Source organism: Eumetopias jubatus, unplaced genomic scaffold (genome assembly GCF_037043125.1).
Source record: "Eumetopias jubatus isolate StellerSeaLion01/CBP00866 unplaced genomic scaffold, mEumJub1_p1.0 scaffold_1, whole genome shotgun sequence".
In the NCBI taxonomy this organism is placed as follows: Eukaryota; Metazoa; Chordata; class Mammalia; order Carnivora; family Otariidae; genus Eumetopias; species Eumetopias jubatus.
Window position 1 is genome coordinate 178467977 of NW_028274807.1, and position 130544 is coordinate 178598520.

At 40.6% G+C, this 130544-nt stretch overlaps 1 protein-coding gene across 1 annotated transcript; it reads right to left on the reverse strand.

The window, feature by feature from the left end:
- Nucleotides 1-7960: 7960 nt before the first annotated feature.
- GXYLT2 (glucoside xylosyltransferase 2) lies at nt 7961-103238 on the reverse strand. Its single transcript, XM_088021845.1, has 7 exons — nt 102964-103238; nt 81499-81691; nt 73161-73292; nt 24006-24257; nt 22920-23043; nt 13513-13685; nt 7961-8288 (listed from the first exon to the last, which is right to left on the reverse strand). Exons 1-7 carry the CDS (start codon nt 103236-103238, stop codon nt 8106-8108), a joined length of 1332 nt encoding a protein of 443 aa, XP_087877971.1. The 3' UTR covers nt 7961-8105.
- Between the last annotated feature and the right edge of the window lie 27306 nt (nt 103239-130544).

Genomic DNA, 130544 nt, shown 5'->3' on the forward strand with positions numbered 1-130544 from the left:
GGGAGTGGAGGGTGGGAGAGGGGGAAGGTAAAGAATTATTTTCTTTCTTTTTTTGATTTAAATTCAATTAGCCAACATATAGTACATCATTAGTCTCAGATGTAGTGTTCAACAATTTATCAGTGACGTATAACACCCAGTTCTCATCACATCACATGCGCTCCTTAATGCTCATCACCCAAATACCCCATCCCCCCACCCAAGAATTATTTTCATAATAAGTAAAATTAGATCATAGATATTAAATTTGATTTTTTACTGACATGAAAAAATTTATCAGTTGCAGATGATGAAACAAAGATTTGAGTACAGGTGGTTTATTTGGGGCCAAAACCAAGGAAACACTGGTAGAAGAGTGGAAAGTGAGACAGGGAAGGGAAGCCAATAAAGAATGTATTATCAAGGAAATTACTACTCTGTGAGTGGTCTGAGCTCTCTCTCTCTCAGGGGAGAATTCTGGGATAGACAATCAAGAGTTACCCAACCTGAGAGGAGAGGGAACTGGGGTATGTATCCACCAATTCCCATCAATCAATGGTTGAGGGCTACTCTCATGTGTTAATTTTCCAAAACTTCCTGCCTGCCCATAGGCGAGCGGAGCAGGATGCAGTGGAAAAAGAGCCTTCAAGCCACGGAGTCACAGGGGCTGGAAATTAGATTTCGAGCTGGCTTGCGTGGAAATAATGCGTGTTAAGGGAATAGGGAGGGCATGCTGTACTGGTCATCCATTACATGCCAGATACTGTGAGGTCTAAACAGACAGATGGCAACCTTGAGAAGTTTAAATTTCCACTCACCTGAACACAGCCTCTTAGTTTTATGTTAACTCTCTCCTGCACCACCATGAATATGCACATGCAAACACTAGCCAAGTTTTATAAACAAGTTTTAAATATTTAATATACCAAAGCTGGTATCAGCCCTTTTATTTTTCCTTTAACTCTGTATGCTTGCAATCATTTCTAACAACAATACTTTAGATGCCAGAGAACTCAACTTCCTTGTATGACATTTAGACTCACTTTGTCACTAGACCCAAAGTAGCAATTCTAAAAAAAAGAAGTGCTATTATTTTGATAAGATCTAAATGCTCAGTAAAGAGACAGGCACAGATATTCCCAGGAGTCTCTTTAGAGTTGTAGCCTAAGAAGATACCTCTATACTCATGATTTTGACTGTCACCTCTGAGAGTCTATGTGGACTGTGGAGCAGAGGAATGGTGATAAAACACTCTTGTTCAACAGTTTATGAGAATGCACCCCCCACCCCATCATCCATTCCTATTAGTTGGTGAATTGTTTCTGGTATAAGAGCTTTATTTGGTTAATAGTGGTTCTCAACGAGGGGGGAAAAGATATATTACAGTTGTTTTAAAATATACACGAGGAGAACAATTTTCTTGATGTCTTGACTCAGGTTGACAATACCATTTTTCAGTTGGATACAGAGACAATATATTTTTCCAAAGATGGAATGATTCTATTGGAATGACGTGAAAATTTTATGGCTGGAATCCTAGAAGGATGTGTGGTTTTCAATAAAATATTAACGAAAAAAAAGCATTGTTAAAATGATACATTTCCCTTGGCATCATTTAAGCCTTGAATTCAGAGCTATTTCTGGACTTTGCACTTACACGAGCCAATACATTCTTTCTCTCCATCTCCCTCTCTCTGTGTCTCTTTTTCTGTATTAATTTGAGTTGTATTTGCTGTCCCTTGCAATTTAAAGAGTTTTAACTAATGCAGAAATTGGTACTGAGCATGGTGTAGTTTTCAGGCAGCCAAAATCCCACAAATGTCCACAACAGAGCCATCAAAAACAGATTATGGAAACAGAGCATTTATGTAGAAAGGAAGTTAAACATTATGTAACCCATCCATGTCACTTTTTGGACAAGTAAGTAAATCTCCATGAAATTCAATGAATCATTATACTTTCAATGAATGAGACTTTAGAGGATAGGGTATTATAACCTAGAACAATGAACATTTATAAGAAAAATAGTTTTTGAGAACAACACTCAAAGTGAATACAGTGTGTTGTGAAGCTTTGTGGATAAGAACTGGTCCCAGTCCATGATACAGCAGAATCACTTCATTCTCGGTAAATATATTTTGAGCACCAGAAATGTATTAGTCATTGAGTTAGGCGATGGGCATAGAACAAGAAACAAGATCACCAAGGACTACACGTTCTCAAGGAACATTGTGTCGAGTGGGGAAGGCAGTCAATAAACGAGATATTTTACCCCAATAAGCATTGTTACTATTTCAATACATACCGAAAAGAGAAAGTAAAGGTTGATGAGTGAGGGCAGGAGGAACACATGTCTTTATGGGGGGATCCAAGAAGGCTTCCACGAGAAAAGGGTATTTAAATCAAGACCTGAAGGATACTAGAAATTTGCCAGGTGAATTTGCCGGTTGGAGGATTCCAAGCACGTGCAGACCCTTTTATGGATAAGAGCTTGGCTTCTTAAGAGAAGAGAAAACAAACCAGCAAAAGTGATAATTAGAGGAGTGGGGAAGAATAAGTCAAGGCCAAGGAGATAGGCAGGCTGTAGCTCACATAGGGACTCTGAGCAGTTTGGAAAGAAGTTTGGTTATTACCATAGGAGCAAAGGGGAACCACTGAAGGGCTTCATACAGGTGGGGCGGGTTATAGTTTGATGGGGGCCAGAGTGAATGCGGAGAGAAGACAGGCAGTAGAACAACAATCCAGGCCAGAGATCACAAGACCCCCAGACAGTAATGGTTTGAACGGAGGCAACAGTGAAGACAAACACAGTAAGCTGACTCCGTTAATATTCTGGAGGTAGAAGCAATACACCCTCTGCTTGTCTTGCACTGGTTTAAGTTGTATGTGGTCACTTACAATTTGAAGGGTTTTTGCTGCTGCAGAAATCGGTACCAGGAATGGGCTATTTTAGTGGGGGAAGTGATGATTCAGGGAGGAGGGTGGTGTGCAAGGAGGGAGAGGAAGCAGACAAGAGTAAAGGCCAGGTTTCTGGGATGAGGCAGCAGGTGGATATTGGTGACATTTACCAGCTTATAAAACAAAGGAAGAGAAGGGCAAATCGGTTGCCATTCCTTCAATCTGATACTCTTTAAAATTAGCCATTTACTTAGTAGCGTTAGAGGACCACAAACAAGGAATTTTTAAGATTTTGAAATTCCATGTTTCTGTGTTTATTCCTTACCACAATCCAGGAGGAAGGTCTTCCTCAGCCCTGTCCTGGCAGGTGGGAAGTCTGAAGCGGAAAGAGGGTCAGTAAGGATTGAGAATGCTGGGGCTGGGACTTAAATTCAGTACTGTCTACATGTAGTTCCTAAAACTTATATGTCACATAATAATTGGATGTGGGTTCCCAGTTATTCCAGAAAACCATATCCAAGTATCTTAGCATTTTAAAATGTTCTAAAATATAAAGAGGGAATTCAGTAGATGCATGGAGTACCTTGTGCTGATTTTAAAAAGAGACTAGGGATTGGGAAAAAAAAAAAAAACCTTTGTATAGACTCAAAAACTCTTGGCATGGTTCAGTTATTTTTGATATGTATTATTAGCTTAACAAGTCAATTTCAATTCTGCCAAATAACATGGAGGAATGGGGAGAACTGATTTTTCACATCCTCCAAATTCTCCTCATTGTACCTCAAACATAAAACATCCTTAAAACCAAATAACCTATAATTTATAGTATGGCATTAAAAAAATTTTTTTTTAATCTTATGGGGCTTGAACTCACAGCCCCGAGATCAGCAGTCGCATGGTCTACCCACTGAGCCAGCCAGGCACTGCTATGGTATGGCATTTTTTTTAAAAACAAAGCGAAGTTTTAATGACTTTTAAAAATAGGCTAAGCTACTTACTAAACCAAATATTTCTTTACCAGTTCTTAAAAGGAAGGACTTAAATATTACTATTTAATATTATAAAACTTCAAACTTGAAATCTTATAAAAGAAACACACTTACAAAATAACACCAAAAGACATGTCTTTTTTTAAAGCTTTTAATTAAAAAAAAGAAAAAAGGGTAAAACAGGAGATGGCGTTCAAAAAGACAAGTAATTAAATCATAATATTTGTTCTTTTAATTTGCTTTAACAATTCATTTTCTTTGGAGTATTCTGTTTTTTATGTTCATTTCTTCCCAAAGAAAAATTACTAAAAAATAAGTTTTCCAACATAAAAAAAATCCACGCAGGGTCTCCTTGGGAGCTATAAACAACGGTGCACTTTTCAGTGACAACACAAACATGTAAACCTAATGATGCAGAAACTGCACATGACTCTTACATGTTCATGCAGATGGTGACACGTACACACACAAGCATTTTATCTTGAGGCTCAAGAGAGTATTTCCAGTTTTAACCTGTGAAGAAGAGAAACTAGGATAACTTTCTCCGTTTGGCAGCAAAATCTCATCAGCTTCAAACACCAGCACTGCAACCGTGAAATGAGTTGACCTAAGATGTCACTATCTAGAAACCTTCAATTCACAGAGCACGACGGATTCCCAGGGCTCTTTCCTTAAAAGGCATGTGGGGGGTGTGTGTGTGTGTGTATCTATGTATGTGTTGTGTGATTTTAAAAATTTTTGAAAGTTTTTATCATAAAGAATCCATCTAAGGATTAGAACTTCCTCCTGCCTGCACAGGGATCTGTTGTCCCGCCATTAATGCCAAGCCTCTTGGTACTACTCAGTAGCTTACATCAAAGACAGGAAGGGAAAGGCAAAAATGAAAAAAAGGAAGATGAAAGAGTAGGACCCAAGAAACAGGAAAACCTAAGAAAGCTTGCTTACCATATCATTCGATGAGGATATAATGATTTGTACCCCCATGGCATCCAACATTTTTCAGTCATGAAATCATGTTCACGTTGGCTCATCCAACGTGATACAATCCAATGCAATCTATCTTTTTTTGTGTGTGTAAGTATCAGGCAATATTTATACATAAATCTAAATTTGTATGGACATGTCCCCTCTTCTGCATGGGTGGAGTGATTATTCTATTACTGGAGCACTATTTTGTGATGTCAATAAGGTCTTGTATGGCTTGCTTGTTTTATGATCACTGTAAGTGTAATAAGATAAATACTCTCAAACCTTGATGAGTCCATATAAATATCCATTTCAATAATAACTCCTGTCATAGTGACAACAATTTGCAATGGAAGCACTCAGTATGTAATAGAGATTTCAAATAAATAGCGAAGCTGGAATGTTACGCCCTAAATGCTAAATTGTCATTCAGGAAGTTGAAGGAAAACTTAAACAGATTTTCTAGCCAATTAATTTTTTCTTAAATGTTGAAATTTTCAACGTAAGTCACAATTTCTGAGATTTGTATTGGAAAAAAACTTAAGAAAAATATTGTAAGTATTTCTAGTGACCCTCCTATAGAAAGTCTCAATCTCCATGCATACAAAAATACTGTTACATTTTGCTATTGGCAAGTGTTCTTTCATTCTCCAATGGAACTCTGTAGTCATATGCATTGACCAGAATTCTATAGGAAACAAGAGGAGATGAGAGAACCAGTCTCATGCTCTTCCCAATGTAGATTTAATGTGCCATACGGAGCAACACAACCTTTGACAAACTTCAGATCACAGACTGCATGATTTAGGAGTCCACTGAATTAAAATTCACAGTTCCCAGATTTCAAAGGCACTAATGTTGTAGTTGTCTAGAAATTATCAAAGGCAGAGAAAATACTGCCTCATAGAAACATACTAAATGGAAAATATTAACATGTTCAGGCAGCAGGGATTGGAAGAGCAAATGTTCTCCAAATTCTCCACCAAACTCACCTCAAATATCAGGATAGCATGAAGAAATTCCAAGGCAGAAAACCACACCAAATTCTAAGGTTTCACATTCTCATAATGCAGCATTCTAGAATGTTCTAGAATTCTATCATGGACCTTTTCTGGGTATTCAGACCAGAACCAATAGTTAAGAGTTGTGGGTAAACCAGACTCTCATAAAAGAAAAGGTGTTGCGGTATTCAAAGTCTTTACAGCAGATTTTTTGTGGGACTCACCGAAGGCGGAAAGGACTTCTTTAGGTCTGTAAGTCACCAACAAATCTGAATGACATTTGTAGGGTTTACTGGCCATGCTGAACAAGTAGAAAGACTGGAATGGAAGTCAGGGAATCATGTTTACATTCTAACTCTTTCACTAAAACCGCATTTGTGGGATCCAAAAATTACCCTAAGGCCTTTAGATATAAAATAATAAATGACATCACCTTTAATGGTGAAATGAGGAAACAGAAAATATAACAATATAACACATCATAATGGTAATTTCCTTCACAAAAATAACAAATCACAGGCCGCCCAACTGATCAAAAGGAACGTATAGGCCATTCCTCTAACATTTGAGAATTTGTTACTACCATAAGGGTTCTGTATACCAGTATTGATTAATATCTATATATTTCTTTGGAGTGTTGAGATTTTCATATGTTTTTTTAGGGTAAGACTTTTCCTGTGGATATAGTACCTGTGATATCCAACTGGGCTCCAATATATAGAATACCATATTTGCGTTATCAAAATATTATTTTTCTTTTTATGCTTTTAGATCACTGTCTATATATGATGAAACGTTTTTAATACTTTTACTTCCAAAAATTTGTCTGTAAAACAGGATGCATCTTAGCATACCTGTATGTGTTACAGAACAGCAATTATATTGGGTGTCCTTGTTTCTTTGTATTATAATTTCCTTATTTGCCCAGTGGAGATGATACAGGCCCCTACTAAGTCCATTAGGCCGTTGTGAACATCAATATCATTTCTGCACAAGTTTTTTGAGGTAAATAAAGCCTTATGCAAAATACTCCTACCCTGATACCAGCTACAGGAGCAACCAGGGATTAAGTCAGATCCCTTGGGGGACTATAGAATTTCCTCCACTGTAGCTAGGTGATAAGACCTGCCTGGTTCCTTGGCTAACAGCTGGGTAACCCTAGAGAAGGAAATAAAATTTAAAGAGACCCTTCTAAGGCTGGTAGGAAGTTGAATTTTCTTGTCAATGGAATCAGCTGAACTATCTATTCTGTACACGTAAGTTTGAAGTTGGCCTTTAATTTCCACCTGTTGCCCAAGAGTTTAAAGAAGAGAGAAGGTCACCCCTACTAAGGTAAGAGATAAAATGTTTTTGTCTGTGGGTAAACACAAAATCACATCTCTGTTAAAGTGACCCCTTGGGTTTAACACAATTATTGAATTTCCTTTCAGAAGGTATGGTTGCATAAATATTTCTTATTATTTAATCTTCCACTAATCTAAACAGCTTTTCTTTAAAAACACCCCCAGATATGCTCCATCCTTTAACACTGTCCAATCAGCAGAAATCTGAATACTTCTGCCAGATGTATTTTAAATAAAGCACTGTAAACATAATCATTCTTTCTAAATTTTTGTCTCTACAGAAATATCTCAGCATAGGGGCCAGCTTTTACTCAAACTGCCTGTTTCGCATATGTGTTACAATGGAAAAGACAACAAGCAAATAAATATAGAAATAGGGAGAAAAGGCTGGGAGCATCCACCCATTAAAATAACAATCTTTTCACCGGTTGGTAGGATTATGGCTAATCTAATTTTGATTTTGGTCCACGGATCTGTATTCCCTACAAGTTTTTAACATTTTTCTGTTTTACAACAAGCATGTATTACTTTTATAACAAGGATATGGGGGAGTCCATTGCATAGAGAGAGTCACAAGAATATTAGATTAATACACCACATGAGATGTCACTGACGTGGTCTCAGACATTTAACAGGAATTGGAAGACTCACAAAAGTTCCTTTTCACAGCTAGCTCCACCTGTTTGAACAATGTTAAGTGAGTAATAATACAATTTAAAAAAAAACAGAGAGATAAATAGCAATTTAAAAAAAATTAAAGCATATTTCCTTTTAGGGGCAAATAATTGAGGAAACTGTAATGAGGCCTTTTAAACGCAACTGTCACAGAGCACCATTAAATATTCACACGAAGAGATCCAGGCAGCTTAAAGATGAACGTTGCCTTGTTCTCGAGAGGCTGAATCCACTTGTGACAATATGAAAAATATTCAGTGCATCTGGTTGGGGCCCACTTGGATGATGACGTGTTTCTCATAAGCCCTTTTCATTGTTTTCTCAATTTGCTTCAAAAACACTTGTGGGATTCGTCCACATAAAGTGTGCACAGTCTCCAAAAACTTCAGCTGGAGCGGGTAATACATGGATTGAAAGAGATTATCTTGAAAGGGAAACTAAAAAAGGATTTAAAAAAAATGATAGAAAATTTAGTGACTAAAATGCCATTTAAAATGCAAACAACATTTACTAAAAAATGAAACAGGGAATTAAGCATGCAGGCATAGGTTTGGATGTTCCAAGACATTTGATGGGGATTCAAAACCTGATTCAATCCTGTGCAGCCCCAGGCAATTACTTACCATCCCTGGGCCTCAGTTTCTTTACCTCTAAAAAAAAAAAAAGATGATTTATTTGGGTCCTTAAAGCTCTTAAAATCTAAGATCAAAATATATCTTCAAGGTCAAGATATTCTCTATTTAGTATGCTCTTGCTGAGGAGAAGCAAGGCGTGAGTAGAGACTTGAAATCTGCGATAAAACATTGAATTCTTCATATTTTTTGCATTTGTTGCAACTTATTTTAAGATTTATTTATTTCAGAGAGAGAGAGTGCCCACGTGCCAGAGCACACAGGGCAAAGGAAGAGGGAACAAGAGACTCTCAAGCCAACTCCCTCCTGAGCACAAAGCCAGACATGGGGCTCGATCTCATGACCCTGAGATCATGACCTGAGCCGAAACCAAGAGTCGGATGCTTAACCAACTGAGCCACCCAGGCACCTGTTTGTTGTACTCTTAATGAAGAAACTTTAGGGTATGTCTATAGTAATCTCATGAAGTCCAGAGTTTAGCCATTACTAGTAAAATTTATCATCACTGAACTTCATTTTAAAATAATTCAGGTACCAAATATTGGTTGTTGTTGTTTTTTCCCCACATAATACTGGGCTTTTGATTTGAAATTCTCTTGGTTTCCCATGAAAGGTGTTTATGAGCAGAATTTTCCAAAATAAATCTTTTTGACCACTTAGTTATGAGCATGTTCAAATTTTTATTACAAACTGGTAGAAATGGAAAAGGCCTCCAGTAGGTCAAGTCAAAGATTCATTGTTGGCGAGGAAATTTTATACAAAAAGATTAGGAAAAAAAAAAAAAAAGGAAGAAAAGAACGGTGAACGGTCAGTACATGCTTGCCCGGCAGCAGAGTGGGTGGGTGTCCGGTTTCCTAGAACAAGTTTTAATCCTTTTAAAGTTCATCAGAAATATTGCTTAAGCATGTTTATCAGAAATGTGAATTTCTTCCCAGAAGGAGATTATGCATTATGTAACACAAGAAGGACCATGTTTGGGACAACTGTTTTTTTTTCTCAGCCCAATTTAGACCACTGATTAACTCCTTTTTCACCACGGTATCCCTAGGGACAGGAAAAGAATAGGTCAGAGCCTTGGAGTCATCCTTGGTTCTCTCTTTCCCCCACATCCCTCATCCAGGCTATCAGCAAGCACTGTAAAATCTCTCCTTACCACGATGCCTTCATGTGGCCACCGCTGCCCACCTTCCTGTTGCCCCCATGTCTCACCTCGATGGCTGCAGTAACTCTTCATAAATAGCCCTTGTGTTCTCACTCTTGCCTCCTTGCACTGAGTTACTGAGGTGATATTTTTAAAGCCTAAATCAGACCATATCATTTTCCTGCAGGGGCTTTGCGCTGCACTTAAGATTCCAACTCCTCTCTTGTCCTCAAGGCTCCATGTGACCTGGAACTCTCCTTGGGTGTCTCTGTCCTTCCGGTTAACCTGGCTTCTTCCCTCCCTTTGGGCACACCAAACTCATCCCTGCCTCCCGGGCTTTCCTTGGGTTACTCCTTCTACTTAGCAGGATCCTCCCCCAGACTACCCCATAGCTGCCTCCATTGATCACATATCAGTCTTGAGGAGGTCCCCTGAGGACACCAGCTCTCGAGCGCTCTTCCCTGCCCGTGACTCTCAGCCCATCACCCTGCTATTGTTCCCTTTTACCTTTGTAAAATTGTACCTTTCACTACCTGGTACAATTTTTCTTCCTTTCTTTGTCCATGTGAGTATTGTGGCTTCCTCCACCCACAGTACATGCTTCCCGACGACCGGGCTTTGTTGGTCTTGTTAACTTCTGAGTGCCTAGAACCTAGAATTGTTCCTGCATAAAATAGGCTCTTCGTAGATGCTGGCTGGAAGAATTACTGACAGAATGTCTACCTGATAGATGACGTCCTTGGATCACAATGGAAGGAGACTGCACTTTCCGTTTGCACAAACACAGACACCGAGGCTTAGGGTTTGTGTGGGCAAGTGAGAGAGAGAGAGAGAGAGAAGAGATGGAGAGGGAAAGGGGAGGGACAGGAAGAATACTTTCAGAGAGAGATGAAGGGAGAAAGAAATACAGTTTGAGAGAGAGAAAACATCTTTACAGACAGAGGAAGAGAGAGCGAGTGAGACAATGTGGACAAGGTAGGGAAGGAGGTAAGTGTGAAACTGCTATCATCGAAACAACTTCTAATTATTGAGCACAACTGTATGTCAGGCACTGTATTACAAGCTTAAAAAAAACATCATTTTGGGGTGCCTGGGTGGTGCAGTCAGTTGAGCATCCAACTCTTTTTTTTTTTTTTTTTAGATTTTATTTATTTATTTGACAGAGAGAACACAAGCAGGGGGAGTAGGAGAGGGAGGAGAAGGCTTCCCGCTGAGCAGGGAGCCCGATGTGGGGCTCGATCCCAGGACCCTGGGATCATGACCTGAGCCGAAGGCAGCTGCTTAACGACTGAGCCCCCTAGGTGCCCCTGAGCTTCTAGCTCTTGTTTTCCTTTCAGATCATGATCTCAGGGTCATGAGGTAAAGCCCCGCATGGGGTGCCACACTCGGTGTGGAGTCTGCTGAAGATTGTTTCCTCTCCCTCGCCCTCCTCTGTTCCTCCCCAGCTCTCATGCTCTCATAAATAAATAAATAAAATCTAAAAACCATCATTTTGTGGAATCCTCACAACAATTTTACGAGGCAGATGATATTATTATCTCCATTTGAGGAGATAATGAGGAAACTGAGGCCCAGTAAGGTAAGAGCACAGAGTTAATGACTAATAACCAGAAAGGGACAAAAATTGGGCCTTGCATTGAGGTCTGTCCATCCCCAAGCCAGGCCCTGACCCCACCACATGGTGCGCCGCCCTGTGGAGAGTGGGTAAACGTGTCTTTCAAGAGGGAGTCCATGTTTGTTCCCGTTAGAGGATGGGGTTAGTGATATTCCTGATTAAAACCCTGAATGCAAATGGTCCTTGTAGGTCCATGTGAGGATCACCACTGTGTGTATTTGGCAGGATCATTTATGACCCAGTTATTTGGCTTTCTTTCTGTTCCTCCAGAAAGCAAACAAGACGCATGGTAACTCAAGAACCACAGTTGCTCTATTCCAGACTAGGGCTGGCAGATCACAGAAGAAACCCAAGCACGTCTCTGATGGACTGCTGCAAACTCATTTAACTTCTCTTTGCACTCCTGAATGGCTCTGCCCCGGAGTCAGTGTTTGAATATCTAAAGTAATGATATCATTAAGTACATAAGAAGTTTTCTGTGTAATTAAATCACTTGGTCTTTGAAAACCAACAGCAGGAAATGCAGGAGACGAAAGCGGTGTTAGCTTACATGCAGGCTAATCTCGTTCCCTGCAGAGAAAATTCTGGAATTCCAGAGACTCTCCTTAGCAAGATGCACATTTTTCACACACACAAAAATGTGTTCCTGTGTCTCGGGATTCGCTCCCGCCAAGGGCCATTTGTGAAACCGTGAGGGTTCGTGGATTCTTAAGAAAAATATCTCTAACAAAGTCTACATACTTTATGTCTGGGGTCAGCAAATTTTTTCTATAAAGGGCTAGACAGTAAATATTTTAGACTTTGTGGGCCACACAGTTTGTTATAAATACTCATCTCTTCCACTGAAAGCAGCCACAGACAAACACATAAATGAATGGGTGTCACTGCGTCCCGATACGACTTTATTTATGAATGCTGAAATCTGAATTGCATATAATTTTCTCACGACATGAAATATTCTTTTTTTCCCAATGATTTACAAATCCGTTCCCAGCCCACACAACTTACAAACACAGGCAGCAAGACAGATCTGGCCCAAGTTCCCTGACCCCTACTCTATGTCTTGGAATTACCGTTTCAAAAGGGACATCCCTGAATCTCTGTTGCTGGTTTCCCCCTAGTGATCTCAAGGTAAAAAGCAATGTGGAATGCAGCGTTTCCCCAAGTGTGGGATGAAAGGCAAGGGCCAGCAATATCTGGCATTTTAGGTAGTGCGCCCCAAAGTAAGTTTCTTTCAACCTTCCCATTTACTGCACTGCAAGAAGATAGTTCCCAGGCATCTTTAACACCTCAACACTTGCTAATCAATCTCTCCGAGGTGGTAAGAGGGGGCCTGAGGCTGTGAGAAGTCCAGCTCCAGGCCAAAATCCTATGTCTGGTCTTTCAGACTCAACCACAGGTAATGATAAGGCTGCTGGCAGTCCTCTGGAGGGATGGGGAGCTGCCCTCCTGACACGAGATTTGGTGCACAGGCAAGTTTACTTGAAGGAGTTGAGTCAAGAATTCAGGCCCCTACCCCGGGCCAGCCACGCTCAAATTCGTACCTACATTCCTATCCCAGACACCTCCATTTGGAGGTCTCCTGGGAAAGGAGGGGTATCCTTCCACTCGTCCCTCTTTTCCTTCTCCTTCCCCCTCCCCTGGCCTACAAGTCCATAAGGATGCAGGAGCCTTGAGAGGATCTCTGCCTCTCTGCTGCATTCTCTTGACCAGTACCCCTTGCTGGGTACGTACGCAACACAGGGGAGCTCGTGCCTCTTTCTGCCTCTTGCTTGCACCGCTGCAGTATGTACATAAAGACTTGATTTTTACTTTTAGTTTGATCCCTTGTCCTAATTGACCACCTCCACACCGGATTTCTCGACAGGATGCTGGCAACCAGGCAACACACTCAGCTTGTGCTGAATGGTATCATTCTGTTCTTATTACATGATCTTTACCCTAACACATTCCCCTCTGTTATGGCAAATGGCAGAGAGGGTTTCTTTCTGGGTCTTTAATTTCCTCAAGTGAACTTATTTAAGGACCACCCCCCCCCCCCCCGCCACAATAGTGACTTACTTGTAAAGATTAGGAGTGGCTATAATATGAGGGAGCGAGCTGATACAGTGAGGTGGTACCTGAGATTGGGGAAAGGGGCAGAACTCAATGCTTTTGGGGAATTCTTTGGCCTTCCAAGGTGCCGGGGACCCAAGCAACTGTCCTGCCTCATGTGGAGTGCGCATGCGTCTGCTATACGGCGGAGTGGGGGGGAGGGTAGCGGACACACTTACATCCCGTATTGCTTCATAGAGTGCTTTGAAAGTGGGTTGCTTATCGTCATGGTAGACACCTCGGTTCCCGTGCAGGACAGACACGCCTTCCCGCTCAGCTTCTTTGCAGTTGCTCCCGTACATGCAGTGATCGGGACGGTAGTTCCACTGGCAGGGGAACACATAGAGACACTCTGGTGGTGACAAGAGAAAGACGCGTCCGCAGTCAGTGCCCTGTCTCCTCTGCGCACCTGCTGGTTAAACCCGTGTTTCCATACCCTGCACACCACACGCGATTTCAGTGCCTGGGAGTGTGACTGGGACTCACGGTCCAACCTTCACCATATTTTGTCCCTATTTTGAGATCAGGAATGGAAGGGGCACATACTCGTGATGTTGTAGGTTTCACCCCCAAAAAGGAGGGCAATGCACTGGGGACAAGGAGGCCAACAAAGTCAGGTCCAAACCCACACTCTCTCACTCAAAAACACTGCAACCTAGGTCCAGCGATTCAGCCTCCCTGTGCTTCACTTTCCTCATCTGTAATATGGGTAGGATAGGAACTCCCTCCCACCGGGATGATTAGATTTAAAAGACATGGGTAAAATGCTCCACCGAATGCCAAGCACACAGTGGCGGTCAACCGTGTTAGCACTTACAACCCACTCTGAGGGAAGGTTTTATGAAACAGACAGACTTGGAAAATTGGAATCAAGTTTGAAGCAAAGGTTCCTCTTTGGATTAAAAACCAACCAACCAACAAAATCAAAATGGAAGGAAAAAACAAAAAACTACAACAGTAAAGGGGAGAACCCCCCCAAAAGAGCAAAGAAATAAAAAAGTCCCTGTGTCAAGGCGACTATACACATTGTGGGTGAGCATGTGCACACTTGTGTACTTGTATGTGTATCTCGAATCTGGTGGTTCTTTGCCAGGGCCTCCCCGGGGGCCATTTGGCGATGTTTGGAGGGAGATACTGGTTGTCATACATGGAGGAGGCCACTAGTCTCTAGTGGGTGGAGACCAGAGATACTCTAAACATTCCACAATGAATAGGACAACCTCCACAAGAGTAGCAGTGCCAAGGTTGAGAAACTCGGCTCTAATCCTGTTGGACGGCTAGGATTATAAAATTAGCAACAAATTCACGACCCCTGAGCTTCCTGGCTCCTCAGCTTGATGCCTTTAAGGGCTGGGGCAAGAGCAGTAGGAATCAAAGCTCTCCGTGAGTGTGTGTCACTGTTCATGAGAAAGGCCCCCTGTGAGAACACAGAAGCATTAGAGCAAATCAATTACCGTTGTCAGAAAAGCAACATAGAGATATGCTCGTGGGTTGGGCTGACGGCCATCCCTTCTTAGAGACTGCTTCCAGAGAGCTTCGAGATGGAAAGCAAACAAGGAAGAGATCATCACACATCCCCTCTGGTGGACTGTGTGCAATAATTCTACCACTCAGTCTTTATGGGCCATGGTGACACCCAGGCACCCTCCAATTCTTAATCATTCACAACACCCTGCGAGATTTTCCTTTCCTCGGGAGAACGCCTTTCCACCGGGATGCTGCTCTTACTTGCATTCATTTCCACACTTGTACATATATAATCCATAGCTGGGAGAGGGTAGGGCTCACCCTGAAGTCATATTATCTAGATTTAAACTCCTCTTGGAATTGTGTGACTTTTCTGCATTCTAGTGCAGGGGGTGGGCGTGAGGATTCTGTGACAGAAAGTATTAAAAGTGCTTGTGTGCTTTTAAACTGTGTCTGACCTCAGACCAATTGTGGCCTTTCGGAACCCCATGAATCGCATCGCTCATTTATGATACCTGCTTCGGTATTTGCAATTGAATCCCTGCTTAAGCACCTGCTAATGTTCCCTGCTGAGTGAACTGCCCTAGAATCCATCTGTTTTTGTAAATACGCTGATTGAATCAACAAATATTTATTGAGTGCCTGCTTTGTACCCAGCGGACAAAGGAAAGTCTGGTTCCTGCCTTTGTGGCATTTGAGATTGGTGATGGAGGTTTTTGCCTCTTCGCAGGTAGTATAGGACCCCACTGCTAAGGAAACCTTCCTTTTCTTTGCAGCCTCCTGAGAGGACCACACCCAGTGAGGGCATTCCAGGGCAGAAGATGAAATAGAAAGGCTTTGAAATCAGATAAATGTGTGTTCAAAGTTGGCTTCCACCGTCTCCTAGCTCTACAACCTTGATGAGTTATCTGGACCTCAATTTTGAAGCAGTAAAAAGAAGCTAAGTTATCTGGGGTTGAACTCCAGCTTTATTATGCTAATAGTGAAATGGCTAAGGGAGCAAGCCCTGGAGTCAACCCACACTGTCTTTGAATGACAGGACTGACCCTACTTGCATGAACTCAGCCAAATTACGTAATTTTTCTGAGCCTGAGTTTCATCATCTGTAAATGGGGGAGGACCGTAAATATTTTATCCAGTAGGATTCTGGGGAGTACCAAGTGAACTTATCAATACAAGTATTTGGAACGGTACGACACATAGAAAGCATGCAATAACTGTAAGCTGTAATCATGACTATGACCATTGTTATTGTTATAAGAACTATTGCATTAGGTTACTGGAAGAATAAAACAAAAAGGGAATGAGCCTAGCATAGTTCTCAACACACGGTACCTTGGTAATAAAGGTTTTACTCCAGTTGTTTCTAGATATGCAGGTGGCCAGTCATTCTTAACCTTTTATGGATCACAGATCTCAGAGTCTAATGAAAGCCTTCGACCTTATCATTGGAAAGGTACAACTGGGCATATTTAAGAACACTTGTTCATAATTTAGGGGTTTGTTGATTTCCTAAAGACCAGCTAAAACCCAGCTGTTGAATCTCAACTATGAAACTGGATTCCAGACAGAATTCAATTCACATCTTTACAATTCCCTTCAGAATTTTTCAGAGGAAGAAATGCAAAAAGCTTGTAACTGAAAGAAGAATTCATTCACACACTGCAAGACATTGGTGTCGCTGGATGATAAGGCTCTGCTCCTGCCCTTGGGGAATTTATACTCTTGTAAGGGAGACAGTATGTAGTAAAGTCAAAATGAACATGTTTTTATCAGGATTCATAGAAAGGAGGATATTTCAGTACAGTTTCATTTAAACTCAGACTTACAAACTAAGGATGGGATTTTGACAGTCAAAAATGGAGCCCTGGAAGAAGATTCAAGGAAGAGAAAATGGCCTGATCATGGTGAAGAGTTTGGAAATCAGAGTGTGCTTTACGAAAGATAAGCTATTTAATTTTGCTGGGATAAATTCAGTCTCTTCAAAGGGCTAAGATAACGGTAGCAAAGCTGTCATATAAACAGACTGCTCGGACCTAAAATATTCAAGAAATATATATCTATGTTGGATTGCAAGGAACTAACTTTGATTCCAGCTTGAAGAAAAAAAAAGGAAAAGAATTTTTCCTTGAAAAGAGAGGGAGTAGCTCATAAAATCAGAGGTAAAGCTGAACCGGGTCAGGTTGTGGGGCAGCTCCTGGACTCTGACAGGTGGGCACTAATTAATGTGAGCTCTTCAGCACGGCTGCCAACATCGCCAACACCGAAACCTTGGCTACTTTCTGCTCTTGGATCCCCAGACTCAGGTTCCGAGGATGTGGTCTGACCGGGTGAGTGGAAGTCAGGAGCAGACGGAGTTCTAGGACTGCATGCAAAAGCAGGTGGGGGGTGGGGGAGGGAGAGAGAGAGAGAGAGAGAGAGAGAGAAGAGTAATTCTCCTAAGAAAACTGGGGCCCTGTAATCCAAAGAAAGGGAAATCAAGAGTGGGCAGTTAAAAGTAACAGTTGTGTCTTTTTATTCACAGATACATTTTGCATGGGTTACACTCTGAAATCTCCATTTGGTTAACGGGCGGGAGGTGGGGGGAGGAGGAGAGGGGTCAAACTAGCATCATGGGGTGGACTAAAGAGGGAACATCTACGGAGATCAGCTGATGAACATGCAGAGTGGACTAATGATGTCTATTTGGCACATGATCAATAACCATTCTGAAATGGATCTATTTTAAGCAAGATTATCAGGACTGTCAAAATCTGATGGTTTTAAAAATGACAGCATGGGGAAACAGGTTACTTTCCACTGCTCAGGAAATAATATGATGAATGGTTTTAAAATTCCAAATCCCCAAAGCCTCGAACCACTGCAATTTATTTTAAAATCTTTTTTTCAAGCTAACCCCTCTTCAAACTCCTAGTCTTTGCTATTTTCCTCTTCATTTTTACATAAAGAAGCCCATTAACTGATTATCTATGGCTCTGAAATCCCTTAGTGATCACTTCAGGAGTCTACATTTATTTCCAGAGCCTCCTAACTATTTGCAAAGTGCCGTGTGAATTGATTGCTCCTTACGTTTCTGATTATTTTGTACTCTTGGGTTCTCTAAGATTCTGGAACAGCTCATGCCTGATCATTTTCACTTCATGGTGAAACAGGTTTGCTACTCACTCGCTACACTACCAATAGAATGAAGGCTGTTGGATGCATCATTAATTTTTGTTTGTTAGTTTTGTTTCTTTAAAGGTCCTTCTGGAACTGAGCTTTCCCGGCATCCTCTTCTTCCTTCTTCCAGAATGCATCTTGTTCCAGAAAAGGGCAATACATTCTTCCAGGAAGACTGTTCTGATCGCACAACCTAAAGAAGCAGTCCTCTTCCTCCAGCCTTGAAAGTCTCTCTCTCAATGCCTCATTTATTCCTTTCTTTAAAAAGATTTTATTTATTTATTTGAAAGAGAGACAGAGAGCGTGCGTGTGAGAGAGTGAGCACAAGTGGGGGGAGGAGGGTAGAGGGAGAGGGAGAAGCAGACTCCCCCCAGAGCAGGGAGCCCAACTCAGGGCTCCATCCCATCTCCAACCCTGAGATCATAACCTGAGCTGAAGGCAGATGCTTAACCGACCGATAGCAATAGCACCCTGGTGCCCCTATTTATTCCTTTTATAGCATTTGTTACAACCCATGATTTGTAACAACTACTTGCTGTTCTTTGGAAGTCTACCTCTTTCAATAAAAGGTAGGTTTCGTGAAAATAGGCACTTGTCCGTTCTGTCTGCTGCATTATCCCCAGTGCCTGCCACCATGACTGGCACATAGTAGGTGCTCAAGCAGTATCTGCTGAATGAATGAGTAAATGGAACCTTCTACCTTCTGCTACCAGGTGTGTCCTGCTTTCTCTGGATTTCTCCCTCTCCTTCCACTCCTCGATTTCCTTGCTGTGGACTTTCTCTTCCATTCATTTCCCTCTGTCACTCCAGTCTCTCAAATCCATTCATTCAACCAACTGACTCTTCTGAAGACCAACTCTGCTCCAGGCACAAAGCCTTGCACGTGAAAGACAAAAAGTAAATGCAGCAAGGATACTTCCCACAAGTATCTGACAGTCATCATTCTTGGCTTTGTATCAGAGCTCATGAAAGTCCCAGACTCCCCAAACAAGAAGATGTTACCATTTTCCCGGAACAATCCTAACGCCAGGTAGCTGAGCCTGTCAACCCCACAGCTCACCGCTGACAGATGCTGGGAGCTTTTGGTGGGGTGAGGAGCCAGTGTGGCTGTATATCCAAAATGCAGGGCCCTAGTGACCCTGGCAGGATGAGAACAAGGCCCGCCTGGGGCCACTGAAGAGGCTGTACCACATGACTATGTGTTCTGCTTCCTGTGGCCCCACCAAACCCCTCCAACTCCCTGTATGATCCATGACAATCTATGTATATTCCAGGGGTATTTCAACTCTTCCCTCTCCCTGTGGGCAGAATCCTACTGTTGCTACCTTCTGGATGCCCTGCCTCCTTATCTATACTTGGCTGGTTTCATTTCTTTCCCTACCCACAGCCCACCTTTAGGGAGATTGTTCCTGAAGAAGGGAGAGACCTAGGTGTTCATGCCTGAGAGAGGAAAATGCCACATGGCCTTGCTCTTCTGGCTCCTGAAGACCAGATCATGGGCAGTCTCTCTAATCAAAGAGAAATAGTTTTTAGCTGGACTTGGAGTCATTTCCTAGGTTGGGCCAGGCAAATCTCTCTCTCTGTCTCTTCAAAAGTGAGAATTAGGAAACAAAGGGGGCTGTTACCAAACATGCATCATCATTGGCTGTGGGGTTGTAAGGCTGTGTGGGCTCAGGGTTGGGCCACATGAAACAGAATGCTGAGAAATAGAACGGAATCAGGTAGGCATGGAGAAAGGCAAGGCCCCATGGCCTCTGAGGGATGGAGAAATCAGCTAGGGTCCTTAGTAGTTTCACAGAGCGAGTTCCCAAGAGGCCTAGCCCGATGTGACCCATGTGTTCCCAGGGCTGCTGCCCCCTGGTCCCTTCCTTAGCTGGCCTGAGTTTTGTTCCCTGCAACCCAAACATATTAAAGCACATCTTTCTGTGTAGGGTGCTCTTCTGGCTTTGGTCAAATCTACCCTTTCTATAGAACTCTGCCCTAGACTCAAACTCACATGTAGAGCTGTGAGCTCCATCTTCCACCCCTTGAAGGAGCTACCTTGCCTCACCTGCCAGGAAATGTCCTATGGCTGAGTGACCTGCATGTCCCTCCTGAGCTCCAGCTCTCTCCTCTTGTCTAGGACCCAGCACTGCAATTACACACCTATAGCAATTTACTATCTAATTATGGCAAGAGTTTTAAAACATTTTTAAACGAATGACTTTTAAACACATTTTCAAAAGTGGTGTTATTGGCTATAGGAGGCTATAATAATAATAATACCACTCCAGACATGTGCTCAGGTTTTTTGTGCATTGCCTTTTTAAAAAAAGAGATTTTATTTATTTATTTGTCGGGGCGAGGGGTGGGGAGAACAAGCAGGAGGGGCGCAGCAGGCAGAGGGAGATACGGGGCTCGATCCCAGGACCCTGGGATCATGACCTGAGCCGAAGGCAGACGCTTAACCAACTGAGCCACCCAGGCGTCCCTTGTGCATTGCTTCTTCGTCCATGGCGCCCCAAAGGACCATAACTACAAGCATGTTTATCTCCTGTGTCAGGGCCAATCTCCTCTCCCCACTCTCCCTCTCTCCTTTCTAGGGATAAAAATGACCAATCTTTTTTCTAAAATTTAATTTTCTGGTTAATAGAAAGTGACCACAAAATAAACAAAGAAAGAGCCTATCACATGAAGGATATCAATGGGTTTCAGTTCAAAGATCTCATGTTTAATAAAGTACCTGCAGAAAGTATGTAAAAGGATGATCAAACGCAGGTCACAGAAACAGCAATCAAGCAGTTACTTAAGAACTCGCCGATCGAAAGCTAGAAAACTTGGTTATTGGTACTACTCAGAACCAGGGTTTAGAACAACCTCAAACTATCTGATAACATTCGAGTACTCAATGGATTTAAGATGGGGAGTACAGAAGCCATCAAACTCAGCTGGTTTTCAGCTCCAATTAAAGACAAGGGCTCCTGTCTAATTGCAAAGCTGCTTACAACTGCCTTCAAGTATTATTTACTCACTGATCACGTCCTCAAATAATCCGCAACAGGCTAAGAGGATTTCTGAGGAGGAAACTGCGAATCTTTAGAATTCCTGTTTGGGAATATGTCCAGATGGGCTTCTAAAAGATAGTTTTAGCCACATAACAGAGAGCAAAATGCAATATGTAAAGGACGAATAGTTCAGTGCAGAGATACATTTTGGGATGTCTCCCCAGCTCTCTAGGATTGCCCCTCTTAGAACTTCTCCTCTCCCCCAAACGCAGAGGGCGGAAGTCAGAGGAGCCTGGGTATATACCCCTGCTCTGTCACTCGTTAGCAGTGCTGCAAATTACCAAACTCTCCCTTGGTATCTTTGTCTGTAAAATGGGGATCATATTCTCAGGGTGGTTGTGAGGATTAAAGAAGATAATGCTTAGACCAGCACCTGGCACTGAGTAAATAATAAATGTCAGCCATTATTTCGTAGCTGCATGCTCCCGATCTAGCTGACCCATACTGGAACCATCTGGTTTCTCCCCCTGGGAATTCAGAGTGAGGATGGAGTTCATCTTTGCAGGTGGCTACACCTGGAGTACGAAACGTGGGGTACTTTGCTTTGAGGCCTGAGGAGCAGAGAAGAAGGTCCACAAAGAGAGGAATAAGCAATGTCAGTGGGAGAAAACTAGCCCGCCTTGGCCGCCTCCTCATTCTCCCTCTCCCGCTTCAGGTCCTGGGTCCAGCCTGCTGGCCTTCCTGCCTCGGTTTCTAGCAGATAGCAGTTTGCTAATAACAGTATCCCTTGTGCTTGGACTAACTCTGGGACTAACTTTTCCACGCAGCCAAAAGTCCTAACCAATCCATCTACACCTAGAAAAAAGATGAAATCGGCTTAGGAAGAAAAAGGAGGACGTACAGATCTTAAAGTTCCTATTACTGTCAGAGGGAAACAGATTAAAACATGCCACCAGCGAACGGCCAAGACTTTCCCTTCCTCTAATGAATTCGTAGTGGGAATTTTCCCCAGAAACTCTCTTTCAATCTGCTTTTTTTCTTTTCCAGGATTTGCTCCTTCTAGATCCAAAGACCTGTGAGACTAGGTTTTATTTCAGAGTTCTGTTTAAAAAAAACAATTCAAGTACATAGTAGGTGCTTCCAGAATGACGGGTTATCACAGGCAGAAGTCTTTATGGACAGGAGTTTCTATTTTAGGATTTTGTAAAGGCAAAGAAATGAACTGAAAAGTCCGGGTAACAAGAGCTTTTTTCCTCCCCCAAAGATCTTTCTCGAGGAGAAAACATGGTTTTGATTCTAACAACATTAAATACGGTTTTAGCAAATAAGAAAGAAAAGAGGAAATTTTATTAGTTTTAGGTGTCAACATCAAAAAACACAGATCAGAGATTTTCATCTCCCTCCCCCAACTCCACCAAATCATTGATACAGTATAAGGAATTTTTTTTTTTTTTTTTTTTTTTTTTTTTTTTTTTTTTGCCTCACACGAAAAGAAAAAGGAATGGAAGTCTAAGTCCTTATTCTAGGCTCATTTAACTCCGAACAAGTCACTTAACTGTAGGGATCCCAAGAATCAATTCCCTTCAATCTAGCAATTGTTTAGCCACGGAGGGCCTCCCTGTCTAGCTTATAATGTCAGCATTCAGTTCTATGCCCTGCAAATAATTTTGACCACACTTCTTAGAAGAATGGTGTGGCCAAACTCTAAAAGATATTCTCCAAAAATGGAGTCCAGTGTTGGAGGTTGCAACATTTGGCCTTTTGTGTCAGCAGCGTGAGGGCAGCCCCCCCGGGCCGAGAGGAGGGGGGGGAGGCATGGGGGGATGGGTGGTGGTGTGTGTGAATGAAAGGGCGCATTTCACAGGGGAACCCGGGCACAACCCAGGCTCAGTCAATCACAGACCAGGCTGGAATGTGCTCTGTGCAGCGTGGTGGGCAGACTCCTACACAAACAGCATTCTCGCAAGAGAGCCTACCTGGATTGAAATAAAAAATAATATTTAATAAATCCTGGTCTCCCCATGTGATGGCATTCTTGTACTTCTGGTACAGAGGGTACAACATGTCCTCCCAAGCCAAGCCTGTTGGAATTATGCTGTTCTGCAAAAGAGAAAACCATCAGAGGGGCTGAGGCAAAGCAAATGCATCCTGTCCCCTGGGAAACAATAGAGAGGAACTGATTCCCTCAAACCCTCCAGGAATGAACCAAACAGGGGAGGGGTCCTGCTGGCCTCAAGACACAGGACAAAGCAAAACTAGAGCTGGAAACTATAGAGTTTTGCTAGATCAATAACACATGGATCCGGGCTGGACCAGGAACCAGTAAAAGCAACACATTCATAGACTAAATATTCAAACAGCACACAAAGATAAACTTAAGAAGTAAAAATATTCTTCCTCCATCCTCCTACCATCTCCACCCCCACTTTCCCCAGATATATCCACAGTTAACAATTAGGTATTCTTCTGGAAATTTCTAAACCATAAAAGAGATCATACTTCATGGTACTATGCTTTGTCTCATTTTCACTTTTTCCCTTAGTATTTTTTAGATATCAATTTATCTCACTTATAGATTAATTGAATTCTTAATAGGAGGATGAGTTTTTTGTTTTTTGTTTTTTTTTTTAATTTTTGACTAGTTCTCTACTGATGTTCATTTAGGTTCTTTCCAGTTCTTTACTAGGATAAAAGATGAGGCCACGAGCAGCCTTATCTCTGTGTATGTATATAAATATATCCCGAGGATAATTCCACAGAATTTTCCATGGCTTTTGAAGCTTTGGGTATACACAGAGTTCAAACATTATAGAATTCAGAAATGCAACATAACATTCCTGAACAGCAACTCTGCTGAAGCTTTTTAAATTCCATAACCACCGGGACTTTTCCTGAACAAATATTTCATAACTTTCCAAATATTTTCCTCTTCCCTGGCCCCTTCCATCCTCACCAACAAGCCACCTACTTCCAAAATCAATACACTGACAATCTAGGAACATCACTGTTGAAATGACTAAAACTCCCAATTTTTAAACATGTAATATAAAGTATTTCCTTACCTTAAACTGGGCACTTCTTATGCGAGTTAAATTCATCAGCATGACTCCTGAATTAACTCCCGCAGAGCCATAGAAAGGGTGCCGAGCAAAGCGGCTGTACCAGCCAATCTTGGGGATTTCATGCTCAGGGGCCATGGCGGCAAGCTGCGTGGCATTAAAATGCCTCAGAAGCTTCCAGATGTCATCAACGGGTCTCAGAAAGAGAACGTCGGTGTCCACGTAGAGAAGTGAATCCACATCCTTTAAAATCACCTTTGTGTGTTTGGGGGAAGGAGGGAGAATAAAAACAATATAAACAAAATAAAAACAAATCAGAAACAAAGGAAGAGGCCTGATATGTCAAGAGCGCCACCAATTTCATTGGTCAATGCTGAATTCTAGAAAGGGTACCATGCTCTTGGCTTCCATTCCTCCGGTCTCCTTTGACTTCAGGGATAAATATCAATCGAGGGGTAGAGACTCAAAAGAAAATAAATCTTAATTCAGGATGGTTCAATTCCAGGACCCTAGACTATATTTGGTAAGGGCTGAACTTTTCAAAGGAATGACAACATCAGCTCATGGACTGAGGCCCTCTCTTCTTCTTTCATTCTCCAATGAAGCCATCTGTCTTTCCCTCTTAGTTTTCTCTTGGAACAGGGGTGTGTGGCATTAGACAACTTGAAGTGGACAATCTCTAGACCAGCTCATGCCAGGCTTTGGGGTAAGTACTCTGTCTCTGGATCTATTTCTTTTAGTGTTGATGGGTATGACTGCATCTTTTTGAAATGATGTTTTCAGCTAAGATTTTGTCTTGGGAATAGATGAAACAAATCACTGGTCAGCTTTGTTTGTATATCAGAATTGGCAAACTTTTTCTCTAAAGGGCCAGACAGTAAATCTTTCAGGGTCTGTTGCAACAATATAAGTCTGCCATTGTAGCACAGAAGTTACAACAATGCATAAAAGAACAGCACAACTGTGTTTCAATAAAACTTTATTTAGGAACACTAAAATCTGCATTTCTCATAATTTTCAGATGCTACAAAATCTTTAGATTCCTTTGAAATGTAAAAGCCATTCTTGGTTCGTGGGCTGTGATTTTTAACCTCTGTTACAGTTCATTTAAGCCAGCCACCTAAAGCAAATGAGTTCTTCTGTCCTAACTGCTTAGCTTACCAGAGTTTTGCCTTGGGGTTTGAGACTTCAGTCTTAGGTAGTGATAGTGTTATTTGCCTTGTTTTGCCTTTAGTCCCGAAATTTAGTGGTCGCTTAATTAAGAAAGGATTTGAATTTTCCTGGATTCCTGGCCTAACATCATCCTAACACCATAACAACACTCACAATGGGCTGCGTGTCTGTGTCTTTTAAAAATTCACATGTTGAAGTCCTAACCTCCAGTGTGATGGTATTTGTAGATGGGGTCTGTGGGAGGTAATTAAGGTTCAATTAGGTCATGAGAGTGGGGCCTTCATGAAGGGATGAGTGCCCTTATAAGAAAAGATGCCAGAGAACTTGCTGTCTGTCTCTATCATGTGAGAAAAAAGTGAGAAGCAGCTGTCTCAAGCCAGGAAGAGGTACTTCACCAGAACCCAACCATGTTGGCACCCTGATCTCAGACTTCCAGCCTCCAGAACAGTGAGAAAATAAATTTCTGTGGTTTAAGGCACACAATCTCTGGTATTTTGTTACAGCAAGCTAAGACAATATTCCATTGGAATCCCCAATATTTAAAATTGATGAAAATGCACACTGTATGATACAGGTATCATGGAGATTTCAGACTTGAATGATTTCAGAGTTTACATGATCAGCTGTAGGATCTAGCTTTCGTTCCTCATCTACTAGAGGAATAGATTTTAGAAACCAGTAAAATGAAATTAAGAATAATGATCGCCTACCATTTTATAAGAGAAGATTATCTTGACATCCATTTTAACAACTTGAAGATTGTAATTTTAGAATTAGGATGAATTCTTCAAATTGAACACACAGACTTAAAAAAAAAATCCTCTACCTTATTCTTATTTTTTCTTCTTATTTTCCCAGAGAAACATAAAAAATTTGCCACAGAATAGCATCCATCTGGTAGAGAAGTGAATCCACATCCTTTAAAATCACCTTTGTGTGTTTGGGGGAAGGAGGGAGAATAAAAATCTGGTAATTTTTTTTAAAATCACAGTTACAGAGTACTATGAAGGAAAGGCAAACTCTCTACAGAAGTATGAGTAAATGCATGTTATGATACAAATTATGTATCACATGTAAACACAATTATGATTTCTTGCATGCCCAACACCATCCCAAGTACTTAATACCTGGCCAATTTATTTTACTGGGAAGTAAAACTAAAGCAAAGAAAAGGGTTCTGTCCAAGTTTACATGTCAAATAATGTTAATGATTGCTGGATTTTGGCTAATAAGGTCATAAAAGATTAAGTCACTTTCTACAATGTGTTTTCAGGGAAAAGGGAATGTATGGTGTTCCAATAAAAAGTGAATTTAGAATTGCAGAATTAGAGAGGAAGAGAAAGCTATCTCAACCTATGTGAAATAGTACAAATTTCTCTTTATGGCTGATTATCTAATAAGTCCTGCAGAAAAGCAAACAGTATTAATGTTTTAATCAATTAAGGGTTATGTAGACATCTACCAAAAAGAATCAAGCTTGCTGACTTGATTATTCTAATTTTTTTCTTGGCCCTAAGTCATCAGTGTTATTAAAGCTATCATTACTTTCTTCGACAAAATGCTACCACCCCTCAACAAAACAAAAAAGAAGAAAACAAAAGACTCTTCTGACGAAGGTCTGGAAAAAAAACTAAAAAGATCTGAAGAATGGAGATATTCCAACATGAAGGTACACGCAATATGTTTAATCAAGAGAGGAAAAGGCAAAAAAAGTTGTATTGGAAATTTATAAAATCAGACAAAATTTAAATACGGTAAAATTTTTATTTAACCAATATCCTATTATTTGACACACAAGATTGCTTCCCTTTTTTATTATTATAAACAATACTACAATGGGTATCTTTTAAGGGGGACTGCTTTTTTTTAAGATTTTATTTCTTTATTTGAGAGAGAGAGCAAGAGAGAGAGAAAGAGAGAGAGCACAAGAGCCAGGGGAGGGGCAGAGGGAGAGGGAGAAGCAGACTCCCCGCTGAGCAGGGAGCCTGACGTGGAGCTCAATCTCAGGGCCCTGAGATCACGACCTGAGCCAAAGGCAGACGCTTAACCAACTGAGTCACCCAGGTGCCCCTTTAGGGAGATTTCCAAGCATATAATATGACATTTCTTTTTCTTTTTAATGTAGTAAACATTCACATAGTTAAAAATAAAAATATATTAAAGTAAATTTATTGGCAATTTTTTCTTCCTTGCGATTTTGTCACCAAATCCCATTCTTAGAAGTAACTGATGATACTGGACTGCTCTGTGTTGAGCCAGAGATATATTATACGTATAAGAATAAATAGCTATACACCTACCACCCCCTTTCATGCTACAAATGGTAGCATAGTGTCCACAATATTATCAGCCTGCTTTTTTTTTTTTAAATAAAACAACCCTGTAGGAGGACTTTACATATCAGCACATACAGATTTTATTTCTTATTTTTGATGTCTGTGCAGCATTTCATTGCATGGCTCTAGCATAATTTATCTAGTTACACACTGTAGGACATTTAGGTTATTTTCAAGCTTTTGTTACGACAAACAGTGTCACATTGAGAAACCTCATCTCAATTCATTTCAAACACACGTGAGTGTATCTGTAGGATAAATTCATTAAAATATAATTCCTTAGTCAAAGAATACATGCATTTGGACGTGTGATAAGTGTTGCCAAACTACTTCTCTAGAAATGGACCGATTTAGCCTTTGGCCAGCAACAGAAGAGGATGCCTCTTACCCCTTACCTTCGCCGGCATCCTGTTTGGTCACGCTTTTGGGGCTTTGGCCTCCAAGGAACACACCTCAGAGGGGCTTAGCCTATCAATTCATTTTGGTTTGTATTTTCCTACAAGTCTTGCCCTGGTGGACTGTCTGGGATCCAGCACTGTGGGAGGAGATGATGCCTGTCTGGAAGACAAGTGACAACCATTTAAGGACACTTGAATACCACTGCTGGCCCCCACCAGGGGGCACCCACACAGGCCCCAGATCCAAGGACTCACGGGTGGGAAGCCCCTTTATACACTGTCCTTCTCCAGAGCCTTACCTAATCCCTCCTCTGCTGCTCTGATTCTAGAGTTCTGTTTTCTGGACTAGAACCAAGGGACAAAGAAGAAAAGCTTAGGAATAAATTTTATGGCTACTATTTTTGGAAAGCTTGCATGTCTTCAGTGAAGATGGCAAAGCCAGTCCAACGTACCCTACAGAGTGCAAACCAGGGTCTGTGGGCCTGTGGGTCAAATTCAGCCAAGGAATGGATTTTTAAAAAATTTTTAATACAGACTCGTTTTAACCATCTGAGCCACCCAGGCTCCCCAATACATAGTCTTATTTAAAAATTTGAATTAGTTGCCAACATTTTGTGAAAACTGAAGATTTCTCAGAAATACCTGCATTTCTGTTTTAAAAAAAAAAAATTGACAGCTCCGGCAAGAACAGCCTGCATCCTACAAGGGAAAAATCTGCTGGTGCTGGTGCTGATGGACAGGCACTCCCGACATCCTCAGTTCATTCATACAATAAACATTTATGGAGGGTCCACTAGGTGCTAGGTGCCACGTGTGACCAGCAGTGACTGAGAAAGACAAAAATCTCTGCCCTCATGAGGGAGTCAGATAACAAATAAGATAAATATATTCATTATAGAGTCTATAAGCAGGTGAAGAATAAAGCAGGGAAACAGACCAGAGGTCCCAGGTAAAGAGGAGTTTGCAATTTTAAATAGGGCTGTGGAGAAGGCGTCGCTCAGAAGGAGGTGAGCAAATGGGAATAAAGCAGGCTGGCACTTTTCCAGAACAGCAGGGGACCAGTGTGGCTGGACCAGGGCCAACGGAGGGAAGAAGAGTTGGGAAGGAGGGCAGAGGGTGTGTGGGGCACTTAGGGCTTTGCTTGCCCTTGGACGAACTTTGGTTTTTACTCTGAGTGAGATGGGAGCCACTGGGGAGCTTTAAAGGAGGGGTGACACAAGATCTGACTTAGAGGAATGGTCACTGGGGATGCCACACTGAGGACAGACGATTAGGGTGCGCAGGGGAAGCAGGGAGCCCAGTTAGGACAGCATCTTAGTAATTCAGGGGCGTTGTGATGGTGGCTTGGCTCAGGGGCTAACAATCCAGCGAGTGAGAAGTGGTCAAATCCTAAATAGAGTATAAAGATAGGGCTTTCCTGATGGGCTGCAGGCACCACATGAGACAAAGACAAAAGTCAAGAGCAACTCCAAGGATTTTAACCTGAATGAAAGGTACAACAGAGTCACCTCTACCTCAGAGGGTACCTGCTGTTTGTCATTCCTGACTTACCTGTCTGGCCCTCGTGGGTACAGACTGGCATTTGGAACCCCTGAAGCCTAGCTCCTTCCCTCCCTCCCTTGGCATCTGCTTTCCCTGAAATGTCAAGAAGCCCATGGGTGCTCCTGGGAAGGGATACATAATGGGTTTCTGGGGCAATAATCGAACCATCTAGTTCTTGACCACAACGGTGCTTACATAGGTGTGAGCTTGTTAAACTAAGCACATACAGTTTTGGTCGGTAGCTCGTATTTCCAAACAGACACACCATACATAATGGTACGTCTCACAGATGTGGGAGTCCTTCAAATCTTGAGTCTGGCATTTGTGAGTTCAATTCCAGGCAGGGTGACCCTTGACCCTGTGACTTTGGACAAGTTCCTCCATCTTTCCAGGCCTCTGTTCCCCATTTGTAAAAAGTCGACAGCAATTATCACCACCCCCACCAACACCCTTCTCCCCAGGTTGTCCTAATGATCCAGTGAAATAACACACACAAGGTACTTGGTACAGTGGCTGGTACACAGTCTTCCGTATATAATGGTGTTGTTACTGTAAGAAGTCTCTGTTTCCCCTTGTAAAGTATCAAGTGTAATTAGTTACCATTGACATCAGTGCCCACAGCACTTCAAAACACGTCAACCACAAAAAGCCTTTTGTATAGTCAGAGTCAAGCAGGGAAGAAGTTTTTGAACTTTCTGATATCATCATAATCTACTTATTATCTTGACTGAAAACAAGTACGTAAGGCTTTTTTTACTCTTTACCTGAAAAAACAAAAGACCAGGGCGGGGTGGGGGGGAAAAAACTTTACTCTTTCTATAACATTATGTCTCTGGAGGTTAATTCTGCAGCAATTATGGCTGGTATTAATTTGAAGAGGATCATTTGGCCATGTGATAATGGGAAGAGGAATATTTACCGAAAGGATATACAACTAGCCATTCTAATTCCCTTATGGAAATCAGTCAGCACCAGAAATGAGGCCTTTGTTTTCTTAGGAAAGCGGGGGCAGAAATGCGCCACATGATAGCTATTTGTATGAGACCCGGCCGGCTGTGGGCGTTGCCGTCCCTGCTCCATTCACTGCCCCAACCTGGGCGGCTGTCCCCAGGGCTCAGTGAGGACTGGAGGCTGGCTACAGGCAGCAAGATGATCAGGGGCTCACGGGCTCACCTTCAAGTTTGTTCTGCCCCAACTCTGTCCTCTGACAGTACAGCTTAGTGGTTAAAAGGTCTGGGTTTGAAATCGAATTTCAGTAGCCCCCCCTAATCCACGAGGGATATGTTCCCAGACCCCCAGTGGATGCCTGAGACCGTGGAAGGTCCCGAACCCCCCACACATACTGTGTTTTCTCCTATACATATATGCCTAGGATGAAGTTTAATTTCTAAATTAGGCACAGTACGGGATTAACAACAATAATAAAATGGGACAATTGCTCCAATTTACTGTAATAAAAGTTATGTGACGGCTGTCTCTCTCAAAGATATCTTATTGCACTGTCCTCGCCCTTCTTCTTGTGATGACGTGAGATGATAAAATGCCTGGGTGACAACACGGAGTGATGCGAGTGGCGTGGGCACTGTGACGTGACGTCAGGCTACCAATGACCTTCTGACCGGACATGGGAAGGAAGATCATCTGCTTCTGGGCTGCAGTGGCCTGGAAGGAACTGACACTGTGCAAAGTGAAATGCAGATGGGGGGGGGAACCACTGTATGTGTGTTCAAATTCCGTTTGCACTATGAACTGTGTGGTTGTGGGCAAGCGACTTACGCCTTTGAAGCCTCAGTTGCTCACCCTGTAAGTGGCGCAGGCACCCACTTCACGGCGCTGCTGGGATGATGAAATGAGACCATGCGTGCCAAGCCCCTGGCAAACACCCAGCAAGCCCTCGGTTGATGTGCCACAGTCTTATCATCATCCCGTTCCACGAGGCCTGGGATACTGGATTCCCACCCGGGGGAACAAGGACCTGGCTATAGCGGTAGAGGCAATTGTAGGAGTAGTAGTGACATTCTAGAATGAGGCATAGTCTCTGGTCTCCAAGAGGTCTAATGGGGGAGGCAGAAAAGAAGCAAAGCAAAGTGAGGTGTGCGGGATGACGGGGTAGGACGGCACACAGCAGGGCGCCTGAACCAGCCTGCAGGGAAAGCAGGGAAGACTTTCCAGAGGAAGCAACATCTAAGCTGAGCGATTCGTGAACGGCAGGGCAAAGAGTACTGAAGATCAATGGAACAGCATGTGCAAAGGTCTACACCCAAGAGAGAGCATGGTGCAGGATGGGATGGCAAGGTGCCCGATGGGGCTGGAGGGGACAGTGGGAGAGCCAGCTGCTGGTGATTAGGCTGGCAGACTGGGCAGGGCCCAAACAGGAGCCAACACATTTGGACTGGATCCTGAGAGCAAAGGGGAGATGTCAAAGGATGTGAATCAGAAAGCCCAAGGTCAGATGCTTCTTCTCTTACTCACATTGCCCACATCTAACCATAAAAGAGTCCCATCAGCTTCTCCTCCAAATACATGTGAATCTGCCCTTTTCTCTCCCTCTCCACTGCCTTCCCTGAGTCCAAGGCATTATTACAGCTCCCCTGGAGGTTTGGACAGGCCAGTTCACTGGTCTCACTGTGTCCATACTGACTCCCCTCCAACATATTCCTCACAGACCAGCCAGAGGGATATTTATTCTTTGACCCATGGGGTATTTACAAGTGTGTGGTTTGATTTCCAAATATTTGGGATTTTCCAGATTTTCTTTTTGTTATTCATTTCTAATTTAATCCTCTTATAGTCAGGGAGCACACTCTACATGATTTCAATCCTCTCAAATTTGTGGTTCAGCATGTGGTCTATCTTGGTGAATGTCCCCTGAACCTATGAAAAGAATGTTTATTCTACAGTTGTTGGGTGGAGTAGTCTATAAATTCTAGAGCTGTCAATTAGGTCACTTGGCTGATAATGTCATCAAGGACTTCCATGTCTGTATTGATTTTCTGTTTGTTTATTATGACCACAGGAGCTCCGTGGAGTTTTATCTCCAGACACTAAAAGGGCGGGGGACAATTGTGAAATTACTGCAAATTCACTTACAACAACAGATAGGATTAAGTTCCAATAGTTTATTTTTGCTTTTGTTTTCCTTGCCTCAGGAGACATATCTAGCAAGGAGGTGCTATGGCCGATGTCAAAGAGGTTACTGCCTGTTTTCTTCTCTAGGATTTTTATGGTTTCAGGTCTCACATTTAGGTCTTTAATCCATTTTGAATTTATTTTTGTGTATGGTCGAAGAAAGTGGTCCAGTTTCACCCTACAGTCCAGAAATTGCACTACTAGGTATTTACCGAAAAATACAAAAATACTAATCCAAAGGGATACATGCACCCTGATGTTTACAGCATGTTATTTACAATAGCCACATTAGGGAAACAGCTCAAATGTCCATCAACTGATGAATGGATAAAGAGGAAGTAGGATATATACAATGGAATATCATTCAGCCATAAAAATCTTGCCATTTGCAATGACATGAATGGAGCTAGAGAGTATTACGCTAAGTGAAATAAATTAGAGAAAGACAAATACCATATTATTTCACTCATATGTGGGACTTAAGAAACAAAACAAATGATTATAGGGAAAAAAAAGAGAGAGGCAAACCAAGAAACAGACTCTTAACTATAGAAAACAAACTGATGGTTACCAGAGGGGAGTTGGGTGGGGGCATGGGGGAAACAGGAGATGGGGATTAAGCAGCACACTTGGTGTGATGAGCACTGGGTGATGTATGAAGTGTTGAGTCACTATATTGTACACCTGAAACTAAATTACACTGTATGTAAACTGACTGGAATTTAAATAAAAACTAAAACAAAACAAAAAACCCAGATGTGATTTGGTGACAATCACTCATTTTCACATTAATCATAGTCAATTATCAAAAGGTCAGTGTTGAAGTCTCCAACTCAGATTGTGGATTTGTCTATTTGTCTAAGTATGTTTTTTGCCTTGTAGATTTGGAAGCTCGTTATTAGATGCATACTCATTTAGGTTGGTTACATCTTCCTGACAGCTTGATCCTTATATGGTTATGAAATATTCAGGAGACTGTTTAAAAAAAAACCTACATTAGAAGATGCCACTTTTGGGATGCCTGGGTGGCTCAGTCATTAAGCGTCTACTTCGGCTCAGGTCATGATCCCAGGGTCCTGGGATCGAGCCCCACATTGGGCTCCCTCCTCCGCGGGAAGCCTGCTTCTCCCTCTCCTACTCCCCCTGCTTGTGTTTCCTCTCTCACTGTGTCTCTCTCTGTCAAATAAATAAATAAAATCTTAAAAAAAAAAAAAAAGAAGATGCCACTTTCATTCTTAAACCTCTTCAAGACTTGTCACTGCACTTGAAATAGTCACACACATACCATGGCCCATAAAAGTCTCTGCAGGATGGACATGCTCTGCCCACCTCTTCCACCTCATCTTCTATCAATGGCATTCTTTCACCTCCCAGCCTAATCTAAGGATTTTCTGGCTTCAGGACTTTTCCTTATCATATCACTCTGTTAGTGTCAAAGCCAGGAGAGGCTGGGGAGCAGAATAACGTCACCGAGGCAATAAGCTCTTGATTCTGTTCCTACACATGGCCAGGGTCCTCTTGGTCAGAGATGCTCTTAAGTCTGCTGAGACAGCCACTAGCATATAAATCTCTTTCAGAAGGAAAATAAGTTGAAATTATGGATTTATTTATCAAGGAATCATTTTTTGGAATGTTCTCTCATTTCACTGAGTTCATGACATTTGAGGCAAAGGAGATAAGGTTTCCAAATGTGCTTAAAAAGAGTATCTTTATAGGGGCACCTGGGTGGCTCAGTTGGTTAAGCATCTGCCTTGGGCTCAGGTCATGATCTCTGGGTCCTGGGATCAAGTCCTGCATCGGGCTCCCTGCTCAGCGGGGAGTCTACTTCTCCCTCTAGCCCTCCCCCCTGCTTGTGCTCTCTCTCTCTCTCTGACAAATAAATAAAATCTTAAAAAAAAAAAGAACATCTTTATTGACTCTGAAATACAGGCACAGCTTCTGATGCTTTAGTCAGTTTCAAGGTTTTTGAGCTATTGTTTTATTTTTATTTTTTAAAAAGATTTATTTACTTTAGAGCGGGGAGGGGTAGAGGGAGAGAGAGAGAGATCCTCAAGTAGACTCCCTGCTGAGGGCAGAGCCCGACTCAACTGGGGGCCTGATCCCAGGACCCCTGAGCCGAAATCAAGAGTCAGATGCTCAAACGACTGAGCTATCCAGGTGCCCCTGTGAGCTACTGTTTTAGATAACTACCTAAAGAATCAAAACTATGATTGGTGTGAAAATGGATGATGTTCCCAAATTGTACCTGCTGATGTAAATGACTTCTCAGTAATTTAATGTTTCTCCCCTCTTTATGAGTCTGTCCATTAAGCTCCATGGAACTTCTGTAATTTATGATAAGCACCTTCCCTGTGCTGTTAGTGAAGGGCTCCCAAAGGCTTCCCACCATGTGGGTGTTCTGGAACACCCAGCTCGGACTTATCCTTTAGATCTGAGCTCCGACGTTACCTCCTCAGTAAGGTTTCCTGGAGAGAGTCATCTCCCCACCCCTTCCCAGTCTCCTCATTGCAAAACCCTATTTCCTTCTTTCCACCACTTCTTATACCAGTGGCTTTTGTTGAATTATTTTCTCATTTATTCTTGCCTCCTTAGTGAGAATAGAAGCTCTGTGAGGGCAGAGATGCTGTGTGTCTAGTTAACTTCTGAAGTCCATGCGCCTAGCACAATGCCTGGCATAGAGATTAGGCATCCACTAAATATTTACATAAACTAAGGAATTCAACTGCTGAGCTGTCTCAGAACCACTCTAAAACTTTAAATATGCTTTAAGGCTGATGGTAGATGAGGATAGGTCTGAGAAATGAGATGGTCTGTGAACAAATGAAGTATAGAGACTCAAGTTCCTGAAGAGAAAACCAACATACACCGCCCACACCAATGAATGTCCTTTGTTTGTGCGTCCAATACATCTCCCTCCTCTGTTGATGGGATAGCTAGATGCTAAGTATCTAATTCCATTTCCTTACCTCTCAAGCAGCTCTAAAAGGCCCTGACAACTGAAGGAAAAAAAAAGGAACCAGAGGAGGAAAGGCAGAACAGAAGCAAAGACAAAGAAGCCATTCAGATCCAAGCAGAACTGAACTCCAGAGAGGGACCCTTTGGAAAATGACATCAACAATAATCAGAAGAAGACAAAAAATATTTAAAGAGGGTTAAAGCAGGAGGTGGAAACCGAGAGGAGGAAAGGACAGGGTTTCAAGAAGAAGAGAAGAAGAAACACTTTCTTGTTTTTGCCAGGTGAAGACATCATGTATATGGGGAAGAAAAAAAATATATATATATAACATATATATATATTGCTTATAACTAAAATAGCCACAATCCATCTACACAGAATCAGCAAGGCACAGTGTGCATCTATAGTAAATGGGATTATGAATAAAGAAATGGTGCTCCCATGGAAAGGCACAAGAAATACAGGCATTATTTCATTGTAGGGAGACGAAGGGTTCTGGAGATGGATGGTGGTGATGCTTGCACAAGAGTGTGAATGTTCATGGTGCCACAGCACTATACACTTAAACATGGTTCAAATGGTTGAAACCATTTATACTGTATATAGTTTATAATAAAAATGGGGAAAAAGGAAACACAGGCACCATTATTACATTTTTTCAATTGAAGTTTGCTTTACACAATGAGCTTCGTGATATTACTTAACCTATTTCTACCTTTGTGAATTTTCAGTTAAGCCAAATGTATCTGCAGAGTTTTTCCAAGATCATCTTTCAGTTCCACAATTTCTATCAAGTCCCTGTCCTTTTTCGTTTCTTTTCTTTTCTTGTTTTGCAATATGAGTCCTACAGCACACTCAGAGGGGGTATAGCTCAGTGGTAGAGCATTTGACTGCAGTCCTACAGCACACTCTTCTGCAGGCAAGATGTCTATCAAAGCTGACCAAGAGGACACACTGGCCAAGAAAGGAGCAGGGGAAGCCTCCCTTCTGCTACTTGCCTTCTTCTCTAACAGAGAGAGAGCCCTCACCCGGGGTGCAGAGTCTGGGAAAACGTTTGGTGACCCCTGCCCCTTGTCATTCTACAGAAAATTCAATTGGATGGAATAGAGCTTCTATGGTTATCTGGACTTTCTGCTCTGGGACCAAAATTCCAAAGCCTCCAAACCAAAAATAGAAAGGAAAGGAAATTCTACATATCAACATAAATCTGCAATCTGGTAAAAACAAGTACCCTTTCCTCCACCATTCCTTCCTTCTCCTTTTGAAAAAACGCACACTGGACCTATATTGAAACAGGCTATTACAGACACAATAATTATTGAGGAAAGAGAAAAAGCTGAATAATAATGAACATTTCTACCAATGTCTGGGTAATCTGAGACATCCTCTAGTAAACACAGGTGGAAATCTGAAAAATGCAAAACTGATCAGAAGAGGTTATAGCCCAAGACCCGTGTAAACAATAATCCCATAAAATAATTAGGTAAATAAGATACTATTCTGATGAAGTAACTATAATAATTATAACCACTCATATAGCACTTATTATGTGTTACTGTTCCGCTAGCTCTCCCATGTTAAATCATTTAATCCTTACAACAACCTAATGAGCCAGTACTATTATCCCCATTTTACAGATGAGGAAACTGAGACACAGAGATTAAGTTACTTGCCCAAGGCCACAAAACTATATGAATATTCAATCAGCAGACATTTTTGCCAATAAAGTAATTTACAAATGTAAAGGAATAATAATCCCTTTGTTTACTCAGTACCTGTTGTATGTTAAGCCTCATTCTGGGCATTTCATATACATTGATGCTAGTGCCTCAACAACCTTGCTAGGGTGGTAATATTATCCCCATCTAACAGATGAGCTGAAATGGCGTACCTAAGGTCACCACGAAAAAATGGGAGCACCTGGGAGAAACCAGAATTCTGTGACACCAAGGCTCATGCTGATTTTCACCTAACGCTAACTGGACATGTTCACAACATAAATGATGGATGTGGTCAGTCAGAGAGTAGTTGTTCCTAAACCTCTGTGTACCTGACAATCATCTAAGAAGTTTGTTTAAAAAGATTCCCAGGCCCTACCCCCAAACTCTGAATTATTAGGTCTGGCATAGGCCCCTAGAACCTGCATATATGTATGTATATATGTATGTGTTTTCAAATGTTTTGTTTTGAGACCATTTTAGACTTTCAGAAGAGTTGTGAAAAGAGTCCAGAGAGCTCCCAGGTACTCTATACTGAGCTTCCCCCTGTGTTAACATCTGACATACCCACCGAGTCTTTGTCAAAACGAAGAAATTAACCTTGTACAACACTATTAACTGAACTATAGAATTGACTCTGATTTTAGCAGCTTTTCCACTAATTTCCTTTTTTGGTCCAAAATCCAATCGAGGATTCCACACTGCAATGAGTTGTTATGTCTTCCTAGTCTCCTCTACTGGGTGACAATTCCTCAGTCTTTCCTTGGCTTTTCACAATCTTGACACCTTTGAAGAGTACTGGTCAGTTACTCAGTAAGACTCACTCAATCTGCTGTCTGGTGTTTTTTCATGATTAGACTGAGGTTATGCACGGCTGGGAAGAATACAGCAGAGGTGAAGTACCCTCCTCAGTGTATCATATCTAGGCGTACACGATGCTGACACGTATTACTAGTGATGTGAACCTGGATCACTTGGCTCTGCCTGCTGTCTGCCAATATTCCCCACAATAAACATATTATTTTCTCCTTCATAATTGCCAAATGTCCTGCTTCTGGTTAAACATTTACCCCCTACTTTTAGCATTTGTTGGTAGATTTTACCTGCAGTCATTAGTACGATGGTGTTCTAAGGGTCATTTTCTATTTCCCTCATACTTTCTACAAGTATTCATTGGAAATCTTCCACAGGAAAGAGTTTTTTCTCCCCACTCATTTATCCTTTCTGTTATTTATTTATATTAGTATGGGCTTATGGAAAATTATTTTATTTGGGGGTTAAAATGTAATACTTCATGATTTATTTTGTTGCCCAAGCTGTTCCAACTCTGGTCATATGGAGCTCTGTCAGATTGGTTCCTCAGTCCTTTCAATTTGACCCCTCTCCATTCATTCATTCATTCATTTTTTTTATTTTAGCACATCGTTAATTTCCAGCACCAGATACATTCTGCTTCTAGCCTCTTTCAGTGGATAGAGCTAGGAAATACATGTATGTATACTAAGAAATCCATACACATATATCTATAATTATCTATCATCTCTCTCTCTCCCTCTATCTCTATCTATCTATCTATCCATCTATCTATCCATCTATTTATCTATTTAAAAATAGGAGTCCACATGGATACCTGATCTCAGGAGCCTGTGTGTGTTTGAGAAATAATTTATTTAAAGGTAAAGAGAATTCTGAGCTTAGATGATTAGGGTGTTGGGCTGAGATTTAAAGAACTGGGTATGGTTTTAATAAGTGAGGCTAGAGATGGCGGAGTGAAGTGCCCAGGGAATCGTCCCCAGGGTACAGTATGGAGGAGGATAACATGTACAGCATCTCAGGACAGTGGCAGAGCAGCCTGGCTGGAGTGGTAAATCATGATTTGGAAAAATGCTGAAGAACGAACAGGTGAACTCAGTTGGAATGTGTAGGGCCCTGAATAAAAGGCTGAGGGCTTGGACTTGATCCTACATGGGAAGAGAGACTCTGGGAAGGTTCTGAGCTCAGAATTCACATGCTGAGAGTAGCATTCAAAACCCAAAACTCCGGGAGTGACATGCAGGAGGGAAGGGACACAGATGGCGGGGAGCTGAGTAAAGAGGGCGATACAATCATCCTGTTCTCTATTGCCACTGTTGTGTTTGCTTTTTTGTATTAATGTAAATACAGCCAGACCCAGAACACCTGGTCCAAAAGAGGCCCATACCTTCATGGTGTAGCTCTATGTCCTTGCAGATGTGAGCAGAGAGCTTCAATACCTTCCAAAAAGCTTTGATGTTCTTGTTTTCTTCTCTTTCTGACTGGCTCGCCATTTTAAAAAATTCTCCAAACGACACAATGCACAAATGCATGCTTGTGTGTTATAAAAATACAGAGAAGGCAGCAATCTGTGGTGTCAGAAACTCAAGTTGCTCTTTTCCTGTCTATTCTCTGCACCACCAATCCAAGCCCCCACACCCTCTCTCTTTTCATTAGAATGAACTAATTGGTAACACTTTAGTGAACATCACCCGGATGGTTTCTACACATTTATCAATATGCCTATGTGATTGTAGTACGGCTAGGCATTCAGATCTCAGCTCAGTTGTTACCTCGTCAGAGATCCCCTCCCTATCACTCTTTAAACTCATAAATTTCTCCCATAGTTCTTATTACTACCTGAAGTTAATATATAATTCACTTTTTTTTTTCTTGGTCATTCTTCCTTGATTGGGATGTAAGCTCTGTAAGAGCAGGAAATTTGTCTCTCTTGCTCCCAGTCATATTTCCAGGGACAACCACATAGTTGGGGCTCAGTAAACACCATTGAATGAATGGCTGTGTATATGTTTGTGGGCACATATATACACACACAAACATATGTGCTTTTGGACTCTTTAAAATAGCAGTGGAATCATGCTACACATACTTGATAATTGTCTATTTTGAGGTATTTCCCTTTCATTTTGGATATGCAGAGAACAGAGGACTTTCTGTTCAATGTTGAGTTCTCAAATATGCTATTTGATAATGTTAAAATAGTTTAAGATAGGAGAGACAATCATGAACACTTGGAAAGTATTGTTCCTATGTAGTGCTTTTCCCCCGTTTTTTAAAAAATATATTGGAAATTTGTGCAAAAGTAAATCTCCATTTTTTTTAAAGATTTTTTTTTATTTATTTGACAGAGAGAGACACAGTGAGAGAGGGAACACAAGCAGGGGGAGTGGGAGAGGGAGAAGCAGGCTTCCCCGCGGAGCAGGGAGCCCGATGCGGGGCTCCATCCCAGGACCCTGGGATCATGACCTGAGCCGAAGGCAGACGCTTAACGACTGAGCCACCCAGGCGCCCCTCCATTTTTTATTAAACAGTGATCTAAGATTTTAACAGTTTTGAGATTTTAAGGTTGTTCATTAAATTACCAGCTTAAGATAGGGTGGCACAGGAGACGATGAGTGTATCAATTTTTATTTTTGCTTCTATTGTGCCCTCTTGTGGAATTACATGTAACTTACATACTCATTTCTGTGAAGTTTTTTAAAAAAGAGCAGATTGTACCAATGTCATGACTACATTCACACATGGTCCCCATTAACAACCTAGACTCCTCTGATCAGTTTAATCTTTGATCTCCATGCAAACAAGAGTCAGACTGCCTCTGAGCTGGGCAAATAAATGATGGCTTTGTTTAGAATGATTCTCCTAAAATTCTGGCTCATCAAACTTGTCTTTGGTCTTTGATTTCATCATCTCAGCTGTGTGACCAACTGTTGTATCTGCATGCAGGACGTTTTCCACAGGCCTTGCGTTACTGAAGGTATCTGCTTTCGCTGGTGTATTCTGAGATAATGGCTCTCTCAGATCTTCCATCTGCTTCCATCCCTTTTGGCTTTCTTCCTCCTGTTATCAGGTGTTGCAATCCCAGCCAGCAAGTACACACTATCTTTCTCTGTTGACTGTAGACATCCTGTTAGCCATGGCAACTGTCATTCAGAACAGGCTAGTTTTTTTTGGTCAGATGGTGTCTCACCAGAGGATGCGTTCTCTGCTAGGGAGTTGCTGGAAACGGGATCATTGGGTCACCAGGAATCTTGGCTCTTCACAAGTATTGGAAGTTTTCTAAGAATGTTTTCCCTTTCCTTATATTTGAGAAATCCAACCAACATTTACTAAGTATTTACTGGGTATAAGGCTGGACACTTTTGTAAGCATTGTATCTTCAAATCCTCTCTACTGCCCACTGAAGCACTTGCTAAAGCCCTGGTTATAAGTACGTGCTTCTTTCCTTCCTCCCTTCTTTGGTTCATTCGTTCATTCCTTCTTTCCACCCATCCACCCATTTAAATAGTTTTACAGAGTGCCTTTTGTGAACATGTACCATGTACTACTCTAGGTGCTGGAGATCAAAGATCTTTCTCCTGATAGGGTGCACAATCTAGTGAGAGAAGTAAAAAAATAAAACAAATAAAGCACATCATGTAGTATTTTAAGTTCGAAGACAGGATAGGGGAAAAGCAAAGTGAGGGTGTAGAGTACAACAAAGCAAAGACATGTGTACTTTTGTTATACCCATTAAGAGTGGAAGAAGGGAAGGTTCAGGGGAGGAGGCATTTTGCAACACTTTGGTAATGTTTTGGGAATGTACAGGAGAAAACTCCAAACTGCAAGAAGTAGAGGGTAATAATTAACCGGCTAATTTCATTAACCTTATTCGTAGAAAGGATACAGATCAGTACACTCCTCAGAGTTGTGAAGAGTTAATGAAATCATAAACCTAAAGAGCCTAGCATGTGTTAAGTGCAGCAGACATTGCATGGTCTTTCGCCACCTACCACACATTCTTCTTTCAGTGGTCTGTCCTGAAGATATATCTTAAGCCTATTTCTCAAACTATTTTCAACTGCACCTCACAGTAAGAAACGCATTTACATCATGATTCTAGCACATGCATATGTAAATACATAAAACAGAAGCAAAAATTTCAAAAATGGTATTTGCCCTTACTACATCCAATGCATGCTCATTATTCTATTCTACTTTATTTAATTTTTTCAAAATCTGATCATAATCCACGAATTGATTTGAAGAGTTACCAGTAGGTCATTTTCCACAACTTGAGAAATACGAGGGTTGAAGTTAACAAAGGCTTGGTAAACAATTAAATTGTAGACAGATAAACAGAGAGACAGGTGGACGAATTTCCACGTCTCCCACTCCTTTTCCCACTTTCATAGCTAACAACCACTTCCAATTCTTTAAATTGCTTTTTTGGATTTGTACCTTCATGTCGCTAAATAATATGCTAAAATAACAACTTTTCCTCTGACTTTATAGCACTTCTGACACCAAATGTGTCAATTCTCCAACACTGTGCATCAACCGGATGTCCTACAATTCAATTATGACACTAACTACCTGAATTAGTACAGACCCCATAGGGAAAGAGCCCTGTCTGCCAAGACTGCCCCTCACTTTAGATGCCAATCACAGTACTCAGTTCTCAGGTACCCATACTTCTGACTAACTTGGCTACAAGTACATGAGAGTTCCCATGATCTATTCCTCAAGTTGGATGATTTGTTATAATAGCTCAGAGAACTCAGAGAAACACTTATTTTTAAGGGTTTATTATAAAGGATATAATAAAGGATATAGTTGAAGAGGTACAAGGGTGAGGTTCAGAGGGGTCCCGAGCACAGGGGCTTCCATCCTCACAAAGCATGGGCTGTACAACCATCCTGGCACACGGATGGATATGTTCACCAATCTGGTATCTCTTCAAACCCCATACTTTACAGATTTTTATGGAGGCTTCATCACATGGGTGTGATAGTTTATTAAATCAATCTCTAATCTCCCTCTCCCTTCCCAGAAGATGGAGAGTAGTCTTGAAAGTTTCAAGCTTCTAATCATGCCTTGGCCTTTCTGATGACCAGCCCCCATCCAGAAGCGCACCAAGAGTTACCTCATTGGAACAAAAACCACTCATATCACCCAGGGAATTCCAAGGGATTTAGAAACTGTATATAAGATACTCCTATCACACCAATCACTCAGGAAATTACAAGATTTTTTAGGACCTGTGTTAGGAAGAAGGTCAAACACCAAATACTAGAATAAAATATATTCCTAGCACCTGTATCACTCAGAAAATCCACAAGAGTTTTAGGAGTTATGTGTCAAAAACCAGGGGCAGAGCCCAAATATGTATTTCTTATTATGTCACACATGCCTTGTCTGGCAACTTTCTACCCTGGAAGATAATTTATCTCCCTTTCACACAAACTCCTCACCCCACCATGCTTCTCAGATACATACTTCTCATCCCCCCAAAGAGCATATCAGAATACTGATTGGATCAATATACAATGTTATCTTATGATGGCCAAGTAAACACTATTTCTAATCAAGCCATGGAGTGAATGAACCACAATACTTTACCTTTCTGAACAATTCTATTTTCCCTGGAATTAAGACTTGTCTTTTTCGCTGTTAACATTTTGCTTGGTTTTATACATATTTAGCAAAGTTTATTCCACAGATCCCTGACTGGCTTCTATCAGGATGCTGTGCGGCTGTCACCTTCTTTGCCTGGAGACTTCTTTTATGTCTATTTGTGGGATTCTTTGCTCCCAGGGTCCCACGTCTTCCTCTTTCTTGGTGTATACCTTCATTCTGGTGGAGCAGTCTATCAGCAGCTCCCTGAGAGAAGACTCAGAAGAGGTGAATATTTTAAAACTGTGCACATCTACAAATGTCTTGATTCTACCCATATGATTGATTTGTAGTTTGGCTGGGTGTGGAATTTTTGGTTGGAAACGATAATGCTCTGAATTTTAAAGGAATTGCTCCAATATTTTAGCAATTCCACTACTGCTATTGAGAAATCTGGAGCCCTTCTGATTTCTGATCCTTTGGATGTGAACCTTCCCCCTCTTATTGGCACCTAATATGATCTTTTCTCCCTATTGTTCTCAAAGTTCAAGTCCTTTCTTCCATTTGATCTAGCCTGCTGTTGAATCCCTTGAATTTTTCACGCAGTTATTGTATTCTTCAGCTCTTTGATTTCTGTTTGGTACTTTCTTACATTTTCTATCTTTTTGTTGAAATTCTCACTTTGTCAATGCATGGTTCTCTGACTTTGGTGAGCATCTTTATTGCTGTTATCTTTTTAGTCAGGTAAATCACTTATTTCCATTTCATTAGGTTCTGTTTCTGGAGTTTTATCCTGTTCTTTTATTTGGAACATATTCCTCTATTCCTTCATTTTATTTGACACTCTGTGTTGGTTTCTGTGCTTTAGATAAAACAGCCACCTCTCCCAGTCTTGACAGAGTGGTCTTGTATAGGAGATGAAGCTTTTTAATCAATCTCAAACTAGGCTGTGCCTAAAACCTTTGTGATGATTCAGGCCACCTTCTTTGTTCTTAGTGGTTCCCAGTAGTTTACAGTGTGCTAAGACCCATTTCGATGTAGGTGGTATGGGTATTTTATTGCTTGCCAAATATGTAAATCACTCAGCTAGTTTCTAAATTTCTTTCAGAGGGAACTGTTCCATGTGTAGCAGTAGACTCAGTGTGTCCATGAGAGGAGACGAGTTCAGGACGTTCCTATGTTGCCATCTTGGCCTAGAACCCTGAAAGTTGAAGCCAATCTACCTGATGTTGTGTGTCTTTTTTCCCCCCATTTAATGTGATTGTCTTTTGATGGGTTCCCTCAATCTGGAAATCTGTATCTTCTTGTTCTGAGAAATTTTCTTGAATTATTTTCAAGGCTGATTCTGACCCTTTGTGTTCTCTGTTCTCTCTTTTCAGAATTACTATTGTTCAGATGTTGAATCTGTCCTCTGTCTATTCGTTTCACTATTCCTCATCTCATTGTTTTTTATTATTACTCAGAACAATTTCCTCAACTTTTTCTGCAGTTTTTCGGTTGAGTTTCTCATTTCTGCTACCACATTTTGAATTTATAAACACTTTGGTTTCAGTCTCGAAATGTTTCATTTTTTTTTGTAGAATCCTATGCTTTTTCATGTAATATCTCCTTTTATTTCTCGGAAGATACTGATAACAATTTCTTTAGAAGTTGTATTTATCCTGCATAGATTATTTGCTCTAAGTGGATGTTTTTTCTTTGTTTTGACCTCTGTCTTTCCTGTTAGAGGGTTTCTTTAAATGTCTAGTGATTTCTGGATTTCCATTAGTACTTAAGGATCACTTGAAAGCATATAGAGGGGACTTGTCAGCTGTGTGCTTCGGTGTAGAAATTGCTGGCTGTGCCGCCTTGAGGGGGAATCCCCCAATGTCAATGTCCTTAAATCCCCACAGATATTTCTTTCAAATCCCTGCCTAAAAGGCATAATTTTCCTTGCAAGGTTCTGGGAACTATGTGAGAGTAAAGGGTCTGGAGTCTTAAGATTCATAAGTAAGGTTTTTTTAAAGATTTATTTATTCATTTTAGAGAGATAGAGCATGAACTCAAGTTGGGGGAGGGGCAGACGGAGAGGGAGAGGAATGAGTGTCAAGCAGATTCCACGCTAAGCATGGAGCCCAACATGGGGCTGGATCCCGTAACTTCGAGATCATGACCTGAACCAAAATCAAGAGTCGGATGCCCAACGGACTGAACCACCCAGGCGTCCCCATATGTAAGTTTTTGATTGAACCTCATGTTTCAATATATTGCCCTTAGTTGTGCCTTGATTTCCCTAGTCCAGAGATATTCTGTTTTACCTTCTCTAGAAACAAAACCTCCAGTCTTTTGCCCAGGGTAAGAATGAAGCAGAATCCCAGTTACGTGGTATAAAATAGGCAACCTGGGAGTCTAACTGCTCCTTAAATAGACTTGAATCAAACCCCATGATTTTAGGTTCATCTTTACTGTCACTTCCAAACATAGCTGGTGCCACCAAATCATTGGCCTTTTGGAGGTTGTGTCATGTAACTCAATTACTTCTGGGCTTTCCTCACTGCTGGTTAAAGATACAGATCTCTCAAGTGAGCTAAGTTGGTTACTACCACTCAAAATATATTTTGAGGGGAGGAGCAAGATGGCGGAGGAGTAGGAGACCTAAATTTCGTCTGGTCCCAGGAATTCAGCCTGATAGGGATCAAACCATTCTGAACACCTACAACTCAACAGGAGATCAAAGAAAAGAATAGCAGCAACTGTCTGAAAAAGAAAAGCAACAACTTTCTGGAAGGTAGGACGTGCGGAGAAGTGAATCCGAGGTGATATTCGGGAGGATAGACCGTGGGGGAGGGGGCCTCCATCAGACACTTCTGGCAAGTGACAGAGCCGCGGAGCACAAAATCGGAACTTTTAGAAGTGGGCTCTGCTGAGGGACGTCACTCCAGTGGCTAAGCCGGGGGTGGAACCCTCACAGGACAGTGTGGTCTCAGGACCCTTGGGGTCACAGAAAGACCTGGGGTGCCTGAGTGTGGCAGAGCTCCCAGGTATCAGAGCGGGGAAGCCGGCTGCAGAGACAGATCCGAGGCGCGGGCTCTCAGCTCGGGGTTGCCATAGACCGTGATCCACAGCACAGTTGGGCCACTGCTCTTCCAGCAGGGACCCAACAAGCGGCAGGTCCGGGGAGACTCCCCTTCCTCCCCCGGGAGGAGTGGCGCGGGAGTGCACTGCAGGGATCTGCTGGGTTTGGAGACTCCACACCAAGTCGTGTGCCAGAGATAGAAACATTCGGTCACAGGCCGGGTGAGCACGAAGTGCGGCCGGAGACCGGGGAGACGGGAGTGACTGACTGCTTTTCTCTGGGGGCGCACTGAGGAGCAGAGCCCCGAGTTCTCGGCTCCTCCGGGCGGAGATTGGGAGGCCGCCAATTTCACTCTCGTCCTCCAAAGCCAAATGGAAAGCTTGTAGGGAACAAAAGCTACTGAGAGCAAACCCGAGCAGATGACTTAGCTCAGACCTGCGAGGGCAGGGCAATTCCGCCTCCAGCAAAGACATTTGGGAACCACGGCAACAGGCCCCTCCCCTAGAAGATCAGCAAGAACAGCTAGCCAAGACCAAGTTTACCCATCAACGAGAATGGCAGAACTCCAGCGCTAGGGGAATACAGCACATAGAATTCATGGCTTTTTTACCATGATTCTTTAGTCCTTCAAAGTTATTTATTTATTTTTTAGCTTTCTTTTTCTTTTTTTTTGAATTTTTCTTTTTCCCTTTTTCAACCAACATCTTATCAATCCCTTTTTTAAAAAATATTTTTTATTTTTCATTTTTAGAGTCATATTCTATCCCTTCATAGTAGTTAATCTTATCTTTGGTATATATATATATATATATATATATATATATATATACCAAAACTTATATGTTATATATATATGTATATATACAACATATATATATATATATAGTTGTTCTCTGTTTAAAATTTTGGAATACAGTTTCTTCTAACAGACCAAAATATACCCTAAATCTCTAGTGTATGGCTTTGTTCTCATCTCCTGCCTGATCACATTCTCTCCCTTTTTTTTTAAATCCTCTTCTTTCTTTTTACAACCAACTTCTTATCAATTCCTTTTATAAAATCTTCTGTAACTTTCATCTTTACAGTCATATTCCATCCCTTCATCATATTTACCCTTATTTTTGTACATATATAAGTTTTTATTTCTTTAAAATTTTGGAGGCACTTTCTTCTAACAGACCAAAATACGCCCAAAATCTAGTGTGTGGCACTGATCTGTGCACCAGCCTGATCATATTTGATCATATTCTGTTTTTGTTTGTTTGTTTGTTTGTTTTTATCTTTATCCTTATCTTTTTCTTTTTCTTTTTTCTTTCTTCTTTCTTTGCCTTTATTTTCCCCTGGTTTCAGGTCTCTTCTGATTTGTTTCGTGTATATTTTTCTGGGGTCGTTGTTACCCTGTTAGCATTTTGTTCTCTCATGCATCTATTCTCCTCTGGACAAAATGACAAGACAGAAAAAAATCACCACAAAAAAAAGAACAAGAGGTAGTACCAACTGCCAGGGACCTAATCAATACAGACATTAGTAAGATGTCGGAACTAGAGTTCAGAATGACGATTTTAAAGATACTAGCTGGGCTTGAAAAAAGCATGGAAGTTATTAGAGAAACCCTTTCTGGAGAAATAAAAGAACTAAAATCTAACCAAGTTGAAATCAAAAAGGCTATTAATGAGGTGCAATAAAAAAATGGAGACTCTAACTGCTAGGATAAATGAGGCAGAAGAGAGAATTAGTGATACAGAAGACCAAATGATGGAAAATAAAGAAGCTGAGAAAAAGAGAGATAAAGAACTACTGGATCACGAGGGCAGAATTCGAGAGATAAGTGATACCAAAAGATGAAACAATATTAGAATAATTGGGATCCCAGAAGAAGAAGAAAGAGAGAGAGGGGCAGAAGGTATATTGGAGCAAATTATAGCAGAGAACTTCCCTAATGTGGGGAGGGAAACAGGCATCAAAATCCAGGAGGCACAGAGAACCCCCCTCAAAATCAATAAAAATAGGTCAACACCCAGACATCTAATAGTAAAACTTACGAGTCTCAGAGATAAAGAGAAAATCCTGAAAGTGTCTCGGGACAAGAGGTCTGTAACCTACAATGGTAGAAACATTAGATGGGCAACAGACCTATCCACAGAGACCTGGCAGGCCAGAAAGGACTGGCATGATATATTCAGAGCGCTAAATGAGAAAAATATGCAGCCAAGAATACTAAATCCAGCTAGGCTGTCATTGAAAATAAAAGGAGAGATAAAACGCTCAGGACAAACAAAAACTAAAGGAATTTGCAAACACGAAACCCGCCGTACAAGAAATATTGAAAGGGGTCCTCTAAGCAAAGAGAGAGTTTAAAAGTAACATAGGCCAGAAAGGAACACAGACAATATACAGTCACAGTCACCTTACAGGCAATACAGTGGCACTAAATTCATATCTTTCAGTAGTTACCCTGAATGTAAATGGGCTAAATGCCCCAATCAAAAGACACAGGGTATCAGATTGGATAAAAAAACAAGACCCATCGATATGCTGTCTGCAAGAGACTCATTTTAGACCCAAAGACACTCCCAGATTGAAAGTGAGGGTGTGGAAAACCATTTACCATGCTAATGGACACCAAAAGAAAGCTGGGGTGGCAATCCTTATATCAGACAAATTAGATTTTAAACCAAAGACTAGAATAAGAGATGAGGATGGGCACTACATCATACTTAAAGGGTGTATCCAACAAGATCTAACAATTATAAATATCTATGCCCCTAATATGGGAGCAGCCATTTATATAAGCCAACTAATAACAAAAGCCAAGAAACGCATCGACAACAATACAATAATAGTGGGGGACTTTAACACCCCCCTGACTGAAATGGACAGATCATCTAAGCAAAAGATCAACAAGGAAATAAAGACTTTAAATGACACAATGGACCAAAGGGACTTCACAAATATATTCAGAACATTCCATCCCAAAGCAACAGAATATACATTCTTCTCTAGTGCCCATGGAACATTCTCCAGAATAGATCACATCATAGGTCACAAATCAGGTCTCAACTGGTACCAAAAGATTGGGATCATTCCCTGCATATTTTCAGACCACAATGCTTTGAAACTAGAACTCAATCACAAGAGGAAAGTGGGAAGGAACTCAAATACATGGAGGCTAAAGAGCATCCTACTAAAGAATGAATGGGTCAACCAGGAAATTAAAGAAGAATTAAAAAAATGTTGGAAACAAATGAAAATGAAAACACAACTGTTCAAAATCTTTGGGATGCAGCAAAGGCAGTCCTAAGAGGAAAGTATATAGCAATACAAGCCTTTCTCAAGAAACAAGAAAGGTCTCAAATACACAACCTAACCCTACACCTAAAGGAGCTGGAGAAAGAACAGCAAATAAAACCAAAACCCAGGAGGAGAAGAGAAATAATAAAGATCAGAGCAGAAATCAGTGAAAGAGAAACCAAAAGAACAGTAGAACAGATCAACGAAACTAGGAGCTCGTTCTTTGAAAGAATTAATAAGATTGATAAACCCCTGGCCAGACTTATCAAAAAGAAAAGAGAAAGGACCCAAATAAATAAAATCATGAATGAAAGAGGAGAGATCACAACCAACACCAAAGGAATACAAACAATTATAAGAACATATTATGAGCAACTCTATGCCAGCAAATTAGATAACCTGGAAGAAATGGATGCATTCCTAGAGATGTATCAACTACCAAAAGTGAACCAGGAAGAAATAGAAAACCTGACCAGACCTATAACCACTAAGAAAATTGAAGCAGTCATCAAAAATCTCCCAACAAACAAAAGCCCAGGGCCAGATGGCTTCCCAGGGGAATGCTACCAAACATTTAAAGAAGAATTACTACCTATTCTCTGCAACTGTTCCAAAAAATAGAAATGGAAGGAAAACTTCCAAACTCATTTTATGAGGCCAGCATTACCTTGATCCCAAAACCAGACAAAGACCCCTTCAAAAAGGAGAATTACAGACCAATATCCTTGATGAACATGGATGCAAAAATTTCACCAAAATACTAACCAATAGGATCCAACAGTACATTAAAAGGATTATTCACCACAACAAAGTGGGATTTATCCCTGGGCTGCAAGGTTGGTTCAACATCCGCAAATCAATCAACGTGATACAATACATTAAGAAAAAAAAAGAACAAGGACCATATGATCCTCTCAATAGATGCAGAAAAAGCATTTGACAAAGTACAGTATCTTTTCTGGATCAAAACTCTTCAGAGTATAGGGATAGAGGGTACATACCTCAATATCATAAAAGCCATCTATGAAAAACCCACAGCAAATACCATTCTCAATGGGGAAAAACTGAGAGCTTTTCCCCTAAGGTCAGGAACATGGCAGGGATGTCCACTATCACCACTGCTATTCAGACAATAAAAAGAAATAAAAGGCATCCAAATCGGCAAAGAAGAAGTCAAACTCTCACTCTTTGCAGATGATATGATACTTTATGTGGAAAACCCAAAAGACTCCACCCCAAAACTGCTAGAACTCATGCAGGAATTCAGTAAAGTGGCAGGATATAAAATCAATGCACAGAAATCAGTGCCATTCCTATACACCAACAACAAGACAGAAGAAAGAGAAATTAAGGAGTCGATCCCATTTATAATTGCACCCCAAACCATAAGCTACCTAGGAATAAATCTAACCAAAGAGGCAAAGAATCTGTACTCAGAGAACTATAAAATACTCATGAAAGAAATTGAGGAAGACACAAAGAAATGGAAAAAGGTTCCATGCTCATGGATTGGAAGAACAAATATTGTGAGGATGTCAATGCTACCTAGAGCAATCTACACATTCAATGCAATCCCTATCAAAATACCATCCACTTTTTTCAAAGAAATGGAACAAATAATCCTAAAATTTGTATGGAACCAGAAAAGACGCCGAATAGCCAGAGGATTGTTGAAAAAGAAAAGCAAAACTGGTGGCATCACAATTCCAGACTTCCAGCTCTATTACAAAGCTGTCATCATCAAGACAGTATGGTACTGGCACAAAAACAGACACATAGATCAATGGAACAGAATAGAGAGCCCAGAAATGGACCCTCTACTCTATGGTCAACTAATCTTTGACAAAGCAGGAAGAATGTCCAATGGAAAAAAGACAGTCTCTTCAACAAATGGTGTTGGGAAAATTGGACAGCCACATGCAGAAGAATGAAACTGGACCATTCCCTTACACCACACACAAAAATAGACTCAAAATGGTTCAAAGACCTAATGTGAGACAGGAGTCCATCAAAATCATAAAGGAGAACACAGGCAGCAACCTCTTCGACCTCAGCCGCAGCAACTTCTTCCTAGAAACATTGCCAAAAGCAAGGGAAGCAAGGGCAAAAATGAACTATTGCGATTTCATCAAGATAAAAAGCTTTTGCACAGCAAAAGGAACAGTCCACAAAACCAAAAGACAACTGACAGAATGGGAGAAGATATTTGCAAATGACATATCAGCTAAAGAGCTAGTATCCAAAATCTATAAAGAACTTATCAAACTCAACACCCAAACAACAAATGATCCAATCAAGAAATGGGCAGAAGACATGAACAGACATTTTTCCAAAGAAGACATCCAGATGGCCAACAGACACATGAAAAAGTGCTCAACATCACTCGGCATCAGGGAAATCCAAATCAAAACCTCAATGAGATACCACCTCATACCAGTCAGAATGGCTAAAATTAACAAGTCAGGAAACGACAGATGTTGGCGGGGATGCGGAGAAGGGGGAACCCTCCTACACTGTTGGTGGGAATGCAAGCTGGTGCAACCCCTCTGGAAAATGTATGGAGGTTCCTCAAAAAGTTGAAAATAGAGCTACCATATGACCTAGCAATTGCACTACTGGGTATTTATCCCAAAGATACAAATGTAGGGATCCAAAGGGGTACGTGCACCCTGATGTTTATAGCAGCAATGTCCACAATAGCCAAACTATGGAAATAGCCAAGATGTCCATCGACAGATGAATGGATAAAGAAGATGTGGTATATATATATACAATGGAATATTATGCAGCCATCAAAAGGAATGAAATCTTGCCATCTGCAATGACGTGGATAGAACCTGAGGGTATTATGCTGAGCGAAATAAGTCAATCAGAGAAGGACATATATCATATGATCTCACTGATATGAGGAATTCTTAATCTCAGGAAACAAACTGAGGGTTGCTGGAGTGGTGGGGGGTGGGAGGGATGGGTGGCTGACTGATAGACATTGGGGAGGGTATGTGCTATGGTGAACACTGTGAATTGTGTAAGACTGTTGAATCACAGACCTGTACCTCTGAAACAAATAATACATTATATGTTAAAATAAAAAAAAAAGAAGAAGATAGCAGGAAGGGAAAAATGAAGGGGGGTAAATTGGAGGGGGAGACAAACCATGAGAGACTATGGACTCTGAGAAACAAACTGAGGTTTCCAGAGGGGAGGGGGTGGGGGTATGGGTTAGCGTGGTGATGGGTATTAAAGAGGGCATGTACTGAATGGAGCACTGGGTGTTACACGCAAACAATGAATCATGGAACATTACATCAAAAACTAAAAAAAAAAAAAAAAAAATCCAAAATATATTTTTAGCTTTAATTTCCTCCATTCCTGTTCTTTTGTCTTAGAATAGAAGGTTTATGCTCTTTAAAAAAATGAATTACGAATTTGAGTATAGTTTTAGGAAAGAATGAATTTCAATACAAATGTTTTGCTTGCCATTTCTAATCAAATGCAAGCCTATGTGATTAAACTTCTCTTCCATTCTCAGAGCCCCTAACATCCTTTCAATCAAGTCTTCTGATTAACTCACCGAGTCAATTACGATTGCCTGAAACCAAAGAATTATGTTAAGATAGGCAATCAACAAATATTAGTGTTGATTCTTATGCTATGCTTTATAACAAACATGGTGATTCCAGAACTACTAGGATGGTAATCATGTTGGGGACAAAAAGACAATTAACTACCATGTGTCTGATATTATAATAGTAGTGTTCTCTGCTGGAGCATGTTATAATTGTTCTGTGTTGGTTATGGTTTGGCCAACTAGACCAAAAAACTTTTTGTTGCTATTAAGCAAGATAAGGTCCTTTTGGGAAAAAAGTTAATAATCTCAGTGGTTTCGTGCCACATACCAGTCCTCATAATAATAGCAATTATAATAAAAATAGTAGTTCACACTTACTATGTACCAGGCACAATTCTTAAGGATGTTAAATATATTAGCTAATTTAAATTTTCACAACACCATTGTTGTGTTGGTAATATTCTTATTCCCATTTTACAGATGAATAAATTAAGGCAAATAAAAGTACTTTCCCCAGGTTTCAAAGTGGTAAGTGGTAGAAGCAAGAAGCAAGATCTGAATATATTTGGGCTGTTTTAGAGTCTGCGGTTTTGTTTTTTGTTTTTTTTTTTTTGAGAGAGCAAGCAAGCATAAACAGGGGAGGGGAGGGGCAGAGGAACAGCGAGAGAGAGAATCTTAAGCAGGCTCCACACTCAGTGCAATATGGGGCTTGACCTCAACGACCCTGAGATTGTGACCCGAGCCAAAACCAAGAGTCAGACACTTAACTAACTAAGCCAACCAGGCACCCCCAGAGTCTGTGGTCTTAACAACCACACCATACTGTCTCTATATATCTCAAATTAATTTCTGTCTCCTTTAAATTCTTCCTAGTACTGTGGCTGTTTCTTAAAGGCCCTGCTGTGTGTGTGTGTGTGTGTGTGTGTCTGTGTGTATTCTTCATACTAACAAAGTAAAACAGCCTCTTTGAAGGCTTGAGAAATGTTATAGAACTCGTCATGTTTTTAAGATTTTATTTATTTATTTATTTGAGAGACAGAGTGCATGCTCCAGTGGGGGGAGGGGCAGAGGGAGAGAACCCCAAGTGGACTCTGCACTGAAAGAAGAGTCCAACTTGGGGCTCGATCCCATGACCCTGAGATCACAACTGGAGCCAAAATCAAGAGCCATTCAACCAACTGAGCCAGCAGGTGCCCCAGAACTAGTCATTCTTACATCACATAGTTATTTGTTTGTCCTCTCCAGCATGTCTGCTTTCATCTTCTGACAAGAGTAACTGTCTTTCCTGTGAAAAAACCAAATCTCTGTGGTTCAGATGCTGGGAACCCCTGTTGCCCATCGATGAGAATGTGATTTATTTTTTATTTTTTTTAATTTTATTTATTTATTTGTCAGAGAGACAACGAGAGCACAAGCAGGGGGAGTGGCAGGCAGAGGGAGAAGCAGGCTCCCGCTGAGCAGGGAGCCCAATGCGGGGCTCCATCCCAGGACCCTGGGATCATGACCGGAGCTGAAGGCAAATGCTTAACTGACTGAGCTACCCGGGCATCCTGAGAATGTGACTGAGCTTGGGCTAATCAGAGTACCTTATCTTTCTGGCCATAACAACTGTCCAGGGATGAGCACATGAGCGGTGCAGGGGCAATCACAATATACCCTGGGATTTTTATGACAGTTATTAAGTACCATGCTTTTGTTTTCTCTTATGACAGCTTTACTGAAATATAATTTACATATTAATTCATCCATTTAAAGTGAATGATTGAATGGTTTTTAATATATCACAGAGTTGTGCAACATCATCACAATCTAAGTTTAGAAGATTTTCAGCACCTCAAAATGAAATTCTTTACACATTAGCAGTCAGTCCCTACTCTCCCCAACCTAATTAGCCTTAGGCAAGCATTAATCTACTTTCTATCTCTATAAATAGATTTGCCTATTCAGGACATTTCATATAAATGGAATCATATGTGATTTTTTTTTAAATTTTATTTATTTATTTATTTGACAGAGAGAGACACTGCGAGAGAGGGAACACAAGCAGGGGGAGTGGGAGAGGGAGAAGCAGGCTTCCTGCGGAGCAGGGAGCCTGATGCGGGGCTCAATCCCAGGACCCTGAGCCGAAGGCAGATGCTTAATGACTGAGCCACCCAGGCGCCCCAATATGTGATTTTTTGAATGCCTCCTTTCACTTAGCACATTTTCAAAGCACACCCATACTGTAGTATTTATCAGCACTTCTTTTCTATTTACTGCCAAGTACTATTCCATTTCATGAACATACTATATTTTATTTATCCAGTCAACAGCTGATGGATGTTTGGGCTATATCCATCTTTTAGCTCTTAAGTATAATGCAGCGATGAATATTTGTGTACATATGTTTTCATTTCTCTCCATTATCTAGAAGTGGAGTTGTTGAGTCATCTGGTAGCTCTATGTTTAATCTTTTAGGGGGAAATGGCAGACTGTGTTCCAAAGCAGCTGCACCAGTTTACGTTCTCACCAGCAGTGCACAAGGGTTCCAGTTTGTCCACATCCTTGCCAACATTTGCTATAATGTCTTTTTGATTACAGCCATCCTCGTGGTGTGAAGTGGCATCTCAATGTGGTTTTGATTTCATTCCCCTGATGACTAATGATGTTGAGCATCTTTTCATATGTATATTTCCTCTTTTTATATCTTCTTTAGAGACACATCTATTCAGATCCTTTGCCCATTTTTTAATTGGGCTATTTATCTTTTTATTATTGAGCTGTAAGAATTATTTATATATTCTAGATACTAGGCCCTTATCAGATATGTGATATGCAAATATTTTCTCCCATTCTGTGGATGTCTGTATACTTTCTTGATGGTATTATTTGAAGCACAAAAGTTTTCAATTTTGATGAAGTCCAAATTATCCAGTTTTTCTTTTGTTGCTTGTGTTTTTAGTATCATATCTAAAAACAAAACAAAACACTCTCTAATCAAAGATCGTGAAGATTTACTCCTATGTTTTCTTCTAAGACTTTTACATTTTTAGCTCTTATATTTAGGTCCTTGATCCACTTCAATTAATTTTTGAATATGGTATGAGGTAGGGAATACAACTTCATTCTTTTGCATGTGGATATCCACTTTTTCTGGCACTTCTGTTGAAAAGACTATTCTTTCCCCATTGAATTACTCTGTAACTATGAGGGTTTATTTCTGGACTCAATTCTCTTCCCTTGGTCTATATGTCTATCCTTATGCCAGTACTGCATTGGCTTGGTTACTGTCCCTTTGTAGTAAATTTTGAAATCAGGAAGTTAGAGTCTTCTGGCCTTGTTCACCTTTCCCAAGATTGTTTTGGATATTCTGGATTCCTTGAATTTTTCTTTCTTTCTTTCTTTTTAATAAAGATTATTTTTTAAGAGCAGTTCCAGATACACAACAAAATTAAGGTACAGAGATTTCCCCTATACCCCCTGTCTCTACACATGCATAGTTTCCCCTATTATCAACATCACTCACCAGAATGGTGTATTTCTCACCAACGATGAACCTACATTAACACAGTATAATCACCCAAAGTCCATACTGTACATTAGGGTTCACTTTTGGTGTTGTACATTCTATGGGTTAGGACAAATGCATGGTTACATATATTCATCATTATAATATCATAGAGAGTACTGTCACTACCCTAAAAATCCTTGGTGGACTGCCTGTTCATCCATTCCCCCTGGCTGTCCCCCAACCAGGCAAACATTTTTACTGCTCCATAGCTTTGCCTTTTCCAAAATGTCATATAATTGGAATCATACAGTGCATAGCTTTCTCAGATTGGCTTCTTTCACTTAGTAATACACATTTAAGTTTCCTCATGACTTTTCATGACTTGATAGCTCAATTCTTTTTCAGCACTGAATAACATCCCATTATCTGGATGTGCTACAGTTTCTTTATCCATTCACCTGTTGTGGGACATCTTGGTTGCTTCCAATTATGAATTGGTTGCTCGCAATTATGAATAAAACTGCTATAAACATTCAAGCGCAGGTTATTGTGTGGACATAAGTTTTCAGCTACTTTGGGTAAATACCAAGAAGTGCAACTGCGGGGTCCCATGGTAAGGGTAAGTTTCATTTCGTAAGAAACCACCAAAGTAGATCCCAAAGTGGCTGTACCATTTTGCATTCCCACCAGCAATGCATGAGAGTTTCTGTTGGTCCACACCCTAATCAGCACTTGGTGTTGTCAGTGTTCCAGATTTTGGCCATTCTAATGTATGTGTAGTGGTATCTCATTATTGTTTTAATTTTCATTTATCTGATGATATATGATATAGAGCATCTTTTCATATGCTTATTTGCCATCTGTATAATTCCTTGATTAGGGGTCTGTTAAGGTCTTTGGTCCATTTTTAAATCAGGTTGTTTTTTTTTTAACTTAATGGCTTTATTATTATTATTTTTAAAGATTTTATTTATATATTTATTTATTTGACAGAAAGAGAGAGAGAGAGAGCACAAGTAGGCCAAGCAGCAGGCAGAGGGTGAGGGAGAAGCAGGCTCCCGGCCGAGCAGGGAGCCTGACGCGGGGCTTGATCCCAGGACCCTGGGATCATGACTTGAGCTGAAGGCAGACACTTAATTGACTGAGCCACCCAGGCACCCCAGGTTGTTTGTTTCTTATTGTTGAGTTTTATATTTTGGATATTTTGGATGACAGTCTTTGTATATTTTGGATAACAGTCCTTTTGTATATTTTGTATTTTTGTATATTTTGTATACAAAATATTTTGTATATTTTTGTTTGTATATTTTGGATAACGGTCCTTTACCAAACATGTCTTCTACAGATATTTTCTTCCAGTCTATAGCTTGTCTTCCCATTCTCTTGATAATGTCTTTCAGGGAGCAGAAGTTTTAAAATTTAATGAAGTCTAGCTTATAAACTATTTCTTTCAAGGATCATGTCTTTGGTGTTATATCTAAAAAGCCATCACCATACCCAAGGTCATCTAGGTTTTCTCCTATGTTATCTTCCAGGAGTTTTATAGTTTTGCATTCTGTATTTCAATATCTGATCCATATTGAGTTAATTTTTGTGAAGTATGTAAGATCTGCATCTATATTTATTATTTTGTGTATGGATATCCAGTTGTTCTAGCACCATTTGTTGAAGAGACTATCTTTGTTCCACTATATTGCTCCTTTGTCAAAGATCAGTTGACTATACTTATGGGGTCTATTTATAAGCTCTCTATTCTGTTCCACTGATTATTTGTCTATTCTTTTGCCTATACCACTCTGTTTTGATCACCATAGCTTTAGAGTAAGTCTTGAAGTTGGGTAGCATCAATCAACCAACTTTGTTCTTCTCCTTCAATATTGTATCGGCTACTCTGAGTCTTTTGCCATATGAACTTTAAAATCAGTTTGTTGTCACGCGTAAGATAACTCGGTGAGATTTTCATTGGGATTGAATCTATAAATCAATTTGGGAAGGAGTGATATCTTGACAATATTGAGTATGCCTACCCTATTAAGATCCTAAAGCTTACTTTTAAAGATCCATGAAATATGAAATGAGCTGTAAGGTTTTTTGTAGTTTTTATCAAGTTGATAAAGTTCCCTTTAATTCCTAGTTTACTGACAATTTTTTATCATGAATAAATGCTGGATATTGTCAAATGTTTTTTTCTGCATCTCTTGATAAGATCACATGATTTTCCTCTTTTAGCCTGATGATGTGATGGGCTACACCAATTTACTTTTTAATGGTGAACTATCCTTGCATACCTGGGATAAATCCCACTTGGTCATGGTGTATAATTCTTTGTGTGCTTTTTAAAAATTTGATTTGCTAATATTTTATTGAGGATTTTTGCCTCTATGTTAATAAGAGCTATTAGTCTGTAGTTTTCTTATTATGTCTGTCTGATTTTGCATTAGAGGAATGGTGGCCTCACAGAATGAGGCAGTATTCCTTCTTCTATCCTCTTAAAGAGATTATAGAGAACTGGTATAACTTCATCCTTAAATGGTGTTTTTTGTTTGTAAGGTTATTAATTACTGATTCAATTTTTGAAAATTCCTTTTTTAAAAAAAGATTTATTTATTTCAGAGAGAGAATGCATGCACGTCAGGGGAGAGGCAGAGCGAGAGAATCTTCAACCAGACTCCCCACTGAGTGCAGAGCCCAATGCAGGCCCAATCCCAGAACACATGAGATCATGACCTGAGCTGAAATCAAGAGTTAGACACTCAACTGAATGAACCACCCAGGCACCCCTGATTCAATTTCTTTAATAGACATAAGCCTGTTCAGATCATCTATTTTTTTCTTGTGTGACTTTTGATGGTTTGTGTCTTTCAAGGAGCTGATACATTTCATTTAACTTATCAAATTTGTGGTCTTGGAGATGTTAGTACTTTTTAAATTATACTTTTAATGCTCATCAAAAGGAATCTGTAGTAATGATGTCCCCTCTTCCTAATATTAGTAATTTGTGTCCTCTCTGTTTTTTATTTAATTAGCCTGACTAGAAGCGTACTGATAATATAGTCCCTTGGATTTCCGTTTGAATTTTAGGAGCACCTTGGCACTTTCTGCAGTGAAGCCAACTGGGATTTTCCTAAAACTGTATTGAATATACAGACAATGTTGAGGACTAATGCCATCTTAACAATATTAAGTCTTTTGACCTATGAACATGAGCCTTCTTTCCATTATTACACTCTTTAATTTCTTTCAACAACTCATAATTTTCAGAGTATGAGTTTTACACTTGCATTGTTAAATTTATTAAGTATTTTATTATTTTTGTTACTATAAATGGAATTGTTTTTTTTTATTTTATTTCTGGATTGCTCATTGCAAGTGTTTAGAAATACAGTTGTTTTTGTGTCTTGGTCTTGTATCTTGCAACCTTACTAAATTTTATTAGGTCTCATCATTTTTCAAATGGATTCCCTAGGATTTTCTATATATGATATGATGCCATTTGAAAATAGAGATAGTTTTACTTCTTTCTTTCAAATCAGAGTTCACTCTATTCCAGCCTGAATGCCCTGACTAGAACTTCCAATACAATGATGAATAGAAATTTTGAGAGCCTATAACTATTTTTGTGATCTTAGAGGTAAAGTATTCAGTCTTTTACCATTAAGAATGATGCTAATTGTAAGGTTTTTGTAGATGCCCTTTATCAGGTTAAGAATGTTCTCTTCCATTCCTAGGGCTGAATGTTTTTATCACAAAAGTATATTAGATTTTGTCAAATTTGTTTCTGCATCTATTGAGATGTTCATGACATCTTTAATCTGTTTATATAGTACATTACATCAGTTGATTTTAACATGTTAAACCAACTTTGTGTTCCTGGGAAAAATTCCACTTGGTAATGGTGTAAAATCCTTTTTTGAGTTGCTGGATTCTATACAGTAGTATTTGTTGAGGATTTTTCCATCTACATTCATGAGTAATTGCTCTGTAGTTTTCTTTTCTTGTGATGTCACTGTATGGTTTTGGTAACAGGTTAATACGTGGCCCAATAAATAATTGGGAAATATTCGCTTCTTTTCTGTTTTTTTAATTAATTAATTTTTAAGAGAGGGAGAGAGAGGCAGGGGGAAGGGCAGAGGGAGAGGAAAAAAGAGAATCTTAAGCAGGTTCCACACCTAACACAGATCTCATGACCCTGAGATCATGACCTGAGCTGAAATTAAGAGTCAGATGCTTGACAAATAAGCCACCAGGCACATCTCTGGTTTTTTTTTTTTGTTTTTTTTTTTTTTAAAGAGATTGGAAAGAACTGGTATTAATTCTTTAAATGTTTGGTAAAACTCACCAATGAAGCCATCTAGTCCTGAGCTTTTCTTCAAGGGTTTTAAAAAATTACTAATTCAAAGTTGTCCATTTAGTCTAACTGTCATTCGGTTATTTAGAGTATTGCTTTACAATTCCTTTTATATCACTAATGCTGGTATTCATCTTCCTTCTTTCATTCCTGCCCCTAGTAATTTGAGTCTTCTTTTTCTCTCTTGCTCAGTCTAGCTAGAGGTCAGTTTTTTTTTAAAAAAAGATTTTATTTATTTGAGAGAGAGAGAGCATGAGCAGGGGGAAGGGCAGAGGGAGAGTGAGAAGCAGACTCCTCAGTGAGCAGGGAGCCCGATGTGGGGCTCGATCCCAAAACCCTGAGCCCCTTTTGACCTGAGCCAAAAGCAGACGCTTAACTGACTGAGCCACCTAGGTGCCCCTGTCAATTTTGTTGATATTTTCAAATAATCAACTTTCAGGCCTGTGATTATCCTCTATTCTTTTTCTATTCTCTACTTCATTATTTTTTACTCCAATCTTTACTAGTTCCTTCCTTGTTCTTGCTTGGAGTTAGTTTGTTCTTCCTTTTAAAGTGTCTCAGGCATAAAGTTAAGTTACTTGTAACACTACACCAAAACAAATTATGTAATATATGGTGATTAACATAACAATTAAAAAATTAATAAAATAAAATAAAATAAAATAAGTATAAAAAAAAAAGTTAAGTTACTGATTTAGAATCTTTCCTCATTGGTAAAGTAGCAGTTCACAACTATAAATTTCAATCCAAGTACTGCCTTGGCTGCTCTCATAAGTTTTGGTATACATATTTTCATTTTCGTTTATCTCAAAGTATTTTCTTGGTTTTGTTTGTTTGTTTGTTTTTAAGTAGGTCCACATCCAGCATGGAGCCCAACATGGGGCTTGAACTCATGACACTGAGATCAAGACCTGAGTTGAAACCAAGAGTTGGACACTCAATCAACTGAGCCATCCAGGCGCCCCTCCATATCTCAAAATATTTTCTAATGTCTTCTGTAATTTCTTCTTTGACCTAGTGGTTATCTAGGAGTGTGTTGTTTAATTTCCACCTATCTGTGAGCTGCCCAAATTTCTTTCTGTTATTGACTTCTAATGTCATTCCACTGTGGTCAGAGAACATACTCTGCATGACTTCAATCCTTTTAAATTCACTGAGGCTTGTTTTATGGCCTAACATATGGTCTATCCCAGGAATGTTCCATATGCACTCAGAAGAATGTGTGTTCCCCTGGTGTTGGGTGGAGTGTCCTATAGATGTCTGTTGGTCCAGTTGGTTTAAAGTGTTATTCAAGTCTATTTCCTTGTTGATGATCTACCTATTGTTTAACCCATTATTGAATGTGGGGCATTAAAGTCTCCCATTATTATTGATGGATTGCCTATTTCTCTTTCCAATTTTGTCAGTTTGGGCTTCATGTATTTGGGGGCTCTGTTGTTAGATGCATATATATTTATAATTGTTATATCTTCTTTATGGATTAACGTTTTTAGCATTTAATGTGCCTGTTTTTCTCTAATAATTTTTTTCAGTTCTATTTTGTCTGATATTAGTATAGCCACTTTAGCTTTCTTGTGGTTGCTGTTTGATTAACATCTTTTTCCATCTTTTTGCTTCCAACCTATTTGTATCTTTGGAACCTAAGGTATGTCTCCTACAGATAACACATATTTATTTGGATATTTTTTTATCAACTATTTCTGGCAATTTCTGCCTTTTGATTGGATTGTTTTATCCATTCTCACTTAATGTTACTGATGTAGTTGAATTTATGTCTGTCATTTTCCTTTCTGTTTTCAATATGTCTCATGTGTTTTTTGTTCTTCTGCTCTTCCTTTGCTGCTTTTTTTTGCAGTGAGTGGATATTTTTTAATGTAGCATTTTAATTTAGTGATTTGTTCTCACCATATTTTTCCTCAGCAATCGTTCCTGGGCTTACCATATATGTCTTATTAAAATACACTTCAGGGGCACCTGGGTGGCTCAGTTGGTTAAACGTCTGCCTTCGGCTCAGGTCATGATCCCAGGGTCCTGGGACTCGAGCCCCGCATTGGGCTCCTTGCTCCACGGGGAGCCTGCTTCTCCCTCTCCCTCTGCCTGCCACTCCCCCCTGCTTGTGTTCACTCACTCTCTCTGCCAAATAAATAAATAAAAATAAATAAAATACACTTCAGATTTATACTAACTTAATTCCAATGAGATATACAAATGTTAGTCCTATACAGCTCTATTCTCTTGTCTCCATTTTATGTCATTGTGATACATATTACATCTATACATGTTACAAATCCAATAATATATTGTTAAAATTGCTACTTCATGTAATTGTATGTGTTTTAAAGAAGCTGAGAGGAAGGAGAGCAAGGATATATTTATGGAGTTTGTTATATTAACATTCTTCTACCATTTCTGATTTTCTTTATTTGTTCCTGTGGATTTGAATTACTATCTGGTATCACTGTCTTATTCCACACAACTTTCCTCCACTCCAACCTCCTTTGTGCTATTATTGTTAAATATATTACATTTCTATGTTACAGTCCCAACAATACAGTTATATACATATTGTTTTATACAATTGTTTTTAAAATCAATTAAGAGAGTAAAGGATAAGAAATATTCATCATAGGGGTGCCTGGCTGGCTCAGTTGGTAGTTGATCTCGGGGTTCTGAGTTCAAGCCCCACACTGGGTGTAGAGGTTACTTAAAAACAAAATCTGAAGGGTGTTTGGGTAGCTCAGTCAGTTGAGTGTTTGACTCTTGATTTTGGCTCAGGTCGTGATCTCGGGGTCATGCGATCAAGCCCCGTGTCAGGCTCCGTGCTCAGCACTGAGTCAGCTTGAGATTCTCTCTGTTTCTCTCTCTCTGCCCCTCCCCGTGCTTGTGCTCTCTAAATAAATAAATAAATGATAAATAGATAAAATCTTAAAAAATAAAATGAAATAAAAAAAGAAGTATTCATTTTAATGTTTTCTATACAATTGCCTTTATTCATGCTCTTTTTTTTTTAAATGTGATTTTGAATTACTGTCTGGAGTCACTTGCTTTCAGCCTAAAGAACTTCCTTAGTATTGCTTAGAAGGCAGTTCTGCTAGCAACAAATTATCTCAGTTTTCTTTACTGGGAATGACTTGATTTCACCTTTATTTTCCCCCTGCAAAAAAGCTTTATTGTTTCCATTTCATCCATGGCTTGGGAGAGGGCTCCAGGGTGGTTAAAAAGCTGCCTAGTGGTTGCAGGAAGAGGCCCAGGCACAAACCTGGCATGAGGGGGATGCCAGAGGGGTCCCTCAAAGGCTGCTGGGCTTCAGAGGGCCCTTCTTAGTCATGCTTGAGGGTGAGCCTTTTGAATAGATACTTGCCCAGCCCAGCTTGGGGGCCAGGTTAGACAAGTCCTTGCCCATCTTCCTGATGAGTTTCACCTCCTCAACTAGAAAGTGGTTTTCCAGGAAGTCACAGAGATGGGGGTCTGTGTGGGCAGAACCCATGGCATACAGATCCAAAAGGGCCTGGTTCAGGTTCTTCTGTAGAACCAGGGGGACTTCCTTGGGATCCAAGGTTTTATCCCACTCATCTTGGGATGGCTTCTGCATGTCCCGGAAGAGGGCATGGCTGCCACACTGGTTTTTCATCTTCAAGAGATGCTCAGTGCCCTCATTTCTCCTAGCCGACTAGTGGAAGAAGGGGCCCACGCACTCCAGAGCCACGTCTTCACAGTGGAAATAGAGGCCCAGAGAGAGGTAGGGGTAGGAGGCCAGCAGATGCATGCTGATCAGGCAGCTGACAGCAGCCTACACCTCTGTGGAATAATTCTGACAAATCTGGGAGCTCATGGTTGGTTGGTAATAAGGAGCGTAGCTCAAAATAGGGTATTGGTTGGTCCCAGAGACAAAGGGTAGCAGAGAAGATGGCTCTGAAGGTTGTGACCAGAAAAAAGGTTGGAGGGTGGTCAGAGGGTGAAGGGGTGACCCTGGGTCTGCTCCGTCCAAACACTGCTGAAGCAACAGACAGATCTGCAGGACTGCTGGATGCACTGCCTATTCTACCTTCATTTTTAAAATAGTTTTGCTATGGGGTGCCTGGGTGGCTCAGTGAGTTAAGTGTCTGCCTTCAGCTTAGGTCATGATCCCAGGGTCCCAGGATGGAGTCCTACATCAGGCTCCTTGCTCAGTGGGGAGCCTGCTCCTCCCTCTACCTGCCACTCTGCCTACTTGTGCTCTCTCCCTCTATGTGTCAAATAAATAAATAAATAAAATCTTAAAAAAATAGTTTTGCTAGATATAAGATTTTGGGTAGACAGTTTCCCCCCACCTTTTGGCACTTCAAATATGTCATCCCATGGCCTTCTGCCCTCCACAGTACCTAACGAGAAATTTACTGTTAATCTTAATGGAGTTCCCTTGTATGAAACAAGTTGTTTGTCTCTCGCTATTTTTAAAACTTTATCTCTGCTTTCAGGATTTTTTACTATGATTTATCTGCACATGGCTCTCTTTGAGTTTATCTTAGAGTTCTTTGAACTTTGATGTGTACATTGTTTTTCATCAAACTTGCAAGTTTTCAACCATTATTTCTTCAAATAGCTTTTTCTATTCCTTTCTCTCTCTGCTCTCCTTCTGGCGCTCCCATCACGCATATGCTGGTGTGCTTGATGTGGAGCACATTTCTCTCAGTCTCTGTTCAATTTTATTATTTTTCCCTATTCCTTGGACTGAGTAAACTTTATTGATTTATCTTCAAATTTACTAATTCTTTCTATTTTAATTTCAAATCTGCTGAGAGCTCCTTTAATGATTTTTCATTAATCATTATACCTTTTAACTCCAGAATTTCCACCTAGATCTTTTTAAAAATAATTTTCATCTCTTTATTGATATTCTTAATTGCATGAAACACTGTCATCATATCTTACTTTACTTTTTTTAATTTAAATTCAATTAGCCAACATATAGTACATCATTAGTTTCAGATGTCATGTTCAGTAATTCATCAGTTGTGTATAACACCCAGTGCTCATCACATCATGAGCCCTCCTTAATTAATTTACTTCTTTAAGTGTGGTTTCCTTTTGCTGCTTGAACATATTTATAATGGCTGCTTTGAAGTCTTTTTCTTTGTGTGTGTGTGTGTGTGCATGTGTGTTAGATTGCTTTTAATTACTGACAGCTGGGTAGGGCTGGGGGCTTGTGGTGGTGGTGCCCTTACCCTCCTGGTCAGACTCTCAGGGACCAGACCAGTGCCCACAGGTCCTGAGCCCACACCAGCAGACCCCCAGGGCTGTGCTGTGTCTCCCAGGGATGAGACCCCAGCAAGTGAGCAGGGCGAGGCCTGGCCCCCAAAAGGGTGAAGTCTTTTTCTATTAAATCTGACATCTGGGTCTTATCACAGGCATCTTCCATTGCTTGCATTTTCTCCTGTGAATGAGTCACACTTTCCAGTTTCTCTGAATGCCTCATACTTTTTTGATGAAAAAATCTGGATAAATATATTTAGCATGTTAATAAATGACAGCATGATAATATAGTTTAGGATATGTTAAATAATATATTTTAGCAACTCCAACCTACAGGGCTTATTGATGTTGTTTGCTCATTTATTTGTTTAGCATCTTGCCTGGACTATTTTAGTGAAGTCCCTTTCACCCACTGCATGCAACCTATGATGTTCCTCAGTGGGTGTGGCCTTGGGCATGAAATGACAGTGGTTTTATCACCTATCTTTGACTCTCTAATCTTTCTGTTAAACTGTCTGTTGCTGTTGGTATTAAACCCAGCTACTAGCCTCCACTAATTGCCAGCTGATTGCTCTATTGTTTTGAGACATAAATTGCTCCTCCATCTGATACAATGAAATTTAGGCTCATTTGCAGGATTAATTTTTAAGGCCAGTCTTTGAACATCGTTCTGCCACCAAGAGGGCACTTTTTATCTGTTTCTTTCCCTGGTTCTCCCTTATAAACTAACCAGCCTATATTTTAGTTTGTTGCTCTCATGAAGCTACCAGCTTCCTCTCAATTACGAAGCCCCAGAACCTTGTCCACATTTTCCTGGAACTTAAACTCTATGATACAGAGATGAGAACTGCTGATGACCTGCCCCTCCTAGGGCAATACCATATCCCTCAACTGGGAACTGGGGAGAAAAGGATCCCTGTATTCTTGACTGAATTATCAAGAGTTGACTTTCCATCATGCTGAGTTGGAAGAAGAAATGGAGGGAGTAAGTTGTGGTTCAAATGTCACAGATTCTTTTTTTCTACCAAGTTTTAGTGTATCAGAGAAAAAAAAAACCCCAGTATGTCTGACTCCATGCTACTTCTATTTCCCTTGCTGCTGTGACCTACAGCTTAGAAACTTCTGCCTTAGCCCTGCATGTATGTAGGCATGTTAATGATTGAAGAAATTTTGCTAACAGCTAAGATTTGCAAAAACTGTTTTCTACCCAAAATCTACCTCACCCAAGGAGATAAGGAAGCACATAAATGACTATGCTATGCTTAACATTTACAGGAATGACATGACCAGATTCCTGTACACAAAGATCAACTGACCAAGGACAAATCAGTTTTATGACCTCCCTCAAATAACTACAGACATCAGTTACCTTCTGACTCCAACCCCCTCTTATTTCCCCCCTTTGCTAACATAAAAGAAACTTGAATTTCATGCCAAGGGGAGATGGTTGTTTAGGACAACAGTCTGTATCTCCTTGGTTTGCTGGCTTTCCAGATAGTCATTTTCCTTACCCCAACATCTTGCCTCTAGACTTGTGGGCCTGTCATGTAGTGAGCAGAACAAGCTTGGACTTGGTTACATTAGTAGACTTTCTTGAATAATCTGTTTCCTCATTTGCTTAGGCCCTCAGCACAATGTCCAAAGATTCTAGATAATTGCTTTAAAAATAATTTTCACCAGGGTTGCCTGGGTGGCTCAGTTGGTTAAGTGTTCGACTCTTGATTTCAGCTCAGGCCATGATCTCAGGATCGTGAGACTGAGCCCCATGTTAGGCTCACACTCAGCATGAAGTTTCCTTGAGAGTCTTCCCTCTCCTTCTCCCTCCCCCTCTGTTCTTCCCTCCACTCATGCTCGCTCTCTCTCTCTCTCTCTCTCTCTCTCTCTCAAATAAATAAATAAATAAAATCTTTAAAAGAAACAATTTTCACCAGTTATGCCTGTCTCACTGGGAAGCATTTCCACAGAACTCTTCTGCCACCATTTTGGAAGCAGCCACCCTTCCTGCTCTTTTTTCTGCTAAACTAAGCTTCTAGAATTTGTATGTCAGGTTGCTTCAAGCCATCATTATGCTCCTGGAGTGAGCCTTGCAAGGAACTGAGGGAGAGACACACAGAGCCAGGGTGACATCATGGGAGTCCCTGGATCAGCCCTACACTTAGAATCATCTGCACTTCACGGTCAGATAAGCCAAAAAATTTCCTTCTTTCCTTAGCTAGAGTTGAGTTTTTTACATGTAACTAAGAGTTGTAACTAATATCCTGAATGTCAAACCTTTAATAGCGTGGGAGTAAATGATAAGGATTATGGAAAGCTTGTTCAACAAAACTGGTATCTAGGGTAATTTTTATGTGACCTTTTTGATAGTTCATTTTGCTCCAATAATTTATGGTCTCTTGATATTTAATGAAATACAGAGAAATCACTTATGGTGACTCTAATAGATGCTCCTCTTAATAAGGAATTTTAATATGTTCATATACATCTGTCAATAGTTGTTGCCATCCAAAGGGTTGGTTCCAAGGAAGACTCAATGTTGACTGTTAATGCTGAGTTATAATATTAATAGTACAGAGGCCTGACCTTAATTATAGAAAGTTCTTATAAGTTAGGTAACCTCTCTTTTCCATTAGCCTGCAGCTGACTCATTAGAATATCTCTTGTAAGCATATAGTTTTCCAAATATTGGAACTAGTTACAAACCTCTTTAACAAACTATAAGTGGAAAAAGGGAAGATTAAATATCGTTACCATTTTTTTTAAATATTTATTTTATTTATTTGGGGGGTAGGGAGGGGCAGAGGGTAAGGGAGAGATAGTCCCACGCTGAGTGCAGAGCCCAATGTGGGGCTCAATCTCATGACCCTGAGATCACCACCTGAGCTGAAACCAAGAGTTAGCACTTCTGACTGTGCCACCCAGGCACCCCTATATATTGTTATTCTTGATATGATGTAGAAAATCTAGGTAATCTAAGATTTTTATTTATTTGGCATGATACTCCTTTGGAATATTAAAGAATGGGTCAAGTCTGTTAGAAATATAGATATATCCAGAGAATTCAGGAAGAACGTATAGGTCAAGGCTGTAAGCAATTTTATCTTACTTCTCATGACAATATTCTTCCCTAAATCCTTCCTCTGAGATAGATGCTTATGGCAAGTGTTGGGAGCAGGAAAGACATCAGACAGTATTATAATCTTGGAATTTATGGGGGGATGGGTTAGCCTGGTGATGGGTATTAAAGAGGGCACGTACCAAATGGAGCACTGGGTGTTATACGCAAACAATGAATCATGGAACACTACATCAAAAACTAATGATGTAATGTATGGTGATTAACGTAACATAATAAAATTTAAAAAACAAACAAAGAAAAAAGAAACAAAAAACAAAAACAAACAAACAAAAAAACACTTGGTTTAAAAAGGTCTCTCTCCCTGGATGAGACTTACAGAGGACCTTAACCTAATGTATATTTCCATACTGGGCGCTGCTTGCCAATAAAGTCTCTGAAGATTCTGCAATTCAGTGATCTCTGTCATGTTTGGAATATCTCTAGGATTCCCAGAAAACCATAATTAGTGGTTTTTGGAATCAAGGAGGCAGAGTGTGTAACAAAAATGTACAGATCCATCAAAAAATCTCGCTAATTCCAATTAAATGGGAGAGAGGCGATGTGAATTCATGACACTCAATTATTTTTACAATAGTGAAAGCTATATGGCTATTACTAAAGAAAAAGGGAAAAGTACTCTAGGATAAATTTTAATGAACAGATTTGATTTATTTATAATTGGCAAATGTTTTAAATACTTTAAGCTTCTGAGTTACCTGAGAGCAGTATGCATCTTAGAGAGCTTACAAGCCACCTGCAGTTTACTTTGCACTAATAAGGGTCCTGCTCTTTGGAACATTATTCACAGAAATAGAAAATTAAATGTCCACTGGTTTCTAGGACTTCATAATTCATGAATTGGTAGAATTTGAGTTCCACTAACTGTACTTGAGAATCTAATAAGCTTTAGTTGCAGACTTGCACTCTGATCTTATTCTGATAGTAAAATCTTATGTGAGAAGGGTTTTTTTTTTTTTTTTTCCTACAGGCTTGGGGTAGATGATACCCTCTCAGAATATGGGTGAGATCGTGGTTCTCAATCGATTGACCTACCCCTTGCTAGAATGTTTGTATTTTGGGATCTCCATCTTCACTCTGCTGCCTCAGCAATACATTTGATTTGGTTTTACAGAGATGAATTTCAAGGAAAACATCACCTAGACTTTATTTCAAATTACTCTGAGGATCAATACATTCTACTGATGCCCACAAATGCTGTGTTCATAATCTACTGTTATGATATATGACTCGGAGAAGGTAAATGTCCTGTCAACCACAATCTCTCTTTATTATTTTTAAGGAGGGCTAGTTTCCATTATCAAAAGCAGATAAGGAATGCCAGCACTCATTTGTCATTCAAAATGGAACGCTTACTTATCTGGGAATGAATGAAAACCATCACGTGGAAGGTTTGTTTTTTTAATAGTGGCGATAAAGTCACAACTCAAGGTTAGGGGAAAATTCAAATGTGGTTCCACTGGGTTGCTTATATTTTTTGCATAGGTTGGAAAGACAATTTTCCAATAGTAACTTTGGTTTTTGAATACATTTTTCCCCTAAAACAGAGACAAGAAGAAGAAACCTGACATTTTTTCTCATCTTCTGAAATGGTAATTAGTTTTTATATCTTCCACCTACAGATTTTAGTTCCAGTTTGAGGTAGTCTGTCCTTACCCACACTTTTATGCAGTGAATCCCATCTCAGATGATGGTCTGTGGCGTGTGACAAACAGGTCATTTAACGAGTGAGTAAACCTGTGCAGATAGGTACCAAGAGTACAGTCAGGCTGAGCTCAGTCTTCTCATAGGTCCTGGGTAGGAAATGTTAAAAGGGTCACTTGCCATTTAGGGTTTGATGGTTAAGACTTCTCTACATGGCCATCTCCCAGGCACCTCAAAAATCAAAATATGACCCAAATTAAACGCATCTCATCCCATGAAAACTGGTCATCCTCCTGTCTTTTCCATCTCTCCAAAGACCACCATCCGTTGAGTATGATGAACCATAACAAACTGCCTTTTTTATAGCTCACAAATAGCTGATCATTGGCAATTTCAAACAGATTAGCCTTACTGGTTGTTCAGGTCAGAGACCTGGGTGAAATCCTTCTCACCTCACTCCCCTTCAACTCTTACAACAAGCTAGTTTGAGGACTGGTAAATTCTCTTTCTCAGGCAGGTTCTGAATCCATTTTTAAGGCACTCAACATAGCTCAAATCATCAGTAATTGGCCTAGTGATTCCACTGTCCACACTGTAATGAACTAGGGTGTACTCTTTAAAACACAAGCCAGATCATCCCACTTGCATAACAGAAAGCAGTCAATGGCTTCTCAATGTCCTTAACACAAAGACCAGACAATCCAACCCTTGCTGACCTCGTTAATCCCACCTCACCCTATTTTTTGGTTACTCTACCTTCTTTCATTTTCTCAAGCATGCTCCTTTCCAACTCAGGTCTTTGAACATATTGTTCCATCTGCTTGGTACCCTCTTCTCTCTCATTACCAACCAGGCCCTTATCACTCAGTGATCCCTGCTTCTTCTGCGTTCATGCCTCAGCATAAATGCCATGTCCCAAAAGAATCTTCTATGACCTCTCACTGACCAGTGTGGAACCCCAAATTACATATATCCATGAGACTTCAACACAGATCATACTTCCAATTACCTGTTCAACGCTAGGCTCAAACTCTAAAGGAGCAAGGCTGTGGCTGATTCGTTTGCCGCCGTATTGCTATCATTAACCCAGGGCCTAGAACCTAATGGGCACTGGGTAAATGTTTGCTGAAGGTACAAATCACTCACAAATGTCAAGACTGCAATTGACAAGTCAAGGCTGCCATCTTTGCTCCATGATATTCCAGTTTTGATATATCTTCAGTTATTTTTCTATTTAGGATTTTTAAAAAGGTAACAAATATATTTAATTAAAAAATTCAAAACTGAGAGGCTGAACTGGAACTCTGGACCTCTTTTGAATTATTCCCTAGTATCTGGCAATGGTTATGGTTATAAGAGAAGTAATAATAATCAAAGCTAACATTTATTGAGGGCCAACTACGTGCCAAGCTTCTGGAGGAACATGAGGCCTAGTGAAGGTGAGGGGATTTACTGAGGTTCACACAGCTAGTAAAGGTAGAACCAAAATCACAAAGACCCATAATCCAAGACATGCTTTGGATGCTCTCAGTCCCTCAATCTTTGGGACAGATAACTTCTTGAACACATGAATCCTCTATACCTGGAAGACTAAGAGAATCAACTACAGAATCCAAGAGAAACACATTCTCAGCCCTAAGTAAAATGTCTTTAAATACACACCAGTTAATTTCACCATGTTTCCAAGAACAATTCTCTCCCGAGCAGCATCTTATTAAAAGCTCGTGTTCCTACCGGAAGAAAGAGTCTCTGAGCAGCACAGGGTTTGAATAATTTCTTCCATTCCTGAGGGTTTCCAACCGAAAACGTGATGGGGTAGATTCTGTGCTCAAACTTCTTTGTATATGAGTCAGGCCACTGTCGTAACTGAAAAAGGAGGAAGACAAGGGGAGGGTGATTAGGCCCCAGAGATATGGAAAACACCTGAAGTTCCTGGATGTTCAAGTGGAAATTATTCAGGCAACTTACACAGAAAGTCTAACTTCACCACCATGATTAATGCTCAATGAATGAAAGACTATGGCTAGGGGGGCGCCTGGGTGGCTCAGTTGGTTGGACGACTGCCTTCGGCTCGGGTCATGGTCCTGGAGTCCAGGGATTGAGTCCTGCATCAGGCTCCCGGCTCGGCGGGGAGTCTGCTTCTCCCTCTGACCCTCTTCCCTCTTGTGCTATTTCTCATTCTCTGTCTCTCAAATAAATAAATAAAGTCTTTAAAAAAAAAAAGAAAGAAAGACTATGGCTAGGATGAAAAAAAATAACATCTAGAGTTGTCAAGCATGTTAGGAGACTGGCACATAAACACTATAAGGGGAGTATAAATTTGAATAAACTTCCAAGAGGGCAATTTAGAAATTGGGAACAACAAACCCCAAAAGATAAAGGCACAAGACTTTCAACACAGCCTTGTTTGTAATTAAAAAAAAAAAAAAAACCCTTGAGAACAAACCAAATGCTCAACAACTAGGAACTGAGAAAATTAATTATGATAGAACTATACAATAGACCATTGTAACAGTTAAACTAAAGTTAGAGCTATATGTGCTGACAAGGAAAAATGTTCATTTTAAATAACATTTTATTATAAAATTTATTATAAATAAAAATGATTAAAAATAAAAAGCAAAATGCAAAAAAATTTATGTTTCTGTCTTAAAGGGAAAATATATGCATGTATATTTTATTTTATTTTTTTGCATGTATATTTTATATGGAGAGAAAAATCTGGACAGATAGACACTAAACTGTATTTTGTTTTTTTTCTTTAAGATTTTATTTATTTATCTGACAGAGAGAGAGAGAGCACAAGCATGGAGAGCGGCAGGCAGAGGAAGAGGGAGAAGCAGACTCCCCGCTGAGCAGGAAGCCGAACGTGGGGCTCAATCCCAGGACCCCGAGACCATGACCCAAGCCGAAGGCAGATGCTTAACCAACTCAGCCACCTAGGCGTCCCCGACACTAAACTGTTAAAAGTGGACACCTGTGGAGGCGGTGGTGGTGGTGGTTTCATTTTCTAAGTTTCTATTTCTGTGTTCTTGAGAACTTTTCCAGTGAGTATATATTATTTTCTTTGCATATGTTATAACAAAATTAATTAATGGGCTTTATTTTTTAGAGCAGTTGTATGTTTACAGGAAAATTGAGGAGGAAGCACAGTTTCCATCTACCCTCCCCCCCCCGACCCGCACACTTTCCCCTGTTACCTACATCTTGCATTAGTGTGGTATGTTGGTTACAACCAATGAACCAATATCAATACGTTAGTAAGTGAAGTCCATAGCTTACCTTAGGGTTCACTCTTTGTGTTGTACATTCTATGGACTCTGACAGGTGCATAATGTCAGGTATCCACCATTACAGAATAGGTTCAGCACCCTAAAAATCTCCTCTGTTCCACCTATTCACCCCTTCCTCCTTCCCTCCCACTGAATTCCTACTACCACTAATTATTTTATTATCTCTTAGTTTTGCCTTTTCCAGAATGTGATAGAGTGGAAATCATACGGTATATAGCCTGTTCAGATTGTCTTCTTGTACACAGCAATATGCACTGAAGGTTCCTTCATGTCTTTTGGTGGATGGGTACATTATTTATTTTTTTATCACTGAATAATACTCCATTGTATGGATATACAACGGTTTGTTTATACATTTACCCACAGAAGCGTATCTTGGTTGCTTTCAGTTTGGGGTGATTACAAATAAAGCTGATATAAACATTCATGTGCAGGATTTTGTGTGGACAATTTTAAGTTCACCTGGGTAAATACCAAAGAGTGTGATTGCTGGATGGTTATGGCCAGTCCACATTTAGCTTTCTAAGAAAGTGTCAAACTGCTCTCCAAAGTGGCTGTACCATCTTGCATTCCCACCAGCAATGAGTGAGATTTTTTGTTGCTGCACATCCTTGGCAGCATTTTTGTATTGCCAGTGTTGTGGATTTTAGCCATTCTAATAGGTGTGTGGTGGTATCTCATTGTTTTCCTTTGCAGTTCCCCAATGGCATATGCAGAGATGTTGAGCCTCCTTTCCTATGCTCATCTGCCATCTGTGTATCTTCTTAAGTTTTTGAGTTAATGTTTCCCCATTGACACAACAGTTCTATTTCTAAGAAAAAATTCCCAAAGTCCATTCATATTTATGACAAGGTTGTTTATCATAATGTTGTCGGTAACAGAGCAAAGTTGGAAACAACCTAAATAGCAGTTTGGTTAAATAAGCTCCGGGGTATGTCTACATAAGAGAGTATCATGCAGCAACTAGTGACAACATCTTACAGTAAAGGTTTGCAAACTGTTGGTAGGACAAGGACCAAATTCAGCCTGCTACAAAAAGCACACAAGCCAAGAATGATTAGACACTTTTAAATAGCTGAAAAAAGTAAAAACAAGAGTAATATTTTGTGACATGTGGAAGTCACATGAGATTTGAATTTTAGTGTCCATAAATAAAAGTTTTATTGGAACACTGTCACACCTAATTGTGTACATATTTCTATGGCAGCTTTTACACTGAGTGTAAGAGTTGAATAGCTACAAGACCACACAGCCTGCATAAGCCTATAAAAGCTGTTGTCTGGTCTTTTACAGAAAAAGCTGGACAACCCCAGTTTTAGAAGAAATTCAGTAATACAAAACTCAAGGATATAAAAGGGAATATAGAAGATGATCCCATTTCTGATGTTGATATGAAAAGAAAAGGAATATAAGAAAATCTACCAAGATTGCTCTCCCTGACTATTAGGATGGTTGATTTGTTTAATTTATAATCTTATGACTTTTTTTTTTATAATGTACATATATTGCTTATACAGTCACATAAAAATGTTTGAAGAAACATACCAACTGATCATGCTTTAAATTTACAACTTTGAGATGGATATATGAGAGAGAAATCTCAGAAGGAGAAAGAGGAGGAGTGACAAAGTATTTGATAAGTGATTTCTGAGGGCCACTGACCGATCAGAACCCATGCCAGGCAAAAATACCAGCACACCTGCACTCACTCATCAGAACCTACACTGGCCATAAACACTCAGTGCGACAACACCAACCCATCAGAATGGACACCAGGGACAGATCTGAGTCCAACTATGCCTTGCCCCAACAGCCCAAAATCAGCCCTGGAAGGAGAATGGGAAGGTCCCTTGGTCTGTTGGTTTCCTTGACTCTTTGATCTTCTAGAAGGGTTTATCTACCTTCGCCAATCTGTGTCTTTTTAACTGGAATGTTCAGTCCATTTACATTTGTTTTCAATGTACAAAATACATGCGTGTATTTGAATAGTACACCAGCTCCAACCACTGGAAGTTCTTGACACCTCTTCCTGTGGCAGAGGACACACACACACACACACACACACACACACACACACACACTCACACACACTCACACAGGGTGTTGCCATCCTCCTGGACCCACCCATCACCAGAATGGATTGGTGGTTATCCCCGCCCCCTTCAGTATCCCAGTTTTTCCTGATAGATGTGCCAAACCTAAAGCACATGTCTGATTCCTGAGCTGCCAGGAGCGGCTAGGAAATCAACCAGCTGGCATTTTCAGCTCCTATATTGAGAGATGACAAAAATAAGTGAGAGTCCAAAATATTAAGTATCTACATTATACTTGGTAAATAGCTCCAGACACACTATACTTACGTGGTTTAAAAATTAAAAAAAATTCTACTTCAATAGAGTAGAATTCACCCATAAAGCAGTTTCCAGAGGAATCATGAGGTCAACTGACACTTTGTTTTGTTTTTACCCTGAGATACGTGGCCTTGAGCTTTGCAGGAAGTTATCACAAGAAACTGGATATTCTGGGACACCTGGGTGGCTCAGTTGGTTAAGCATCTGCCTTTGGCTCAGGTCATGGTCCCAGGGTCCTGGGATCGAGCCCCACATTAGGCTCCCTGCTCCGCGGGAAGCCTGTTCTCCCTCTCCCACTCCCCCTGCTTGTGTTCCCTCTCTCGTTGTGTCTCTGTCAAATAAATAAATAAAATCTGAAAAAAGAAAAAGAAACTGGATATTCCCACAATGCCTCAGTGTTGGCAGTGAGACCCTCGCAAAGGATGGCCGACCCTGCCTCTCCATACCAGCATCTCCTGGGGCTACACACAAACCTGCTGCTGCCGCCCTACTACTTGAGGGCTAACAAGGTACAGGAGATGTTCCAAAGAATCTTTGTGGAATGAAAGAATAAAGAGATCACGTGATTCAGCCTCACAAGTCTGCTCTGCAATAACAGAGCAAGGATCATTTGCCCTTCCATTGAAACGGTTGAGACAGAGGAAAGCTCTGTGACTTCCATAAGAGACAAGGTTTTGTATCTAAACTTTACACTCATAATCCCTGCACGGAAAAGAAAGGGATGAGGCCAGATGCCCTGCCTGTCTTTTAACACCCTATTACAGTTTCCTTTGTTAGTTGAGCTCCACTGGTCTAACAAAGACCTGAGGAAAGGAGCCATCACAGGGATAAAGTCACCAGAGCAATTCAAATGATTTTTCAAATTCAATGATTTTCCCATACAATTTAGTTCCCAATTTATAATGTGCCAATTACCATGGCTCACAGCAAATTACCCCCACACTTAGTGTTAAAACGACCATCTAGGGGCCCCTGGGTGGCTCAGTCATTAAGCATCTGCCTTCAGCTCAGGTCATAGTCCCAGGGTCCTGGGATTGAGCCCTGCATTGGGCTCCCTGCTCAGCGGGAAGCCTGCTTCTCCCTCTCCCACTCCCCCTGCTTGTGTTCCCTCTCTCACTGTGTCTCTCTCTGTCAAATAAATAAATAAAATCTGAAAAAGAAAACATCTATAATGCTCACAGATTCCATGGATCAGGAATTCGGACAAGGCACAGAAGGGGCGGCTTACACTGTTGCATGATGTCTGGGGCCTCGGTGAGAAGCTTTGAAGGCTGGAGGCTGGAATCATCTGAATGCTAGTCCATTCACATGTCTAGCAATTGAGGCCAGTTATGGGCTGGGGACCTCAGCTCTTCCCTGAGTGAGTCTCTCCACACAATCTCTCCATATGGGCTAGTGTGGGCCTCACCACACATGCTGGCCAGGTTCTTGGGGCAGGCACCCCAAGAAAGCCAGGCAGAAGCTATATTCTTTCTATGCTCTAGCCTCAAATGTCATGTGAACATTACATGTAGCATACTCTATTTTGTATGTACATACATATGATGTATATAGATGCATATGTATTACCTATTACCTTTTAACAAGTTATCCCCAAAACTTAGTGGCTCAAAACCACGAAAATGTATTCTCTCATGTAGTTTCTTAGGGTCAAAAATCTGCAAGCTGAGTTGTCCTGGCTCAGGGCCTCTCACGAGGGTATAGTCCAATACTGGCTGGGGCTCTAGTCATCTGAAGGCTTGGTGGGGCGGGAGGTTCTGTCTCTGAGCTCCCTCAGGTGAGTGTCACAAGAAGCCCCGATTCCTCACTGCATAGATCTCTCCGAGGGCTGCTTTGACATGAAAGTGGCTTAACCCCCAGCAGGTGATCCAGGCGAGAAAGTGACTGCAGACAAGATAGGAAGCGTGGTGCCTTTTTAGACGTGATCTCAGAACTGACATAGCATGGCATCTTCCCCATGCTGTTGGTCACACAGGCCAACCCTGGGGACAGCGAGGGAGGGAAGTACAGTAGGGGTGTGAATAACAGAAGGCAGGGGACACCTTCTTTCCCCTCATCTTCTTTAAGTTCAGTTCTATTTTGTTCTGCTCCATCCTCATGTCCCAGCCTCTAGCACCCATGAATACTTGTTAGATGGATGTTGTGCAAGACATTGCTAGAATTTGCCCACAGCCAGTTTCCTCCCTTTCTGCACACCGAGCACGTCCCAGCCCCTTGCCGTTGGGTGAGCCTTGTGACTGCTTCTGGACAGCTCAATGTGAGTGGAAAAGACTCATGTCACTGTCAAGCTGAGGAAGTGAAATGCACAGTCGTGATCCCTTGTCTCTCTCTTTCCTGCATGGCATCCCAAGAACTTTAGAGGCCAAGTGTTCCAGCAGGTGCAACTCAAAGCATGAATGGTCTTGGGGCGCCTGGCTGGCTGAACCGAAAGAGCATGCAACTCTTGACCTTAGGGTTGTGAGCTCAAACCCCATGCTGGGTGTAGAGATTACCAAAAACATAAATAAACTTAAAAAAAAAAAAAGCATGAATAGTCTTTGTCATCTTCAGTCCCAGACCTAAGTGCCTGTGTGAGATAAGCAGTAGGCACGTGGAAAGTCTCTGAGCTTTTCTGGAGGTGTTAAGGCAGCCTGACCTAACCTATCCTGATTCCAGATACCTTAGCTCTTTTATCAGTGTTGCTTGCTTCAGGTTACAGACAGGGAAACTGAAGCTCAGAGAGGCCACAAGGTTTGCCTGAGATCCCGCAGCAAGCATACAGGGGAGCAGATGAGTCTTCTATCTACTAGTTGGAGAGGAAGTATGGTACACTGGTTGAGCTCATGGAGGTTTGAGGCTGTGACCTTGAACCAACACCTGATGAGCAAATCATTAAAACTCTTTGCAAAAGAGGGACCTGACTGCTGCCTTCTGGTGGCGGTTAAGGAGAGGTAAGTCATAAATCAGAAGCCCTTGATCAATGGTAACTGTCATCATCATCCCCTTTCACCACAGCTCCAGAACAACAAACCATGCGTGTGCCCACCTCTTCCCTTTCCCTTGACTCAGATCTTTTTTCAAGGCATTTTCCAATCAATTTCAAAGCTTTGAGACAAGTTGGCTTCTCCTGGTGACAATGTCATGGGGATATTTTTCTTTGGGAAACATAACCCATTTTCTAGCCTTCTGTTAGCGGCCTTTCTCTGCCCAATAGGCTTCTTTGGCCTTTCTCATTAGTGTAGCCAGCTTGGGGCCAGGAGGTGGTCTGCTGACCCAAGTCCATGGATACAAAACGAACCGCTTCTCACTCTACCAGCACTCAAGGCCTTACCGCAAGAGCAAATGTCCAAGACAAAGCAAAGTTTGGTCTGCAAAGGCACACACGTACCTAGACTGGAGAGAAGAGGTATTTCCAAAGTTCTCCTCCTGTACCGGCAAAAAAATCAGTACTTGTTCCTCAGTATAGGAATAGTCAACTCAACAGGGATCCAGACACATAATAAAATACTATATAGTCACCAGAAAAGACAAGGTAAGAATGTCTGAGTCCTGACCTGGAACGATGCTGACAATATGGTTTTAAGGGAGGAAAAGCAAGTCCCAGTATGACACATAGAGAATAAACTTGCTTTTATAAAAGAAATACAGGGGCGCCTGGGTGGCGCAGCCAGTTAAGTGTCTGCCTTCGGGTTGGGTCATGATCCTGGGGTCCTGGGATCGAGCCCCATGTGGGGCTCTCTGCTCAGCTGGGAGCCTTCTTCTCCCTCTCCTTCTGCTCCTACCCCCTGCTTGTGCTCTCTCTCACTCTCTCTCTAAAATAAATTTTAAAAAAATCTTTAAAAGAAATACATGTTAATCTGGGCACGTACAATTGTATGTGCTATACAGGTATATGTTTATACATACATACAAATATACATTTACACACATATACATACATCCACACAGAAACACACACACACAAACAGACACCTGTATGTAAAAAAAATATGAAAGAGTAACTCAAAATTGCTAACTCAGATAGTTTCTTGTGTGGGACTGAGGGTACCAAGGACTCCTACCTTTTAATGTATGAAATCTATTATCATTTGAATTTATTTTAATAAACATTTATTACTTGTCATTCAAAAAACCTATATAAAGAGAATTTGTAGACAGCTACCTGGCCCTTACACGAGAGCCATGTAATTACACCAGAGGGCTCAAGCCCCGGGTCAAGTGCTTCAAGTGTATCATCTCATAGAACCCTTATACTATCTCTGTAAGGTAGGTGTAAGTATCCCTAAATGACCCATGGGAACAGTAAGGCTCAGAGTCAAGTGTATGGTCACACAGCAGAATCCGTCGCAAAAATTAGTGAATCACATTAGTGAAGGGGATACACATCTCCCACAATGCAGTCTGTCTGTGCACTCCGTAACTATGGCACCACCATTTCCACAAATTCACCTGCTTATCAAACTCAGGCTTCAGAGAGTCTTCCGTGAAGATGTGGAATTGGATCTTCCTGTGGCTAAAGAGTATGGCAGATTTGAGCATGACCAGGGTCTCCTCCAGCCGATTGCCACAGGCCACCACGGCCAAGTGGATCCAGAGCTCCGGAGGCAGCACGTCCTGAAAACTCCTGAGTTCTCCAGGCCTCCTAGGAAGAAGCAAAACAAGTTAAAGCTATTAATAAACTCATAAAATTTAAACACACACACACACACACACACACACACACACCCACACACACCCAGCTAGTGAATGGTTGGAACATTTCAAAATATGAACAGGCACAATCTGTTATATTTTATAAAGTGATAAGCATTTTGACAATTCTCCCTGCTTAGAGAAAAATACCATTTATTCCCATATTTATCCTGGCAATAGCAGCATGAGTCACTGTTTGGACGGCCATAGGTGTCTGAGACTTTTTCTGCCCCACTCAGCTGTCGAGCGCCTGCTGGCTGCCGGATGGCCCGTGTTTGGAAATAGCCCTGCTAAACTTCCAGCAGCTGACACAGGGGCTGTGCTGCTCACACTCACACGGGCCACGCAAATTAGATTTGAATGCAACATGGACAGGACGAGGGTGGGTTGTGGCTTTCCCACGTGAAACGAGCAACATGATATTCCCATCATCTGGATGGTTTTAGGTTGCGGTGGAATGCATGACCACCGCACCAAAGGAAAATCATGCGAGTCTGGGAGGTGAGCAGAGAAAATAACATATGTGCCTCCATCACATCTTTGGAGAGTCTCGAGAAACAGGTGTTAATCGTAACTGTCTCACTCAAAACTTGCTGAGGTGGTAGGTTTGAAATTCGGCTTCTAGTATGTGAGTCGTATTAATGAGAAACAGGCAGGAGAGGAGGCAGGTTAAGCTGAAAATGACCAAGGTATCAAATACTGAGTCAACAGCTGAGTGGGAAATAGGGTCCAAGAGTCCAGAATCATCATCCAGCTATTTCCTCGCAATAAAAGATTTGTTCCAGACAAGGAGATGTAGCCAAGCCTCAAACACACCACTGAGAGACATTTGCAGGCAAGTTGGAAGGAGTTGGCCTGGAAAAGGTGCCCTGAGACGAATGAAACTAATTTACTTGCACGAAAGACTTGGAGGCTGGGGAAACTTGGACATGGAATGCTACCTTCCTTCCAAAACCTTCCAGTCCAATCAGTGCACTGCTCCATTACCCGCTGCTCTGTTGAATAATGGCAGTCTTGCTCCAGATTTCTTTCACCAGGAGGAGAGGTGACGATGTGGGTGGGGCACGTCGGACAGCTTTCCAATTTGATTACTTAACAGTGTGCTTAGTGGAAGCTCAGCGAAGCTCAGACGCCGAGAGATACTCAGATTCCACCGATTTCACGGTCACAGAACGGCTCTTAGAGATGTCCTAAGTATCTCCCAAAGCTGTCATCCACTTCTCTTCATCCCGCTGCTGCTACCCGATGAGGCCACCAGCTTCTTTCACCTCAACCATTGTGACAGCTCTCTAGATGGGCCATCTGCCTCCAGTCTTATCCTTTACCTCCCACCCTCTGATTTCTTCTTGTTGGCACCAGAGTGACCTTCTTCTAAAATGCAAATAGGAATGTGTTATTCTTTTGGTTAAAATAAATGTAAGGGCTCCTGGCTGCCCTCAAGACTGAGTCCAAACTGATGATCATGGCTGCTATTTACATTTCTTGTAACTGCCTCCAGCATCCCCAGCCTCGGGGGACAGTCATTCATAATCGTAGCCATAGTCACAAATACTCCTACTCTCCAACCATTTTTGTTTCTGGTCAACAGACTGCTGGGTTGTCTCCAGGTCTTGGCACTCATCTGTCTCTCTCTCTGTCCCTCTCTCTCTCTCTGTGTGTCTCTCTCTCAGAAATGCTCTCCTCTGCTCTCTTTTCCCTGCTTACTTCAGACCATGTATTAATCAACAGATCTATATGGAGGACTATGTTCCAGGCACTGTTCTAGGTACCTGAAGACAGCAGTGAACGAAACAGACCAAGATGCCCGCCCGTCTGTATTCTAAGGGTGGCAGGGGAAAGACAAAGAAGGAAGCAGCAGTAACTTAGTAACTTACATAGAAAGTTATGCAGTGATAGGGGCTACGAAGGAAATACACCCTTGAGCAGAGAGGGATGCAGCAGTGGCTTTTGGGCTGGTAGATATTTTTATACAGTGCCAAGTTGGGAAAGTCCTCACTGAGATGGTGAAATCTGATGACAACTTGAAAGAGGTGAGGAAGTGAGTCATGTGCATTTCTGGGTGAGGAGCATTCCAGGCAGAGGAGACAGAGCAAAGGTACTAAATCAGGATTATGCCTGGTAAATTCAAGGACCCCTGCTGAACGGACTCAGATGTCTTCTCTTCCTCAGCTCTGTGGGCGAGTTTTCGGACCCACCATTAAAACCAGTTCCCAATTAACTTACGTAAAACAATGGGAAGGATGTGTCAGAGTTAACGCTAAAATCACCGTCAAGTGAAAAAAAAAGGCAAAAGACTGGCCAAAACATGCTACAAAAGAGATTTCATGCAAACTTGTTTGCCTAAAATTATGCTCAAAATTTAGGAACACTGGAATCATCCAAAGGTACTAACACAATCAATGCAATAGCACAGATATCTTAAATATGAACCACTGACCTGTCCCAAATAATTTTGCCCAGTTTAGCTTTACCTATTGGGCTTCTACATGAACAAAAAGCTTTAACCTTAGAAATCAGGAAAATACTAATTTTTTTAAGATTTTATTTATTTACTTATTTGACAGAGAGAGAGAGAGAGAGAGAGCACAAGAAGGGGGAGCAGCAGAGGGAGAGGGAGAAGGCTTCCCGCAGAGCAGGGAGCCCAATGCGAGGCTCAATGCAGGACTCAGTCCCAGGACTCTGGGATCATGACCTGAGCCGAAGGCAGTCACTTAACTGACTGAGCCACCCAGGTGCCCTGGAAAATACCAATTTTAAAACACTAAAGGGATTCCATTTTATTTTCAGATTGGCAAAACTTAAGGAATAAAATAAAAGCTGACCCATCCCAAGCTCCAGAGTAAGATATGAAGACAGGGAACAGCTCAGAAATAGCCAGGGGTGGGGCGCGGTGGTGGCTCAGGCAGCTAAGCGTCCGACTCTTGATTTCCACTCAGGTCATGATCTCAGGGTTGTGAGATCTCTGTGCTGGGCGTGGAGCCTGCTGAAGATTCTCTCTCTTCCCATCTCCCTCTGCCCCTCCCCACCTTAAACAAAAGAAAGAAAGAAATAGCCAGGGGTGGTGTAAGTTAACCCAAACACTTTGGACAGCCATTTGGTAACAACTAGCAGGAATGAAGAAGCACCTACACCCTCCAGCCCTCCAGTTCTATGCCTACATATATAACCTGAAGAAATCCTTGCACATTTGCACAAGACCCATTCAAGAATGCTCACAGCAGCCCTGTTTATAATAGTGAAGAACCAGAAGTAACTTTGCTGTCCATACATAGGTGAATCATGAACATAGGCAGTATGTTTAAGAGGAATACTACATGGCAGTGAAAATGAACAAACCAGAATATCAAATATCAACATAATGTCAAAGAGGAAAAAGGCAACTTGCAGAAGGATAGCAATAGAATGCTACCAATTAATTTTTTAAGATTTTATTTTTGTATTGAGATAGAGAGTGAGCATGACCTGGCAGACAGAGGCAGAGGGAGAGGCAGGCTCCCCACTGAGCAGGGAGCCCGATGTGGGGCTTGATCCCAGGACCCCGGGACCATGACCTGAGCCGAAGGCAGACGCTTAACCGACTGAGCCACCCAGGTGCCCCATAGAATGACACCATTTAGATGAAACTTAAAAACAAGCAAAATAGCACTGCATGTTGTTCACAGAGTTATGTAGTAAAAGTAAACGTGCACGAGGATGATAAACATCAAATGCAGGATAGTGGTTATTTCTGGGGCTTTAAATTTTTATTTCTTAAGATGAGTGCCAGGTACACAGAAATTCATTATGTTATTATCTGTATTTTTTGTATGCCCAAACTATTTGACTTTTTTTTTTAAGATTTTATTTTGAGAGAGAGAGTGCATGCGTGCATGGGCACGTGTGCTTTAGTGAGCAAGGGGAGGAGCAGAGGGGGAGGGAGAGGGAGAGAATCTCAAGTAGACTCCGTCCTGAGTGGAGCTGATGCGGGGCTCGATCTCATGACCCTGAGATCATGACTTGAGCCAAAACCAAGAGTCAGACACTGAACTGGTTGAGCCACTCAGGCGCCCAAAAACTTTTTTTTTTTTTTTTTAATTAAAAAGAGCCTGCACTCCTCTGCAGCATAGCAAGCTACTTCTCTGCAGGCTTCCGTGATTTGGGACTGCACAGTACAAAAAGCAGGGGCTGGGGACTGCAATCTTTCTTGGTGTCTGGTGACAGGTATTAAAAAAGAAAAATAAAGGCCTCTCCTGATGGCAGTTCAAGTATCAGTGGTTGGGATTTAATGAGACCTTTTCTGCTCCCCCTCTATTACCTCTCACATTACATTCAAAATCTCAGGCTTCAGGCAGTAAGCATTTGTGTTGTGATCAAAATGAATAATCAAGTTTAAGGGCACTGAAATGGTGTGCCTTTCACCCACTCCTACCGATGGCACACACAGCACCGCTCAAATGTCACTTGAGACCCTTCGAGGATCAAGGGAAAGTCCAGTCTATGAACCTAAAACTCCTTAACCCCTTGAATGACAGAGTTTGGGAAGGGAATGGGCAGTGGGGAATTGTAGCACTGCTCAGACTGATGGTTAACTATTCTTATTTAGACTTTATAAAAGGGGACTGGAGTGGACACTTGCTGTCCAGGATTTTAAGAAACTTCCAGCTAAGGCTGGGACTGATGGTAACCATCTCGGCCACCATACTGGTAGAGCCTGAATGGGAGTCAACACAGTAGAAAGCAGAGCCAAAAGATGGCAGGTCACATCTTTGCTGGCCCTACTTAAGCACATGTATCCAGGTGCACCTGACCATAACTGAGGACAGTTCCTTTTTATTTTTTTTTTTTTAGAGAGAAAGAGAGTGAGCACAAGTAGGAGGGGGGGTGCAGAGGGAGATGGAGAATGAAAATCTTAAGCAGGCACCACACCCAGTGTGGAGTACAGCGTGGGGCTTGATCTCACAACCCTGAGATCACGACCTGAGCCGAGATCAAGAGTCGGACACTTAACTGAATGAACCATCCAGTAACCCCCAGTTCAATTTTTAAGCCAGCACATTTCCTTTTGCTGAAGCCACATGGAAACAAACTTACAGCTTAGCAATCAAAAAAGAGTCCTAAGGAAGGGCTTAAAAATGTTTCCAATCCCCTTTGACTAGCTCCACCTCTCTCATATTCTCACCTTGAGTCAGCCTTTGAAATGCTCCCTGAATCCATGTCTTCCTTGTTGTTTACTGCTAGGGCCCTGATCCAAAGCCCCATCACTCTTGCAGTTTCGTAGCTGGATTAGATACCAGATACCATCTAGTGCAGGGGATTCCCTACCCAGTTTACACATCATAGTCATTGGAGGTGCTTGTTAAGATACAAACCTCCACGCCACAAGAGATTCTTAATCAGTGGGTCTTGGGGGAGGTCCTGGAGTTTACTTATTAATACAGCTGTACCACAATCACCCACAGTTCTTGGCTACAGCACCTCTCCTTTCTCTCCCAAACTCTTCCCCTACACCCTCAGGAAAGCGCACTCCATGCTCAGCCTTTTCTCAGGGTAGTCTCTTCACGTCTTGCCGTAATGAAAACATGGCTACCTTGTGAGGTCGCCGTCTCCCCAGCAGACCCCCATGTGGAAGCTGCTCTTCCTCCCCTCCCCCAGGAGCCTCGGGACAGTAGCTGGGCTGGTGTCCTCCTCGTTCTTCACTGCCACACCTAGACATGGGATGTGTCTTCATAGTGACATCTGTGGATGAAAACTATTCTATCTTCTTTGTTGGTACCCCCTCTCAGCTTCCCAAGAGTGCTCTTAACTCAATGAAGAGCTCAGCTCCTTGCTCACAGAATTCCTCCCAGCCCTCTCCAGGACTTCAACCACTGTTTAGAAGATGCTCCCTGCCTCCTGATTCTTCAGTTTGGGGACTTCTGCACCCACCACCTTTCCTTCTTTCTACCTGAGACACCCAGTGCTGCGCTCACGTCCTGGACTTTTACTGTGTCCTCTGCCTGGAATATTCTTCCCTTTGCATGGACACCTTCTCTTTTGAACAGGAGAATGAGCTTCCCTGACCACCTCATCGAAGGAGCACCCTCCCTTTTATGCTTTGTCATGGTCTCTGCTTATTTCCTTCCAAACACTTACCTCAGCTGGTGATTATAAGTTCTTTCAATGTAATTTATATCAAGGACACATTATATACCACCAATCTAAGGCAACGTAAACAAACAAAATCTCTATCTTTAGAAAAAGATCAGAATAAAATATATAATGTACTCTCCTAATTAAAAAAATAAAACAGGGGCGCCTGGGTGGCTCAGTCATTTAAGCGTCTGACTTGATTTCGGCTCAGGTCGTGATCTCAGGGTCATGTGACTGAGCTCCATCTTGGGCTCCGAGCTGGGCGTGGAGCCTGCTTGAGATTCTCTCTCTCCCTCTCCCTCTGCCCCTGCATGCACATGCTCTCTCTCTTTCTAAAAAATATATACATATATATGTATAAAACATATATATTGAAATATTAATGTTGGTAACTGGAAAAAAAATCTTGCCCTATAAAACTTTCTTTGCATGTTATGTCCTGGTCTATATTCCATTGAATACATAGTTTTACAGCTGTACTAATAGTGTACCTTACAACCTCATATTCCACATTTTTCATCTGATTCTTTTACTTTTCTTGTTACTTTTTAAGTCTTCATAGCCGCATCATTGTAACTGGCTAACTACTAGTCCATCCAACGAAAACACCAGAGCTTATTAGCATTGCCCTTTTGTTGGTTGTTTCCAACTATTCTGTCATATTAAAAAAAAAAAAAAGTCTGGTACTAAACTGTGAGCCAACAGATTTTTTTTCTTCTTTTCTTTTGGCCTTCGACTACATTCCCAGAAATGACATTCCTGGGTGAATAGCTATTATCTTACCAAGAATGTAGTAACCTTGATAATTTCTCAAATTTACCCAAGAGTTATTAGAAAACACATACCGTGAGAAAAAACAAAACCCCCAAAACAACAAACATGACCCCTGCCACCTCCAAGTTACTTGCATGACGTAACCATGGAGCTGACTGCTGAAACATGATGAGACAGGCTTGCATACGGGATCCGTGCCTCCAAATTCTGTGTGTTCCAGAGGGTGATGTCTCAGCTGCAATTATCATTAAGACACCGCATCAAATCACTTTGAGCCTCTGAGTGAGAAAGCCATTCCATTCCCAGTTCTTTCTCAACAATGTCAGTAAGAAAGTCTCAACTTGGTGCTAACATGTCTTGGACACCTTTCTAATGTTACCTGATCCTCCCTTTCAACTAAAAAGACAGCAGATCTCAGATACAGAACCTTCAACAGCCAACTCAGAAATGACCAACATTGTTTCATCTTCTTAGTGTCTGATTCGAGGATTATCTTCTATTTATGTTACCACCGACAATTTGTGGCAGTGATTGAAAGTTTCCCCTAAAATAAATATACTTAGAATGTGGAGAAATTAGAACCCTCACACGTTGCTGGTGGGACTGTAAAAGAGTGCAGCCACTTTGGAAAACAGTTCCACAGTTCAGGTTAAACAGAGAACTACCACGGGACCCAGCAATTCCACTCCTACGTATCTACGCAAGAGAAATGAAAACCTATGTCCGCACATTAACTTATATGCAAACGTTCATAGCAGCATTATTCACAATAGCCAGAGTCTAACCCAAATGTCCCCCAACTGATGAATGGATAAATAAAAGGTGGCATACTCATAAAATGAAAAATCATTCATCCATTAAAGGAATGAAGCGCTGATGCATGTTACAACATCTATGAACCTTAAACACAGTGAATTGTGAACCTTGTGAAAATACAGAAGATCACATATTTCTGATTCCATAGATAGGAAAAGTCCACAAGGGGCGCCTGGGTGGCTCAGTGGTTGGGCGACTGCCTTCAGCTCAGGTAATGATCCCGGAGTCCAGGGATCAAGTCCCACATCGGGCTCCCTGCTCGGCGGGGAGTCTGCCTCTCCCTCTGACCCTCTCCCCTCTCATGTTCTCTCTCACTCTCAAATAAATAAATAAAATCTAAAAAAAAAAAAAAGGAAAAGTCCACAATAGGAAAACCCAGAGAGACATAAAGCAGATTAGTGGTTACCAGGGACTGGGGAAGGGGGCAAATGTGGAGTGACGGCTTAATGGGCACAGGGTTTCTTTCTTTCAGGTGGTGAAAATATTCTGAAATTCGGTGTGGTGATGGTTGTACAACTCTGCGAATAAACTAAAAACCACTGTATTGTACACCTTGAAAAGGTATTTGGATTGTATTGCAATCAGCTATGATTAAATAAATAAATACACTTATGTTTAACAAAGATTTTTTTTTTAATGTTTCAAGTTAGCACTGGCAGTGGCCATATCGTAAGAATGATGGCTCTGATGTGGGATTGACTGCCTTTTGGAAAACGTTGTCTCAAGTGTCCTGGCTCAAGCCCTGCCTGTGCAAATTCAAGATGATATTCATTGGAGGCTCAGAGGGAGAAGCAGCTTTACCAGCCCCACACCGTCCAGGACGATGCATCTCCTCATCGCTTAAAAGTCTCAAGAGTGCGACTTAATTAAACTTCAATTTCTGGAGTGAATAAATAATGAAATACGGCTCTTACGTGTAGTGCTATTTACTTTGTGGCCTATTACTGCAAAACACACTAAATTATTAAAGTGAGTAACTGGTTCTCCTCAGACCCTCTTTTCTGCAGTCTCCTGCTACCTCTTACCGGGGCGTCTCCGTAACTGACAAGGTAATTACCTCAGGTAAACCTGATGCTGTGATACGGGCAGGCAATGGAGGCTTAACAGAAAATCCCTGTTCTTTAAAACAGAGTCTAAAACAGTGTTGTTGGTAACTCGTTTTAACAGGGAAGGAAATATAGAAATATTTGGGGGAAAAATGGTAGAAGATGAATCTTGAGAAATTGAATCCTTTCATCTGGTGGAAGAATGGATTCCCTCCCACGTGGAATCCTACCAGATGAAACCATAGCTATTGGAGCCTGCAGAAGGCCTGCTGATGAGGCCAGAGTAGCTGTTTAGAAACAGAAACACCTTGCTTCAGCCTCTAGAAGGCGAGTCTGGTAATGGGTAATTAGATCCATGCTACGCACTGGCAGCGAGAGGCACGAATAAAGTTCCCTGCAAACCACAGGTCTGGGCACACATTCGTCCCCTGACAAAAAATTTCCCTGCAGGAGTTGTGAGTAGAGCCTTCACTTTAGAAACCCAGACATGACGCTAAGGACTGTGCTAACAGTTAAATCACTTTTAATGACCCATGGTTTGGAGTTAAATCAAGTACCATTAATCTTCCAAGATAGGCAAAGAAGCTGACGTTTGCCTTGAAGCCATGGTATTATATGAATAGTGTCAACACAGTGCCAAAAATCTGCTGGGGGGGGACAGTGCATAACACAATTATTTGATAAGTGCATTCAATTATGAATAGCATATTTTTAGTTTGGATCATGATGTTTAAAAAACATGGCTGTGTTCCTAAACAAAGTCTAGGTCTAATACGTAGTAGGTGTTCCAAGCCTGAAGTGAGCAATCTTGTCTATGTGTCTATCTGTACGCGTGTCTGCTTTGAGACATTATTGGACATACACACCTGCTTTATGATTAGTAAGTGGTAGTGCAAGGATTCAAACTCAGGGAGCTGGACTTAAGAGCCCACGCTTTTAATCATTATGCTCTGTTTGGGGCCACACACAAGTGATTCAGAAAAGGAGCCTGCTCCGGGCAGATAAACCCTGTATCTGTACTCAGGGCTCGAAGCTCAGTGATCTGAACCCTGGACTGGATTTTAGCACCCCTCCACCCCCCCCGCCCCCCGCCCCCCCGCACTCGCAGCCTCCCTGGGCATGACTCTCAGTGCACACCTTTACCAACTGCACCTTCATAATCCATGCATTCACTGTTAGCTGACACCATGCACAAGTGTATTTATATATACTCCTCTCCCTCTAACTCTGTGATGCTTCCTGGACTAATTCTCTTTTCATTTGTTCCCCTAATGATTGTTCCTGACACACAGGAGATTCTATTTCTCCATCTCTCTCTTCTTTTCAAATTAAGATGTTATTGAGATTGTAAAATATGAACCAGCAGTGCTAGTTTGAACTAAGTGGCTGGTGACATATGAAGGAAAAGAATGAGGGTTGCATATTCTGCAAGTGGACACTTCTAGCTCATTGCCCCAAAAAAGAGCATGAAAGAGCAACTGAAGGAGAAGAAAAATGGTCTCTCCAACTAATTTCCATCCTCCAAGGCCTCAGGCAATAAGAGATTTTTAATTTTTATGATAATTTATATACTTTATTTTTATAAATTATACAAGTAATGCATACATTCCTCATAGAAAAAAATTTAAAATACAGACAAGCCAAAGGTGGGTACCATAATTCCAATTCCATAACCACTGTTAACATTTTAGTATAATGGGTATAATCTTCCAGAGTTACACCCAATGTATGTGGATGTGTATCTGTAAATATGTAAATATATAAAAAACTTGTTTTAAAGGAGTAATTTTTATAACCCATTTCCCCTTACAAATATGAAAAATCTTCACAGATGAAAAAGATTTAATTAAAGGATCCTCTTCAAAGGGATTATAGAAAGCAATCAGAGAGTTCAAATTTCAAGATTTGTTCCCCAGTACAGGATGGTGGTAAGCAATTTGGCTCTCAAAGCACATGGACCTGGCTTCAAATTCTAGGTCTGCCTCTCGGCTGCCCCATCTTGGGCAAATGCTTTAACCACTTCTGACCCTCAGTTTTCCCATCTGTAAAATGGGTGCACTGATTATAGTGGCTATCTGCTTTTGGTTTTGGTGTTTCTTACCAGCATCCATTTCCAAGAGTTTCTGGTAAGAACACCTCAATTTTCTTTTGGGGAAACCATTCCTCTTCTGTTCTCAGTCCATGAGGTTTGGAAGGCCTGAATCATCCTTTCCCCACGTGTGGCCATTAGCGATCGGATATGGATGTGATCCACGTCAGGCCAACAGAGGTAGCCCTGGCACTCTTGTTGGATGAAGATTTTCCTTTAGCAGTGACTGAAGATGGAGAAGGCAAGCCCAGATCTGTTGGAACTCTCATGTGGAGAACACCCACGTGAGGGTGTGGCCCACACAGAAGGCAGCAGAGATGGAAGGTGGAGGCAAGACAGCTAGAAATCTGGGATACACCTGTGATGGAATCCTTATCTCTTTTGCACTTTCCAGGTTTATGAGCCAGTAAATTGCCTTTTATGACTAAGTGGTATAAGCTGATGAGCTAAGACTCTTTCTCTTGCAACTGAAAGTGTTCTGACCTATCCAATAATAGTACCTTTCTCTTAGGTTGTTAGGGAAGAAATGAAATAATATGGGGAAGCGCTTCATACAGTATTGTGGCTTAATTTTTTAAAAAGATTTTATTTATTTGAGAGAGAGAGTACAAGTCAGGGATGGGAGGAGACGAGGGAGAGGGAGAAATAGACTCCCCCACTGAGCAGGGAGCCTGACACAGGGCTTGATCCCAGGAGTCTGCGATCATGACCTGAGCTGAAGGCAGACACTTAACCAACCGAGCCACCCAGATGCCCTGTATCATGACATATTTTGTTATCATTAAGTATCAGTTGTTACCACCACCATCATTATTATTATATGCTAACCTGAAATGTACCAGAAGCCTTCATTTTTCTCTAAATATTTTAATTCCTTGACAAAAACAGGCAGGCAGAGCAGCAAAAAGCATGGTACTTTAGTCAGTATTCTATCTTACTGCAAGCCAGATTTGAAGTTTTTCTACATTTTTTTAAACTAAATGTTTCTTCTAAAATGCCAATTCCCAATATGTTTCCAACTTCTCTTGTGTTTCTTCTAAAAGCAGTTTCTAACAATGCATTCTCCCTGAGGGGTAAAAATCTGATACCTGAACACCAAAGCTCCTTACTTGAAGGCTGGCAGTCAGACAACTGAGGTCCTTGTAATTCTCACAAAACGAGGAGGAGGAAAATGCAGAGCATCTTCAAGCTCAACCAAAGATGCAGACCCCCAAATAGCAGTGTCTGTGGACAAAATTCTGCATTTGGGTTCCCTGAGAACACTTCCTAATTCCCGTGAACTCTTTGCCCACCCTCTCCTTTTCTGAGCTGGGAAACCATAGCTATCCGCCCTCGAGTAGACATCAGAGCTAGAGAAAGCCACAATTCCAGGCTTGACACTCTCCAGAACCATAGTGCAAGTCCCTGACAGGCAGTCAACGGTCCTCCCTCATCTACTCCTTTAGCTTTTACTGAGGATCAGAACACTGAGGTTGGTATATTAGTTATCATATATGGAAGCTGAGTTTTGACTTCCTCAAGTTATAATCCAAGAAAAGCCTGCCCTAATCTGCATCTGAGTCCCAGCTCACGTCTGCTGAGAGTTTCTGGCATGCTACATTCTGTGCCAGGATTTTACCTGTGTTATTTCATATTATCATTGAGCTTATGAGAAAGCCATGATTTACTGAGGAGGACTAATTCAGCTCGTTAGCTGGGCCTGTCACGATTCAGTTCCTAACTGATAAACAACAGTGGACAAGAACAGGACTCGGAACAGTGAATCATTTGCTGAGTGACCACCATGAGCTAGCCCTGCGCTAGGTGCTTTACGTACATTATTATTATTTTATCTCTTTGGACCTTAGTTTCCTCCCTCATGAAAAGGGGTCACGTTTTGGATGACGTTTTCTCCACTGTCTCTTCCTTACATAAAGCTTGGATTCTAAATTGTACCAATGATGAATTTCTACTAGACTATTCCAGTCCATCGTGTTGCTAAAAGAGGTTAAGGGGAGGGAGCATGGGCAAACATGAAAACATCACCTTCAAATATACCAAAGTCACTCCTTGCTGACACAAAATCACTGAGTCCCAATAAAGGTATCAAGTCAAGAAATTCCTCTTTCCGAGGGCAATTTTCAGAATTTCAGAATCTGAAATAAATCAAGTGCTGGGGACGATTTGGAAAAGAACACAAAATGAATTCCATCTTCCACAAAAGTCTCTTATTTTCTTGTTTTCAAAAAAATATTTTAAATGGTGGTAAATATATATATAACATACAATATTTTGTCTTTTATTTTCTCACAGTGAGATAACATGAGAAGTATTTCCAAAGAAAACAAATCTGTTTTCAAATTTTCCTCCAAAGAATCTCACCTGTGAGTTAGTAGGGGGATTAGTGTCAATATAGCTACTATTTACTCAACTTAGTGAAGGTGTTAAAAGCAGGTGCCACATACCCAAATTAGTCAGAACTCCTTGGTGGTAAGTGAAAGAAACTCGGTTCATGGATTCTAGGAAAGGGATGAAACAGCACAGCCAGCAAAGGGCAGAAGCTGGCCTTAGGAGCGTCAGGACTTGCCTCCCCCCACCTCACCCTCCCCCCCCCGCCACCGCCCGCCAGTGGCTTTATGTTGCTTCTCACATTGGGTTCATATACTCTCAACGCAGTCCAGCTCCTCCACATGGGGCAGCCAACTGGCAGTCAATCCTGAATTTCATACCTTAATCTTAGCCACTAGAAACAGTTTGCCCTTTAACTGTCTCCAATCCAATTTTTAAATCCCTAAGAAAGGGTCTAATTTGGCCCAAGAACCTATCTTGAATCCTCTGCCACCTGGGACAAGGTTAAGGGCACATAATGGCTGTTCCAGGGTGCGGTATCTTTGGGTAAGATAATTTTGGAGAAAAATACCAGACACCTCAACTCCAATGCATGTAACCGGAGGGCCCAAGACAGGGCAGGTGTCAGGATTTGTTGATTCTTGGGCTCAGTATGTCCTCAAGGATCCAAATTCTCCTACTTTCTCTATTCTTCTGCTGACAGTGATGGCTTCCTCCTAAAGCTGGTCCTCTAAAAATCACAGTAGTAATTGCGACCATTTATTTCCATGACCATATCTAGGATACAGAATCTTTTGCCCAATAATATAAAATATGTCCTTCCCTTCTGGCTGATTCGGCAATGTGGGTCAGGTAGCACCTGTTGCCAGAGAAATGACAGTATTGAATATTTTAGTTCTGCATGCACACAGCCTACACCATGAAGGGTGGAGCGGGGGGACGAACATGCCTGGCTTACACCATCTCCTGGAGGTGCGGTCCACCCACAGACTGCAGCAGGCTGGGAGCAACAGAGATCAGGAGCCACTCACGACACCCACCACCTCACCTTTCCCCAGGTGGTGTGACGGCCATGGTCTCATCTCTAACTGCGGGCTGGGCCTTTCTTGGTTTAACGTCAGTCAATCTTTCTTTCTTTCTTTCTTTTTTTTTGATGTCTGATCTTATTTATTTGTCACTTTTAGAAAATACCCCTCCTCTTCTTCCCAGTTCCTCCCCCATACCACAGGCATTTAAACCAATGAAAGCCAATGAGATGGGAGAAAACTGGGATTTGGGAAAACAAAAACATGCTCTCTCCCCAACAAGTAAGGCAAGGAATCTAAAATGGTCCAGGTAGTAATGTTTAGTTTAACAGAGAGAGAGATGATTACATATGGAAATATTATATGTGTAAATATGCCAGTTAGTATAAACACATACATGTTTTGCTCTGTCAGCTGCGAGGATCTAAAAGAAATGAGATCCCAGTAGCAACAAGCACGCCTCGTACCCAAATCTTGGTTTCTAATACCATTCTCCAGTAAGAGGAATCAGGGCTCCTTGAAGAAATGGCTGATTCAAAAAACGAAGCAGAAAATATAGAAGATGAGCCTGGAGCATCCTGTAGGGCCAGAGAGTAAGGAAGTGCTCAAAAAACTAGACATGAAAACAAAAAACAAAAACACATTGATCAGAGTATGTCAAAGAAAAATAAAAGCCAACTGTAAGAGCTCCTAACGGCCAATAAAGAAACAATTCCAGCAATTTGATAGTCATACAGGATTGTAACTCAAAGTATAAAATAAATATAGATCCGTAGGTCCATACTGATATAATGACTGAATACATCAACAAACGAAGAAGAATCAAATCTCCCATGCAGGAGAATTTCAAATAATTTACATAGATACTCCACTGTCTCCACTGGAAGGAGAGCATCCCTGCCCACTCCTTAGGTGTGGGCTGGGCAGTGACTTCCTTCTAAAGTTTATAGTATGGAGGCACCTGGGTGCTGCAGTTGGTTAAGCAACCGACTCTTGGTTTCCGCTCAGGTCATGATCTCAGGGTTGTGAGATCGAGCCCCGCATCAGGTTCTGCGCTCAGCATGGAGTCTGCTTGAGACTCTCTCTCTCTAAAATAAACAAATCTAAAAAAAAATAATAAAGTATATAGCATGGAAGGGAGCGGAACAAGTTGTCAGTAGAAAAACCTGAACAAACTCTACCTCTTCCAGGTGACCAAAGCAGTCATAAATCATGTCAATAGCATATATATTTGATATGATATGATGAAAATGGCACTTTGCCACACTGGGCTTTCTTCCAAATAACCCACAACTTAGTACTATCAGGAGAAAAGCATCAGACACATTCCAATGGTAGGGCATCCTACAAAATATCTGACCAGCCACGGTCATCAAAAACAAGGAAAGTTCGAGAAACTGCCACAGCCAAGAAGAGCCTAAGGAGATGTGACATCTAAATATCCACGTGCGGGGCACTTGGGTGGTTCAGTCAGTTAAGCGTCTGCCTTTGGCTCAAGTCATGATCCCAGGGTCCCAGAATCAAGCCCTGAGTTAGGCTCCCTGCTCAGCAGAGAGCCTGCTTCTCCCTCTGCCCCTCATCCCCCTCGTGCTCTCTCCCTGTCTCTCTCAAATAAATAAAATCTTAAAAAAAAAAAAAAGGAAATATCATGTGCTACCATGGCTAGGATCCTGGAATAGAAAAGGGACATTCTGTAAAAACTAAGGAAATGTAAATAAACTATAAATTAATAATTATACTATTAGTTCATTAATTATAACAAATGTCTCAAACTAATGTAAGATTTTAATAACGGAGGAAACTGGGTGCTGGGTATAGGGAAACTCTGTACTACTTTCTCAGTTTTTCTAAAAATCCCAAACTGTTCTAAAAAGTAATATTTATTAAAAAGAAAAAAATACCCTCTCTTTTAAGAATGTTACAATTAAAGAGCCTCACTATTCTTCTTATTGTTCTTCACTATGAGATTATTTTGAACATTGTTAAATATGTAATTTAATCATATAAGTAAAATTTTTGCATATTGCTGGCACGAGGTGGGAGCTGTATTCATTCACTAGATTTGACAAATATGTATTGGGTACCTACTATGAGACCATCTCTGTTCTAGGTGCCAGTGGTACAGTGATGATTAAGACATGAAGTACACATTGGAGGAGAGGAGCAAATAAAATGCAATGTTCATATAATAAACCGGTGCTACTAAAAAAATAAAAAGCACTAACCACGGTAAGGGAGTAGAGAATGATGAGGAAGGTCCTTTTTTCTAGAGCAGCTGGGAGGACCCTTTTGAGAAGAAAACCTGAAAGCATAGTCCTGAAAGAAGTAAGGGTACTAGCCACGCAAGGATGTGAGCAAAGAACATTCTAGCACAAGGAACAAGTAAAAAGTGCTGAGGTAGGAATGAGTTCAACATACTTGAAGGCTAGTGCAGCTGAAGCACAGTGGTAGGAGACAAGGTCAGAGAGCTAAACGGAGTTGCGGTCAAAGCTTGAAGGCCAGACTAAGAAACTGAATTTTCTTCTCGTGATGGGAAGTCCCTCACTGGAGGCTTTCACCAACAAAGACCCAGTGTGGTCTACAGAGTTCACATCATTCCAGCAGCTGTATGGGAAATGGACTGTAGAGGGCGCTAGGGTGGAGGCATGCAAACCAGATCTTGTGCTACTGTGGGGATTCACGTGAAAAAGGTGGTGTTTAGGAGACAGCGGTAAGCATGGAAGTGGGGAGATATATATACTTTTATTTTTAAAGATTTACTTATTTATTTTAGAGAGAGCACGAGCAGGAGGAAGAGAGTGAGAGAGAATCTCAAGCAGATTCCTTGCTGAGCAGGGAGCCCGACGTGGGGCTTGATCTAAAGAGACTGAGATCATGAACTGAGCTGAAACCAAGAGTCAGGTGCTTAACTGACTGCGCCACCCAGGCACCCAGGGATATATTTTGACATAGAGCCAATATGACTTGCTGATCAATAAAAGACAGAACGATGGACCCATCAACAAAAATGAATGTGAATAGAATCAAGACTCAGAGTACATAATATCAGAGATGGTACCTAAGTTCTGGAGACCTTTAATGTGCTCTAGGTCTACCAGTTAATTATAGGATCACTGCAGAGTTGGCATTTTGCTATATAATACCATCCCTCTTAAGTGAGACCTTTATTCAGGCTTGAACCCTCTGAGAAGACTTATCTCAGATACCAAAGGGAACTGCAGGAAATGGTGTCTCTTGATGAGTGAGTAAACACGCTTCCTCTCATTGGAACAGCTGGGTAGGCTGCCAAGTGTAAACGTGTTTCTCTATTGTCTCCCCACCCCCACCTCTCCCAAATTCTGGGAGGGCAACAACTCCTTTCACCACTGTACAATGAGTGCCTGGTCCAGAATATATGTGCAATAAACATTTGCTGAATGACTGTGGAATAAAATGGCAGAGGACCTCCACAGAGCTCAGAGGTAGCCTAAGTCTCCCTTAGAAACCATATTTCAAGAAAAAACAGCAATACCCAGGCGAATGCAAAAAGAAAAAGAATAAAATTCAGGAGAAGGTTGGGATTGAGTAATCAGTAAAAGTTCTAGGCTACAGCCAATAAATGAGAAACCGATTTTGCAAGAGACAGCACAAAGGGCTAAGCAATAGTCATTGTTGGGATTTTACAGCTAAACTGGATGATCTCATCACAGGATCATCAAATGTCAAAGCTGGAAGAGATCTTGGAAAATTTTTGGATTGATTTGCTCAGTTTATAGATGAAGAAATTAAGGTGAAATGGCTTGGGATTAGAACCCAATTTTCTGGCCTCCAGATGCCAAATTCTTTTCTACATTGCACTGATTAGCAGTTATATTCAACTGCCTTTCCACACATAGGCTCAAAGAAGAGTTTTCAGAAGCAAGTTGGAGAGACAGGCGCTTAAAGTTTACTCTCCAGTAAAATTCTTTTTAGAATTCATTTCCATGAAAACGAAATCATTCCCTCTTGATCAACTTTTCCTCTTATCATTCAGTGAAAATAAGGCAGCCTACCACGATTCCCTTTTTGACATGGCTGCCAGGAAGCTTAGAGCTAAATTTAATACTTAATCCTCATAACAATAGTGGCTCAGTTTTTGACAAACAGTGCTTATTTCCTCCTCCCCTTTATGACTTTTCCTTTTTTAGGATGATTTCAATGGTCTTATTATATATGTTTTTTACTGAAAGTCATCTCAAATTCTCTCTGGAAGTCAGCCAGGTATAAATCACCAATAAACCAAAAATAAAAGAAAGATTTCATTTCTCTTGTGCACTTGGAACGGACACTTAGATTGTGGTGTCCGTTTCCAGATCCCACCCCTAACCTAAAAGCTCAGACCTTACCTCTGGGTTTTATATTTATAGAGAGGAGAGGCCACCACAGGACAGATTGCATACAAATGACTAGTTATAAAATTGTAGGGTCTGTCTGCTAACTAGGCAAGTCCCTGGAAACTTCTCTGAAATGAAAACAAGATGTGGAAGGAGAGCGCTATGTTTCCTGCACTGACGTGGCAAGACTTCACTTACAGCAGTACCCGGGGGGAGGCAAGGCAGTCCGGGCCACGGATGGTCAGCAGGTGGTGGACTGTATCCCATCCAACTCCACGCTTGCTGCAGACTCCTCCCCGGGCCCGAAAAATGAGATCACGTACCCTTCATCTCTTCTGGATTCTAGCCACGTAACGAGATTAAAGCACCCGATTTCTGAAAACACGAGGCTTTCTTTTCCCTCCCTAAAATAAAATTCCTCCTAAACCACAAAAATTTAACCCAAGCAGGATTAGAAGAGCAATAAAGGAGTCCACACAGAGATCTTCCCTCCTGCTCCCTCATTGTCTCAGAATCTTCTGCCGCCATTTCTGTCCAGGTAGTAAAAAAAAAAAAAATTATTAAGTACCAGAAAATGTCAACTTCTCCAGAGGACACTAGACTTTCATCTTTATGCATCTGAGCTTGAGACTTCCTGTGGCTTTTTTGTTGTTCGCCCTTTTCTGAGTTTTTACAATTTTGCTTTATATTCCTATGGTGTTGGCCATGACTTCCATAATATAAGAGATATGTTCAAAAGAAAAATGGCTTCAGGAGGTACTGTTGCTCATGGAAATAGTCCTTCACTAAAACATCCATTTGGATTCTGCTCATGATCTCTTCCTAGTCAGAGCCAATTTGTTCAGATAGAGACAAGAAGATGCTGCCCCATGTTCCCAACACCTTGAAGAATGAGACCGTTGTAAAAATTTGTTTCTTTAGAAAAATCTCAGAAAAACCATGAAATGCAGGCAAGACTAGTTAGTGTTATGACATCAGCATAGCAGGTAAGAGTCGACCGGGCCCAGACCCCCTGAATGTTTACCCTTATCTACCACAAGTGATCTATGAACCCTGGACAAATGGCTAAACCTTGTGCATTATTTTCCTTAACTGGGAAATGGGAATAATAATTAGTGCATACTTCACAGAGCAGGCGCTCAAACGCTAGTTGTGTGTTAGAAACAATGGGAGGGCTTGCTAGAACACAGATCACTGACCTCACCCCCACAGATTCTGATTTCGTGGGGCGGGGGCGGGGCCTGAGAATCTGCATTTCAAACGAAGCCTCAGGTGACACTGTTGCTGCTCATTTGGGAACCACTATCATAGGGCTATGGTCCAGATGACATGGTGAATATATGTACAGGAAGTGTTAACAAGGACTACTTTTGTGGACTGCTGTTAGCCGGATGCCTGGCGAAAGGTTAGCTACATTAAATGGTGTCAGTTGTCACTGTCTTACGAGCTGTCCCTTCCACTTACAAATCCTAGTAAAGTTGCAGTTACACCTTAGGATAACACATTATAAGAAACCCCAGCTCCTAACAGAAATATCCTGATTTTAAAGTATGTATATATTCACAAGAGCTTGTAAATTGTTCTAAGTACTTAAAAGTGACTCTATAGATCACTGGGTTTTTTTTTCCCCTCTCAAACTTGTGAGTACCCATCTGTACATTTATTATGAGGCAGAAGAGAACCTAAAGCTGACACAGCTACTTCTCGAGGTTTCGTGTCTTTTCTCTTAGCTACAGTAAAAGCGCCAAAACAGATTTAGTCATTAGGGCCAAAAAGAATTCTTCAACTCTTTTCAAGGAATGAAGGAGCCCAGCACATGCAGACGCAGCAAGAGCAGTTACAAACATCACCAGCTCCCGAGGGCAGAGGAAACCGACCCGCGGCAAGGCCAGGGGACTGTTAAAAAGCTCTCCGCGACAAAGGAAATGAACGCAAATCCCTAACCTGAGGGCGGTCCAGCAACCCTAACGACAAAGATAAAACGCTCTGATGAAAAGCTGCGGCGGCTTAAGCTCGGAGCAGAGAAAGAGTATCAAACACCATGTCAAAGGTTAAGATGTTTTCCTTGTAAGACGCTTTGACCGTACTTGAGTGTGAAACAGAATGAGGGACAGGGAAATCGTCACTCTGTCTTTTCCGTGCCACGCATCGCTCCTTCCAGGAAGAAAACTTTTTTTTTTTTTTTAATAAACCTAGGTCGAGTGCCCCTTCTGTTCTAAGCACAGGGCGATTTAACGTTCAAGGAGAGACAGCTAGTCTTTGGTAAACATCTAACTTTTCCAACTCAATCCCATCTAAGTTTTTGGTAAAAATTCTCCTGTGAAACATGAGAATTAGATAAAACATTCTTGCATCGTGATGGCTTTTGAAAAAGTAAACAAAGGGCGCATGTTTGCAAGAACGCAAACAAACGTCTTACCCTGACTGAAAAAAAATGTAATATATAAACCACCCTCCCTGGCACTTCTCTTTTCAAAAATGTACATGATTATCAGTACTGCGCTGTCAACGGGACTCCACAAAGGTGGTTCTTCAGCTCTAGCGGGGCAAAAAAACACAACTGGGCAGCCAGCGGGTGAACTTGGAGTCTGTCCCTCCAGCCCAAAGCCTCCCCTGGACTTGGCCCGGGCGGAGGGAGCGAGACACGGGTCCCCAGAAGGGATTCTGGGGCTGCCACGACTCACCTCGCCAACTTCTCCAGGCTCGCGGCGCCCCGGCGGCCGGCTCGGGGGCGCGGACGCGGGGGCCGGCGCCGCCGAGCGCGCGGGCGGGCTCCCGGGAAGACACCCGGGCCCGGGAGGCGCTCGGGGGCCGGCGCGGGGTGGCGCTGCGGGGCGGACGCGGGGCGCGCGGGCGGCGCGGGGGGCTCGGCGCGGCCGGCGCGCAGGGACAGCAGCGCGAGCAGCAGCGCGGCCAGCGCGAGCAGGAGCAGCGCCGCCGCCTTGCTGCGGAGCTTCATGGTGCGGCGCGGCGGCGGCGGCCCCGGGGCGGCGCGGCCCCTCTGCGCATCGCGGCTCGCCGGGCGGCGGCGGCGAGGCGAGCGCAACAGCGCGGGCGGCCGCCTCCTCCGCCCGCCCGCCGGGGACTGGGGTCCGCACTGCCGGCGGGCGGGCGACGGAGGAGGAGGAGAAGGAGGAGGAGGGGGCGGGCGGGGAGGAGGCGCGAGCCGGGCTCGAGGAGGAGCGGCCCGCGCCTACCGTACTGTATGGAGTAGCCGCCCGTCTGCCCACCCGCCAGCCGCCCGGAGCCTGGCGCTTTGGCTTCAGGGAGTGCAGCCTCAAATCCGTTTCCTCATTGATGCATCATCCTTCCATCCACCTGTTCATCCGTTCATTCATGCCCTCCCATACCATTCCGTTTCCTCGGTGACTTCTTCATTCGGTCACTCATTCACTTACCCTCCTATTCCACCCGCTCTTCAGCTCATTATTCTGTGCATTTTCCCCATCGTTTATTTTTATCCATCTTTCCACAAACGCGTGCATCCGTCTATACATCCAATCAGGCAAGAGCATCTCTGTTCCGTTTTCCCAGTGCAGGGCCTGGCGCCTGGTGGATATCTGTTGGACAAAATCACGCCAGATCCACGTAGCCTAAAGAAGTTACAGGATACATTTCAAAGTCTGGGTTTAAACTCTGACTCTGTCCCCTACTGGCTTAGTGATCCTGAGCAAGTTGCACAATTTGAGACTTCATGTCCTTACATGCAAAATGGGAATGATAATACTGCTCTCCACGGAGGCATTGTTGTGGGCATTAAATTAAAAAAAAAATGCATTCAAAGAAACTAGAACAGTGCCTGGCTCACAATAGGTGTGCAATAAAAGCTCTGTGATAATCAGTACAATAAAACGTAGCTTATCAGAAATACATAAATGCAAAGGTTTTTTTTTCCTTTCTGATGTAGATTTGAGCTAGAGTAACAACTTTACCACCCATTGTAGGAATAGAGTCTTCTGAGACCCTAACAGCTACAATCACCAGATCAAGGTTCTGAATTTTCAAAGTATTCTTTCAGGGCATCTCTAGTCACAAATCTGAAGCATTAGGACACACGCTGTTATTATTCACTATGAACTGACAGTCAGCGTTCTACTAACTAGCTTTTTCAGCATGGCCACAGCACAAAGAAGACTAGTTAGAACAGTGTCTCTGAGTTTCCACCAGATTGCATGTTGACTTATAAATCATCTTAAAATTCAATTATATTCCAAATCATTCTTATATTAACATTATAGTTTAATTATTTGGGAACCCATTGTATTTAAAATTCTAGGAATGAGAATGTTTAATACCCTGGAACCTCTTGCCAAGCAGGCACACGGAAATGGCAGGGTGCAAGGTCAAAGCGTGGACTGAGAAATGTTGCAGTCAAGTGAGCACAAACAGTCCATTGGTTTTCAACGAGGATAAGGTACCATCGCAGTAGGAGGTATCTGGAATTGTGAGAAGGATGTTTTGTGTTGTCACAATGACTGGCAGGTCTATTGACGTACACCAAACCTCTTACAGTGCTTAGGACATTCTAGCATGACAAGAATCATCCTGGGCCAAGTGCCAACATGGGGTTCCTGTTGAGAAATGCTGAGCTATGCTAAGACTTGGCGCTTAGGCCTTTCAGGTTTAGAAATGACCACCATCATGTTGCTCTGTGGCCCAGTGAAACAGAAATTCCCAAACTCTGTCTTGCCACCTTTCCTCTTCCTCAAGGAGGACACGTGCAACAAGGGTAAAATAAGGCACAGTAACACTGAAGTAGTAGTACCTGAGGGTTTTAGCCTCAAACACCCAAATGGAGCTTGGGACAGTTAGGCTTGACCAAACAGAGAACTTCATTTTCTTAAACTCCACTGACTTACCTCCTTCACCTGAATCCAAACCCAAGTTTTGGATTTCACTGCTCTGATTGGTGGAAAAATACAACTTCTGACACCCTGGAAAAGGGGTTCTAGATACCATATCTATGGATCACCCAGTTTCTCACTTGGATGTTTAATAACCCAAAATGCTTGTTTATATGCTCCCCCCCTTCATCCCTGAAATCTATTTCTCCTTCTGGAGTTTTGGTATCTCTAGACACTTAGTTGCTCAAGCCAGAAATTAGGTGGGAATCATCCTTGACTTCCCTATTTTCCTCACCTCTTGCATTAGTTATCTGTTATCGATTTTTAGTTATTATTATCTGTTATGCATAACAAACTACTCAAAAATTTGGTGGCTTAAGATAATCCACATACAATCTCATCACTTCTGTGAACATTTCAGAACAGCTTAGCTGGGTCCTCTGCTTCCCAGGCTCTCACAGGGCTGTAATAAATTGTTGGTCCAGTGCTGTGATCTCATCTGAAGACTCAAATGGGGAAGGATCCACTTCCAACCTCATTTACATGACTGCTGGAAGAATGCAGTTTCCTTCAGGTCATTGGATTAAGAGTCTCTGTGCCTTGCTGCCTGTTGACCAGGGATGCCCCCAGTTCCTCGCCAGGTGGCCATCTCTATCAGCATAAGCCTGTAAGAAGAGTCAGAGAGAGGATGCAACAATACAAAAAAAGTAACCTAATTTTTTTTATAACCTAATTTCAGAAGTGACATTCTGTCACTTTATCTTGTTCTTTTAGTTAGAAGCAAGTCATTACATCTCATTCACACTCAAGAGGAAAGGATTACACAAGGGCTGGAATACCAGAAGTCCAGGATTATTGGGAGCCATTTTAGAAGGCTGCCTTTCTCACCTCCCATATCCAGAGAATTAGCGAATTCTGTTAAAGCTACTTCCCAAACATGATTGGCATCTGTCCAATTCTCTCCTTCTGAATTGCCAATCATGATTGCTTGACAAGGCCAAAGCTTGCTAAATTCTTAATAGCCTCATTTCTATTGTATTGCATATAAATTATGCCCATCTCACGGCCCACCCCCCACTCCCATTATATGATGTGGCTGTTCTATGGCCTACACGCAATAGCAATTACCTTCTAATTAATCTCCTTGCTTCTTCCCAGGCCTTCTTCCAATTTTTAAGCCAGGTTGATTTAAACAAACAAACAAACCTAAATCGAGTCTTATTTCTCCCCTGCTTAAAACTCTTCAGTGATTCAGTGATTCTTCATGGTTCTTTTTTTTTTTTAGGCTCCACCCAGTACGGAGCTTAATGCAGGGCTTGAGGTCAAGACCTGAGCTGAGGTCAAAAGCTGGAGGCTTAATTGACTGAGCCACCAAGGTGCCCCTTTTTCATGGTTCTTTAAATAAGTCTGAACTCCTTACCATAGCATCTAACTCTAAGATGATGTGGCCCCTGACTGCATCCATCCTGGAGCTTGTTCCAGCCCCACTGGCTTTCCATCAGGGCCTCTACCATTCCTGGGTCTTACTTGCTTCAGTGTCTTTGCATTTGTGTTTCCTTTTGCTGATTCTATGCTCGGGAAAATACTTCAAGATTTAGATCTCAGCTTAAAGCCACCTCCTTAGAAAAGCCTTTTCTGGCCACCCTCTTTAAGGAGATATTGTCCCTCCCATTATTATATGCCCATTTTGTTTCCTGCAGAACCCTTCCCATAAACTGTATACACATACATAAACATATGGGTACACACACAGATACACATTCAAATTTATATGTCTATATGTTTTTAATTGGAATTATTTATGAACAGTAGCATATATAGTTCTTAATTGTATAGCTAGATATACCACAAAAACCAACATATAGAACATTTCTAACATCTCAGAAGACTCCCTATGGCCTCTCCCAGTAGTTATATTCAAGGATAGTAACTGCTTTAATTTCTAAATCATAGATTAATTTTGTCTGCTTTTTGAAACTTTATATAAACAGAGCCATCTGACAGGTACTCCCATTCAACATATTGTCTGTGAAATCAATTCATGTTTTTCCATGTATCAGTAAGTTTGTTTGTACATCTGTTTGTTTGCTGGGTAATATTCCATTATATTAATATAACATAATATAGGTTATTATTTTTAATCCATTTCACTATTGAGATAATGAAATTATTTGCAGCTATTATGAGCATTTTTATACAAATCTTTTGCTGGACATAAACATACATCTCTTTTGGCTATATATCCAAAAGTGGAATTTCTGGGTCATACAGTTGGCATATATTTAGTTTTAGATGCTGCCAAATGGCTTCTGAAAATGGTTGTACCAATTTACACTCCCAATAGAACTCCAACTTACTCCAAATCTCCATCTATACTTGATCTTGTGTGTTAGTTTAATCTTAGCTATGCTGGTGGGTGTCTAGAGTACTGTGTTACAGTTTGAATTCTCATTTCTCTTGAGCACCTTTGATATATTTATTGACCATTTGGATATCTTCTTTTATGAAGTGGCTCTTTTACCTATTTGGGGGGTAGGGCATCTGGCTTCTTCTTATTGATTTGCGGGAGTCCTTTATATATTATTAATATAGGTCTTTTGTCAGATACACATTTTGCAAATAACTTCACTCAATGTGTGGCTTTTCACGCTTTTAATGCTATCTTTTGATAAATAGAAATTCTCAATTTAATGAAGTCCAACTTTTCAAACTTTTATGGTTAGTATGCTTGGTGTTTTATCTAACAAATCTTTGTCTTGGTCACAAAGAAATTTTTTTATTTTCTTCTAGAATATAGCTGTATGATAGAACTTTATGTGATAATGGAAATGTTTTATGTCTACACTGCCCAAAATGGTACCCAGTAGCCCCATGTGGCTATTGAGCCCTTAAAATGTGGCTAATATGAGGAACTGAATTTTTTAAAATTTTATTTAAATAGCCATATGAAGTTAGTTGCTGCTATATCAGATAGCACAGTTCTAGACACTTTATTGTTTTAGTTTCCACATGTAAATCTACAATCCATTTTGGGTTAGTCTGTGTGTGTGTGTGTGTGTGTGTGTGTGTGTAAAATAGAAGGTAAAGATCAGGATTATATTTTTCTATATGGATATTTAATTGACCCATTTGTTGAAAAAAAAAACCCATCTTTTCCTCAGTGAATTCCCAATGACTTTGTTTTAAATCAGGTGACCATTCTGTAACAGAAATGAAGAATGCCTTTGATGTGCCCATTATAGACTAGACGCAGCTGTGGAAAGAGTTTCTGAGCTTACAAACATGTCAATAAAGACTTCTAAAACTGAAAAAGAGAAAAAAAGACTGAAGAAAAGGAACAGAATAACCAAGACATGTGGGGTATCTACAAAAGGTGCAACATACATATAGTGGGAATACCAGAAGGATAAAAAAGAAAGAAAGAAGCAGAAGAAATTTTTGAAGCGATAATGAGTGAGAATTTTCTCCTTAATGTCAGAAAGCAAACCACAGAGAGTGGAAGCTCAGAGAACACTATGCAAGATAAAATTCCAAAAGACTACACCTAGGGTTGTCATATTCAAGCTCCATAAAGTCAAAGATAAAGAAAAAGTCTTGAAAAAGGTCAGATATTAAAAAATACTTTAAGTATAGATAAGAATTATATCCAACTTCTGCAAAACCATGCAGGCAAGAAAAGAGTAAGTGTAATACATAAAGCTTTGAGAAAACAAATTTACCAATCTAGAATTCTATAACCTCATAAATTATCTTTCAAAGGTGAAGGAGAAATAGACCTTCTCAGAAAAACAAAAATTGGGAGAATTTGTTGCCAGTGGATCTGCCCTGAAAGAAATGTTAAAAGAGTTTCTTCAGGGAGAAGGAAAATGATACAGGTAAGAAAAAAATCAGATCTACATGAAGAAAGGAGGAGCATCAGAGAAGGAATAAGGTAAAATACTTTTCTTATTCTTAACTGACCTAAAAAAACAGTCTGTTTAAAATAATAGCAATAATATGTCAGATGCTTAGAGGTATGGATAAATGAAATGAATGACAGCCATAATACAAGGGATGGGAGGAGGACATCAGGAATATTTTATTATAAGGTACTTGCACTATCTATGAAGCAGTATAGTGCTATTTAAGAGAGGACTTGGATTAGCAGTAAATGTGTATTGCAAATCATAGGGCAACCACTAAAAATATTTTTTAAAAGAAGTATAATTCTTATACTAAGAAAGGAGGGAAAACTAAATTATGTAATATGCTTAACTAGAACCACAAGAAACAAAAGAGTGGAAGAGAATAAATAGGAACAAAGAAAAAGGCAACAAATCAAAATTAGTAACAGAATAAATTTTATCCACCTATATCTTTAACTGCTGTAAGTATCAATTGTCTAAATACACCAAATAAAAGAGATTTTCAGTGTGACTCTAAAAACAAGACCCAACTATATGTCAGATGTAAGGAACCTACTTTAAGTATAAAGACATATACAAATTAAAAGTAAAAAAATGGGAAAGCAAAGGGGTGTAAAAAGTTATACCATGCTAACGCTAATCAAAAGAAAGCTGGAAATGTCCCCAATAGCCAAACTACGGAAAGAGCCTAGATGTCCATCAACAGATGAATGGATAAAGGTGTGGCATATATACACAATGGAATATTATGCAGCCATCAAAAACACGAAATCTTGCCATTTGCAACGACGTGGATGGAACTAGAGGGTATTATGCTAAGCAAAATAAGTCAGTCAGAGAAAGACAAGTATCATATGATCTCACTGATATGAGGAATTTGAGAAACAAGACAGAGGATCATAGGGGAAGGGAGGGAAAAATGAAACAAGAAAAAACCAGAGAGGGAGACAAACCATAAGAGACTCTTAATCTCAGGAAACAAACTGAGGGTTCCTGGAGTGGAGGGGGTGGGAGGTAGGAGGGATATGGTGGCTGGGTGATGGACATTGGGGAGGGTAGGTACTGTGGTGAGTGCTGTGAATTGTGTCAGACTGATGAATCACAGACCTCTACCCCTGAAACAAATAATACATTATATGTTAATAAAAAAAAAAAAAAAAAGAAAGCTGGAGTAGCTACTTTAATTTCCAAAGAAGCAGAGTTCAGAAAAAGAAAATTATCAGGGGTAAAGAAGGGAATTACATATTGATAAAGAGGTCAATTTTCTGAGAAGACATAACAATCCTTAATGTGTATGCATCTAAAAAAGGAATGTCAAAATACGTGAGGCAAAAATTTATAGCACTGTCACAAGAAATAAGTGAATCCACTGTTATAGTTGGAGACTTTATTGGCAGCCTACCAGAAATGGAGAGCTTCATCAGGCAAGAAAATTGTTAAAAACATAGCACATTTGATACACCGAATATAATTGACATCCACAGACTGCATCATCCAACAAAAACAGAATATATGTTCTTCTCAAGCTCACATGGAGCATTCACCAAGATAGACCACAGTCTGAACTGTAAAACACACATTAACAAATTTAAAAGAATATAAATTATTCAGTGCATGTTCTCAGAACACAATGGAATTAAACTAAAAATCAATAACAAAAGATAGCTGAAAAACTCTAAAATATTTAGAAATTAAACAATACACTTTTACAAAGCACTTGGGTGAAAGAAGAAATCACAAGAGAAACTTAAAAAAATTTAAATTAAATGAAAATGGAAATACGGCTTATCAAAATTTGTGGGATTCAGGGAAAGCAGTGCTTCAAGGCAAATTTATACCATTTGGTGCATATATTAGAAGAGAGAAAGGTTTAAAACCAATAACCTAAGCTTCCACCTTAGGAAACTAGAAAAAGAATAAATTATATCCAAAGTAAGCTAAAGAAAAGAAATAATAAAAATTAGAGCAGAAATCAATGAAATTGAAAACAAGAAATCAATAGAGAAAATCAACAAAACCAAAAGCTGGATCTTTGGAAAGACCAATAAAATAGATAAACTGCTAGCCAGATTAAGACAAAGAGGAGACACAAATGACTCATATCAAAAATGAAAGAGAGGGCAACACTACAGTTTCCATGGATGATTTAAAGGATAATAAAAGAATACCATGAACAACTCTATGCCCACAATTTGATGAACAAATTCCTTAGAATACACAATCTGTCACAACTCATAGAAGAAGAAATAGATGATCTGAATAGGCCTACAGTTATTAAAGAAATTGAATCATTAATTAATTAACTTCTAAAATAGAAAACATCAGACCCAGATGGGTTCATGAGTGAACTCAAACAATGAAGGAAGAAATTATACCAGTTGTCTATAAATTCTTCCAGAAAACAGAAGCAGGAGGAATGCTTCCTTATTCTATGAGGCTAGCATTACCCTAATACCAGAGTCAGACAAAGACATACAAGAGAACTATAGTCCAATATCTCTCATGAATATGGATTCAAAAATCCTAAAAAATTAGAAAATCAAATCCAACAATGTATAGGAAGATTTATACACTACGAAAAGTGAGATTTATTCCAGGTGTGCGTGGCTGTTCAACATTCAAGAATCAACTAATGTAATCCATCACATCAACAGGATATAAAAGAAAAATCACATGAGCGTGTCAAGAAATGCAGAAAAAAATTCAACACCCATTCATGAGAAAAACTCTCAGAAAACTAGAAATAAAAGGAACTTCCTCAACTTGATAAAGAACATCAACAGTTGTTATAAGTAACATCATACTTAATGATGAGAAGTTTTCCTACAATCGGGAACAAGGCAAGGATGTTCCCTCTTAACATTCCTTTCAACATCACACAGGAAGTCCTAGCTTTTTCAGTAAAACAAGAAAAGAAAATACAGGTATACAGATTTGGAAGGGGAAAATGAAATGGCTTTTTTTTTCTTACAGATAACAAAATTGTCTATGTAGAAAATTCAAAAGAATGGAACTAAAAAAGCTCCTGGAACTAAAAAGCAATTATAGCAATGTTGTAAGATACAAGGTTAATATACAAAAGTCAATCACTTTCCTATAGGCCAGCATTGAACAACTGGAATTTGAAATCTATAAACACAATACTGTTTATAATAGAACCCCCCCAACTGAAATACTTAAGAATACTTAAGTATAAATCTAACAAAATATGTGCAAGATCTATATAAGGAAAACTACTGAATTAGATGAAAGAAAGAACTAGAAATATGGAGAGATTCCACGTTCACGTACAGGAAGACTCAATATCGTCAACATGACAGTTCTTCCCGATTTTATCTATAGATTAAACTCAATCCCAATCAGAATATCAGCAAGTTATTTTGTGGATCTTGCCAAACTGATTCTAGAGTTTATATGGAGTAACAAAAGACTCAGAATAGCCAGTATAACTTTGAAGGAAAAGAAAAGAATTGGAAGACTGATGCTACCTGGCTTCGAGACTTATTCTAAAGCTATGGTAATCAAGACATTGTGGTATTGGTAAAAGAATAGACAACAGACCAATGGAACAGAATAGAGAGCCCAGAAGTAGATCCTGATGAGTATAGTCAACTGCTATTTGGCAAGAGAGCAAAGACAATACAATGGAGCAGAGATAGTCTTTTTCACAAACAGTGCTGGAACAATAGGACATCCACAGGCAAAAACAAAAAACAAAAAAACTATACCTAAACCTTACAACCTTCAAAAAAGCTAACTCAAAATGTTCATAAACCTAAATGTAAAATGCAAAATAATGAAACTCCTAGAAGATAACATAGGAGAAAACCTAGATGACCCTGTATATGACAATGACTTTTTGGATACAACACCAAAGGCACAATCCATGAAAGAAATAATTGATAAATTGGACTTCATTATTATAATAAAAAACTTACGCACTGTGAAAGACAATCTCAAGAGAATTAGAAGACAAGCTATAGACTGGAAGAAAATACTTGGAATAGGCAAACTAGATCATGGACTCTTACCCAAAATATGCAAAGAATGCTTAACACTCAACAATAAAAAAAAAAAAAATCCTATCAAAAAATGGGCCAAAGACCTTAACAGACACCTCACCAAAGATGGCAAATAAACATATGAGAAGATACTTTACATCAGATGTAATCAGGGAAATGCTAATTAGAACAATGACATACTTCCACATATATATGTGTGTGTGTGTGTGTGTGTGTGTGTGTGTGTGTGTGTGTGTGTGTTTACGTTTGCTGGAGCAAAGAGAAGTGTGTAAACTGACATATACAAGATGGTAAAACTGACATATACAAGATGGTAGCCAATAAAAAAATTCAGCAGGGAGAGGAGGTTTTGGGTTATGTCTGTATCTGTTGGAATGATTTTAGCTACACAGAAGAGAATATCTGACTAGCCATGGCTTATACTATGGCTTTTCAAATTTGAATGTGTGGACAAACTAAGTGGAGATCTTGCTAAAATGTAGATATTAATGTAGTATATTTGTGGTGTGACCCAAGGTTCTGTATTTCTAATAAGTTCTTAGATGTTGCTTTTGCTGCTGGTGGTAGTCCAATACTCTGAGTAGCAAGGATTGAATAATAAAGATATATTTATCTTATATATTAAGAAGCCCAGAACAGATGAAGGACAGGGATGGAAGGAAATCTTTTCACTTTATACCTACTGTGGACATTCTTACATTTGTCTTTTGGTGAGCAATGAATTCATGTGTGTTGAGTATATATCTAAGAGGGACTTTACTACATCAGAAAGTAGGTAAATGGTCTGCTTTAGTGGATGCCAGCCAACAGTTTTACCAAGTGATGGTGTCAACTTACACACCCACTAGCAGTGAATGAGAATCCTGGTTGCTACACATCATCCCCAACTTTTGGTATTATCAATCTTTTTCATTTGAACCATTCTAGTGGACATGTAGTGGTGTTTCATTGTGGTTATGATTTTCCTTTCCCTGAGGACTAATGAAGGTCAGCATTTTCCCATGTATTTATTGGCCAGTTAGACATCTTATGTTATGAAGCATCAGCTCAAGTCTTTGGCCATTTTTTATCAAGTTACCTTTTATTGATTTGTAGGATTATCTAAAATATGCATAAAGAAACCTTACAAATAAATGTAGTTTCATTTTAAAATTTAAATCTTTAATTCACTTGGAGTTTATTCTGATTAAGGTATGAGCCCAACTTTATTTTTTTTCAGATCATTTGTCTCAACTCCAATACTACACAGCCTTACTTCCCATATCAATTGCAGATGTCACCTTTGTCAAGTACTCCATTTCCATGTGCATTTTGGAATATTTCTGGGCTTTCTATTCTGTTTGTCTGTCTTCCACGGGAGAGTACACTTTTATTTACTAGCATTATAATGTTTTTAAATATCTACTAGGGGGTCCTATTGTTTTGGAGCTTTCTAGATTATTTTTATTTATTTTTCCATATGAACTCAGAACTGGTTTGTCTCATTTCAAAATTAAAAAAAAAAACTTTACTGCATTGAAATGAATTTGTGAGTTAACTTAAGAAGAATTAACACCTTCCTCATGTTGCTTTTCCAGTCTAACATGATTACATGTCTCTTATTTGTTCACCTCTTATTCGGTATCCTTCAGTGATGCATAAACTTGTGATACACACAGCTGAGCTGGTGGAAAAGTTAAGACAATGTCTGAGGCCACGAAACTATAAGAAAGTAAGAGACTAGAGTGGTTATTCAGCATTGTAGTCAAACTTTTCTTTGGCTAGGAAATAAAGCTTAGAGCTGAAGCAAGGTGTGAGGTTAGTGTGGGAACACTTGGAATAAAACCTGGTCCCCTCAATGGATCTAGAGGGTATTCTGTTAAGTGAAATAAGTCAGACAGAGAAAGACAAATACCATATGGTTTCATTTACATATGTAATCTAAAACACAAAACAAATGAGCAAACAGACAAATAAACAAAGAAAAAACAAACAAAAAACAGAAATAGACTCATAAAAACAGAATAAAGTGGTTGCAAGAAGGGAGAGGGTGAGGGGGATGGGTGAAATAGGTGAAGGTGATAAAGAGATACAAACTTCCAGTTATAAAATAAATAAATAACGGAGATGAAAAGTACAGCATAAGGAATATAGTCAATAATATTGTAATAACTTTGTATGGCGACAGATAGTAACTACACTTACCGTAGTGAGCATTATGTAATGTACAGAATTGTCAAATCACTATGTTATACACATAGTGTATAACACATACACATACATACACATAGTGAAACTAGTATAATATTGTGTGTCAATTATACTACAATTAAAAAGTAAAATAAAAAAATAGAATATCATAAAAATAAACCAGATCCTCTCAAAGAGCATCACTCTGAATAGAAACCTAGAAAACAACCTATCTCACAAGAGAGGGGAGCGATGTTGCCTGTGTTAATGGAGTTCCCCAGAGGAGGGAAAGGTTTGATTGAGAATTCCTAATGACCCACCTTCACATAGGCCTCTGTGGGGCAATAAATAAATAAATAAATAAATAAAAGAAATTAAAAAGAGAAGAAAAAAGAAAAAACTCCAAGGAGAAATTTTAGGTTAAAACAATCACAAATTGGTAGATCTTCAGGGTTCCAAAAACAAAAGCAAATTTTTGTTGGCAGAACACACTTAAATCTTAGGTGTGGTGGGTTGAAAAGTGATTCCTTAAAATTTATGTCTACTTGTAACTCAGGATGTGACTTCTTTGGAAATAGGATCTTCACAGATGTGATTAAGGATCCCAAGATGAATCAACTTGAATCCAGAATGGTGGGTGTCCTTATCCTTGGGAGAAGGAGAGATGACACAGGGAAACACACATACAGAAAGAAGAAGCCATGTGAATATGGAGGCAGAGATTGGAGTCATGCTGTCACAGCTAAGAGACGCCATGAGCCACAAGAAACTGAAAGAAACTAGGAAGGATTCTTTGAGCTTCAGAGAGAGTATGGCCCTGCGGACATTTTGATTTCAGACTCCTGACATCTTAAACCCTGAAAGAGAATAAATTTCTGTTGGATAAGCCACCCAGTTTGTGGTAATTTGCTTATGGCAGCCCTAAGAAACTAATACACTAGGTTTCAAGAAATTCACACAGATAAAATTCCAAGGAACTTGATTTCGTCATCCCAAACTATAAAACACACACAAAAATAAACCATGGTAGAAAAAAAAAGAATCAACATAAAGAACAAAATGTAGAGAACAATCTGCAAAAAAGACAGGCATTGGAATGGTCACTGTGGAATATAAGAATATGCAATAAGTTTTTAAAAATAAGAGAGGTTATCGAAACTAGATGTAGGTACAACGAACTACCAAAAGGGATAGGGTGGTGAAAATAAAAAAGCGTAACTTCTAATAATACAAAATATGTAATTATTCAAATTAGAAACTCAACTTAAAAGTTAAATAGTGTATAAAATCTAGCTGAAGAGAAAACTCAAAAAAAAAAAAAGGAAGATGGAGCTAAGGAAGTTACTGAAAATGAGCACAAAGAGATAAAGAAATGTAAAAAATTAAGAGGTTAAAAGAAAAAGGGATAGAATGAGAGGATTTAATATACTTTTTTTGGTTATAGGATTTCAATTTTATTTTACTGTATTTACTTTTTTTTCCTTTCAAGATTTTATTTAAATTCAAGTTAGTTAACATATAGTGTAGTATTAGTTTTAGGGGTAGAATTTAGTGATTCATCACTTGCATAGAACACCCAGTGCTCATTACATCACATGCTGTCCTTAATGCCCATCATCCAGTTACCCTATCTTGCCCCCCACCTCCCCTCCAGCAACCCTCAGTTTGTTTCATATGGTTAAGAGTCTCTTATGGTTTGTCTCCCTCTCTGTTTTTATCTTATTTTATTTTTCCTTCCCTTCCCCTATGTTTATCTGTTTTGTTTCTTAAATTCCACTTATGGGGGCACCTGGGTGGCACAATTGGTTGAGCATCTGACTCTTGGTTTTGGCTCAGGTCATGATCTACAGGCCGTGGGATCAAGCCCTCTGTCTGGCTCTGCACTCAGTGCAGAATCCACTTGGGTTTATCTCGCCCTCTGCCCCTCCCCCCACCTACACAAGCTCTTTGTCTAAAATAAATAAATAAATCTTAAAAAAAAAATTCCAGGGGCACCTGGGTGGCTCAGTTGGTTAAGTGTCTGCCTCAGCTCAGGTCATGATCTCAGGGTCCTGAGACTGAGCCCTTCATTGGGCTTCCTGCTCAGCAGGGAATCTGCTTCTTCCTCTCCCTCTCTCCCTCTCCCTCTGCTCCCCCCCAACCCTGCTCATGCTCTCTCTCTCAAATAAATAAATAAAATCTTAAAAAAAATAAAATTAAAATTAAAAATTCCACAGAAGAGTGAAATCATATGGCATTTGTCTTTCTCTGACTGACTTTTTGCTTAGCATAATACACTCTAGTTCCATCCACATTATTGCAAATAGAAAGATTTCATTCTTTTTGATGTCTGAGTAATATTCCATTGCATATATATACCACATCTTCTTTAACCACTTATCTGTTGATCGACATCTGGGCTCTTTCCACAGTTTAGCTATTATAGACATTGCTGCTATAAACATTGGGGTCATGTGCCCCTTGGAATCACTATTTTTGTATCCTTTGGATAAATACCTAGTAGTGCAACTGCTAGGTGGTAGGGTACTTCTATTTTTAACTTTTTGAGGAACCTCCATACTGTTTTCCAGAGTGGCTGCACCAGTTTGCATTCAGCAACAGTGTAAGAGGGTTCCCCTTTCTCTGCATCCTTGCCAACACCTGTTATTTCCTGAGTTGTTAATTTTAGCCATTCTGACAGGTGTGAGGTAATATCTTATCATTGTTTTGATTTATATTTCCCTGACGATGAGTGATGTTGAGCATTTTTTCGTGTGTCTGTTAGGCATTTGTATGTTTTCTTTTGAGAAATATCTGTTCATGTCTTCTGTCCATTTCTTAACTGGATTTTTTATTTTGGGGGTATTGAGTTTGATAAGCTCAATTAAGGAGGGCACATTCTGCATGGAGCACTGGGTGTTATACGCAAACAATGAATCATGGAACACTACATCAAAAACTAATGATGTAATGTATGGTGATCAACATAACATGATAAAAAAAATAATGATAAAAACAACAACAAAAAAGAAATAGGTAAACCATATGGGCAAATCTCTAAAAAAAAATAGTATTTTGGAGGAGTTTTATAATCAGGGTGTTACTAACATCCACAAATAAAAACATGAAAGATTAATGCAGATAGTTCATAGGCAAGTGAAAAGGTTAAGATCCTTGCTCTGTTTAGAAAGAAGATAGAAATATTGCTTATATTTTTCCTAATAAAACCTAAAGTTAGAGTTCTTCATGTATGGAATCGAAAGTTAACATTAAAAATGTACATATAGGGGTGCCTGGGTGGCTCAATCGTTAAGCGTCTGCCTTTGGCTCAGGTCATGATCCCAGGGGCCCAGGATCGAGCCCCCAATCAGGCTCCCTGCTCAGTGGGAAGCCTGCTTCTCCTTTTCCCACTACCCCTGCTTGTGTTCCCTCTCTCGCTGTGTCTCTCTCTGTCAAATAAATAAATAAAATCTTAAAAAAATGTACATATAAAAATTCAGGGTATAGATGAATAGAAAGTATTCACTGTAATATTTCTTTTGACTTTTTTGTATGCTTGAAAAATTTCATAGTAAAATATTAGGAGGGGAAAACCCACAATGAGATTTCTACCAGAATAGCTAAAATTAAAACGTCCAACAGTATCTAGCACTGGTGAGATTACGAAGCAACCAAAGCTCATACCTTAGTAATAGAAGTGTAAAAGGGCCACATACTTTAGGAAAAACTACAGAATCTACTAAAGCTAAACATATGCAAACTCTGTGCCCTAGAAATCTCATTCCTAAGTATCTTATATATGTAATAGAAATCATATTTATGGGCACCAAAAGCTATGTAAAAGAGAGTTCATGGTAGTTTCATTTATAATTGTTAAAAGCTAGAAATTATCCAAATTCTCAAAAAAGGAGCGTGGATACGTGGCGGTATATATTTATGTGCTAGAATACTACATGTCAATGAAATTAAATAAGCTACTACTAGATTGCAACTATATGAGTGAATCTCATTAACCTAATATTGAAGGAAAGTAGCCAGACATGAAAGAACACAAACTTATTTATGAAGTTCAAAAATAAGCCAAACTAATCATTGATATTAAAAGTCAGGATATTGGTTTCCTCTGGTTAGGAGAGAGAGGCAATTCTATTTTTAACTTTTATTATTTTTTTATATTAGATTAGATTAGATTGATTAGATTAGATGATTAGAAAAGGAACTGAGGGAGACCTTTGGGGGAGTGGTCATGCTCTAGTTATTGATCTGGGTGGTAGGCATAGCATGTTTGCTTTCTGATAATTCATCAAGCTGTGCACTTGATGTGTTTTCTAAACTAAAAAAAATATTGTTTTAAAAATTTCAAGGTAATTGCTAGTAATTTCAAAAGACACACTAGGATTAATACTGAAGGTGGGATGAAAGATCTTTCAGTTATTTGGAGTTGAGAGGACACGGGAAGAGAGCCTTGGAAAGTGGCCTCATCAGAGGTGTTACCTGTGCCCCACAAGAGTGAGAACAGGAAGGTGGAGTGCATGGCTGAGATCTTCAGAGCAGAGAAGCAGAGGTATGTTTCCATGGCCCTGGAATGGGTCACAACATGGCCAAAAGTTCTATGTCCTAAAGAGGGCACTAAGTCGGGCAATAGAGACCTATCAAGCCCACGCCTAGTAATTGCAGGGTCTGGGACAAGGGCATAAATGGAAACCTACCTACTGAAATATTTGGAAGTTAGAAGTGAAACTAACCACTGTCAAATAACATATGATCTATGCTTGTGCTCGACAAATATGCTTTTATAACAACCCAGGAGGCCAGGATGAACTTAAGAGTTCTACACTTATACATGGAGGTGGTGGAGCCTGAGTCCCAAGTCCCGGCCTCTGGTCCACCCCCTTCCTCCACGTCCCGCACATACATGGACACCTCACCCACATGTCCAAGCTTTGCCCATGGCCCTGCCAACAGCCGTCCCTTGGTCACCCTCAGGCATCAGGCTGAGTACACCAGAGGCAGTTTGCCTTTCTTTAGGAGGGTCACTTGGTTAAGAAGCCGGCACTCAAGAAATGGAAATGGACTCAGGAGCATTTAGATGGGGACATATGTGGTCTTGGCTATGGAGAGTGTATGCTAGAAGAGGGAGGGGCTGGAGCTCTGGATGGGCACTGCCTGAGGGGGGCTGGAGCAGGGCTCTAGAACATGCTAGGGTATAAGGACAGGACAGGTCCTTCTGTGGATGAGGGAAGGCCTCAGCAGAAGTCAGAATGGACTGTATGGCTGTGAGATAGGACTCGGGATGCTTCTGTAGATGCTTGTGTGTCTGTCCAAGAGAAATGGCTCCAAGGATCAGTTGTTCCCTCAGCTCACCCCATTCTATCTATGCCATGATTCTTTGAAAACTTCCTAGAAATGAAATGACACCTTAGCAAGAACTAGGGAGGAAGAGAAGAACACTGACCCCTTGAATTTACCCCAAAGAAATTGAGGAAAAACTCTGAGGTGATTGGGTTTACCAAGATTTGATTGGCAAACCACAGCTGGAAAGAGAAATTAAGTTCAGGTATGGAAAGTCAAAGTTACTTTTTTTTTTTTTGCACCCTGAGTCTTGTGCACTGAAAAATTCATACCTCATACAGATCATAATAGTGCTGCTTAGGGACACTATGGTTTCAAGATCCATCTACTTTTTAGAATATGTTGACACAGTGCATGCTCATCTCATCACTGGGACAGGGGAGGAAGTTCAGAACTCTGGTCTAAGTAGAATGTGGGCCGATGGGGGATTGGAGGAAGATGGAGAGAGAGGGAGGAAGAAAGGGGACCGTGACTGTATTACAAATAGCTCACCCAAAGGATGCCTTCAACCCAGGAGTTCTCCGAATCATCAGAAGATGATTTTGCTATTAAAATGTATATGTTATTTCAAAATTTCCAGGCCTTAGACATGAACAAAAATTGGATTTCCCAGGATGCTATGAAACAAGACAATGTTCACAAAAGACTAACCCTGCTATGGGGCACCTGGTGGCTCAGTTGGTTAAGCGTCTGCCTTTGGCCCATGTGGGGCTCTCTGCTCAGTGGGGAGCCTGCTTCTCCCTCTCCCTCTGCCCTTGCTCGTGTGCTATCAAAAAGTATGTACCGGGGTACCTGGCTGGCTCAATCAGTAGAACATGAGACTCTTGATCTCAGGGTCATGAATTCAAGCCTCCCATTGGGCATGGAGCCTACTTAAACAATAAAATAAAAAAAATAAATAAAGTAATTTTTAAAAAATATGTATGATTTACTATTATAAACAAAAAATCATATATATGTTTAGCAAAAAATGTAGAATATTAATAGTGCAGGTGTATCTGAATGATGAATTTATTTTCATCTTCATGTTTTCCTGTGTTTTTTTATTTTGATAAACAACCCCCTCAAAACCCCCAAAACTTCTGTGATTTCTCTGTATTAAGCAATCCTTGCCTCTTTTAAAACTTAATAGAAGCAGCCTTATTCACAATGGCCAAAAAATGGAAACAACTCAAATGTCCATTAACTGGTAAATGGATAAACAAAATGCGGTACATCCATGCAGCGGGATACTATTCATCAGTAAAAGGGAATGAGTACTGATGCATGTTATAGCAGGAAGGAACCCCAAAAACAGGCCACGCAAAAGAAGCCAACCATGAAAGACTACTTATTGTCTGGTCCCATTTATTTGAAATGTGCACAAAAGGCAAATCTTGTGAGACAAAGTAAATTATCTGTTGTTTGCAACTCCCAGTGGGAACAAGGGTTAACCGTGAATGTGCAGGGAGATTTTACTGAGACCTTGGAAATATTCTGCCACTGGACGATGGTGAGGATTGCACAACTCAATAGTAAAAATCACTGAAGATCACACCTAAGACAGAGTGGGTATTATGAAATTTAAGTTAGACCCCCATAAAGTTGTTTAAAAAACGTGATGGAGGATTTGGTGAAAGCTCAGAGATAGGTGTAGAGAGTCTGTCCAGTTCGGTTTCTAATGTGAAGGAAGGAAATGAGGTAACAATGTTAGATGCTTTACAACTATAAATTAAAGCAGCTGGCTTGAAACGCTACCGAGGCTGTCGGGACCTATTAGGATGGATTTCCTGTGGCACTTCTGATGCCAGAGCAGAAAGCTTATTTGGATTTAGACGCAAAGCAGGGCTCCCATTTTCCTAACCAACTGTGGGTTCCTGGAGGAAAGAGACCACACCCTAGCCTTGGAATGAACTCCTATACCACCCAGCTACGTGACCCTCCTGAAATCACTTGTTTCTCTAGGTTTAAGCTTCCTGGTTTGTAAGAAAGAAAAGAAAAAGAAAAAAAAAAAAGAACTGAGTTGTACTAGATGGTTTTCATAGCCTTGTTCAGCTGAGAAGTTATTTTTCTTGGCACTTACCACCCTCACCAAACAGCCCTAGACTCTTTTCCAAGGCTAACTCTTAGTTGCTTCAGTTCTTGCAGTCTTCATATCAGATAAGGTGACCTGGTTCTACACTATTTATCTGCACTTTTTCTCCCTGGAGCCTTTGCTCAGGCCGCAGACTTTGTTATCAGAAATGAGATGTTTCTAATTGTTCCAACCCCAAGCATTTCTCTATCTCTGGATCTCCCTGACTTAATCTGTACACTCTTTGTTGTCTTTCACTGTTGTTCCATGTAGCAAGTTGCTGCATTGCAAACCTCCTCAAAACCTAATGACTTAAAATAGCAACCATTTTATTTTGCTAACGGTTGTGTGAATTAGGAATGAGGGTAAGCACCCTGGGGATGGCTTATCGCTTCTCTCACACGGCCACAGGCATGGCGGCGTCAGCTGGGGTTTCTCAAAGGATTGGAGGTGGCTGGGATGGGGCCATAAGCCTGGCGACTTGTTTCTGGCAGATGGCTAGATTCCCTGGTTTCCATGTGGAGTCTGCTGGGACTCCAATGTCCAAGATGGTGGCTTCTTCACTCCTGTGAATGGTGCCTGGGCTGGGATGGCTGAGGCAGGTGGGGCTGGCCACACAGCCTCTCCATGTGGCTAGGCTGGGATTCCCCACAGCAATGGTGGTCTCAGGGTAGTTGGATTTCTGACACTGTGGCTAGCTTTCCACAGAGCCTATGTTGCAAGAGTGCAAAGTAGAAGTGGCAAAGCCTTTTATGACTGGGCCTTACGAAGTCACATAGTGTCACCTCTGCTGCATTCTCTTGGCTACCCAGGGCCAACCCCGATTCACTGTGGGAAAGGACCAAACAAGGGCATGATTATTGGGAGTGGTGGTTCATTGTGGGAGGAGTCATCTTTGGAAACTGGCTATCACAATTGCTAATCCTTCTGTGTTTTTTATTTTCTTAACTAAAGTCTAAATTATTTGAAGTTAGGAATCACGTCTTTCACCTTTTATTATCTCCACTCACTTTGTCCCTCTTCCCAGAGCATCAAGAACAGAAACACGTGGTTTATAGACAGTGAGCTGGAGGCAGGACAAGCTCAGGGGGCCCAATCCTGGCTGTGTCACTTATAAGCCATGGGACTTGGGCAGTCACTCAACCTCAAGTCCAAGTTTCCTCATCTATAAAATATTGCTGATGATAGAAAAGCTTTTTTCTTCATAGAGCTGATAAGGGGATGAAATCACTTGGAAAAATAGCGAGTATACAATAAGCAACCAATAAATACCAGCTATTCCTGTTGACTAAATGTGGACCACCAACTTATGATAATTGGGAACAGCGCTGCCCAGGGGAAAAGGGAAAAACTCAAGCATTATTTTCCAGAATGAAAAAAAATTACATTAATTATGATAATGGAGGCAACTGGCTCCACCATGTCTATTCAGATTCTTTACCATTGCCTGGAGACTTCTGATGCCATGAAGACCTAGGTTGAAGTTTGCTTGTTTCTTTTTGTTTCTTTATGTCTTATCTAAAGATCTAGTTGGCTATAAATTATGATTTTAAAAATCATAAAATCATAATAAATGGTTGCTAAATATTGAAATGATCAAGAAAAACAAGTATAAGTAAACAAAACCCATAAAGGGAAAAAATTACGTGAAACAAAAAAAATGTCGTAGGAAAAGAAGTGTAAATCAATTGAGGGGTGAAGGAACGCTTAAAAGAGAATATACACAACCAGAGAGCAGAATGAAGGAAAGCAAAAGGAGAAGATTGGAAGAAGGATCCAAGGCTATGTCTTGATTACGTACCAATGACAATAACATAATTACTACCCACATTTTAAACTCTAGGGCATCTTGTTGAAAGGATTTATCCTTATTCAGGAAGAAAAGTGACTAATGTGAACTCTTCTGGGAAAACAATATAAAACAATCCAGTTATGTCATTTTAACTTTATAGAGAAGTGTCTGTAATGAGTTTACAATACATATAATCAACAGAAATTGTTTCAAATTGCAGGGGAAACTATTTTTCTCTTGCTTAGAGCTCATAGTTTTATTGACCATTTTCTTCACAAGATTGGTTTTCTTCTCAGTGGCTGCAATAATCAAAAGGCATTCGGAAAGACAGAGAGCCCCAGCAACAGTTCTTTTTTTGTTTTTTTTTTTTTTAAAGACAGGTAAAATCAAGGTGGTAAGACCCCTCAGTGAAGACATGCCAGGAAAGGACCCTGCAGAAAAATCAAGAAAGAGGTCATTGAGTTCATTTTGGGGATTTCGGTATTGAGAGGAAAGTGGGCATCCCAATCTATTTGGAAGGATAGACCTGTGGCACAAATGGCATCTTAAATTGGGGCTCTAGGAAACAGAGTTTTCAGAAGGACAGTTGAGACAATTGAGTGCAGATGTTTTTGGGGGGATGCTCTTGGGAACTACACTTGTAAGAAGGGGAAGGTGGGACTGGACAGAGGCCAACAATGCAATTGCAACCAAGGCCTCTGTCAGTTCTATGGGTAGTTCTGGAGTGGGGATGGCTTTCAAAATTGTCCCATATAAGGCAGGATGTATCAGGAATTAGCCTTCTGGAAAGTGCCTTGTACAAGGCACTTCTCTGCTGTCAAAGGCAGGCCCCTGTGAGGGACACAGCTGTGAGCCATCAGCAGCCTAGATTCCCAGCATCCATGGGTGATCCAAATCTTCTGATTGTTTTCTAGTCATGCACGGAACCCCTTTATAATTGAGATATTACACACAATAAAGCACACAAATCTCAAGTATACAGCTGTATGAATTTTTACATATGTGTATATTCATGTAATCCCCACCAAAATCCTGACACAGACTACATGTTCATCACCCAGCAGGTTTTCTCATACCTCCTCCCAGTCAATAATCACCTTCACAAAGGTAATCACTATTTTCACATCTATGGCCATACAATAGTTTTGCCCCTTTTGAACTTCATAAACATGTTAATATATTGTATGAACTCTTTGGGATCTGGCCTTTTTGACTTAACGTGCCTATGTGACTTATGCATGTTGTGTATAGCAGGAGTTCATTCCTTCTTATTGCTGTGCACCAGTCCTGAGTGAATATACCACAATCTGTCTATTGTACTCTTGATGGGCACTTGAATTGTATCCAGTTTGGGCTATTATGAATAATGCATTTATGAACATTCCGGTACACGTCTCTTGATGGATGATTACCACTCATTTCTGTTATATACCAAAGAGAGGAATTACAGGGTGTTAGGACATACACATGTTTAACTTTATTAGTATATACTGCCAAACAATTTTTAAAGGTGGTTGTGCCAATGTACAATCCCACCACAATCTTTGATGCCAAAAGAGGTGCATTTAGGTCATTTCTGCACAAAGGACTAAAAACACATTCACTCTGAATCAAAGAAAAGATTAGTTAGGTTAATCATAACTAGATTATGAGAACTTAAAAAAAAGTAACATTAAAAACTCGTCATGTATTTTTGGTAGACATTGTAGATACTTTCCTCCAGCAATTCTGCAGAAATATAAAGAATGTGAAGGAAGGAGTTTCTCAAGGTGAGCTCATGGGTCAGGTGCCCTAGATTTATTTCCTGAAGCAGAGCCTGAGACAAAGATTTGAATGCATGTGATTTATCCAGGGGGCATTTATAGGAGAAACCTGTAAGGAAGGAATTGAAGAAGGACAGGGAAAGGGAAAGAACTGAGCAAGGGTGTGGGCTTGGGGAAAAGTACTCTTGGCCTGATCCCATAAGGAACTCTGGAGCATAAGCCATGCTGGAGTCATCTGCTCCTTTAAGGCAGTCTCTCTACCCCAGATCAGTTTTTACGGTTGTGGGACTGGATGGCAGGGTGGTGGTGGTGGTAATTACTTCTTGGAGCCTCCAATCAATCTAGGGCAGTCATTTTAAACTGTGAGCAATTCTGTCCCCTAAGAAACATTTGGAAAGTCTGGGGAGATATTTGTGGTTGTCACAACAGCAGGGCTGGTACTGGTGTTGGGAAGTTGGACGCCACGATGTTGCTAAACATTTTACAATGCACAGGACAGCCCCTCACAACAAAGAATTATCTCTCAGAAATACTTGGGATGGAGAAACAATGGACTAGGGCAATTTTTTGAAGAAGGAGTCAAGGGCAAACCATTAACAACACTTGCTGCTAGTGACAGATGGGTTCCCTGTTTCCATAAAGGGCACCTGGGTAGGGCATCAAAACAACACCTTCTGTAGACGTCTTTTAGACATATGATGTTAAACAATGAAGGAAGCTTGAACTGCTCTTTGGTTAGAATTCCTATGTGATCTGCATTTCATCTAATGGGATGGCACTAGTATCTTGAAATATATGTTGCTAAACCCTTAGCTACACGCTGCACAAAAATGTTGCAAGAAGTTTACTGGTGTCAGCTGCAGGCATTTTAGATTTTCTTCAGAGCTTTCCCGGGCTTGTAGAAAATTGGAATTGGCCTAATCCTACCTGAAATACCCATTACTGTGCTAGGTTATTGCCAGTGCTATGCTCCTTGAACAACGTAACTTGAATGGGCTCTAGGATTGGTGCAAGGATCAGAAAGAGTTGTGCTTAGCTATAAAGGGGTTTAAAAACATTGAAGACTCATGGTCTGCTCTGTCTATATCCTGTTGGGCCCACCCCTTAAGCCTCTTTTACAATCCAGTATTCATTTTTAAGTTATCCAAGTATTCATCCAAGCCCTCTTGGAAGCAGTTTATAACTGGGAATTGCAAAACTTAGGATGTCTATTGTATCTACTATTGTTATATAAAAGAATAATTTTTTTTCGAACTTCCAAATGTTTTATCTGGTTTGTATTCTAACTTTTGTGTTTTTATTCTGGGGTTATGATCTATGTTTATGATTCTACTATTGGGTTCATCTTTTTTTTCCTCTCTCAAAACCAATCATCCCTTTGTTCATTTTTTAAGTGTTACAATACTAACACAGATAAATAAGAAGGGTACAGTTACAGTACAATATTCTTGACCAAAAAATTAGCCAAATGGAAATATTGTAATGCAATGTTAGGTGAAAAAAGTAAAAATATAGAATACGATATCATTTTTGTTTAAAAATCTTTCTATACTTTGCTGAATAGAGTAAGAGTCTGAAAATAGGTACACCAAAGTATTAACAGTGGTTAAGGTATAGTTTGCAAGTTCTGTGTAAGAACCCACCACTTCCCAAAAATGGCTCAGATAATGAACTAGAGCTATAAGTAGCTTTTTAAGGAAGCTATTTCCAGTGCAAGTTAAAACTCTGTTCTTTGTGATAACATTGTCTTAATCGCCTATATGAATGCCACCTTCTGGAAACAAGGAGCATTTCAGCACTAAAAGAATGCTGTAACAATAGAATTTTGTCATAAGGCTGAAATTGGAACTGTTTATAGAAAATATATTTTTAAAATTTATTTTAACACTTAATTTTGAACCTTGCAGATCACAATCAAATTTGTTAGAGGATGGGCTAATTTAATATAATCAGAGATGGCAGATTATATACACGGCCTCAATAAGGTGCCCAAGGAAAAAACTGTTTTTAAAACACTGAAAGGGCATCCAAAAATAAGCCTGAAGGAAAAAGAAAAATGAAAACAAACAAATACTGTAGCCTTTGAATGGCTCAAAAAATGATGAAAAAATTCATTCCTGTTTGATTTTCCTCTACAACAGAGTTAACATGAAATGTTGAAATAATGTATTTTCAAGCAATGTCTATATCTAGACATGAAACTCAACTGACTCAACTCAACATGATCCATGAGTCAATATACATAGATCTAAAAAATTACCAAAGTAAAAAAATAAAATAATGTAGATTTACATCTATAGTGTGATAATGTGCTCATGAACACACAGACGTAAAGTAACAGGGTACCTAGAAATGTATATAGAAATATAAAATGTTCCTCTGAAACTAATAATACCTTATATGTTAATTAATTGACTTTAAATAAAAAATAAAATAGCTATTATTAATATGTTAAATCAAAAACGTATGCAAGTGTATCTAGAGGGATTAACTTTGGGGAAGTGGAAAAGGGGACAAAAGTTAGATGGCAGTCAAGGGAAACTTATCTGTAATATTCTGTTTTCTTAAAAAGAAAACGTATTTAACTTGTGTAATTTGCCACTAATTAGAAACACAAAAATAAAATGAACTATTGCCTAAAATAAAACAACAGATCCCTGTTATATAGTTGCAATGGTCAATGTTCTGTGATATAGCAGATGCAATGTATGTTTCTTAAAATAGCAGCAGTGAACCTATAGTCTGTTTATCTGTATTGCAATCCTGTGTGTGTGCGTGTGGCCACATACAGAGTAAAATATCTAGGAAGTACACAGCTCTACTTTGTAAAGTGCTTTCCCTTACAGTATCCTCATGGATGGCATAGCTTCAGTCTCAGTTATTTCTTTGGCATTAATAATTTAAAAATATTAATGCTTGTGACTATAGGAATGAGGTCCCCGAGTAGAAGTAAAGATTCCTTCTAGACAAGCTAATTTGAAATGATCCATCCAAAGGCATATCTCAAGGGACCTCTTGAGAGCTTTGCTAATTCCAAGTTTGCACCAATTCATTTTCAATATTGAACACCTATTATTTGTAAGGCTCAGTACGGTCTAAAGCAGGATGGCTTGGACTCAGAATGTGGAACAGTTGGGTAGGTGGTAATATTGGAAGGAGTGAACTCTATAGTATTTTAGAGCCTGGGCCCAGGAATCAGACTCAGTCTGGTTTCAATTCCCATTGCACAATTCACAGCTGTGTGCTCCTGTGCAATCCTGGGGATAGAGAATGCCTACTTCAAAGAGCTGTCAGGAGGGAAAAAGGAAATCATTATAAAGGATTTGGCACAGTGCCGGCACATAGCAACCATTCAATTAATTCAATTAATCCTTCTGCTACCCAGGAAATAGATGAACGTTTAAAGAGTACTCTTTCAATTGTTTCACACATAACCTCTTATTTTGTGTTTATCAGAGCTCCCAGAGTTAAGCAGATTGCTTTTTATTTTGAAATTTTTGTTTTACTTGCTCCTGCTGATGTTTGCCCGAGTCCTAACTAATTTTCAAGATTCATAAAAATTGGAGGTCAAAAAGGCTTTTGAAGTGATCTGGTCCACTCACTACCCCAGAGATAACTCTCACCCCTTTTCCATTGACATTTAAAACCAGGAGGTAAATAGTATTTCCTGATTACTCTAGTTTCTGGTGGAGTAACAGGAGACACAATGAGAGGAAGGAAGGCTAAGGGAATACGTAGGGAAAGAGGGAGATGAGTGTGACCGGCACTGGGAGAATCTGAGGAGCATAGACTAAAGTGTGTGGAGAAATGTGAGAAAAGGCAAGAAGGGGTACGGAGGGACGGCAGTTTGTCAATGGAGGCGCTAACAGAGTTTAAAGATCAGACGTTCTGGGTTCTGATAATTTTAAGGTGCATGATTATAAGGTATAATACTTAACCTCTCTTGAGTCGTCCTCTTCGGAGTTCATAGTGCAGATTAAATGAGGTTAGTGGACTGGACGCTCTGTAAATGAGAATACTCAAATAAGGAATTCGGGAGGGGAGAGAAAGTAACAGAAAAAGAGAGGGAGAGGGAAAGGAAGGGGAAGAGAAAAAGGCAGAGAAAGACGGGGGGGGGGAGGAGAAAGGGGATTTGTGACAAGGCAGGTGAGAACTAAGGAAAACCGCAGTAACGACGCTGCTGTGGCTACTGCGGTGACTGCTTCCACACATGGAGCGTTGACAACTTGCCAGGTACATTGTTAGAGCTTTACTTGCATTTCGTGTTATCTTCACATCTCTATGGGGCTAGTATTATTGTCATTTTATTTTATTTTAAGATTTATTTATTTATTTGAGAGAGCGAGAATGAGAGAGAGAAGGGGAAAGAGAGAGAGAGAGAGAGAG

Excerpts from the sequence above, each read along its gene's own strand:
- GXYLT2 (XM_088021845.1), bottom strand. The coding sequence starts at position 103,238 with ATGAAGCTCCGCAGCAAGGCGGCGGCGCTGCTCCTGCTCGCGCTGGCC. Across the intron at positions 81,692-102,963 it reads AGCCTGGAGAAGTTGGCGAG|GAGGCCTGGAGAACTCAGGA; the intron begins GTGAGTCGTGGC and ends GCTTCTTCCTAG. Across the intron at positions 13,686-22,919 it reads TATTTTTTATTTCAATCCAG|AGTGTCTCTATGTGTTCCCC; the intron begins GTAGGCTCTCTT and ends TGTCACCACCAG.